The sequence below is a fragment of the Larus michahellis genome, unplaced genomic scaffold, assembly GCF_964199755.1.
Source record: "Larus michahellis unplaced genomic scaffold, bLarMic1.1 SCAFFOLD_85, whole genome shotgun sequence".
In the NCBI taxonomy this organism is placed as follows: Eukaryota; Metazoa; Chordata; class Aves; order Charadriiformes; family Laridae; genus Larus; species Larus michahellis.
In genome coordinates, this window is record NW_027436106.1 from 11,716 (window position 1) to 148,241 (window position 136,526).

The 136,526-nt window shown below is 63.4% G+C and overlaps 8 protein-coding genes across 32 annotated transcripts in view; 3 read left to right on the top strand and 5 right to left on the bottom strand.

Annotated features, from left to right (window-relative positions):
• Positions 1 to 3,305, bottom strand: part of LOC141736938 (protein CutA-like) — a 6,204-nt gene extending 2,899 nt beyond the window's left edge. Inside the window, exons 1-3 of one of the 2 annotated variants that reach the window (XM_074571607.1) lie at positions 3,231 to 3,305; positions 2,222 to 2,267; positions 269 to 492 (exon numbers count right to left, since the gene is read on the bottom strand). In XM_074571607.1, coding sequence (XP_074427708.1) covers positions 269 to 492; positions 2,222 to 2,239 — 242 coding nt within the window. In that variant the 5' untranslated portion in view covers positions 2,240 to 2,267; positions 3,231 to 3,305. The remainder of the gene's footprint in view (positions 1 to 268; positions 493 to 2,221; positions 2,268 to 3,230) is intronic. The other variant, XM_074571608.1, reaches the window with a different exon arrangement.
• Positions 3,306 to 5,226: 1,921 nt separating this feature from the next.
• Positions 5,227 to 10,562, bottom strand: LOC141736940 (protein CutA-like). Of its 2 annotated transcripts, XM_074571610.1 has the most exons (7): positions 10,488 to 10,562; positions 9,480 to 9,525; positions 7,903 to 8,126; positions 7,153 to 7,212; positions 6,983 to 7,028; positions 6,252 to 6,301; positions 5,227 to 6,145 (listed from the first exon to the last, which is right to left on the bottom strand). In XM_074571610.1, exons 2-7 carry the CDS (start codon positions 9,495 to 9,497, stop codon positions 6,046 to 6,048), a joined length of 498 nt encoding a protein of 165 aa, XP_074427711.1. In that variant the 5' UTR covers positions 9,498 to 9,525; positions 10,488 to 10,562; the 3' UTR covers positions 5,227 to 6,045. The 2 variants fall into 2 exon arrangements, with proteins under 2 accessions (XP_074427711.1, XP_074427713.1); XM_074571612.1 differs by lacking the exon at positions 9,480 to 9,525 and having other exon boundaries at positions 10,488 to 10,555.
• A 1,846-nt stretch (positions 10,563 to 12,408) lies between these two features.
• Positions 12,409 to 18,457, bottom strand: LOC141736935 (protein CutA-like). 2 transcript variants are annotated; one of them, XM_074571603.1, is made up of 7 exons: positions 18,371 to 18,457; positions 17,383 to 17,428; positions 15,549 to 15,772; positions 14,777 to 14,836; positions 14,607 to 14,652; positions 13,436 to 13,485; positions 12,409 to 13,329 (listed from the first exon to the last, which is right to left on the bottom strand). In XM_074571603.1, the coding sequence occupies exons 2-7, from the start codon at positions 17,398 to 17,400 to the stop codon at positions 13,230 to 13,232; spliced, it is 498 nt and encodes a 165-aa protein (XP_074427704.1). In that variant the 5' UTR covers positions 17,401 to 17,428; positions 18,371 to 18,457; the 3' UTR covers positions 12,409 to 13,229. The 2 variants fall into 2 exon arrangements, with proteins under 2 accessions (XP_074427704.1, XP_074427705.1); XM_074571604.1 differs by lacking the exon at positions 17,383 to 17,428 and having other exon boundaries at positions 18,371 to 18,453.
• Positions 18,458 to 20,277: 1,820 nt separating this feature from the next.
• Positions 20,278 to 26,509, bottom strand: LOC141736936 (protein CutA-like). Of its 2 annotated transcripts, XM_074571605.1 has the most exons (7): positions 26,435 to 26,509; positions 25,448 to 25,493; positions 23,427 to 23,650; positions 22,790 to 22,849; positions 22,617 to 22,662; positions 21,304 to 21,353; positions 20,278 to 21,197 (listed from the first exon to the last, which is right to left on the bottom strand). In XM_074571605.1, exons 2-7 carry the CDS (start codon positions 25,463 to 25,465, stop codon positions 21,098 to 21,100), a joined length of 498 nt encoding a protein of 165 aa, XP_074427706.1. In that variant the 5' UTR covers positions 25,466 to 25,493; positions 26,435 to 26,509; the 3' UTR covers positions 20,278 to 21,097. The 2 variants fall into 2 exon arrangements, with proteins under 2 accessions (XP_074427706.1, XP_074427707.1); XM_074571606.1 differs by lacking the exon at positions 25,448 to 25,493 and having other exon boundaries at positions 26,435 to 26,502.
• A 1,949-nt stretch (positions 26,510 to 28,458) lies between these two features.
• Positions 28,459 to 34,065, bottom strand: LOC141736939 (protein CutA homolog). Its single transcript, XM_074571609.1, has 7 exons — positions 34,025 to 34,065; positions 32,802 to 32,846; positions 30,830 to 31,053; positions 30,220 to 30,279; positions 30,045 to 30,090; positions 29,438 to 29,487; positions 28,459 to 29,331 (listed from the first exon to the last, which is right to left on the bottom strand). Exons 2-7 carry the CDS (start codon positions 32,817 to 32,819, stop codon positions 29,232 to 29,234), a joined length of 498 nt encoding a protein of 165 aa, XP_074427710.1. The 5' UTR covers positions 32,820 to 32,846; positions 34,025 to 34,065; the 3' UTR covers positions 28,459 to 29,231.
• A 2,106-nt stretch (positions 34,066 to 36,171) lies between these two features.
• On the top strand, positions 36,172 to 72,262 carry SYNGAP1 (synaptic Ras GTPase activating protein 1). 21 transcript variants are annotated; one of them, XM_074571585.1, is made up of 21 exons: positions 36,172 to 36,262; positions 37,841 to 37,962; positions 38,084 to 38,189; positions 46,068 to 46,140; positions 47,890 to 48,007; positions 51,310 to 51,329; positions 51,487 to 51,640; positions 51,720 to 51,818; positions 52,751 to 53,305; positions 54,246 to 54,390; positions 55,069 to 55,213; positions 55,293 to 55,529; positions 56,580 to 56,781; positions 57,167 to 57,342; positions 57,598 to 57,639; positions 58,345 to 59,176; positions 60,462 to 60,635; positions 62,117 to 62,328; positions 64,593 to 64,693; positions 66,408 to 66,476; positions 69,512 to 72,262. In XM_074571585.1, exons 1-21 carry the CDS (start codon positions 36,241 to 36,243, stop codon positions 69,643 to 69,645), a joined length of 3,738 nt encoding a protein of 1,245 aa, XP_074427686.1. In that variant the 5' UTR covers positions 36,172 to 36,240; the 3' UTR covers positions 69,646 to 72,262. The 21 variants fall into 21 exon arrangements, 20 of the variants coding, with proteins under 20 accessions (XP_074427686.1, XP_074427685.1, XP_074427698.1 ...); XM_074571587.1 differs by having other exon boundaries at positions 36,211 to 36,262; positions 47,886 to 48,007; XM_074571586.1 differs by having other exon boundaries at positions 36,243 to 36,262; positions 46,043 to 46,140.
• LOC141736932 (uncharacterized) lies at positions 38,928 to 42,069 on the top strand. Its single transcript, XM_074571600.1, has one exon. It carries the CDS (start codon positions 38,986 to 38,988, stop codon positions 42,067 to 42,069), a length of 3,084 nt encoding a protein of 1,027 aa, XP_074427701.1. The 5' UTR covers positions 38,928 to 38,985.
• Positions 72,263 to 73,225: 963 nt separating the features above from the next.
• On the top strand, positions 73,226 to 75,065 carry LOC141736933 (zinc finger and BTB domain-containing protein 9-like). The gene is made up of 2 exons (XM_074571601.1): positions 73,226 to 73,867; positions 73,916 to 75,065. The coding sequence occupies exons 1-2, from the start codon at positions 73,371 to 73,373 to the stop codon at positions 75,063 to 75,065; spliced, it is 1,647 nt and encodes a 548-aa protein (XP_074427702.1). The 5' UTR covers positions 73,226 to 73,370.
• The last annotated feature ends 61,461 nt before the right edge of the window (positions 75,066 to 136,526 follow it).

A 136,526-nucleotide genomic window follows, 5' to 3' on the forward strand; every position in this document is an offset into this window, starting at 1 on the left:
TGTGTGTCCCCCGCTGTGTCCCCCCCCCCGTGTCCCCACCATTGTCCCCCCACCGCTGTCCCCGTGTCCCCCCCGTGTGTGTCCCCCGCTGTGTCCCCACCCCCCCGTGTCCCCACCCCCCCTGTGTCCCCACCATTGTCCCCCCCGCTGTCCCCGTGTCCCCCCCGTGTGTGTCCCCCGCTGTGTCCCCCCCCCCGTGTCCCCACCATTGTCCCCCCCGGTGTCCCCGTGCCCCCCCCTTCTCCCCCCCGTGTCCCCGGGTCCCCACCGTGCCAGCTCCTTGGCCACCGTCTCGTTGGGGCAGGTGACGAATGCGGCCGAGAGGCTGCCGGGCTGGTAGGGGGCACCGGGGTCACCGGGGTCACGGGGGTCACGGGGGTCGTTGGGGCCGTCCCCGGGGGGGGGGTGGCCCGTGGCCATGGAGAGCAGCCGCCGGCCCAGCGCCGTCAGCCGCGGCGTCACCGTCACCGTCACCAGCGCCAGCGCCAGCACCTGCGGGGACACGCGCCCCCCGTCACGCCACCCGCCATGTCGCGAGAGCTGCTGTGTCGCGACAGCCACCGCGTCACGATAGCCACTGCGTCACGACAGTCACTGTGTCACGATAGCTGCTGTGTCGCGACAGCCACCGCGTCACGATAGCCACTGCGTCACGACAGTCACTGTGTCACGATAGCTGCTGTGTCGCGATAGCCACCGCGTCACGATAGCCGCCATGGCACGATAGTCACTGTGTCACGATAGTCACTGTGTCACGATAGTCACTATGTCACGATAGCCACCGCGTCACGATAGTCACTGTGTCACGATAGTCACTGCGTCACGACAGTCACTATGTCACGATAGCTGCTGTGTCGCGATAGCTGCTGTGTCGCGATAGCTGCCATGGCACGATAGTCACTGTGTCACGATAGCTGCCATGGCATGATAGCCGCTGTGTCATGATAGACACCATGTCATGATAGACACCGTGGCGCGATAGACGCTGCGTCGCGATAGACACCGCATCGCAATAGACGCTGTGTCACGATAGCCGCTGTGACACAAGACCCGCCGTGTCATGACACACACCCTGTCGCGATACCCACGTCACGACAGCCACCATGTCATGATACCACCGTGTCACAAGACCCATCATGTCACGATAGGTACCCTGTCACGATACCGATGTCACGACAGCCGCCGTGTCACAATACCACTGTGACACAAGACCCGCCCTGTCGCGACACTCACCCTGTCATGACGCCCACGTCACGACAGCCACCGTGTCACGACAGCCACCGTGTCACGACAGCCACCGTGTCCCAATACCACTTCCCAAGAGCCACCATGTCATGACAGTGCCACGTCACGATAGCCACCGTGTCACAATACGGCCATGTCACGACAGCCACCATGTCGTGACAGCCAGAGTGTTGCAACAGCCGGCGCAGGCGCTGCGAAACATCGCGATAGCTGCCATGTCACGACAGCTGCTCACGGCGCCGCCATGTCACAAATCCTGGCATGTCGCGATATCCCCCGGCACGTCACGATAGCGGCCCTGAGCACCGAGAGCCCCGGCGCGTCGTGACAGCCACGCGCGCCGTCGTGATAGTCACAGTGTCGCGATACCCAGCACGTCGCGATACCTGGCGCTGCAACACCACGATCCCCACTCTGTCGCGATAGCCGGCATATCATGACAGCTGCCCCCCCCGTGTCACGATACCCAACACCCAGACACCCACAGTGGCACCGCGTCACGACACTCGCTATGTCGCGACACCCGGCCCCGCCCCACCAGGCCCAGCACGTCACCACACCCCCCGCTGTCGCGACATCCCCCCTCCCCCATCACGATATGACCCCCCCGTCATGATACAACCCCTCTCTGTCGCGATATGCCCCCTCTGTGTCGCAATATGGGCCCCCCCCGTCATGATATGCCCCCTCTGTGTCACAATACGTCCTCTCTCTGTCACAATACGGGCCCCCCCATCATGATATGTCCCCCCTCTGTTGCGACATGGGCCCCCCCGTCGCGATATGCCCCCTCTGTGTCACGATATGGCCCCCCCGTCATGATATGCCCCCTCTGTGTCACAATACGTCCTCTCTCTGTCACAATACGGGCCCCCCCATCATGATATGTCCCCCCTCTGTTGCGACATGGGCCCCCCCGTCGCGATATGCCCCCTCTCTGTCGCGATAAGCCCCCCCCCCCGGGGCAGGTACTCACACCAAAGGCCAACTTCATGGGGGGGGGGAGCCGGTGCCGTCCCCTCCTGCCGGGAGAGCGGCCGTCAGGGGACAACGCCTGCCCCACGGCCGCCCCACGGCCCCCCCCAGCCCTACAGCTGCCCCATAGCCCCCCCACGGCACTGGAGCTGCCCCATGGCTGGCCCCTCCCCCCTGCCCCCGCCACACTCTTGCCCCCCAGGACCCCTCCAGCCCCATAGACCAGCCCCCCCAACCCTATATACAGAGCCCCAGCCCCATAGAATGCCCCTCCAGCGCCATTACACCACCCCTCCAGCCCCCTATATTGCCCCCCCACCCCACATACTGCCCCCTCAGCCCCATATACTGCTCTCATGCCCCCAGTATTGCCCCCCCCGCCCTATATACAACCCCACCAACCCCACATGCTGCTCCCAGCCCCCTATAGTGCCCCCCCAGCCCCACATGCTGCTCTCAGCCCCATATAGCACCCCCCCAGCCCCATATGTAGCCCTCTCAGCCCCCCAATATTGTCCCCCCGCCCCATATGCAGCCCCAAACCCCCTGTAGCACCTGCCCAGCCCCATATACGACTCCTCCAGCCCCCTATATTGCCCCCCCAGCCCCATATGCTGCTCTCAGCCCCCCAAAATTGCCCCCCAGCCCCCATATATTGCCCCCCAGCCCCCTATGTCACCCCCCCGGCCCATATACACCCCCCCCCGACCCATAAACAGCCCTCCCAGACCCATATGCTGCTCTCAGCCCCATATACCACCCCTCCAGCCCCATGTACTGACCCCCCACCCCATATACTGACCCCCCCCAGCCCCATACACCGCCCCTCCGCCCCACATACTGACCCCCCAGCCCCATATACCGCCCCCCCTGCCCCATATACTGTCCCCTATATCGCTCCCCCGCCCCATGTACTGCCCCCCCAGCCCCATATATCGCCCCCCCAGCCCCATATATCGCCCCCCAGACCCCTATTTTGCGCCCCCCCCCCCCCGCAGCCCCCCCCGTACCCGCCGCCGCGCGCGCCGCTGGGCCGCCGCCCCCACGTGACCCGCCGGGCCCCGCCCCCTCCCCTCCCGCGCGCTTCACCGCGGCCCCGCCCCTCCCCCCCCCGCGTCAGCGCGCGGCCGGAAGCCGGAAGCCGGAAGCCGGGGGGGGGGGGGGGGAGGGCTGAGGGGTCACGTGGGGGCGGGGTGGGGGGGAGTGAAAGTGAGAGTGAGTGAGAGCGAGCGCGAGAGTGAGCGCGTGGGGGGGGGGTCACGGACCCCCCCAGCGAGAGCTGGGAGCGCTGGGAGGGACTGGGCCGGGGACCCGGGGGACACTGGGAGGGACTGGGACGGGGACAGTGGGGGCACTGGGAGCACTGGGATGGGGACACTGGGGGACAGTGGGGGCACTGGGAGGGGGACACTGGGGGACAGTGGGGCACTGGGACGGGGACACTGGTGGCACTGGGACGGGGACAGTGGGGGCACTGGGAGCACTGGGAGGGGGACACTGGGGGACACTGGGGACACGGGGATGGGGACAGTGGGGGCACTGGGACAGGGACACTGGGAGGACTGGGATGGGAGCACTGGGAGGACTGGGGGGACACAGTGGTGGCACTGGGATGGGGACACTCGTTGCACTGGGAGGGACTGGGACGGGGACACTGGGGGACACTGGGATGGGGACACTGGGAGGACTGGGATGGGGACGGTGGGGACACTGGGATGGGGACACTGGGGGACACTGGTTGCACTGGGATGGGGACAGTGGGGGCACTGGGAGCACTGGGATGGGAGCACTGGGAGGACTGGGGGGACACAGTGTTGGCACTGGGATGGGGACACTCGTTGCACTGGGAGGACTGGGATGGGGACACGGGGGACACTGGGAAGACTGTGAGGGGACACTGGTGGCACTGGGATGGGGACACTGGGAGGACTGGGATGGGGACAGGGGGGAACACTGGGAGCACTGGGTGGACTGGGATGGGGACACTGGGAGCACTGGGATGGGGACACTGGGTGGACTGGTATGGGGCACTGGGAGCTCTGGGAGCAACTGGGAGGCACTGGGATGGGACGATGGGGACCGGAGTTACTGGGAGCACTGGGGTGGGGACACTGGGAGCACTGGAGGGGCTGGGGGACGCTGGCAGGCGCTGGGACGGGGGTGCTCGGGGCACTGGGAGCACTGGGAGCAACTGGGAGGTACTGGGACGGGATGGTGGGACCCTGGGGGAGCACTGGGAGGGGGACACCGGTGGCACTGGGAGCACTGGGATGGGGACCCTGGGGACACTGGTGGCACTGGGAGCGTGCTGGGATTAGAGGACTGGGAGCACTGGGGACACTGGGTGGGGGGATGGGGTTACTGGGAGCACTGGGATGGGGACTTTGGGGACGCTGGGGGCACTGGGATGGAGACACTGGGGATCCCCGTGTCACTGAGACGTGTCACTGGTGCTACTGGTGTCACTGGTGTCACTGGTGTTGCTGAGGTCGCTGGGGTCACCAGTGCCACCGGTATCTTGCGTCACTGGTGTCACTGGTGTCACTGGTTCCACAGGTGATACTGGTGTCACTGGGGTCACTGGGGTCACTGGTGTCACTGGTGTCACTGGTTCCACAGGTGATACTGGTGTCACTGGGGTCACTGGGGTCACTGGTATCACGCGTGTCACTGGTGCCACTGGTGCCACTGGTGTCACCGCTCTCGCCGGTGTCACCGGTACCGGGGGGGGGGGGTCCCTTCCAGGCCCCGCCCTCTGAGCCACCCCCCTCCCCCCTCCCGGTTCCGCCCCCTCCCCCCCGGGTCCCTCCCCCTCCCCCCCCGGCCCCTCCCCCCACCGCGGGGGGGTCCCAGCCGGGTCCTGGCCCGGCGGGTGACGCTGGACGGCACCGTCCAGTACCTGGTGGAGTGGGGGGGGGGCGGGATGCTGTGACACCCCCCCCCACCACCCCCCCGGGACAATTGAGGGGGGCCACCCCCCCCAAAAAATTCCCCCCCCCCAGCTTTGAGCGAAAAAAGTTTATTTTTATCATTATGGAGATATTTAAAGGCGGGGGGGGGGCACCCTTTGTGTGTGCCCCCCCTCCCCCCCCAACAATAAATGGCTGAAGGGCAGCGCGGCCTCGTGTGGTTTGGGGGGGGGGGCTGCACCCCCCCCCCCCGAAATTTGGGGTCCCCATGTGTGCTCCCCCTCTCAATTGGGGGGGTCCCTCCATTTTTTTTTGGGGGGGGGGACACAACCCCACAATCTGCATGTGTGTGCCCCCCCCCCAAATCTAGGAGGGGGGGCCCCCCCAATTTTTATGTCCTCCCCCCCCAGATTTGGGAGCCCCCCCCAATTTACGTGGGCGCCCCCCCCCGCAATTTGCCTCCCCCCCAATTTACATGTTCCCCTCCCCAATTTGTCACCCCCCCTCCATTTTCCAGGTCCTTCCCATTTTGCCCCCCCCCCCCAAATTTCGGGGTTCCCCCCCCTCCAGTTTGCATGTGACCCCCCCCCAAATTGGGGCTCCCCCCCATTTCCCCCCCCCCCCCAATTTGGAGGTCCCACTCCAATGTGCCCCCAGATTTGGGGTGTCCCCCCCCTTGTGTGTGTCCCCATTTGTGTCCCCCCCCCATTTTTGCGGTCCCCCCCCGCCAGTTTGTCTTGTTTCCCCCCCCCCCTTTGTGGGGGTCCCCAGACCTGGGGGTCCCTCCCCTCCGTGAGTGTCCCCAAATTTGTGTGGGTGTCCCCCCCCCCCCCCAAATCTTCGGGCCCCCCCCATTTTTGGGGTGCCCCCCCCAATTTTGGGGGCCCCCCCTTCCCCGTTCCGGGCGGGGGGGGGCTCAGGGGGGGACGCTGTCCCCCACCCAGCGCAGGTACGGGGGGTTCCCCTGTGTCACCGGCACGGCCACCACCTCGGCCACCTCGTAGGGGTGCGCGGACCTGGGGGGGGGACACAGGGACACGGGGGGGGGGGTGTCAGGGTCACACTGTCACCCCCCCCCCCAATGTCACCCCACCCCTCGCTCCGCCCCCCCCCGGGTCTCACCGCACGAACTCGGCCAGCGCCGGGATTCTGGAGCTGCGGGTCTTGATCATCTGGGGGGATGAGGGGACACTTGGGGACATCGGGGACACCCCGGGGACAGCCCCGGGAGACCTTTGGGACACGCTGGGGACATTGGGGACACCACGGGGACATCGGGGACACAAGGGGGACACCGTGGGGACACCCCCGGGACCATGGGGATGTCAGGGAGACCCAGGGGACATTGGGGACACACTGAGGACATCATGGGGACATTGGAGACACAAGGGGGACATGGGGGACATCATGGGGACGTTACGGGGACACCCTGGGGACCATGGGGACATCAGGGAGACCCAGGGGACACCGGGGACACAACGGGGACACTGGGGACACCCTGGGGACAGTGGGGACACCCCGGGGACACTTTGGGGACACCATGGACATCCTGGGGACACCCCGGGAACATTGGGGACACCCTGGGGACACTTTGGGGACACCATGGACACCCTGGCGACATTGGGGACACCCTGGGGACACCCCGGAGACACCCTGGGGACACTTTGGGGACACCATGGACACCCTGGGGACACTTTGGGGACACCATGGACACCCTGGGGACACCCTGGGGACACCGACGACAGCCGGGGACACCCCCGGGGACATTGGGGACACCCTGGGGACACTTTGGGGACACCGTGGACACCCCGGGGACACTTTGGGGACACTTTGGGGACAGCGGTGACACTCACCAGCAGGACCTCGCTGTCCTCCTCCACCTTCCCCTTCCACTCGTAGCTGCGGGGGGGGGACACAGGGGACGGGGGGGGGACACGGAGGGGGCTGTCACCTCGTGTGTGTGTCCCCCCCCCAAGATGTCCCCAATGTCCGTCCCCCCCCCCCCCGGCGTGTCCCCACTCACATGGAGGTGACGTGGGGCAGGACGTTGACGCAGGCGGCCAGGCGCTTCGTCACCATGGCCCTGGGGACAGCGGGGACACTGTCACCCCCCTGTGCCCCCCCAACCCCCCCCGAGGCATCACCCCCCCCCCCAGCGTCACCCCTGTCCCCCCCAGTGTCCCCTCCTTGTGTCACCCCCCCCCCGTGTCACCCCCCGCAGTGTCACCCCTGTCCCCCCGCGGGGTCCCATGTGTGTCCCCTCCCATGTCCCCTGTCTCCGCAGTGTCACCCCTGTGCCCCCCCCATGTCACCCCTGTCGCCCCCCCCCCATGTCCCCCTGGTGTCCCCTTGTCCCCCCCTCTGTGTCCCCCCCCCTGTTCCCCCCCCATTGTCTCCATGTCCCCCCCGTCTGTCCCCCCCATGTCCCCCCGTGTCCCCCCCATGTCCTGTCCCCCCCATGTCCCCACCATTGCCCCCCCCCGCTGTCCCCGTGTCCCCATGTGTCCCCCCCATGTCCCTGCCATTGTCCCCCCCCCCCGCTGTCCCCGTGTCCCCATGTGTCCCCCCCATGTCCCTGCCATTGTCCCCCCCCCCGCTGTCCCCGTGTCCCCATGTGTCCCCCCCCGTGTCCCCACCATTGTCCCCCCACCGCTGTCCCCGTGTCCCCCCCGTGTGTGTCCCCCGCTGTGTCCCCCCCCCCGTGTCCCCACCATTGTCCCCCCCGGTGTCCCCGTGCCCCCCCCTTCTCCCCCCCGTGTCCCCGGGTCCCCACCGTGCCAGCTCCTTGGCCACCGTCTCGTTGGGGCAGGTGACGAATGCGGCCGAGAGGCTGCCGGGCTGGTAGGGGGCACCGGGGTCACCGGGGTCACGGGGGTCACGGGGGTCGTTGGGGCCGTCCCCGGGGGGGGGGTGGCCCGTGGCCATGGAGAGCAGCCGCCGGCCCAGCGCCGTCAGCCGCGGCGTCACCGTCACCGTCACCAGCGCCAGCGCCAGCACCTGCGGGGACACGCGCCCCCCGTCACGCCACCCGCCATGTCGCGAGAGCTGCTGTGTCGCGACAGCCACCGCGTCACGATAGCCACTGCGTCACGACAGTCACTGTGTCACGATAGCTGCTGTGTCGCGATAGCCACCGCGTCACGATAGCCACTGCGTCACGACAGTCACTGTGTCACGATAGTCACTGTGTCACGATAGCCACCGTGTCACGATAGCCACTGCGTCACGACAGTCACTGTGTCACGATAGCTGCTGTGTCGCGATAGCCACCGCGTCACGATAGCTGCCATGGCATGATAGCCGCTGTGTCATGATAGACACCATGTCATGATAGACACCGTGGCGCGATAGACGCTGCGTCGCGATAGACACCGCATCGCAATAGACGCTGTGTCACGATAGCTGCTGTGACACAAGACCCGCCGTGTCATGACACACACCCTGTCGCGATACCCACGTCACGACAGCCACCATGTCATGATACCACCGTGTCACAAGACCCATCATGTCACGATAGGTACCCTGTCACGATACCGATGTCACGACAGCCGCCGTGTCACAATACCACTGTGACACAAGACCCGCCCTGTTGCGACACTCACCCTGTCATGACGCCCACGTCACGACAGCCACCGTGTCACAATACGGCCATGTCACGACAGCCACCATGTCGTGACAGCCAGAGTGTTGCAACAGCCGGCGCAGGCGCTGCGAAACATCGCGATAGCTGCCATGTCACGACAGCTGCTCACGGCGCCGCCATGTCACAAATCCTGGCATGTCGCGATATCCCCCGGCACGTCACGATAGCGGCCCTGAGCACCGAGAGCCCCGGCGCGTCGTGACAGCCACGCGCGCCGTCGTGATAGTCACAGTGTCGCGATACCCAGCACGTCGCGATACCTGGCGCTGCAACACCACGATCCCCACTCTGTCGCGATAGCCGGCATATCATGACAGCTGCCCCCCCCGTGTCACGATACCCAACACCCAGACACCCACAGTGGCACCGCGTCACGACACTCGCTATGTCGCGACACCCGGCCCCGCCCCACCAGGCCCAGCACGTCACCACACCCCCCGCTGTCGCGACATCCCCCCTCCCCCATCACGATATGACCCCCCCGTCATGATACAACCCCTCTCTGTCGCGATATGCCCCCTCTGTGTCGCAATATGGGCCCCCCCCGTCATGATATGCCCCCTCTGTGTCACAATACGTCCTCTCTCTGTCACAATACGGGCCCCCCCATCATGATATGTCCCCCCTCTGTTGCGACATGGGCCCCCCCGTCGCGATATGCCCCCTCTCTGTCGCGATAAGCCCCCCCCCCCGGGGCAGGTACTCACACCAAAGGCCAACTTCATGGGGGGGGGGAGCCGGTGCCGTCCCCTCCTGCCGGGAGAGCGGCCGTCAGGGGACAACGCCTGCCCCACGGCCGCCCCACGGCCCCCCCCAGCCCTACAGCTGCCCCATAGCCCCCCCACGGCACTGGAGCTGCCCCATGGCTGGCCCCTCCCCCCTGCCCCCGCCACACTCTTGCCCCCCAGGACCCCTCCAGCCCCATAGACCAGCCCCCCCAACCCTATATACAGAGCCCCAGCCCCATAGAATGCCCCTCCAGCGCCATTACACCACCCCTCCAGCCCCCTATATTGCCCCCCCACCCCACATACTGCCCCCTCAGCCCCATATACTGCTCTCATGCCCCCAGTATTGCCCCCCCCGCCCTATATACAACCCCACCAACCCCACATGCTGCTCCCAGCCCCCTATAGTGCCCCCCCAGCCCCACATGCTGCTCTCAGCCCCATATAGCACCCCCCCAGCCCCATATGTAGCCCTCTCAGCCCCCCAATATTGTCCCCCCGCCCCATATGCAGCCCCAAACCCCCTGTAGCACCTGCCCAGCCCCATATACGACTCCTCCAGCCCCCTATATTGCCCCCCCAGCCCCATATGCTGCTCTCAGCCCCCCAAAATTGCCCCCCAGCCCCCATATATTGCCCCCCAGCCCCCTATGTCACCCCCCCGGCCCATATACACCCCCCCCCGACCCATAAACAGCCCTCCCAGACCCATATGCTGCTCTCAGCCCCATATACCACCCCTCCAGCCCCATGTACTGACCCCCCACCCCATATACTGACCCCCCCCAGCCCCATACACCGCCCCTCCGCCCCACATACTGACCCCCCAGCCCCATATACCGCCCCCCCTGCCCCATATACTGTCCCCTATATCGCTCCCCCGCCCCATGTACTGCCCCCCCAGCCCCATATATCGCCCCCCCAGCCCCATATATCGCCCCCCAGACCCCTATTTTGCGCCCCCCCCCCCCGCAGCCCCCCCCGTACCCGCCGCCGCGCGCGCCGCTGGGCCGCCGCCCCCACGTGACCCGCCGGGCCCCGCCCCCTCCCCTCCCGCGCGCTTCACCGCGGCCCCGCCCCTCCCCCCCCCGCGTCAGCGCGCGGCCGGAAGCCGGAAGCCGGAAGCCGGGGGGGGGGGGGGGGGAGGGCTGAGGGGTCACGTGGGGGCGGGGTGGGGGGGAGTGAAAGTGAGAGTGAGTGAGAGCGAGCGCGAGAGTGAGCGCGCGGGGGGGGGGTCACGGACCCCCCCAGCGAGAGCTGGGAGCGCTGGGAGGGACTGGGCCGGGGACAGTGGGGGCACTGGGAGGGACTGGGACGGGGACAGTGGGGGCACTGGGAGCACTGGGATGGGGACACTGGGGGACAGTGGGGGCACTGGGAGGGGGACACTGGTGGCACTGGGACGGGGACAGTGGGGGCACTGGGAGCACTGGGAGGGGGACACTGGGGGACACTGGGGACACGGGGATGGGGACAGTGGGGGCACTGGGACAGGGACACTGGGAGGACTGGGATGGGAGCACTGGGAGGACTGGGGGGACACAGTGGTGGCACTGGGATGGGGACACTCGTTGCACTGGGAGGGACTGGGACGGGGACACTGGGGGACACTGGGATGGGGACACTGGGAGGACTGGGATGGGGACGGTGGGGACACTGGGATGGGGACACTGGGGGACACTGGTTGCACTGGGATGGGGACAGTGGGGGCACTGGGAGCACTGGGATGGGAGCACTGGGAGGACTGGGGGGACACAGTGTTGGCACTGGGATGGGGACACTCGTTGCACTGGGAGGACTGGGATGGGGACACGGGGGACACTGGGAAGACTGTGAGGGGACACTGGTGGCACTGGGATGGGGACACTGGGAGGACTGGGATGGGGACAGGGGGGAACACTGGGAGCACTGGGTGGACTGGGATGGGGACACTGGGAGCACTGGGATGGGGACACTGGGTGGACTGGTATGGGGCACTGGGAGCTCTGGGAGCAACTGGGAGGCACTGGGATGGGACGATGGGGACCGGAGTTACTGGGAGCACTGGGGTGGGGACACTGGGAGCACTGGAGGGGCTGGGGGACGCTGGCAGGCGCTGGGACGGGGGTGCTCGGGGCACTGGGAGCACTGGGAGCAACTGGGAGGTACTGGGACGGGATGGTGGGACCCTGGGGGAGCACTGGGAGGGGGACACCGGTGGCACTGGGAGCACTGGGATGGGGACCCTGGGGACACTGGTGGCACTGGGAGCGTGCTGGGATTAGAGGACTGGGAGCACTGGGGACACTGGGTGGGGGGATGGGGTTACTGGGAGCACTGGGATGGGGACTTTGGGGACACTGGGGGCACTGGGATGGAGACACTGGGGATCCCCGTGTCACTGAGACGTGTCACTGGTGCTACTGGTGTCACTGGTGTCACTGGTGTCACTGGTGTTGCTGGGGTCGCTGGGGTCACCAGTGCCACCGGTATCTTGCGTCACTGGTGTCACTGGTGTCACTGGTTCCACAGGTGATACTGGTGTCACTGGGGTCACTGGGGTCACTGGTGTCACTGGTATCACGCGTGTCACTGGTGCCACTGGTGCCACTGGTGTCACCGCTCTCGCCGGTGTCACCGGTACCGGGGGGGGGGGGTCCCTTCCAGGCCCCGCCCTCTGAGCCACCCCCCTCCCCCCTCCCGGTTCCGCCCCCTCCCCCCCGGGTCCCTCCCCCTCCCCCCCCGGCCCCTCCCCCCACCGCGGGGGGGTCCCAGCCGGGTCCTGGCCCGGCGGGTGACGCTGGACGGCACCGTCCAGTACCTGGTGGAGTGGGGGGGGGGCGGGATGCTGTGACACCCCCCCCCACCACCCCCCCGGGACAATTGAGGGGGGCCACCCCCCCCAAAAAATTCCCCCCCCCCCAGCTTTGAGCGAAAAAAGTTTATTTTTATCATTATGGAGATATTTAAAGGCGGGGGGGGGCACCCTTTGTGTGTGCCCCCCCTCCCCCCCCCAACAATAAATGGCTGAAGGGCAGCGCGGCCTCGTGTGGTTTGGGGGGGGGGGGGGCTGCACCCCCCCCGCGAAATTTGGGGTCCCCATGTGTGCTCCCCCTCTCAATTGGGGGGGTCCCTCCATTTTTTTTTTGGGGGGGGGACACAACCCCACAATCTGCATGTGTGTGCCCCCCCCCCAAATCTAGGAGGGGGGGCCCCCCCAATTTTTATGTCCTCCCCCCCCCAGATTTGGGAGCCCCCCCCAATTTACGTGGGCGCCCCCCCCCCCCAATTTGCCTCCCCCCCAATTTACATGTTCCCCTCCCCAATTTGTCACCCCCCCTCCATTTTCCAGGTCCTTCCCATTTTGCCCCCCCCCCCCCCCAAATTTCGGGGTTCCCCCCCCTCCAGTTTGCATGTGACCCCCCCCCAAATTGGGGCTCCCCCCCATTTCCCCCCCCCCCAATTTGGAGGTCCCACTCCAATGTGCCCCCAGATTTGGGGTGTCCCCCCCCTTGTGTGTGTCCCCATTTGTGTCCCCCCCCCATTTTTGCGGTCCCCCCCCGCCAGTTTGTCTTGTTTCCCCCCCCCCCTTTGTGGGGGTCCCCAGACCTGGGGGTCCCTCCCCTCCGTGAGTGTCCCCAAATTTGTGTGGGTGTCCCGTCCCCCCCAAATCTTCGGGCCCCCCCCATTTTTGGGGTGCCCCCCCCAATTTTGGGGGCCCCCCCTTCCCCGTTCCGGGCGGGGGGGGGCTCAGGGGGGGACGCTGTCCCCCACCCAGCGCAGGTACGGGGGGTTCCCCTGTGTCACCGGCACGGCCACCACCTCGGCCACCTCGTAGGGGTGCGCGGACCTGGGGGGGGGACACAGGGACACGGGGGGGGGGGTGTCAGGGTCACACTGTCACCCCCCCCCCCAATGTCACCCCACCCCTCGCTCCGCCCCCCCCCGGGTCTCACCGCACGAACTCGGCCAGCGCCGGGATTCTGGAGCTGCGGGTCTTGATCATCTGGGGGGATGAGGGGACACTTGGGGACATCGGGGACACCCCGGGGACAGCCCCGGGAGACCTTTGGGACACGCTGGGGACATTGGGGACACCACGGGGACATCGGGGACACAAGGGGGACACCGTGGGGACACCCCCGGGACCATGGGGATGTCAGGGAGACCCAGGGGACATTGGGGACACAATGGGGACACTGGGGACACTGGGGACACCATGGGGACACCTCAGGGACACTGGGGACACCATGGGGACACCAGGGGGACACGCTGGGGACCACAAGGACATCAGGGAGACCCAAGGGACGTTGGGGACACAATGAGGACACTGGGGACATCATGGAGAGACGGGGACACACCGGGGACATCATGGGGACACGCCGGGGACATCACGGGGACACCCCAGGGAGACCTTTGGGATGTGCTGGGGACATTGGGGACACCATGGAGACACCCCTGGGACATCGGGGACACCCTGGGGACATGGGGGACACCATGGGGACACCCCAGGGACATCGGGGACACCATGGGGACATTGTGGGGACACCCCCGGGACCATGGGGATGTCAGGGAGACCCAGGGGACATTGGGGACACACTGAGGACATCATGGGGACATTGGAGACACAAGGGGGACATGGGGGACATCATGGGGACGTTACGGGGACACCCTGGGGACCATGGGGACATCAGGGAGACCCAGGGGACACCGGGGACACAACGGGGACACTGGGGACACCCTGGGGACAGTGGGGACACCCCGGGGACACTTTGGGGACACCATGGACATCCTGGGGACACCCCGGGAACATTGGGGACACCCTGGGGACACTTTGGGGACACCATGGACACCCCGGGGACATTGGGGACACCCCGGGGACACCCCGGAGACACCCTGGGGACACTTTGGGGACACCATGGACACCCTGGGGACACCCCGGGAACATTGGGGACACCCTGGGGACACTTTGGGGACACCATGGACACCCTGGGGACACCCTGGGGACACCGACGACAGCCGGGGACACCCCCGGGGACATTGGGGACACCCTGGGGACACTTTGGGGACACCGTGGACACCCCGGGGACACTTTGGGGACACTTTGGGGACAGCGGTGACACTCACCAGCAGGACCTCGCTGTCCTCCTCCACCTTCCCCTTCCACTCGTAGCTGCGGGGGGGGGACACAGGGGACGGGGGGGGGACACGGAGGGGGCTGTCACCTCGTGTGTGTGTCCCCCCCCCAAGATGTCCCCAATGTCCCCCCCCCCCCCCCCCGGCGTGTCCCCACTCACATGGAGGTGACGTGGGGCAGGACGTTGACGCAGGCGGCCAGGCGCTTCGTCACCATGGCCCTGGGGACAGCGGGGACACTGTCACCCCCCTGTGCCCCCACAACCCCCCCCGAGGCATCACCCCCCCCCCAGCGTCACCCCTGTCCCCCCCAGTGTCCCCTCCTTGTGTCACCCCCCCCCGTGTCACCCCCCGCAGTGTCACCCCCGTCCCCCCGCGGGGTCCCCTGTGTGTCCCCCCCCATGTCCCCTGTCTCCGCAGTGTCACCCCTGTGCCCCCCCCATGTCACCCCTGTCGCCCCCCCACCATGTCCCCCTGGTGTCCCCTTGTCCCCCCCTCTGTGTCCCCTCCCCTGTTCCCCCCCCATTGTCTCCATGTCCCCCCCGTCTGTCCCCCCCATGTCCCCCCGTGTCCCCCCCTCTGTGTCCCCCCCCCTGTTCCCCCCGTGTCCCCCCCTCTGTGTCCCCCCCCCTGTTCCCCCCCCATTGTCTCCATGTCCCCCCCGTCTGTCCCCCCCATGTCCCCCCGTGTCCCCCCCATGTCCTGTCCCCCCCATGTCCCCACCATTGCCCCCCCCCGCTGTCCCCGTGTCCCCATGTGTCCCCCCCATGTCCCTGCCATTGTCCCCCCACCGCTGTCCCCGTGTCCCCCCCGTGTGTGTCCCCCGCTGTGTCCCCACCCCCCCGTGTCCCCACCCCCCCCGTGTCCCCACCATTGTCCCCCCCGGTGTCCCCGTGCCCCCCCCTTCTCCCCCCCGTGTCCCCGGGTCCCCACCGTGCCAGCTCCTTGGCCACCGTCTCGTTGGGGCAGGTGACGAATGCGGCCGAGAGGCTGCCGGGCTGGTAGGGGGCACCGGGGTCACCGGGGTCACGGGGGTCACGGGGGTCGTTGGGGCCGTCCCCGGGGGGGGGGTGGCCCGTGGCCATGGAGAGCAGCCGCCGGCCCAGCGCCGTCAGCCGCGGCGTCACCGTCACCGTCACCAGCGCCAGCGCCAGCACCTGTGGGGACACGCGCCCCCCGTCACGCCACCCGCCATGTCGCGAGAGCTGCTGTGTCGCGACAGCCACCGCGTCACGATAGCCACTGCGTCACGACAGTCACTGTGTCACGATAGCTGCTGTGTCGCGATAGCCACCGCGTCACGATAGCCACTGCGTCACGACAGTCACTGTGTCACGATAGTCACTGTGTCACGATAGCCACCGTGTCACGATAGCCACTGCGTCACGACAGTCACTGTGTCACGATAGCTGCTGTGTCGCGATAGCCACCGCGTCACGATAGCTGCCATGGCATGATAGCCGCTGTGTCATGATAGACACCATGTCATGATAGACACCGTGGCGCGATAGACGCTGCGTCGCGATAGACACCGCATCGCAATAGACGCTGTGTCACGATAGCCGCTGTGACACAAGACCCGCCGTGTCATGACACACACCCTGTCGCGATACCCACGTCACGACAGCCACCATGTCATGATACCACCGTGTCACAAGACCCATCATGTCACGATAGGTACCCTGTCACGATACCGATGTCACGACAGCCGCCGTGTCACAATACCACTGTGACACAAGACCCGCCCTGTCGCGACACTCACCCTGTCATGACGCCCACGTCACGACAGCCACCGTGTCACGACAGCCACCATGTCACAAGACCCGCCCTGTCGCGATACCCGCCATGTCCCAATACCACTTCCCAAGAGCCACCATGTCATGACAGTGCCACGTCACGATAGCCACCGTGTCACAATACGGCCATGTCACGACAGCCACCATGTCGTGACAGCCAGAGTGTTGCAACAGCCGGCGCAGGCGCTGCGAAACATCGCGATAGCTGCCATGTCACGACAGCTGCTCACGGCGCCGCCATGTCACAAATCCTGGCATGTCGCGATATCCCCCGGCACGTCACGATAGCGGCCCTGAGCACCGAGAGCCCCGGCGCGTCGTGACAGCCACGCGCGCCGTCGTGATAGTCACAGTGTCGCGATACCCAGCACGTCGCGATACCTGGCGCTGCAACACCACGATCCCCACTCTGTCGCGATAGCCGGCATATCATGACAGCTGCCCCCCCCGTGTCACGATACCCAACACCCAGACACCCACAGTGGCACCGCGTCACGACACTCGCTATGTCGCGACACCCGGCCCTGCCCCACCAGGCCCAGCACGTCACCACACCCCCCGCTGTCGCGACATCCCCCCTCCCCCATCACGATATGACCCCCCCGTCATGATACAACCCCTCTCTGTCGCGATATGCCCCCTCTGTGTCGCAATATGGGCCCCCCCCGTCATGATATGCCCCCTCTGTGTCACAATACGTCCTCTCTCTGTCACAATACGGGCCCCCCCATCATGATATGTCCCCCCTCTGTTGCGACATGGGCCCCCCCGTCGCGATATGCCCCCTCTGTGTCACGATATGGCCCCCCCGTCATGATATGCCCCCTCTGTGTCACAATACGTCCTCTCTCTGTCACAATACGGGCCCCCCCATCATGATATGTCCCCCCTCTGTTGCGACATGGGCCCCCCCGTCGCGATATGCCCCCTCTCTGTCGCGATAAGCCCCCCCCCCCGGGGCAGGTACTCACACCAAAGGCCAACTTCATGGGGGGGGGGAGCCGGTGCCGTCCCCTCCTGCCGGGAGAGCGGCCGTCAGGGGACAACGCCTGCCCCACGGCCGCCCCACGGCCCCCCCCAGCCCTACAGCTGCCCCATAGCCCCCCCACGGCACTGGAGCTGCCCCATGGCTGGCCCCTCCCCCCTGCCCCCGCCACAGTTCTTGCCCCCCAGGACCCCTCCAGCCCCATAGACCAGCCCCCCCAACCCTATATACAGAGCCCCAGCCCCATAGAATGCCCCTCCAGCGCCATTACACCACCCCTCCAGCCCCCTATATTGCCCCCCCACCCCACATACTGCCCCCTCAGCCCCATATACTGCTCTCATGCCCCCAGTATTGCCCCCCCCGCCCTATATACAACCCCACCAACCCCACATGCTGCTCCCAGCCCCCTATAGTGCCCCCCCAGCCCCACATGCTGCTCTCAGCCCCATATAGCACCCCCCCAGCCCCATATGTAGCCCTCTCAGCCCCCCAATATTGTCCCCCCGCCCCATATGCAGCCCCAAACCCCCTGTAGCACCTGCCCAGCCCCATATACGACTCCTCCAGCCCCCTATATTGCCCCCCCAGCCCCATATGCTGCTCTCAGCCCCCCAAAATTGCCCCCCAGCCCCCATATATTGCCCCCCAGCCCCCTATGTCACCCCCCCGGCCCATATACACCCCCCCCAGACCCATAAACAGCCCTCCCAGACCCATATGCTGCTCTCAGCCCCATATACCACCCCTCCAGCCCCATGTACTGACCCCCCACCCCATATACTGACCCCCCCCAGCCCCATACACCGCCCCTCCGTCCCACATACTGACCCCCCAGCCCCATATAACGCCCCCCCTGCCCCATATACTGTCCCCTATATCGCTCCCCCGCCCCATGTACTGCCCCCCCAGCCCCATATATCGCCCCCCAGACCCCTATTTTGCGCCCCCCCCCCCCGCAGCCCCCCCCGTACCCGCCGCCGCGCGCGCCGCTGGGCCGCCGCCCCCACGTGACCCGCCGGGCCCCGCCCCTCCCCCCCCCCCCGCGTCAGCGCTCGGCCGGAAGCCGGAAGCCGGAAGCCGGGGTGGGGGGGGTGGGGAGGGCTGAGGGGTCACGTGGGGGCGGGGTGGGGGGGAGTGAAAGTGAGAGTGAGTGAGAGCGAGCGCGAGAGTGAGCGCGTGGGGGGGGGGTCACGGACCCCCCCAGCGAGAGCTGGGAGCGCTGGGAGGGACTGGGCCGGGGACCCGGGGGACACTGGGAGGGACTGGGACGGGGACAGTGGGGGCACTGGGAGCACTGGGATGGGGACACTGGGGGACAGTGGGGACACTGGGACGGGGACAGTGGGGGCACTGGGACGGGGACACTGGGAGGACTGGGACGGGGACACTGGTGGCACTGGGACGGGGACAGTGGGGGCACTGGGAGCACTGGGAGGGGGACACTGGGGGACACTGGGGACACGGGGATGGGGACAGTGGGGGCACTGGGACAGGGACACTGGGAGGACTGGGATGGGAGCACTGGGAGGACTGGGGGGACACAGTGGTGGCACTGGGATGGGGACACTCGTTGCACTGGGAGGGACTGGGACGGGGACACTGGGGGACACTGGGATGGGGACACTGGGAGGACTGGGATGGGGACAGTGGGGACACTGGGATGGGGACACTGGGGGACACTGGTGGCACTGGGATGGGGACAGTGGGGGCACTGGGATGGGGACACTGGGGGACACTGGTGGCACTGGGACGGGGACACTGGGGGACACTGGGATGGGGACAGTGGGGGCACTGGGATGGGGACACTGGGAGGACTGGGATGGGGACACTGGTGGCACTGGGATGGGGACAGTGGGGGCACTGGGAGCACTGGGATGGGAACACTGGGAGGACTGGGGGGACACAGTGGTGGCACTGGGATGGGGACACTCGTTGCACTGGGAGGACTGGGATGGGGACACTGGGTGGACTGGTATGGGGCACTGGGAGCTCTGGGAGCAACTGGGAGGCACTGGGATGGGACGATGGGGACCGGAGTTACTGGGAGCACTGGGGTGGGGACACTGGGAGCACTGGAGGGGCTGGGGGACGCTGGCAGGCGCTGGGACGGGGGTGCTCGGGGCACTGGGAGCACTGGGAGCAACTGGGAGGTACTGGGACGGGATGGTGGGACCCTGGGGGAGCACTGGGAGGGGGACACCGGTGGCACTGGGAGCACTGGGATGGGGACCCTGGGGACACTGGTGGCACTGGGAGCGTGCTGGGATTAGAGGACTGGGAGCACTGGGGACACTGGGTGGGGGGATGGGGTTACTGGGAGCACTGGGATGGGGACTTTGGGGACACTGGGGGCACTGGGATGGAGACACTGGGGATCCCCGTGTCACTGAGACGTGTCACTGGTGCTACTGGTGTCACTGGTGTCACTGGTGGCACTGGTGTTGCTGGGGTCGCTGGGGTCACCAGTGCCACCGGTATCTTGCGTCACTGGTGTCACTGGTGTCACTGGTTCCACAGGTGATACTGGTGTCACTGGGGTCACTGGGGTCACTGGTGCCACTGGTGTCACCGCTCTCGCCGGTGTCACCGGTACCGGGGGGGGGGGGGTCCCTTCCAGGCCCCGCCCTCTGAGCCACCCCCCTCCCCCCTCCCGGTTCCGCCCCCTCCCCCCCGGGTCCCTCCCCCTCCCCCCCCGGCCCCTCCCCCCACCGCGGGGGGGTCCCAGCCGGGTCCTGGCCCGGCGGGTGACGCTGGACGGCACCGTCCAGTACCTGGTGGAGTGGGGGGGGGGCGGGATGCTGTGACACCCCCCCCCACCACCCCCCCGGGACAATTGAGGGGGGCCACCCCCCCCAAAAAATTCCCCCCCCCCAGCTTTGAGCGAAAAAAGTTTATTTTTATCATTATGGAGATATTTAAAGGCGGGGGGGGGCACCCTTTGTGTGTGCCCCCCCTCCCCCCCCCAACAATAAATGGCTGAAGGGCAGCGCGGCCTCGTGTGGTTTGGGGGGGGGGGCTGCACCCCCCCCGCGAAATTTGGGGTCCCCATGTGTGCTCCCCCTCTCAATTGGGGGGGTCCCTCCATTTTTTTTTGGGGGGGGGGACACAACCCCACAATCTGCATGTGTGTGCCCCCCCCCCAAATCTAGGAGGGGGGGCCCCCCCAATTTTTATGTCCTCCCCCCCCCAGATTTGGGAGCCCCCCCCAATTTACGTGGGCGCCCCCCCCCCCCCCCAATTTGCCTCCCCCCCAATTTACATGTTCCCCTCCCCAATTTGTCACCCCCCCTCCATTTTCCAGGTCCTTCCCATTTTGCCCCCCCCCCCCCAAATTTCGGGGTTCCCCCCCCTCCAGTTTGCATGTGACCCCCCCCCAAATTGGGGCTCCCCCCCATTTCCCCCCCCCCAATTTGGAGGTCCCACTCCAATGTGTCCCCAGATTTGGGGTGTCCCCCCCCTTGTGTGTGTCCCCATTTGTGTCCCCCCCCCATTTTTGCGGTCCCCCCCCGCCAGTTTGTCTTGTTTCCCCCCCCCCCTTTGTGGGGGTCCCCAGACCTGGGGGTCCCTCCCCTCCGTGAGTGTCCCCAAATTTGTGTGGGTGTCCCGTCCCCCCCCCAAATCTTCGGGCCCCCCCCATTTTTGGGGTGCCCCCCCCAATTTTGGGGGCCCCCCCTTCCCCGTTCCGGGCGGGGGGGGGCTCAGGGGGGGACGCTGTCCCCCACCCAGCGCAGGTACGGGGGGTTCCCCTGTGTCACCGGCACGGCCACCACCTCGGCCACCTCGTAGGGGTGCGCGGACCTGGGGGGGGGACACAGGGACACGGGGGGGGGGGTGTCAGGGTCACACTGTCACCCCCCCCCCCAATGTCACCCCACCCCTCGCTCCGCCCCCCCCCGGGTCTCACCGCACGAACTCGGCCAGCGCCGGGATTCTGGAGCTGCGGGTCTTGATCATCTGGGGGGATGAGGGGACACTTGGGGACATCGGGGACACCCCGGGGACAGCCCCGGGAGACCTTTGGGACACGCTGGGGACATTGGGGACACCACGGGGACATCGGGGACACAAGGGGGACACCGTGGGGACACCCCCGGGACCATGGGGATGTCAGGGAGACCCAGGGGACATTGGGGACACAATGGGGACACTGGGGACACTGGGGACACCATGGGGACACCTCAGGGACACTGGGGACACCATGGGGACACCAGGGGGACACGCTGGGGACCACAAGGACATCAGGGAGACCCAAGGGACGTTGGGGACACAATGAGGACACTGGGGACATCATGGAGAGACGGGGACACACCGGGGACATCATGGGGACACGCCGGGGACATCACGGGGACACCCCAGGGAGACCTTTGGGATGTGCTGGGGACATTGGGGACACCATGGAGACACCCCTGGGACATCGGGGACACCCTGGGGACATTGGGGACACCCTGGGGACATTGGGGACGCCATGGGGACATTGTGGGGACACCCCCGGGACCATGGGGATGTCAGGGAGACCCAGGGGACATTGGGGACACACTGAGGACATCATGGGGACATTGGAGACACAAGGGGGACATGGGGGACATCATGGGGACGTTACGGGGACACCCTGGGGACCATGGGGACATCAGGGAGACCCAGGGGACACCGGGGACACAACGGGGACACTGGGGACACCCTGGGGACAGTGGGGACACCCCGGGGACACTTTGGGGACACCATGGACATCCTGGGGACACCCCGGGAACATTGGGGACACCCTGGGGACACTTTGGGGACACCATGGACACCCCGGGGACATTGGGGACACCCTGGGGACATTGGGGACACCCTGGGGACACCCCGGGGACACCCTGGCGACATTGGGGACACCCTGGGGACACTTTGGGGACACCATGGACACCCTGGGGACATTGGGGACACCCCGGGGACACCCCGGGGACACCCTGGCGACATTGGGGACACCCTGGGGACACTTTGGGGACACCATGGACACCCTGGGGACATTGGGGACACCCCGGGGACACCCCGGGGACACCCTGGCGACATTGGGGACACCCCGGGGACACTTTGGGGACACCATGGACACCCTGGGGACACCGACGACAGCCGGGGACACCCCCGGGGACATTGGGGACACCCTGGGGACACTTTGGGGACACCGTGGACACCCCGGGGACACTTTGGGGACACTTTGCGGACAGCGGTGACACTCACCAGCAGGACCTCGCTGTCCTCCTCCACCTTCCCCTTCCACTCGTAGCTGCGGGGGGGGGACACAGGGGACAGGGGGGGGGACATGGAGGGGGCCGTCACCTCGTGTGTGTCCCCCCCCCCCGAGATGTCCCCAATGTCCCCCCCCCCCCCCCCCCCGGCGTGTCCCCACTCACATGGAGGTGACGTGGGGCAGGACGTTGACGCAGGCGGCCAGGCGCTTCGTCACCATGGCCCTGGGGACAGCGGGGACACTGTCACCCCCCTGTGCCCCCCCAACCCCCCCCGAGGCATCACCCCCCCCCCAGCGTCACCCCTGTCCCCCCCAGTGTCCCCTCCTTGTGTCACCCCCCCCCCCGTGTCACCCCCCGCAGTGTCACCCCCGTCCCCCCGCGGGGTCCCCTGTGTGTCCCCCCCCATGTCCCCTGTCTCCGCAGTGTCACCCCTGTGCCCCCCCCATGTCACCCCTGTCGCCCCCCCACCATGTCCCCCTGGTGTCCCCTTGTCCCCCCCTCTGTGTCCCCCCCCCTGTTCCCCCCCCATTGTCTCCATGTCCCCCCCGTCTGTCCCCCCCATGTCCCCCCGTGTGCCCCCCATGTCCTGTCCCCCCCTGTGTCCCCACCATTGCCCCCCCCCGCTATCCCCGTGTCCCCATGTGTCCCCCCCATGTCCCTGCCATTGTCCCCCCCCCGCTGTCCCCGTGTCCCCCCCGTGTGTGTCCCCCGCTGTGTCCCCCCCCCCGTGTCCCCACCATTGTCCCCCCCGGTGTCCCCGTGCCCCCCCCTTCTCCCCCCCGTGTCCCCGGGTCCCCACCGTGCCAGCTCCTTGGCCACCGTCTCGTTGGGGCAGGTGACGAATGCGGCCGAGAGGCTGCCGGGCTGGTAGGGGGCACCGGGGTCACCGGGGTCACGGGGGTCACGGGGGTCGTTGGGGCCGTCCCCGGGGGGGGGGTGGCCCGTGGCCATGGAGAGCAGCCGCCGGCCCAGCGCCGTCAGCCGCGGCGTCACCGTCACCGTCACCAGCGCCAGCGCCAGCACCTGCGGGGACACGCGCCCCCCGTCACGCCACCCGCCATGTCGCGAGAGCTGCTGTGTCGCGACAGCCACCGCGTCACGATAGCCACTGCGTCACGACAGTCACTGTGTCACGATAGCTGCTGTGTCGCGATAGCCACCGCGTCACGATAGCCACTGCGTCACGACAGTCACTGTGTCACGATAGCTGCTGTGTCGCGATAGCCACCGCGTCACGATAGCCACTGCGTCACGACAGTCACTGTGTCACGATAGCTGCTGTGTCGCGACAGCCACCGCGTCACGATAGCCACTGCGTCACGACAGTCACTGTGTCACGATAGCTGCTGTGTCGCGATAGCCACCGCGTCACGATAGCCACTGCGTCACGACAGTCACTGTGTCACGATAGCTGCTGTGTCGCGACAGCCACCGCGTCACGATAGCCACTGCGTCACGACAGTCACTGTGTCACGATAGCTGCCATGGCATGATAGCCGCTGTGTCATGATAGACACCATGTCATGATAGACACCGTGGCACGATAGACACTGCGTCGCGATAGACACCGTGGCTCGATAGACGCTGTGTCACGATAGCCGCTGCGTCACGATAGCCGCTGTGACACAAGACCCGCCGTGTCATGACACACACCCTGTCGCGATACCCACGTCACGACAGCCACCATGTCATGATACCACCGTGTCACAAGACCCATCATGTCACGATAGGTACCCTGTCACGATACCGATGTCACGACAGCCGCCGTGTCACAATACCACTGTGACACAAGACCCGCCCTGTCGCGACACTCACCCTGTCATGACGCCCACGTCACGACAGCCACCGTGTCACGACAGCCACCATGTCACAAGACCCGCCCTGTCGCGATACCCGCCATGTCCCAATACCACTTCCCAAGAGCCACCATGTCATGACAGTGCCACGTCACGATAGCCACCGTGTCACAATACGGCCATGTCACGACAGCCACCATGTCGTGACAGCCAGAGTGTTGCAACAGCCGGCGCAGGCGCTGCGAAACATCGCGATAGCTGCCATGTCACGACAGCTGCTCACGGCGCCGCCATGTCACAAATCCTGGCATGTCGCGATATCCCCCGGCACGTCACGATAGCGGCCCTGAGCACCGAGAGCCCCGGCGCGTCGTGACAGCCACGCGCGCCGTCGTGATAGTCACAGTGTCGCGATACCCAGCACGTCGCGATACCTGGCGCTGCAACACCACGATCCCCACTCTGTCGCGATAGCCGGCATATCATGACAGCTGCCCCCCCCGTGTCACGATACCCAACACCCAGACACCCACAGTGGCACCGCGTCACGACACTCGCTATGTCGCGACACCCGGCCCCGCCCCACCAGGCCCAGCACGTCACCACACCCCCCGCTGTCGCGACATCCCCCCTCCCCCATCACGATATGACCCCCCCGTCATGATACAACCCCTCTCTGTCGCGATATGCCCCCTCTGTGTCGCAATATGGGCCCCCCCCGTCATGATATGCCCCCTCTGTGTCACAATACGTCCTCTCTCTGTCACAATACGGGCCCCCCCATCATGATATGTCCCCCCTCTGTTGCGACATGGGCCCCCCCGTCGCGATATGCCCCCTCTGTGTCACGATATGGCCCCCCCGTCATGATATGCCCCCTCTGTGTCACAATACGTCCTCTCTCTGTCACAATACGGGCCCCCCCATCATGATATGTCCCCCCTCTGTTGCGACATGGGCCCCCCCGTCGCGATATGCCCCCTCTCTGTCGCGATAAGCCCCCCCCCCCGGGGCAGGTACTCACACCAAAGGCCAACTTCATGGGGGGGGGGAGCCGGTGCCGTCCCCTCCTGCCGGGAGAGCGGCCGTCAGGGGACAACGCCTGCCCCACGGCCGCCCCACGGCCCCCCCCAGCCCTACAGCTGCCCCATAGCCCCCCCACGGCACTGGAGCTGCCCCATGGCTGGCCCCTCCCCCCTGCCCCCGCCACACTCTTGCCCCCCAGGACCCCTCCAGCCCCATAGACCAGCCCCCCCAACCCTATATACAGAGCCCCAGCCCCATAGAATGCCCCTCCAGCGCCATTACACCACCCCTCCAGCCCCCTATATTGCCCCCCCACCCCACATACTGCCCCCTCAGCCCCATATACTGCTCTCATGCCCCCAGTATTGCCCCCCCCGCCCTATATACAACCCCACCAACCCCACATGCTGCTCCCAGCCCCCTATAGTGCCCCCCCAGCCCCACATGCTGCTCTCAGCCCCATATAGCACCCCCCCAGCCCCATATGTAGCCCTCTCAGCCCCCCAATATTGTCCCCCCGCCCCATATGCAGCCCCAAACCCCCTGTAGCACCTGCCCAGCCCCATATACGACTCCTCCAGCCCCCTATATTGCCCCCCCAGCCCCATATGCTGCTCTCAGCCCCCCAAAATTGCCCCCCAGCCCCCATATATTGCCCCCCAGCCCCCTATGTCACCCCCCCGGCCCATATACACCCCCCCCAGACCCATAAACAGCCCTCCCAGACCCATATGCTGCTCTCAGCCCCATATACCACCCCTCCAGCCCCATGTACTGACCCCCCACCCCATATACTGACCCCCCCCAGCCCCATACACCGCCCCTCCGTCCCACATACTGACCCCCCAGCCCCATATACCGCCCCTCCGTCCCACATACTGTCCCCTATATCGCTCCCCAGCCCCATATATCGCCCCCCCAGCCCCATATATCGCCCCCCAGACCCCTATTTTGCGCCCCCCCCCCCCCGCAGCCCCCCCCGTACCCGCCGCCGCGCGCGCCGCTGGGCCGCCGCCCCCACGTGACCCGCCGGGCCCCGCCCCCTCCCCTCCCGCGCGCTTCACCGCGGCCCCGCCCCTCCCCCCCCCGCGTCAGCGCGCGGCCGGAAGCCGGAAGCCGGAAGCCGGGGGGGGGGGGGGGGAGGGCTGAGGGGTCACGTGGGGGCGGGGTGGGGGGGAGTGAAAGTGAGAGTGAGTGAGAGCGAGCGCGAGAGTGAGCGCGCGGGGGGGGGTCACGGACCCCCCCAGCGAGAGCTGGGAGCGCTGGGAGGGACTGGGCCGGGGACCCGGGGGACACTGGGAGGGACTGGGACGGGGACAGTGGGGGCACTGGGAGCACTGGGATGGGGACACTGGGGGACAGTGGGGACACTGGGATGGGGACAGTGGGGGCACTGGGAGCACTGGGATGGGGACACTGGGGGACACTGGGGACACTGGGACGGGGACAGTGGGGCACTGGGACGGGGACAGTGGGGCACTGGGACGGGGACACTGGTGGCACTGGGACGGGGACAGTGGGGGCACTGGGAGCACTGGGAGGGGGACACTGGGGGACACTGGGGACACGGGGATGGGGACAGTGGGGGCACTGGGACAGGGACACTGGGAGGACTGGGATGGGAGCACTGGGAGGACTGGGGGGACACAGTGGTGGCACTGGGATGGGGACACTCGTTGCACTGGGAGGGACTGGGACGGGGACACTGGGGGACACTGGGATGGGGACACTGGGAGGACTGGGATGGGGACGGTGGGGACACTGGGATGGGGACACTGGGGGACACTGGTTGCACTGGGATGGGGACAGTGGGGGCACTGGGAGCACTGGGATGGGAGCACTGGGAGGACTGGGGGGACACAGTGTTGGCACTGGGATGGGGACACTCGTTGCACTGGGAGGACTGGGATGGGGACACGGGGGACACTGGGAAGACTGTGAGGGGACACTGGTGGCACTGGGATGGGGACACTGGGAGGACTGGGATGGGGACAGGGGGGAACACTGGGAGCACTGGGTGGACTGGGATGGGGACACTGGGAGCACTGGGATGGGGACACTGGGTGGACTGGTATGGGGCACTGGGAGCTCTGGGAGCAACTGGGAGGCACTGGGATGGGACGATGGGGACCGGAGTTACTGGGAGCACTGGGGTGGGGACACTGGGAGCACTGGAGGGGCTGGGGGACGCTGGCAGGCGCTGGGACGGGGGTGCTCGGGGCACTGGGAGCACTGGGAGCAACTGGGAGGTACTGGGACGGGATGGTGGGACCCTGGGGGAGCACTGGGAGGGGGACACCGGTGGCACTGGGAGCACTGGGATGGGGACCCTGGGGACACTGGTGGCACTGGGAGCGTGCTGGGATTAGAGGACTGGGAGCACTGGGGACACTGGGTGGGGGGATGGGGTTACTGGGAGCACTGGGATGGGGACTTTGGGGACACTGGGGGCACTGGGATGGAGACACTGGGGATCCCCGTGTCACTGAGACGTGTCACTGGTGTCACTGGTGTCACTGGTGGCACTGGTGTTGCTGGGGTCGCTGGGGTCACCAGTGCCACCGGTATCTTGCGTCACTGGTGTCACTGGTGTCACTGGTTCCACAGGTGATACTGGTGTCACTGGGGTCACTGGGGTCACTGGTGCCACTGGTGCCACTGGTGTCACCGCTCTCGCCGGTGTCACCGGTACCGGGGGGGGGGGGGGGGTCCCTTCCAGGCCCCGCCCTCTGAGCCACCCCCCCCCCCCCCCTCCCGGTTCCGCCCCCTCCCCCCCGGATCCCTCCCGCCCCCCCCGGGTCCCTCCCCCTCCCCCCCCGGCCCCTCCCCCCACCGCGGGGGGGTCCCAGCCGGGTCCTGGCCCGGCGGGTGACGCTGGACGGCACCGTCCAGTACCTGGTGGAGTGGGGGGGGGGCGGGATGCTGTGACACCCCCCCCCACCACCCCCCCGGGACAATTGAGGGGGGCCACCCCCCCCAAAAAAATTCCCCCCCCCCCAGCTTTGAGCGAAAAAAGTTTATTTTTATCATTATGGAGATATTTAAAGGCGGGGGGGGGGCACCCTTTGTGTGTGCCCCCCCTCCCCCCCCCAACAATAAATGGCTGAAGGGCAGCGCGGCCTCGTGTGGTTTGGGGGGGGGGGGGCTGCACCCCCCCCGCGAAATTTGGGGTCCCCATGTGTGCTCCCCCTCTCAATTGGGGGGGTCCCTCCATTTTTTTTTTGGGGGGGGGACACAACCCCACAATCTGCATGTGTGTGCCCCCCCCCCAAATCTAGGAGGGGGGGCCCCCCCAATTTTTATGTCCTCCCCCCCCAGATTTGGGAGCCCCCCCCCCCCCAATTTGCCTCCCCCCCAATTTACATGTTCCCCTCCCCAATTTGTCACCCCCCCTCCATTTTCCAGGTCCTTCCCATTTTGCCCCCCCCCCCCCCAAATTTCGGGGTTCCCCCCCCTCCAGTTTGCATGTGACCCCCCCCCAAATTGGGGCTCCCCCCCATTTCCCCCCCCCCAATTTGGAGGTCCCACTCCAATGTGCCCCCAGATTTGGGGTGTCCCCCCCCTTGTGTGTGTCCCCATTTGTGTCCCCCCCCCCAGTTTGTCTTGTTTCCCCCCCCCCCTTTGTGGGGGTCCCCAGACCTGGGGGTCCCTCCCCTCCGTGAGTGTCCCCAAATTTGTGTGGGTGTCCCGTCCCCCCCCCAAATCTTCGGGCCCCCCCCATTTTTGGGGTGCCCCCCCCAATTTTGGGGGCCCCCCCTTCCCCGTTCCGGGCGGGGGGGGGCTCAGGGGGGGACGCTGTCCCCCACCCAGCGCAGGTACGGGGGGTTCCCCTGTGTCACCGGCACGGCCACCACCTCGGCCACCTCGTAGGGGTGCGCGGACCTGGGGGGGGGACACAGGGACACGGGGGGGGGGGTGTCAGGGTCACACTGTCACCCCCCCCCCCAATGTCACCCCACCCCTCGCTCCGCCCCCCCCCGGGTCTCACCGCACGAACTCGGCCAGCGCCGGGATTCTGGAGCTGCGGGTCTTGATCATCTGGGGGGATGAGGGGACACTTGGGGACATCGGGGACACCCCGGGGACAGCCCCGGGAGACCTTTGGGACACGCTGGGGACATTGGGGACACCACGGGGACATCGGGGACACAAGGGGGACACCGTGGGGACACCCCCGGGACCATGGGGATGTCAGGGAGACCCAGGGGACATTGGGGACACAATGGGGACACTGGGGACACCGGGGACACAACGGGGACACTGGGGACACCCTGGGGACAGTGGGGACACCCCGGGGACACTTTGGGGACACCATGGACATCCTGGGGACACCCCGGGAACATTGGGGACACCCTGGGGACACTTTGGGGACACCATGGACACCCTGGCGACATTGGGGACACCCTGGGGACACCCCGGAGACACCCTGGGGACACTTTGGGGACACCATGGACACCCTGGGGACACCCTGGGGACACCGACGACAGCCGGGGACACCCCCGGGGACATTGGGGACACCCTGGGGACACTTTGGGGACACCGTGGACACCCCGGGGACACTTTGGGGACACTTTGGGGACAGCGGTGACACTCACCAGCAGGACCTCGCTGTCCTCCTCCACCTTCCCCTTCCACTCGTAGCTGCGGGGGGGGGACACAGGGGACGGGGGGGGGGACACGGAGGGGGCTGTCACCTCGTGTGTGTGTCCCCCCCCCAAGATGTCCCCAATGTCCGTCCCCCCCCCCCCCCCCCGGCGTGTCCCCACTCACATGGAGGTGACGTGGGGCAGGACGTTGACGCAGGCGGCCAGGCGCTTCGTCACCATGGCCCTGGGGACAGCGGGGACACTGTCACCCCCCTGTGCCCCCCCAACCCCCCCCGAGGCATCACCCCCCCCCCCAGCGTCACCCCTGTCCCCCCCAGTGTCCCCTCCTTGTGTCACCCCCCCCCGTGTCACCCCCCGCAGTGTCACCCCCGTCCCCCCGCGGGGTCCCCTGTGTGTCCCCTCCCATGTCCCCTGTCTCCGCAGTGTCACCCCTGTGCCCCCCCCATGTCACCCCTGTCGCCCCCCCCCCATGTCCCCCTGGTGTCCCCTTGTCCCCCCCTCTGTGTCCCCCCCCCGTTCCCCCCCCATTGTCTCCATGTCCCCCCCGTCTGTACCCCCCATGTCCCCCCCCGTGTCCCCACCATTGTCCCCCCCCCGCTGTCCCCGTGTCCCCATGTGTCCCCCCCATGTCCCTGCCATTGTCCCCCCACCGCTGTCCCCGTGTCCCCCCCGTGTGTGTCCCCCGCTGTGTCCCCCCCCCCGTGTCCCCACCATTGTCCCCCCCGGTGTCCCCGTGCCCCCCCCTTCTCCCCCCCGTGTCCCCGGGTCCCCACCGTGCCAGCTCCTTGGCCACCGTCTCGTTGGGGCAGGTGACGAATGCGGCCGAGAGGCTGCCGGGCTGGTAGGGGGCACCGGGGTCACCGGGGTCACGGGGGTCACGGGGGTCGTTGGGGCCGTCCCCGGGGGGGGGGTGGCCCGTGGCCATGGAGAGCAGCCGCCGGCCCAGCGCCGTCAGCCGCGGCGTCACCGTCACCGTCACCAGCGCCAGCGCCAGCACCTGCGGGGACACGCGCCCCCCGTCACGCCACCCGCCATGTCGCGAGAGCTGCTGTGTCGCGACAGCCACCGCGTCACGATAGCCACTGCGTCACGACAGTCACTGTGTCACGATAGCTGCTGTGTCGCGATAGCCACCGCGTCACGATAGCCACTGCGTCACGACAGTCACTGTGTCACGATAGTCACTGTGTCACGATAGCTGCTGTGTCGCGACAGCTGCTGTGTCGCGACAGTCACTGCGTCACGACAGTCACTGTGTCACGATAGCTGCTGTGTCGCGATAGCCACCGCGTCACGATAGCCGCCATGGCACGATAGTCACTGTGTCACGATAGCTGCTGTGTCGCGATAGCCACCGCGTCACGATAGCTGCCATGGCACGATAGTCACTGTGTCACGATAGCTGCTGTGTCGCGATAGCCACTGCGTCACGATAGCCGCCATGGCACGATAGTCACTGTGTCACGATAGCTGCTGTGTCGCGACAGCCACCGCGTCACAATAGCTGCCATGGCACGATAGTCACTGTGTCACGATAGCTGCCATGGCATGATAGCCGCTGTGTCATGATAGACACCATGTCATGATAGACACCGTGGCACGATAGACACTGCGTCGCGATAGACACCGTGGCGCGATAGACGCTGCGTCACGATAGCCGCTGTGACACAAGACCCGCCGTGTCATGACACACACCCTGTCGCGATACCCACGTCACGACAGCCACCATGTCATGATACCACCGTGTCACAAGACCCATCATGTCACGATAGGTACCCTGTCACGATACCGATGTCACGACAGCCGCCGTGTCACAATACCACTGTGACACAAGACCCGCCCTGTCGCGACACTCACCCTGTCATGACGCCCACGTCACGACAGCCACCGTGTCACGACAGCCACCATGTCACAAGACCCGCCCTGTCGCGATACCCGCCATGTCCCAATACCACTTCCCAAGAGCCACCATGTCATGACAGTGCCACGTCACGATAGCCACCGTGTCACAATACGGCCATGTCACGACAGCCACCATGTCGTGACAGCCAGAGTGTTGCAACAGCCGGCGCAGGCGCTGCGAAACATCGCGATAGCTGCCATGTCACGACAGCTGCTCACGGCGCCGCCATGTCACAAATCCTGGCATGTCGCGATATCCCCCGGCACGTCACGATAGCGGCCCTGAGCACCGAGAGCCCCGGCGCGTCGTGACAGCCACGCGCGCCGTCGTGATAGTCACAGTGTCGCGATACCCAGCACGTCGCGATACCTGGCGCTGCAACACCACGATCCCCACTCTGTCGCGATAGCCGGCATATCATGACAGCTGCCCCCCCCGTGTCACGATACCCAACACCCAGACACCCACAGTGGCACCGCGTCACGACACTCGCTATGTCGCGACACCCGGCCCCGCCCCACCAGGCCCAGCACGTCACCACACCCCCCGCTGTCGCGACATCCCCCCTCCCCCATCACGATATGACCCCCCCCGTCATGATACAGCCCCTCTCTGTCGTGATATGCGCCCCCCCCCCCGTTGCGATATGCCCCCTCTGTGTCGCAATATGGGCCCCCCCCGTCATGATATGCCCCCTCTGTGTCACAATACGTCCTCTCTCTGTCACAATACGGGCCCCCCCATCATGATATGTCCCCCCTCTGTTGCGACATGGGCCCCCCCGTCGCGATATGCCCCCTCTCTGTCGCGATAAGCCCCCCCCCCCCGGGGCAGGTACTCACACCAAAGGCCAACTTCATGGGGGGGGGAGCCGGTGCCGTCCCCTCCTGCCGGGAGAGCGGCCGTCAGGGGACAACGCCTGCCCCACGGCCGCCCCACGGCCCCCCCCAGCCCTACAGCTGCCCCATAGCCCCCCCACGGCACTGGAGCTGCCCCATGGCTGGCCCCTCCCCCCTGCCCCCGCCACACTTCTTGCCCCTCCAGCCCCATAGACCAGCCCCCTATACTGACCCCCCCCCGTCCCCTATTGCTCCCCCCCGCCCCACATACTGCCCCCCACCCCCCCCGTCCCCCAGCCCCCCAAAATGTCCCAGGGTAGCACGAACTGCCCCTCCCAGCCCCACAGAATGCCCCCTGTACTGGCCCCCAGCCCCACAGAATGCCCCCCCAGCCCCACATACAGCCCCCCAGCCCCATATACCACCCCTCCGGCCCCCCACACTGCACCCCCAGCCCTATAGAACGCCCCCCAACCCTATATACAGAGCCCCAGCCCCATAGAATGCCCCTCCAGCGCCATTACACCACCCCTCCAGCCCCCTATATTGCCCCCCCACCCCACATACTGCCCCCTCAGCCCCATATACTGCTCTCATGCCCCCAGTATTGCCCCCCCCGCCCTATATACAACCCCACCAACCCCACATGCTGCTCCCAGCCCCCTATAGTGCCCCCCCAGCCCCACATGCTGCTCTCAGCCCCATATAGCACCCCCCCAGCCCCATATGTAGCCCTCTCAGCCCCCCAATATTGTCCCCCCGCCCCATATGCAGCCCCAAACCCCCTGTAGCACCTGCCCAGCCCCATATACGACTCCTCCAGCCCCCTATATTGCCCCCCCAGCCCCATATGCTGCTCTCAGCCCCCCAAAATTTCCCCCCAGCCCCCATATATTGCCCCCCAGCCCCCTATGTCACCCCCCCGGCCCATATACACCCCCCCCAGACCCATAAACAGCCCTCCCAGACCCATATGCTGCTCTCAGCCCCATATACCACCCCTCCAGCCCCATGTACTGACCCCCCACCCCATATACTGACCCCCCCCAGCCCCATACACCGCCCCTCCGTCCCACATACTGACCCCCCAGCCCCATATAACGCCCCCCCTGCCCCATATACTGTCCCCTATATCGCTCCCCCGCCCCATGTACTGCCCCCCCAGCCCCATATATCGCCCCCCAGACCCCTATTTTGCGCCCCCCCCCCCGCAGCCCCCCCCGTACCCGCCGCCGCGCGCGCCGCTGGGCCGCCGCCCCCACGTGACCCGCCGGGCCCCGCCCCCTCCCCTCCCGCGCGCGTCACCGCGGCCCCGCCCCTCCCCCCCCCGCGTCAGCGCGCGGCCGGAAGCCGGGGGGGGGGGGGGGAGGGCTGAGGGGTCACGTGGGGGCGGGGTGGGGGGGAGTGAAAGTGAGAGTGAGTGAGAGCGAGAGTGAGCGCGCGGGGGGGGGTCACGGACCCCCCCAGCGAGAGCTGGGAGCGCTGGGAGGGACTGGGCCGGGGACCCGGGGGACACTGGGAGGGACTGGGACGGGGACAGTGGGGGCACTGGGAGCACTGGGAGGGGGACACTGGGGGACAGTGGGGACACTGGGACGGGGACAGTGGGGGCACTGGGGACACTGGGATGGGGACAGTGGGGGCACTGGGAGCACTGGGAGGGGGACACTGGGGGACAGTGGGGACACTGGGATGGGGACACTGGGAGGACTGGGACGGGGACACTGGTGGCACTGGGAGCACTGGGATGGGGACACTGGGGGACACTGGGGACACTGGGATGGGGACAGTGGGGGCACTGGGGAGCACTGGGAGGGGGACACTGGGAGACAGTGGGGACACTGGGATGGGGACAGTGGGGGCACTGGGACAGGGACACTGGGAGGACTGGGATGGGAGCACTGGGAGGACTGGGGGGACACAGTGGTGGCACTGGGATGGGGACACTCGTTGCACTGGGAGGGACTGGGACGGGGACACTGGGGGACACTGGGATGGGGACACTGGGAGGACTGGGATGGGGACAGTGGGGACACTGGGATGGGGACACTGGTGGCACTGGGATGGGGACACTGGGGGACACTGGTGGCACTGGGATGGGGACAGTGGGGGCACTGGGAGCACTGGGATGGGAGCACTGGGAGGACTGGGGGGACACAGTGGTGGCACTGGGATGGGGACACTCGTTGCACTGGGAGGACTGGGATGGGGACACGGGGGACACTGGGAAGACTGTGAGGGGACACTGGTGGCACTGGGATGGGGACACTGGGAGGACTGGGATGGGGACAGGGGGGAACACTGGGAGCACTGGGTGGACTGGGATGGGGACACTGGGAGCACTGGGATGGGGACACTGGGTGGACTGGTATGGGGCACTGGGAGCTCTGGGAGCAACTGGGAGGCACTGGGATGGGACGATGGGGACCGGAGTTACTGGGAGCACTGGGGTGGGGACACTGGGAGCACTGGAGGGGCTGGGGGACGCTGGCAGGCGCTGGGACGGGGGTGCTCGGGGCACTGGGAGCACTGGGAGCAACTGGGAGGTACTGGGACGGGATGGTGGGACCCTGGGGGAGCACTGGGAGGGGGACACCGGTGGCACTGGGAGCACTGGGATGGGGACCCTGGGGACACTGGTGGCACTGGGAGCGTGCTGGGATTAGAGGACTGGGAGCACTGGGGACACTGGGTGGGGGGATGGGGTTACTGGGAGCACTGGGATGGGGACTTTGGGGACACTGGGGGCACTGGGATGGAGACACTGGGGATCCCCGTGTCACTGAGACGTGTCACTGGTGCTACTGGTGTCACTGGTGGCACTGAGACATGTCACTGGTGCTACTGGTGTCACTGGTGCCACTGGGGTCGCTGGGGTCGCTGGGGTCACCAGTGCCACCGGTATCTCGTGTCACTGGTGTCACTGGGGTTACTACTGGTTCCATGGGTGATACTGGTGCCACCGGTGCCACTGGTGCCACTGGGGTCACTGGTATCACGCGTGTCACTGGTGTCACTGGTGCCACTGGTGCCACTGGGGTCACTGGTGCTACTGGGGTCACTGGTGTCACTGGTGCCACTGGTGCCACTGGGGTCACTGGTATCACGTGTCACTGGTGTCACTGGTGTCACTGGTTCCACTGGTGCCACTGGTGTCACCGCTCTCGCCGGTGTCACCGGTACCGGGGGGGGGGGGGAGGTGGGGTTCCCTTCCAGGCCCCGCCCTCTGAGCCACCCCCCCCCCCTCCCCCTCCCCGTTCCGCCCCTCCCCCCCGGATCCCTCCCGCCCCCCCCGGGTCCCTCCCCCTCCCCCCCGGCCCCTCCCCCGACGCCTGCGTCCCCCCCCCCTCCCCCCGGACGCCTGGGTCCGCCCCCTCCCCCCCCTCCCCGACGCCTGGGTCCCTCCCCCCCCGGCACCCGGGGGCAGCAGCGCGGAGGAACCATGTCCTATGTCCCCTTCCGAGGTACCGGCACCGGGAACGGGGGGGGGGACGCACACCGGGACCAGCACCGGGCGGGGGGGGGGGACACCGGGAACGACAGCCGGGGGGGGGGTCGGGAGCGGGGGATGTGGCGAGCGGGGGCTGCCGGGACCCGGGGGGGGGGGGGACCGGGACCGGGGGAGGAGGAGGAGGAGGAGGAGGAGGAGGAGGAGGATGCCGGTACCGGGGGATGGTGGTGCCGGGGGCGGGGGTCGGGACCGGGGGAGGATGCTGGTACCCGGTGATGCCGGTACCGGGGGTCGCCGTTATCAGGGCGGGGAGAGGGGGGGGGCGCCGGTCCCCAGGGATGATACCGTTACCGGGGGATGCTGCTACCGGGGGAGGATGCGGGGACCGGGGGAGGGTGTCGGTACTGGGGGATGCTGGTACCCGGGGATGCCGGGACCGCGAGATGCCGGTACCGGGGAGGGATGCTGGTACCGGGGGAGGATGCTGGTACCGGGGGCTGCTGGTGCCCGGTGATGCCGTTACCGGGGGAGGGTGTCGGTACTGGGGGATGTCGGTACCTGGTGATGCCGGTACCGGGGGAGGGTGTCGGTACTGGGAGATGCTGGTACCCGGTGATGCCGGTACCGGGAGATGCCGTTACCGGGGGAGGATGCTGATACCGGGGGCTGCCAGTACTGGGGGATGCTGGTACCGGGGGAGGATGCCGTTACCGGGGAGATGCCGGTACCGGGGGACGCTGGGACCCGGTGATGCCGTTACTGGGGGATACTGGTACCCAGTGATGCCGGTACTGGGGGAGGATGTTGGTACCGGGGGAGGATGTTGGTACCGGGGGATGTTGATCCCGGGGCCAGGGCCTGGGGGGCTCCGGTGCCGGGGGGGGGCCGGCGGGGCCGGGGGGTTCCCCGGGGACCGGCCTGACCCAATTCGGAAACGGGGCCGGGGCCGGGGGGGGGGGGGGCGGGACACGGGCCCTGCCCTGAGGCCCCGGGACCGAGGTGTCCGCGGGGGGGGGACTCCCAGGTGTCGGGGGGGGGACACCCAGGTGTCCGGGCCTCATCCCCCCCCCCAGCGTGGGAGGCCGAGGGACCCAGGCGTCGGGCCTTGCCCCCCCCCCGCCGTTATGGGTGCCCTGAGGGACCCAGGCGTCCGGGTCAGGGGTGGGGGGGGTGAGGAGGACCCCGGTGTCCGGGGGGGGGGACACCCAAGTGTGCGGGGGGGGGACGGGGACGGCACACACGAGACCCAGGTGTGCGGGGCCTTGTGCATCCCCCCCCGACCCCCCCCCGCAGCGTGGGAGGCCGAGGGACCCAGGTGTCCGGGGAGGGGGGGGACACCCAGGTGTCGGGGGGCATGTCCCAGGCATGGGCGGGGGGGGGCACCCATGTATCGGGGGGGGGGGATACCCAGCTATCCGGGTGCCCACCCCCCCCCCGCCATGGCCTGCAGTTGCCGGGGCAACGCCGTGCTGCGGGATGCTCCAAGCACCCATGGAGGGGGGGTGGGGGGGTGGAATTGAGGGGGGGGGGGGAAGCAGGCGTATGGGGGAAGGGCGGCCCAGCTGTGACACCCCCCCCCCCCCTCCCCCAGATGTGCGAGGAGCCCCCCTGGCCCGCGGGCCCTACGCCCCCTCCCCCTACGACCGCCCCCCCTGGAACCCCCGGTTCTGCATCATCTCCGGGAACCAGCTGCTGATGCTGGATGAGGAGGAGGTGAGTGGGGGGGGGGGGGGGGAAGGGGGGGGGAATTGGGTTTTTGGGGGGGGGGGGGCACAAATGGGGGTCCTCACCGTGTGTCGTGTCCCGTCCCCCCCCCCCCCCCCAGCCGGTATAGATCCACCCGTTGCTCATCCGGGACCGGCGGAGCGAGCCGTGCCGGAGCAAACTGCTGCGCCGAACCGTCAGCGTCCCGGTGGAGGGGCGGCCCCACCCCGAGCACGGTACCGGGGGGGGACACACACACACACAAAGGAGGGGGGGGGGACACCCACCCCCTCGCCCCTCCCCGGACACCTGGGTCCCTTCTGGGGGGGGTTGGAGGGGGGGGGGGGGCAAGGGGGAGGGGAGGGAGGAGGTTCAGCATCCCCCCCCCCCCCACCCGTCCATCCTCCGTCCTCCTGGGAGCCATCCCATAATGCTCGCGGGAGGCGCGCATGGCTGCCCGGCAACCGTTGCTAGGGAAACCCCGCGGCGCGGGGAGGCGGCTGGTCCTACCCCCCCCCCCATCACCCCCCCCCATCATCACTCCCCCCCATCGCCCCCCCCCCCCCCCCCCCCCGACGGGACCCCGGCGGCCGGGTCCCCTCTGTCCCCCCCCCCCCCCGGGTCCCCTCTGTCACCTCCGTGTCCCCCCCCCCGAGTCTCCCCTGTGCCCCCCCCAAGGGAACACCCCCCCCCTCCCCTCCAGGGGACCCAGGTGCCCGTGGTGTCCCCTCTGTGTCCCCCCCCCCCCCCCCCCGGGTCCCCTCTGTCCCCCCCCTCCAGGGGATCCAGGGGTCCAGGGTGTCCCCCCTGTGTCCCCCCCCGCCCCGCGTCCCCTCTGTGTGTGTCCCCCCCCCAGGTGACCCAGGCGTCCGGGGGTGGCCGCGGGGGCGGGGGCGGGGGTGGTGGGGGGGGGGGGTGTTGGGGACACGGGGGGACACAGCGGCGCCCCTCCCCCCCCCCCCCCCCCGCCCCTCCCCGCTTCCTCCGGCGGGTTAAAAAAAGCCGTTTCTGTCTCCCGGGAAAAGCGTCGCCATGGAAACGGCGGGAGCGCTGCCACCCCCGCCCGGCCACCACTGTCACCATCACTGCCACCACTGCCACTGCCACCACTGCCACCACTGCCACCATCACTGCCACCACTGCCACTGCCACCACTGCCACCACTGTCACCATCACTGTCACCATCCACTGTCACCACTGCCACTGCCACCACTGTCACCATCACTGTCACCATCACTGCCACCACTGCCACTGCCACCACTGCCACCACTGCCACCACTGCCACTGTCACCACTGTCACCATCACTGCCACCACTGCCACTGCCACCACTGCCACCACTGCCACCATCACTGCCACCACTGCCACTGCCACCACTGCCACCACTGTCACCATCACTGTCACCATCACTGTCACCACTGCCACTGCCACCACTGTCACCATCACTGCCACTGTCACCACTGTCACCACTGCCACTGTCACCACTGTCACCATCACTGCCACTGTCACCACTGTCACCACTGCCACTGTCACCACTGTCACCATCACTGCCACCACTGCCACTGCCACCACTGTCACCATCACTGCCACTGTCACCACTGTCACCACTGCCACTGTCACCACTGTCACCACTGTCACCATCACTGCCACTGTCACCACTGTCACCACTGCCACTGTCACCACTGCCACCATCCACTGCCACCACTGCCACTGTCACCACTGTCACCACTGTCACCATCACTGCCACCACTGCCACTGTCACCACTGTCACCACTGTCACCATCACTGCCACCACTGCCACTGTCACCACTGTCACCACTGCCACCATCCACTGCCACCACTGCCACTGTCACCACTGTCACCATCACTACCACCACTGCCACCACTGCCACTGTCACCACTGTCACCATCACTGCCACCACTGCCACTGTCACCACTGTCACCACTGTCACCATCACTGCCACTGTCACCACTGTCACCACTGCCACTGTCACCACTGCCACCATCCACTGCCACCACTGCCACTGTCACCACTGTCACCACTGTCACCATCACTGCCACCACTGCCACTGTCACCACTGTCACCATCACTGCCACCACTGTCACCATCACTGCCACCACTGCCACTGTCACCACTGCCACCACTGCCACTGTCACCACTGTCACCATCACTGCCACCACTGCCACTGTCACCATCACTGTCACCACTGTCACCATCACTGCCACCACTGCCACTGTCACCACTGCCACCACTGCCACTGTCACCACTGTCACCATCACTGCCACCACTGCCACTGTCACCACCACTGTCACCACTGTCACCATCACTGCCACCACTGCCACTGTCACCATCCACTGCCACCACTGCCACTGCCACCACTGTCACCACTGTCACCATCCACTGCCACCACTGCCACTGTCACCACTGTCACCATCCACTGCCACCACTGCCACTGTCACCACTGCCACCACTGTCACCATCACTGCCACCACTGCCACTGCCACCACTGCCACCACTGCCACTGTCACCATCCACTGCCACCACTGTCACCACTGCCACCATCACTGCCACCACTGCCACTGTCACCACCACTGTCACCACTGCCACTGTCACCGTCACTGTCACCGCCACCACTGCCACTGTCACTGTCACCATCCACTGTCACCACTGTCACCACTGCCACCACCACTGCCACCACTGCCACTGTCACCATCCACTGCCACCACTGTCACCACCACTGTCACCACTGCCACTGTCACCGTCACTGTCACTGCCACCACTGCCACTGTCACCACTGTCACCATCACTGCCACCACTGCCACCACTGTCATCACCACTGCCACCATCCACTGCCACTGCCACCACTGCCACTGCTGCCACTGCCACCATCCACTGCCACCATCCACTGTCACCACTGCCACTGTCACCACTGTCACCACTGCCACCATCCACTGCCACTGTCACCACCACTGTCACCACCACTGTCACCATCCACTGCCCCTGCCACCGCTGCCACTGTCACCATCCACTGTCACCACTGTCACCACTGTCACCATCCACTGCCACCACTGTCACCGCTGTCACCACTGCCACCATCCACTGCCACCACTGCCACTGCCACCACTGTCACCATCCACTGCCACCACTGCCACTGTCACCACTGCCACTGTCACCATCCACTGCCACCACTGCCACCACCACTGCCACTGTCACCAGTGTTGTCATCCACTGCCACTGTCACCATCCACTGCCACCGCCACTGCCACCACTGTCTCCACTGTCACTGCCACTGTCACCACTGCCACCCTCACCTGGCCACCACTGTCACCACTGCCACCACCACTGCCACTGTCACCATCCACTGTCACCGTCACTGTCACTGCCACCACTGCCACCATCACCACTGCCACTGCCACCAGCCACTGCCACCACTGCCACCAACACCAGCACAGCGTGGGGGGAGCAGCCATGTGCCACCCCTGCCACCGCCACCACCGCCGTCACCACCATTGTCACCATGAGTGCCACCACTGCCACTGCCACCGCCGCCGTCACCACCACCACCAGTGCCACCACTCTCACCGCTGTCACCACCATCACCATCGTCACCGCTATCGTCACTGTCACCGGGGCCACCACCATCCCCACTGCCACCACTGCCACTATTGCCACCACTGCCACTGCCGCCACTGTCCCCACTGTCCCCACGGCCACCGCTGTCCCCACGGCCACCATCACCACGGCCACCCCTCTGTGTCCCCACTGCCACACTCCCTGTCCCCAGTGCCACCACTGCCGCTACTGTCACCACTGCCACCACCAGTGCCACTGGTGTCACCGCCCCCGCTGGCACGGCTGTCACTACTGTCACCACCACCAACACCAGCGCCACTGTCCCCACTGCCACCATTCCCACCAGTGCCACCACCATCACCAGTGCCACCAGTGTCACTGCCGCCTTTGCCACCAATGTCCCCACTGCCACCATCATCACCAATGTCACCAGTGTCATTGTCCCCACTGCCACCAGTGCCACCACCGCCACCAGTGTCACTGTCCCCACTGCCATCACCAGCACCAGTGCCACCAGTGCCAACACAGCCACCACCACCACTAGCGTCATTGTCCCCACTGCCACCAGTGCCACCACCACCATCACCACCAGTGCCGCCCGTGTCACTACCACTGCCACCACTGCCACCATTACCACTGCCACCACTGTCCCCAGTGCCACCACCGCCATCACCAACAGTGTCACCAGTGCCACCGTCACCACTGCCACCAGTGCCATTTTCCCCGCTGCCACCATCACCACTGTCACCAGTGCCACCAGTGCCACCACCACCACCACTGTCATCACTGCCACCACGACCACCAGTGCCACCACTGCCACTGTCCCCACCGTCCCCGCTGCCACCATCACCAGTCCCACCAGTGTCACTGTCCCCACTGCCACCATGACCAGTGCCACCATGACCACCACTGTCACCAGTACCATCGCCAGTGCCACCACTGCCACTGTTCCCACTGCCACCAGTGCCACCACTGTCGTCACTGCCACCATGACCACCAGTGCCACCAGTGCCACCAGTGCCACCAGTGTCACTGTCCCCACTGTCCCCACTGCCACCATCACCAGTCCCACTACTGTCACTCTCCCCAACGCCACCATCACCACCACCAGTGCCACCAGTGTCACTGTCCCCACTGCCCCCACTGCCACCACTGTCACCAGTGCCACCACCACCAGTGTCACCACTGCCACGTTCCCCACTGTCCCCACTGCCACCAGTACTGCCACCAGTACTGCCACCAGTGCCACCAGTGCCATTGTCACTGTCATCACTGCCATCATGACCACCAGTGCCACCAGTGTCACTGTCCCCACTGCCACCATCCCCACCATCACCAGTGCCACCAGTGTCCCCAGTGCCACCGCCGCCCGTGCCACTGTCCCTGTCCCCGCCCCCCCGTCCCCGTGGTGGCGCCACCGCGGTGTCACCGGGGGGTCGTGCCCCCCCCCCCCCGCCCCGTTCCCACGGGGGGGGGGGGGGGGGGGGAGGGGCCACATCCACGTGACCCCTCGCGCGGCGGCGGGGGCGTGGCCCCGTCTCCCGGGCAACGCCGGCCCCGCCCCCTCCCCCGGCCCCGCCCCGCCGCGCACGCGCCCGAAGAGTGTATGTGTGTGTGTGTGGGGGGGGGTGGTCGCGCGCGGCGGGGGCGGAGCGTGCGCGCGCGCGGGGCGGCGGCGGCGGCGGCGGCGGCGGCGGGGGGCGAGTGAGCGGCGGCCGGGGGCGAGTGAGTGAGTAACGGGGCGAGTGAGCGCCGGGGGGGGCGAGTGTGCAAAGGGGCGAGTGTGCAAAGGTGGGGCGAGCGTGACACGGGGCGGGGGGCGAGTGTGATACAAGAGGGGCGAGTGTGGCACCGGAGGGCGGGGGAGGCGATTGTGCAAAGGGGCGAGTGTGACCCAAGGGGGGGGGGCGAGTGTGACACGGGGGGGGCGAGTGTGACACGGCGGGGAGGCGGGGGGGGGCGATTGTGCAAAGGGGTGAGTGTGCAAAGGGAGGGGGCGAGTGTGCAATGGAGGGGATGAGCGTGCAAACCCGGGGGCGAGTGTGACACTGGGGGGGGCGAGTGTGCAAGGGGGGTAGAGGGCGAGTGTGCACGCTCGCAGGGGTGGGGGGGGTGAGCGTGCAAGGCTTTGGGGGTGAGTGTTCAAGGGTGGGGGGGTGGCGGTGAGCGTGCGAGGCTGGGGGGTGAGTGTGTAAGGGTCTAGGGGTGAGTGTGCAAGGAATTGGGGTGACAGGGAGCGTGCGAGGCTGCGGGGGTGACGGTGAGCGTGCAAGGCTGGGGGGGGTGAGCGTGCACGTCCCTGGGGGTGACGGTGAGCGTGCAAGGTTAAGGGGGGTGAGCGTGCAAGGCTGGGGGGGTGAGCGTGCAAGGCTGCGGGGGTGACAGGGAGCGTGCAGGGCTCACGGGGAGCGTGCGAGTCTCCGGGGGGGTGTGTGACAGTGAGTGTGCAAGGCTCTGGGGGGTGAGGGGGAGCGTGCAAGGCTGGGGGGTGAGTGTGCAAGGCTCTGGGGGTGACAGGGAGCGTGCGAGGCTGGCAGGGAGCGTGCAAGGGGCTAGGGGTGAGCGTGCCAGGCTGTCAGGGGGAGCGTGCAAGGCTCCGGGGGTGAGCGTGCAAGGCTCCGGGGCTGCCGGGGAGTGTGCACAGCCCGGGGGACGAGCGTGCATGGCCGGGGACGAGCGTGCAAGGCGCTAGGGGGTGACGGGGAGCGTGCAAAGGCTCCGGGACGCCAGCGTGCCCGGCCCGAGCGTGCATGGGTTCGCAGGTGAGCGTGCACGGCCGCCGTCGGGAGGGCGAGCGTGCGCGGGGCTGAGCGTGAGCGTGCAAGGCCGGGGATTGAGCGTGCAAGGCCTGGGGCGGGGGTCGGGGGGGAGGGGGGAGGGGGAGAGCATGGCTCAGGGGTGAGCGTGCACGGCCCCGGGGCGAGCGTGCAGGGCCTGGGGCGAGCGTGCGAGGCTCCGGGAGTGAGCGTGAGCGTGCGGGGGCCGGGGTGAGCCTGAGCGTGCAAGGCCCAGGCTGAGCGTGCGAGGCCGAGGGCGAGCGTGCGCGACCCGGGGCGAGCGTGCGAGGCTCCGGGGGCGATTGTGCGAGGCCGGGGGCGAGCGTGCAAAGGCTCCGTGCTTGAGTGTGCAAAGCCGGGCCCGAGCGTGCCCCCAGGCCCCCGTGCCCCCCCCTTCCCCCGTTACACCCCCCCCCCCCGTCCCACCCCCGTGCCCCGTGGCACACGCGTGTGCGAGGCGTGCGAGGATGCGGCCGGGGGCTGGTCCCCCCCCGGGCGCCCCTGGGCCTCTCGGGGGGCCCCCGGGGCGGCTTTAGGCTGCCCCCCCCCGGGGCGCCATGTGGGGCCCCCCCCAGCCTGGCCCCCCCTGGGCACTGAGGGGCACCCTGGGGCCCCCCCCCGGCACCCGCCTCAGCCTGGAGGGCGGCAGCAGGACCGTGGCCGGTAGGAAACGAAGGGGGGGGCGGGAGGGGGGGGTTGGGGGGGGCTGGGGGGCCCCCGATATGGGGGGGGTCGGGGGGGCAGAGTTAAGGATATACTGGGGGGGGGACGGACAGAGTTTGGGGGAGGCCAGGGTTAAGGATATATTGGGGGGGGGACAGAATTGGCGGGCGGGGGGGGCGGAGATGGGGGGGCAAAATTTTGGGGGGGTGGGGGGCAGAGTTTGGGGGGGGGTTAAGGATATATTGGGGGGGGCAGAATTAGGGGGATCCCCAGATTAGGGACGGAGTTTGGGGGGGTCTGGGGAGGGGGACACAGGGATAAGGATATATTGGGGGGGGGGTCAGAGTTTGGGGGATTTTAGGGGGGGGTGGAATTAGGGCGAGACAGAGTTTGGGGGATCCCAGGGGCAAAATTAAGGGGATTTGAGGGGGGGGGAAGTTGGGGCCCCCGGGGGGGGGGCAGATTTGGGGGACCCCAGGAGATTACAGGGATGTCCCTTGTTTCCGGGGGGGGGGGGGCAGGGGGGGTGACATCGATAATTTTGGGGGGGGGGGAGGCAGAAGGATGGGGGAGGGGGCGAGGGCACCCCGGGGGCTGCTGGGAGGTGGGGGGGGAGACCCTCAGGACCCCCCTGACACTGGGGTTACCCCCATGGCCCCCCCATACCCCCCCCCTCCCAGGACACCTGAGCCCCCCCCCAGATCCTCCCAGGACACCTGGGTGTCTGGCCCCCACCCCCCCCACCCCCGACATCTGCCTCCCCCCAAATCCCCCCCCCCCCCCAACACCTGGGTGTCCCCCCCCAGGACACCTGCCCCCCCCTCAAATCCCCCCTCCGACACCTGGGTCCCCCCCCCCGGACACCTGCCCCCCCCAAATCTCCCCCTCCCTGATGCCTGGGTCCCCCCCACCTCCACAGCCCCCCCCACCGCCCCCCCCCCAGCAGGTGGAGGGAGGGGGGTGTGTGTGTGGGGGTCGTCCCCCCCCCCCTTGTCCCCACTGTCCCCTCAGGCTCCTGTGTCCTGTCCTCCCCCCCCCCACAAAATTCCGTGTCCCCCCCCCAATCCCCCCCCCCAGATTACCACGGCGGCCGCTCCCGCAGGAAGAGCGTCCCCGGGGGGAAGCAGTACAGCATCAACATGGACGCCCCGCCCGCCCCCCCCTTCCGGCCCTCGGTGAGCACACGCCTGTCGTCACGGTTACCGTGGTCCCGCGCACGCCTGTCGCCGCGGTTACCCTCGTCCCGCACACGCCTGTCGTCACGGTTACTGTGGTCCCGCGCGTGCCTGTCACCATGGTTACCCTCCTGCCGCACACGCCTCTCGTCGTGGTTACCCTCGTCCCGCACACGCCTGTCGTCATGGTTGCCGTGGTCTTGCACACGCCTGTCGTCATGGTTACTCGTGTCCCGCCCGCGCCTGTCAGCATGGTTGCCGTGGCCCCGCACACGCCTGTCGCCGTGGTTACCCTCGTCCCGCACACGCGTGTCGTCACAGTTACCTTCATCCCGCACGTGCCTGTCGTCATGGTTACTCTTGTTCCGTACACACCTGTTGCCATTGTTACCCTTGGCCCGCACATGCCTGTCGTCATGGTTACTGTGGTCCTGCACATGCCTGTTGTCATGGTTATCCTTGTGCTGTACACGCCTGTCGTCATGGTTACCGTGGTTTTGCACATGCCTGTGGCCACAGTTACGCTCATCCCGCACACGCCTGTTGTCATGGTTACCGTGGTCCTGCACACGCGTGTTGTCGGCGTTGGGCTGGTCCTGTGCATGCCTGTTGCCGTGGTTACTGTGATGCTGCGCACGCCTGTCGCCATGGTTACCTCGCCCTGCACACGCGTGTTGTCACGGTTACTCGGGGCCTGCACACGGATGTTGCCGTGGTTACCCCATCCAGCACACGCCTGTCACCGTGGGTGCCCCATCCTGCACATGCCTGTTGCCATGGTTACCCCACTCCCATGTCCCCATGGTTACCGCGGTCCTGCACACGCGTGTCCTCATGGTTCCCCTCGTCCCATGTCGCCATGGTTACCGTGGTCCTTCCCATGCCTGTTGCCATGGTTACCCTGCTCCCATGTCACCGCGCTCCCCCTACCCCACACACGCGTGTTGCCATGGTTACCCTGATCCCGCATCCCCATGGTTATACACCCCCCCCCCGTTGCCATGGTAACGCCATCCTCTGCTCCCCATCGTCATCGTAACCCCACACTGTGGTACCCGTCGCCATGGCAACCCCGGGCCTGCGGTACCCATCGCTGCGGTAACCCTGGTCCTTTGCTCCCCGTTGCCATGGCAACCCTGCTCCCATGCCGCCGTGGTTACCCCATCCTGCACCCGCGTGTTGCCATGGCAACCCTGGCCCTATGCTCCCCATCACCGTGGGAAACCCCCTGTCCTATGCGGGCTGTCGCCATGGTAACCCCAGGCCTGTGGTACCCATCGCCACGGTAACCCTGGCCCTATGCTCCCTGTCGCCATGGTAACCCCGGGCCTGTGGTACCCATCGCCATGGTAACCCTGATCCTATGCTCCCCGTCGCCGTGGTAACCCTGGGCCTGTGGTACCCTGGCCCTATGCCGGGTACGCCTGTGGTACCCTGGCCCTATGCTCCCCATCGCCATGGCAACCCTGGCCCTATGCTGGCTGCCGCCATGGTAACCCCAGACCTGTGGCACCCGTCGCCACGGTAACCCTGGGCCTGTCGTACCCGTCGCCACGGTCACCGGGGGCCTGTGGTACCCATCGCCATGGTAACGCCAGCCCCCCCCTCCCCGGGGGCTCCCCATCGCGGCGATTACTCCCTCCGTCCCCACGGCCTCCCTGCTCCCCCTGGACCCCCGGCCCCCCCCGGCCCCCCCGACCCCTTCCCGCCCCCCCCGGCGCCCCCCTCAGCCGCCTGTACCCCAGCAAGGCTTCCTGAGCCGCCGCCTGAAGAGCTCCATCAAGCGCACCAAGAGCCAGCCCAAGCTCGACCGCACCAGCAGCTTCCGGCAGATCCTGCCCCGCTTCCGCAGCGCCGACCACGACAGGTGGGGGACAGCGGCGGGGACACCTCGGGGGGACACCCCGGGGACAGCCCCTGGGGACGGCGCGGGGCGGGGGGAGGGGGGGGCAGCCAGGGAGGCGCGGGGGATGGGATGCTCTGGGGGTGGGGGGGTGACGTGGGGAAGGTCCTGCCCAGGTGGCACCAAGGCGGAGGTGGGGACAGTCCCGCTGCCCGGGTGGCCCTGGGTCAGGTTTGGGGACGGTCTTGTTCTCTGGGTGTCCCCAAGCTGGGGATGGGGACAGTCCTGCTGGCCAGGTGGCCCTGGGTAAGGTTTGGGGACGGTCCTGGTCTCTGGCTGTCCCCAAGTTGAGGATGGGGACAGTCGTGCTGCCCAGGTGGCCCTGGGTCAGTTTGGGGACAGTCCTGGTCTCTGGGTGACACTGAGCTGGGGATGGGGACAGTCCTGCCCAGGTGGCACCAAGGTGGAGATGGGGACAGTCCTGGTCTCTGGGTGTCCCCAAGCTGGGGATGGGGACAATCCTGCTGCTGAGGTGGCACTGGGGTGGCCATGGGGACAGTCCTGCTCAAGTGGCACCAGGGTGCGTGTGGGGACAGTCCTGGTCTCTGGGTGTCCCCAAGCTGGGGATGGGGACGGTCCCGCTGCCCGGGTGGCACCAGGGTGGGGATGGTCTTGATGGCCAGGTGGCATCAGGGTGGGGCTGGGGACAGTCCCGCTGCCCAGAGGACACTGGGATGGACACGGGGACAGTCCTGTTCGCCAGGTGACGCCAGGTCAGGTTTGGGGACGGTCCTGTTCTGGAGGTGGCACTGGGTCAGGTTTGGGGACAGTCCCGGTCCCTGTGTGTCCCCAGGCTGGGCACGGGGATGTCCCCGTTTCCTGAATGTCCCCAGGCTCGGTGTGGGGGTGGCCGGTCCCCGTGTCCTCCAGCCGGACACAGGGACAGGGTCCCCGATGTCCCCGCTGTCACTGTGTGGGGCAGGTCCCCCATGTCCTTGTCCCCATGTGGGTCAGGGCGCCCCTGTCCCCATCCACATGTGGGGCAGGTCACTGATGTCCCCGCTGTCCCCAATGTCCCCACATGGGACAGGTCCCCAGTGTCCTGAATGTCCCCATGTGTGGCAGGTCCCCAGTGTCCCCCTGTGAGGCAGGTCCCCAGTGTCCCCAGTGTCCCCAATGTCCCCAATATGAGGTAGGTCCCCAATGTCCCCCACTGTCCCCATGTGTGGCAGGTCACCAGTGTCCCCACTGTCCCCATGTGGAGCACATCCCCAATGTCCCCATATGGGACAGGTCCCCAATGTCCCCCAATGTCCCCAGTATAAGGTAGGTCCCCAGTGTCCCCAGTGTCCCCCTGTGAGGCAGATCCGCAGTGTCCCTGTCCCCGTGTGTGGCAGGTCCCCAGTGTCCCCAGTGTCCCCATGTGGGGCAGGTCCCTCTGCCCCACCCCCTGCGAGGCGGGTCCCTGCTGTGCCTTGGGGACAGGTTGGGGACCGGGTGGTGGCGCAGGTGGCGGGTGGTGCCATTTATAGCCGGAGCCAGTGGGTGGGAGCCGGGCGCGGGATCCGGGCTGGCACCCGGCCCGGCGTCACCGTCACCGTCACCAGCACCGACGATGGGGTACGGTCCCCTGTCCCCGGGGAGGATGGCGGGGGGGGCGGGGGGATGGGGGGTTGTCCCATGTCCTCGGTGTCCCCTTGGGATGTCCCCAGGGAGAGGGTCGCCAGGGGATGGGGTCTGTGTCCCCTTGTCCCCGTGAGCGTGCCTTGTCCCCAAGGGTGTTCCTTGTCCCCAAGGGGGTCCCTTGATCCTAGGGATGTCCCTTGTCCCCAAGACATGGTCCCCAGGGGATGGAGTCTCTTGTCCCCATGTCCCCAGGGGGGGTCCCTTGTCCCCAGGAGATGGTACCCAGGGGATGAGGGCTCCTGTCCCCATGTCCCCTGGGGATGTCCCCAGGGAGATCCCTTGTCCCCAGGGGGATCCCTTGTCCCCTGAGATGTCCCTTGTCCCCAGGGGATGGGCTGGCCCATCTGCATGTCCCTCGGGGATGTCCCCAAGGGGGTCCCTTGTCCCCAGGAGTGTCCCTTGTCCCCAGGAGGGTCCTTTGTCTCCAGGAGATGGTCTCCAGGGGATGAGGTCTCCTGTCCCCATGTCCCCAAGGGGATTCCTTGTCCCCGAGGGAGTCCCTTGTCCCCTGGGATGTCCCTTGTCCCCAGGAGATGGTCCCCAGGGGATGGGGTCTCCTGTCTCCTTGTCCCCCGGGGATGTCCCCAAGGAGATCCCTTGTCCCCAGGGGGATCCCTTGTCCCCTGAGGTGTCCCTTGTCCCCAGGGGAAGGGTTGTCCTGTCCCCGTGTCCCCCAGGGATGTCCCCAAGGGGACGCCTTGTCCCTTTCCCCGGGGGACACAGGTCCTCAGTGCTCCAGGGGTCCCTCGTCTCTGGGGGGAGGGTGTCCCTTGTCCCCTTACTGTAGCGGTCCCCAAGGGGAGGCGTGATGTCCCTTGCCCCCGAGGAGTGTCCCTGAGGTGTCCCCTGTCCCCAGCAGCATCCCTTGTCCCCTACCCACGATGGATCCCTTGGAGGGGGAGGTCCCTTGTCCCCTGTCCCTTGGGATGTCCCCTGGGGGGATGTCCCTTGTCCCCAGGGATGCCCTGGGGGGGGGGGGGTGTCCCTTGGGATGTCCCCTGGGGGGAAGTCCCTTGTCCCCAGGGATGCCCTGGGGGGTGTCCCTTGTCCCCACGGGGAGGGGGGGGGTGCCCGCTCGCCGGGGTATTTTTAGCCGCGCCGCCCCCGGTGGCGGTGACACGGTGGCGGTGACGGCAGCCGGGAGCGGTGGCCGTGGGGACGAGGTTGGGGGGGGGGGGACACACGCGACACGGTGGCGGGGGGGGGACACAGGAGGTGGCGGGGCCGCTGCTTACGCAGCCCCGGGGATAAATATAGCGCCCGGGGGCGGCTTCACCTGCGGCAGCTGCCGGGGGCGGGGGGGGGGGCCCGGACGCCTGGGTCCCCCCGGTTTGGGCGCGGGGGGGCTGGATGCCTGGGTCTCCTGTTCTGGGGGGGACCCGAATTCCTGGGTCCCCCCTGTCTGGGGTGGTGGTGGGGGGGGGAGGGCTGGACACCAGGATCCCCTCTATTTTTTTTTGGGGGGGGGTTTCCCCGGACGCCTGGGTCCCCCCGGGGAGGTGACATTGAGGGTTTGGGGTGGGGGTGTCGCTCCTGGGTGCCCCCCACTATGTCCGTGTCCCATCCATCCCCCCCCCTTTCCCCCCCCACCCTGACTCTGTCTCTCTCTGTCCGTCCCGGCGCCGCGGACGCGTCCCCAGGTCCCGCGCGGATGCCCCAGGTACCCCCTCCCCACCGTCACCGTCACACCCCCCCCCCCCCCCCAAAGCTGGCATGCCGCCACCACCACCACCACCACCACCTTGGGCACCTCCCCAACCCACCCCCCCCAGCGACCCCGACACCCCCCCCCCGAGCATCCCCCCGCGTCCCCGCAGGGCCCGGCTGATGCAGAGCTTCAAGGAGTCGCACTCCCACGAGTCCCTGCTGAGCCCCAGCAGCGCGGCCGAGGCGCTGGAGCTCAACCTGGATGAGGACTCCATCATCAAGGCGGTCCACAGCAGCATCCTGGGCCAGGAGTTCTGCTTCGAGGTACGGTCCAGACCTTCTCGTCACCCACCCCCCCCGGCCATCGCCACGGTGGCTCATCACCGGTGTCCGTCGCCCACAGGTGACCACGGCCTCGGGGACCAAATGCTTCGCCTGCCGCTCAGCTGCCGAGAGGGACAAGTGGATCGAGAACCTGCAGAGGGCGGTGAAGCCCAACAAGGTGAGGAGGGGATCAGAGGGGGGGTGGGGGGGGTCAACTGGTGGGGCTGGAGATGGTCAGGTGGTTGGGCTAGTCAGCTGGTGGGGCTGGAGACGGTCAAGTGGTTGGGATGGTCAAGTGGTGGGGATGGGAATAGTCGAGTGGTAGGGATGGGGATGGTCAGCTGGTGGGCACAGGGATGATTAACTGGTGGGGCTGGAGATGGTCAAGTGGGGGGCATAGTCAACTGGTGGGAACGGGGGTGGTCAGCTGTTGGGGATGGGGATGGTCAGCTGGTGGGGATGGTCAGCTGGTGGGGACGGAGATGGTGAAGTGGTGGGGATGGTCAGCTGGTGCGGGTTGTCAGCTGGTGTGGATGGAGATAGTCAAGTGATAGGGATGGGGATGGTTAACTGGTGGCGATGGAGAGGGCCAACTGGTACGGATGGGTATGGTCATCTGGTAGGGATGGTCAACTGGTATGAGTGGGGATGGTTAACTGGTAGGGATGGAGGTGGTTAACTGGTGGAGATGGGCATGGTCAACTGGTGGGGGTGAGGATGGTCAGCTGGTGGGGATGGGGATGGTCAGCTGGTGGGTATCATCAACTGGTGGGCATAGGGATGGTCACTGGTGGGGATGAAGTGGTCATCTGGTGGGGGTGGAGATGGCCAACTGGTGGGGATAGATGTCCCCATGGGTCGCCCTGGCACTTGGGGTCACCATGCCCTGGAGTCGCTGGTCCTGGTGGCTGGGGTTGTCCCCTGGGGTCACCCCTGCCCCAAGGTCATTGTCCCCATCTGCTCCCACCCCCAGCTCTCCCTGTCCCTGTCTGTCCCACCACCCTGGGCCCCTCCGTGCCCCACATCCCCCCCTACCCCGCCACAAGCCATCTTCACCCCCCACTGTCCCTGCGTCCCCTGCTGACCTCCTTCCCTCCCACCCCTCCGCAGGACAACAGCCGGCGGGTGGACAACGTCCTGAAGCTGTGGGTGATCGAGGCACGAGACCTTCCCCCCAAGAAACGCTACTACTGCGAGCTGTGCCTGGACGACATGCTCTACGCCCGCACCACCAGCAAGGCGCGCACCGACAACGTCTTCTGGGGAGAACACTTTGAGTTCAACAACCTGCCGTCCGTCCGCACCATCCGCCTGCACCTCTACAAGGACACCGACAAGAAACGCAAGAAGGACAAGAGTAACTACGTGGGGATGGTGAGCATCCCCATCGCCAGCGTCACCGGCCGGCACTTCGCTGAGCAGTGGTACCCGCTCAGCCAACCCAGCGGCAGCAAGAGCAAGGCGGGTTGTCCCGCCCTCCGCGTCAAGAGCCGCTTCCAGACCATGAGCATCCTCCCCATGGAGCTCTACAAGGAGTTCGCCGAGTACGTCACCAACAATTACCGGATGCTCTGCGCCGTCTTGGAGCCTGTGCTCAGCGTCAAGAGCAAGGAGGAGGTGGCCTGCGCGTTGGTGCACATCCTGCAGAGCACCGGCAAGGCTAAGGTGGGGGGGGCTGGGGGGTGGGGAGGGGTGGGGCAGGGTGGGGTGGGGGTGGGGTGGAGGGTTGAGGCGGGAGGGAGGACGGCTGATGGAAAGAGGATGGATGGAAGGGCGGATGGATGGAAGATGGATGGAAGGATGGATGGATGGTGGATGGGTGGATGGATGATGGACTGATGCAGGATGGATGGATGGAAGGATGGATGATGGATGGATGGATAGAGGGATGGACAGATACAGGATGGATGGAAGGATGGATGATGGATGATGGACAGATGCAGGATGGATGGAAGATGGATGGAAGATGGAGGATGGATGGACAGACAGATGGGTGGTAGATGGAAGGTTGGATGGAGGATTGAGGATGGACAGATGGCTGGATGGACGGAAGATGGATGGATGGAAGGAGGATGGAACGATCGATGGATGGAGCAAGACGGACAGATGGGAGACGGGTAGAAAGGAAGGATGGATGGAGGGTTGGAAAGAGGGTTGGATGGTGGACTGGATGGATGGAGAAGGATGGGCAGACAGGTAAGGGATGGATGGATGGGTGGGTGGGTGGGTGGGTGGGTGGAGAGTGGATGGAGCAGGATGGACAGACAGATGGGGGATAGATGGAAGGTCGGATGGAGGCTGGATGGAGGACACATGGGGGATGGACAGAAGACAGAAACATGGATGGTGGAGGGAGGGGTGGAAGACAATGGCCAGACAGATGGGGGTTGGATGAGGACGAATGGATGGAGAAGGGATAGAGGACAGATGGAGGACAGACAGGGATGGATGGGTGGATGGATGGACGGACGGACGGACGGACGGACGGACAGACGGACAGAAGATGGCAGGAGGACACAAGGATGGACGGAGGGTGGGCTGGGCCAGCCTGTCCAGGCTGCTGGGGTGCAGGCAGGCGTTGGGCTGCCCTGACGGCCGTGGGCAGGACTTCCTGTCGGACATGGCCATGACGGAGGTGGATCGCTTCATGGACCGGGAGCACCTGATCTTCCGGGAAAACACCCTCGCCACGAAAGCCATAGAGGAGTACCTGAAACTCATCGGCCAGAAATACCTCAAGGATGCCATTGGTGAGCTCCACCGGCACTGGGGGGGTGCTCATCATGGCTGGGGCTCCCTGTCCTGGTCATGTCCCCATTGGCATGGCTGTGGGATGGTGGGTGGTCCCCAGACATGGCCATATCCTCATTGGTATGGCCGTGGAATGGTTGGGTGGTCGTTCCTCACGGCCATGTCCCCATTAGGGTGCAAACGGGGGATCCTCGGTCCCTGCTCATAGGCAGGTCCTCATGGGCATGGCCATGGGATGGTTGGGTGGTCCCTTCTCATCACTGTGTCTCCTTTGGCGTGACTGCGGGGTGGTTGGATGGTCTATTCTCATGGCTGCATCCCCATTGGCATCACCATGGGATGTTGGGTGGCCCCTTCTTCTGGCCATGGGACAGTTAGGTGGCCCCCTCTCATGGCTACGACCCTGTTGCTGTTGTCATGGGAGGGTTGGGTCATCCCTTATGATCATGTCCCTGTTGGCGTGGCCAGGAGATGGCTGGGTGGTCCCTTCTCATGGCCACATCTCCATTAAGGTGATCTGGCCAGGGGACAGTTGGGTGGTCTCCAGCCCCTCTTCATTTCCAGGTCATGAGATGGTTGGGTGGTCCCTTCTCATGGCCATGACCCCATGGAGCCAGCCTGTCTGTGGGACACTGGGGTGGTCCCCGATCCCCTCTGATGTCCCCGTCCCCATGCAGGTGAGTTCATCCGAGCGCTGTATGAGTCGGAGGAGAACTGCGAGGTTGACCCCATGAAGTGCTCGGCCTCCACCTTGGCTGACCACCAGGCCAACCTCCGCATGTGCTGCGAGCTCGCCCTCTGCAAGGTGGTCAACTCGCACTGGTGAGTCCTCAGGGCTGGGGACATCCCCCGGTGTCCCCACCGTGGGTCCCTGACCGTGTCACACCCCCCCTCCACGCAGCGTGTTCCCACGGGAGCTGAAGGAGGTCTTTGCCTCGTGGCGGCTGCGATGCGCCGAGCGGGGCCGCGAGGACATTGCCGACCGGTTGATCAGCGCCTCGCTCTTCCTGCGGTTCCTCTGCCCCGCCGTGATGTCCCCCAGCCTCTTCGGCCTCATGCAGGAGTACCCCGACGAGCAGACCGCCCGCACCCTCACCCTCATCGCCAAGGTCATCCAGAACCTGGCCAACTTCACGAAGTGAGAGCCCAGCGTGGAGGAGCGGGGGGTGGTGGTGGATGACGGTGGTCAGGTGGAGGGAGGGAGGACTCAGGTGGGTGGGGAGGAGAATGGAGGGATGGTGGAGGGAAGGTGGATCTGTAGGGTGGGTGGAACTTTGATGGACAGGTGGATTCACGGGTGGATGGAGGGGAGTTGGATGGGTAAGTTAATGGATGGAGAGAAGATGGATAGATGGACGGAAGGTGGATGGATGAGTTGATGGACAGAAGGTGGATAGATGGACAGAAGATGGATGAGTTGGTGGATGATGGGTGGAAGATGGATGAACGAGTTGACATAGAGGAGTTGGAAGAAAGATGGACACATGGAGAGAAGATGGATGAGAGAGTTAATAGATGATGGGTGTGAGATGGACAGAGGAGTTGGATGATGGACAGAAGATGGAGGGATGAGTTGAATGGACAGAAGATAGAGTAGGTGGATGAGCTGGCAGATGGGCAGAAGATGGAGGGATGGGTGTACGAATGGGCAGAAGATGGAGGGATGAGTTGATGGGAGGCGGAAGATGGATAGCTAGAAAATGGATGGATGAGTTGGTGGATGAGCGCAGAAGATGAAGAGATGAACAGAAGATGGATGAGTTGATGGCTGATGAGTGGAAGACGAGTGAGTTGATGAGTAGGTGAGGTGGTGGATGGAGGGAATAAGGATGAACAGAAGATGGCTGGATGGATGAAAGTGGGGGGATGAGTTGGTAGGTAGAAGATGGCTGGAGGAGTTGGGCAGACAGAATACGGACAGACAAGTTGGATGGATGAGTTTGGTGGGCAGCAGGATGGATGGATGGATGGAAGAAAGGGAGGAAGACGGATGCATGGATGAGTTGGTGGATAGATGGATGGAGAACAAAGGGACGGCAGAGCTGGATGAAGGCCAGACGTGGCCTTACGAAGGGACATCTGGAAGCTGGAGGGACGGAAGGGACAGAAGGTGGCAGGCCAGGCTGGTGTGGGGGGACAACAGCCATTGAGCGGCCCAGCACAGGCCCCGCTGAGCGCCCGCCTACAGGTTTGGCAGCAAGGAGGAGTACATGGCCTTCATGAACGAGTTCCTGGAGCTGGAGTGGACCAGCATGCAGCAGTTCCTCTACGAGATCTCCAACCTGGACACCCTCACCAACAGCACCAGCTTCGAGGGCTACATCGACCTGGGCCGTGAGCTCTCCACCCTCCATGCCCTCCTCTGGGAGGTCATGTCCCAGCTCAGCAAGGTACCCCGGTCACCCGGGACCCCCATGGGAGGGGTGTCACCTGGACACCCGGGTCCTCTCCTGGGTGGTGATCAGGAGCTTGGACACCTAGGTTCTCCCCCAGGGGAGGTTTTGGGGTTCTGGGTGGCCCTGGAGGGGCATTTTGGGTTCCCATCCACCCCTGGCCCCAAGGGGAGGTCATTGGGGTCCCAGGCCCTCGTGTCCCACCACAGGAGGTCATTGGGGTCCCATCCACCCCTGGCCTCAAGGAGAGGTCACTGGGGTTTCACCCACCCAGGTCCCACCACGGGAGGTCATTGGGGTCCCAGCCCCTCACATCCCACCATGGGAGGTTACTGGGGTGCCGGGGGTTGGGGTGGGGACGCGTGGCTGACCTGCCCCCCAGGAGGCCCTGCTGAAGCTGGGCCCGCTGCCCCGGCTGCTGACGGACATCAGCGTGGCCCTGCGCAACCCCCACCTGCAGCGGCAGCCGAGCCAGGGGGAGCGGCTGCCCCCCAAGGGGCTGGTGCTGCGGGGGCCCTCGGCCGACCTCCAGCCCTACCTCGTCCGCGACCTCAACAGGTGGGGACTCCTGAGAACCCCCCGCTGTGTCCCCCCACGTCCCCGTGGTACCCCCCACATCCCCATGGTACCTCCATCCTCATGGCACCTCCACATCCTTGTGGTACCTCCACATCCCGCCCCGGGTCCCCCCCAGTGTGTCTCCCCATGTTGCCGTAGTGTTCCCCCATGTCACCCCGGTGGCCCCTGGTGTCACCTGGGGTGTCTCCCCACTCCCTGTGAGTTCCTCTTGTCATCTGCTCTCTGCCCTTGCAGCTCCGTTGACCTCCAGTCCTACATGGTGCGGGGCCTCAACAGGTGGGTGACGGGGACAGGACGGGGACAAGGACGGGGATGGCATGAGGACAATGATGGGATGGGGCAGTCATGGGATGGAGATGGTGGTGGGATGGGGATAGGGATGGGGTGGGGACAAGGATGGTATTGGGATGAGGATGGTGAGGGAGATGGAGATGGGGAAGGAGTTGGGGAGGGAGATGGGGATGGTTTGGGATGGGGATGGAAATGGAGATGGCGATTGGAGATGGGGATGGGGATGGGGACAGAGATGGGGAAGGGAATGGAGATGGAGATGGAGATTGGGGAGGGAGATGGAGATGGGGATGGGGATGGAGATGGAGATGGAGATGGGGAGGGAGATGGAGATGGAGATGGAGATGGAGATGGGGAGGGAGATGGAGATGGGGAGGGAGATGGGGAGGGACATGGAGATGGGGATGGGGATAGGGATGGGGAGGGAGATGGAGATGGGGAGGGAGATGGGGATGGAGATGGGGAGGGAGATGGGGATGGGGATGGGGAGGGAGATGGGGATGGGGATGGGGAGGGAGATGGGGATGGGGATGGAGATGATGGAGATGGAGATGGGGATGGGGATGGGGATCGGAAGGGAGGTGGGGATGGGGATGACGGTGGGGTTGGGGACGTCGATGTGGCTGAGGCCAACGTGGGGACCTCACTGGAGGTCCCATCTCCCCCATAACCCCCACCCCCCCCCACCAGCTCCATGGAGGTGCCCCGCCTGCCCTCCCCGCCACAGGAGAAGGGGCCGCAGGAGGTGCTGGTCCTGAGCCGCCCCCCCCTGGCCCGCTCCTCCCCCGCCTACTGCACCAGCAGCTCCGACCTGACGGAGCCCGAGGGGGGCCGGGGGGCCCTGGGGGTGGGCAAGAGCGTCTCCATGCTGGACCTTCAAGATGGCCGCGTTGACAGCATCCCTAGTTTGCCCGCCGAGCTGCTCGCCGCCGGCGGCCCGGCCCCGGGGGGGGCTGGAGGGGGGCTGCGTCCCGGCCGCCTCTCCCAGGGCAGCGCCTCCAGCCTGGCCCCCCCTCGCCTGGGGGTACCCGAGCCGGGGGGGCCGCAGTTGCGGGTCCCCCTCTCCTTCCAGAACCCCCTTTTTCATTTGGCGGCCGATGGACCCTTGCGGGGACCCGAGCCGGGGGGTGAGGGGCCCTTCGCCCCCCCCCTGCACGGGTACAGCAAGAGCGAGGAGCTGGCGGCTCCCCCCCCCAAGCACATCACCCACAGCCACAGCTACAGCGACGAGTTCGCCCGGCCCGGGGGGGACTTCAGCCGGCGGCAGCTCTCCCTGCAGGACAGCCTGGCCCCCCCCCAGATCACCATCGGGGCCCCCCCACCCCCCACCCCTCGGGGGGCTCGGGCGGGGAAAGGTGGGGGGCCGGGGCCGGCGGCCCTGGGGGTCCCCTCCAAACCGCGGCCGGCCAGCGGGAACCTGCTGGCGTCCCCCGAACCGTCCTACGGACCCCCCCGCTCCCGGCAGCCTTCCCTGGCCAAGGAGGCGTCGGTGGCCGGGATGAAGCCGCCGGTCACCAAGCAGGTGGGGGGGGGGAGATGGGGGATACGGTTGGGGTGGGGGACGGGGAGGACATGGTGGTGACATGGGGGACATGGAGGATAGGGGGGGCATGGGGCATGGTGGGGATGGAGGGACATGGTGGGGACAGAGAACATGGGGGACATGGTGGGGATGGGGGACATGGTGGGGACATGGGGGCTATGGGGGACATGGAGGATAGGGGGGGCCATGGGATATGGTGCGAATGGGGGACATGGAGGACTCGGCGGATGTGGGGGATATGGGGGACATGGAGGATAGGGGGGCCGTGGGGCATGGTGGGGATGGAGGGACATGGTGGGGACAGAGAACATGGGGGACATGGTGGGGACATGGGGGCTATGGGGGACATGGAGGATAGGGGGGCCGTGGGACATGGTGGAGATGGAGGGACATGGTGGGGATGGGGGACATGGAGGACTTGGGGGACATGGGGGATATGGGGGACATGGAGGATAGGGGGGCCATGGGGCATGGTGGGGACGGAGAGATATGGTGCGGATGGAGGATGTGGGGGACATGGCGGGGATGGGGGACATGGTGGTGACATGGGGGCTATGGGGGACATGGAAGATGTGGGGGCCAAGGGGCATGGTGGGGACGGAGGGACATGGTGGGGATGGAGGACGTGGGGGACATGGTGATGACATGGGGGCTATGGGGGACATGGACGATATGGGGGGGCCACAGGGCATGGTGGGGACGGAGAGATATGGTGAGGATGGAGGACGTGAGGACGTGGTGGCTACAGCAGACATGGGGACATGGTGGGGATGGGGGCCATGGTGGGGACATGGGGACTATGGGGGACATGGAGGCTGCGGGGGCCATGGTAGGGACGGAGAACGTGGGGGACATGGTGGGGACAAAGAGACTATGGAGGACATGAAGGATATGGGGGACATTGGGGACGTAAGGGAACATGGGGACATGGTGGGACATGCAGGGACATGGGGATATAGGGGACACGATGGGGATGGGGGGATGTGGCAGAGATGGAGGACATTTGGGACATGGAGATATGGGGGAACATGAGGGACATGGGGGACATGGTGGGGATGGGGACAGAGAGGGACACGGGCAACATGGGGCAGGGTGGGGATGGAGGGACATGGGGGACATGGGGGAACATGCAGGACACGGGGACGTGGCAGACATGGGTGGACACGGTAGGACATGCAGGACGTGGGGGCACAGGTCACAGCAGGGACACGCCATGGGGACGAGAGGGACCAAGCCCGTGTCCTCGTGTCCCCCCCGCCCCAAGGCCTCGCAGACGCCGTCGACGCTGAACCCGGTGATGCCGGCGGCGGAGCGCACGGTGGCCTGGGTGTCCAACATGCCGCACCTCTCGGCCGACATCGAGAGCTCCCACATCGAGCGCGAGGAGTACAAGCTGAAGGAGTACTCCAAGTCCATGGACGAGAGCCGGCTGGACCGGGTAGGGAACACCGACGGCCCCCGTCCTCCGGGACCTGGGGGGGCAGGGGGCGAGGGGACCCAGGCAGCCAGGCCCCAGGAGGTGACCTCGATGGACCCCAGGTCCCAGGGGATGACACTGATGGACCCAAGTGTCCAAGTCCCAGGAGATGACCTTGATGGACCCCAGGTCCCAGGGACTCAGGCATCCAGGCCCCAGGAGGTGACCTGGATGGACCCCAGGTCCCAGGGACCCAGGCGTCCAGGCCCCAGGAGATGACCCTGATGGACCCAGGTCCCAGGGACTCAGGCATCCACACCCCAGGAGACGACCTTGATGGACCCAGGTCCCAGGGACCCAGGCATCCAGGCCCCAGGAGATGACCTTGATGGACCCAGGTCCTGAGGACCCAGGTGTCCAGGCCCCAGGAGATGACCTTGATGGACCCCAGGTCCCAGGGACCCAGGCGTCCAGGCCCCAGGAGATGACCTTGATGGACCCCACGTCCCAGGGGATGACCCTGAGGGACCCAGGTCCTGAGGACCCAGGCATCCAGGCCCCAGGAGATGACCTTGATGGACCCCAGGTCCCAGGGACCCAGGTGTCCACATCCCAGGGGATGACCCTGATGGACCCAGGTCCCAGGGACCCAGGCATCCCGGCCCCAGGAGGTGACCTTGATGGACCCCAGGTCCCAGGGACGCAGGCATCCAGGCCCCAGGAGATGACCTTGATGGACCCCACGTCCCAGGGGATGACCCTGAGGGACCCAGGTCCTGAGGACCCAGGTGTCCAGGCCCCAGGAGATGACCCTGCTGGACCCCAGGTCCCAGGGACCCAAATGTCTAGGTCCCAGGAGGTGACTCTGATGAACCCCAGGTCCCAGGGGATGACCCTGATGGACCCCCAAGTCCCATGGGATCCAGGATCCAGGTTTCAAGTTCCTAGAGGATGCCTCAGGTGAACCCAGATCCTGGGGACCCAGGTGTCTGGGCCCTGGGAGATGACCTTGATGGACCCCGGGTTCTGAGGACCCAGGGTGTACAGGTGTCACCATGGTAGGGACCCAGGTGTCTGGGTGTCACCATGGTGGGGTCACAGGTGCCCGGGTGTCACTATGGGTAGTCCCAGGTGTTTGGGTGTCATCTTGGTGGGAACCTAGATGTTCAGTCATGATGATGGTGGGCACCTACGTGTCTGAGCATCACCACTGGGGAGGACCTAGGTATCCGGGTGTCACCATGGTGGGGACCCAGTTGTCCAGGTGTCATCATGGGTGGTCCCAGGTGTTCAGGCATCACCATGGTAGGGACCCAGATGGTCGGTCATGAGCACGGTGGCACCTACATGTCTGGGCATCACCATTGAGGAGAACCTAGATGTCCAGGAGTCACCATGGTGGGAACCCAGGTGTTCAGGTGTCACCGTTGGGGGACCTGGGTGTCGGGTGGCGGTGGTGGGGGGGAGATGGCGCCGTCCCCCTGCAGTGTGGGTTGTGTCAGGTGAAGGAGTACGAGGAGGAGATCCACTCGCTGAAGGAGCGGCTGCACATGTCCAACCGCAAGCTGGAGGAGTACGAGCGGCGCCTGGTGTCGCAGGAGGAGCAGACGAGCCGCATCCTGCTGCAGTACCAGCACCGCCTGGAGCAGAGCGAGAAGCGCCTGCGGCAGCAGCAGGCGGAGAAGGACTCCCAGATCAAGAGCATCATCGGCAGGTGAGGGAGGGACCCGGCCCCGGGGACAGCGAGGGGACACCGGGGACGCTGGGGGGATGGGAGGGCGGTGGGAGTTGGGGGTGGAGAGTTGTGGTGGGGCACGGAGGGATGGGAGGGGCATGGGGACACAGAAGGACATGAGGGACATGGGAGCACAGAAGGACATGAGGGACATAGTGGGACATGGAGGACATGGGGACACAGGGACGTGGGGACACAGAAGGACATGAGGGACATGGGAGCACAGAAGGACATGAGGGACATAGTGGGACATGGAGGACATGGGGACACAGAGGGACATGGGGACACAGAAGGACATGAGGGACATGGGAGCACAGAAGGACATGAGGGACATAGTGGGACATGGAGGACATGGGGACACAGAGGGACATGGGGACACAGAAGGACATGAGGGACATAGTGGGACATGGAGGACATGGGGACACAGGGACATGGGGACACAGAAGGAGAGGGGGACATAGATGGACTTGGAGGACATGGGGACACAGAGGGACAGGGGGACATAGATGGACATGGAGGACATGGGGACACAAGGACATGGAGACACAGAGGGACATGGGGACATAAAAGGACATGAGGGACATAGTGGGACATGGAGGACATGGGGACACAGAGGGACACGGGGACACAGAGGGACATGGAGATAGAGGGATGTGGAAGATATGGGGACATGGGGGACAGAGAGGGAGACAGGGGACATGGGGATGCAGAGGGACATGGGGACACAGAGGGACATGGGGGATACCTGGACATAGCAGGACACGGGGGTGTCCCCTCGTGTGCCTGCGTGTCCCTGGGGCGGCTGGCCTCTCCCCACCATGTCCCCGTGCATCCCCAGGGTGTCCCTGGGGGGTGGCAGCCTGTCCCTGGGGCTGGCAGTGTGACACTGGGGGTGTCCCTGGGGTGTCCCCACTTGTCCTTGGGGTGGGTGGCAGTGGGTCCCAGGGTGGGTGTCCCTAGGGGGTGTCCCCGGGGCTGGCAGCGTGTCCCTAGGGGGAGTGTCCCCATCCCCATGGTGGCCCTTGGGTTATAGCATGTCCCCAAGGGGGTGTCCCTGTCCCCTGGGGAATGTCCCCGGGGTGTCCCTGGGGGCTGTCTCCATGTCCCTGGGTGTCCCTGGGGTTGGCAGCGTGTCCCAGAGTGGGTGGCCCCGGGGTGTCCCCATGAACCGGGGTGTCTCTGGGGGTGTCCCCTTGTTCCCAGCGTGTCCCTGGGGGTGTCCCCTTGTGTCCCAGATGTGTCCCTGGGTGTCCCTGGGGGTTGTTGGGGTGTCCCCAGGGTTGTGCCCATGCCCTTGGGGTGTCCCCAGCGTGTCCCTGGGCGTGTCCCCATGACCCTGCTGAAGCCTGGCCCCTGTGTGGTGCCCCCAGGGGCATCCCCGAGAGTGACAGGGTGTCCCCATGTGTGTCCCCCCATGACCTGGCGTGTCTCCAGGGTTGTCCCCATGGCCTTGGGGTGTCCCCAGGGCGTCCCTGGGAGGTGTCCCCGTGACCCGAGGTGCCCCTGGGGTTGTCCCCATGCCCTTGGGGTGTCCCGGGGGGGTGTCCCCATGACCCGAGGTGTCCCTTGTGTGTGTGTGTGGGTGTCCCCATGACCCCGGTGAAGCCCGGCCCCCCCAGGTGGTGTCCTCAGGGGAATCCCCAAGGGTGGCAGGGTGTCCCCGTGGGTGTCCCCCCATGACTTGGGGTGTCCCTGAGGGTGTCCCCATGCCCTTGGGGTGTCCCGGGGGGGTGTCCCCATGACCCGAGGTGTCCCTTGTGTGTGTGCGTGGGTGTCCCCATGACCCCGGTGAAGCCCAGCCCCCCCAGGTGGTGTCCTCAGGGGAATCCCCAAGGGTGGCAGGGTGTCCCCGTGGGTGTCCCCCCATGACTTGGGGTGTCCCTGAGGGTGTCCCCATGCCCTTGAGGTGTCTGCAGGGTGTCCCAGGGGGGTGTCCCTATGACCCAAGGTGTCCCTGGGGTTGTCCCCATGCCCTTGGGGTGTCCCTGGGGGGTGTCCCCATGACCCAAGGTGTCCCTGGGGTTGTCCCCATGCCCTTGGGGTGTCCCAGGGGGGTGTCCCCATGACCCGAGGTGTCCCTTGTGGGGGGTGGGGGGTGGTGGTGTCCCCATGACCCCGGTGAAGCCCGGCCCCCCCGGGTGGTGTCCCCAGGGGCGTCCCCGGGGGTGGCTGCGGGACCCCGGGGGGTGTCCCCGTGTCCCCCGGGGTGCCCCCCCGGGGGTGGCAGCGTGACCCCGGTGAAGCCTGGCCCCGCAGGCTGATGCTGGTGGAGCAGGAGCTGCGCAGGGATCACTTGGGCGCCCACGACCCCCCCGAGGGCCGGCGGCGGCTGCTCGACGCTCAGGTGGAAATTACAATGTCATTGCTCTGCTCCGTGTGACATCGGCCATCCCACGCCGCGCTGGGGGCGGGGCCCGGGGGGGGGAGATGGGGGCACCCATGGGTGGGGGTACCCATGGAGGAGGGGGTATGGGTACCCCAAGGGGGGTTATTGGGGGGGGTCTGTGGGCACCCGTGGGGGGGATATGGACATCCCGGGGCGGGGGGGGGGAGATGGGGGGCACCCACGGGTGGGGGTACCCATGGAGGGGGGGGTATGGGTACCCCAAGGGGGGTTATTGGGGGGGGGTGTCTGTGGGCACCCATGGGGGGTATGGGCACCCATATGGGTATGGGTGGGGATATGGACATCCCTGGAGGGGGGGGAAGATGGGGGCACCCATGGGTGGGGGTACCCCTGGGGGGGGGTATGGGTAGCCCAAGGGGGGTTATTGGGGGGGTCTGTGGGCATCCATGGGTTGGGTATGGGCACCCCAAGGGGGGTTTATTGGCATCCCGGGGAGGGGGGAGCGGGGCTGGGGGCACCCATGGGTGGGGGGGTACGGGCACCCATGGATAGGGCATGGGCACCCCAAGGGGGGGGTTACTGGGGGGAGGTGTCTGTGGGCACCCATGGTGGGGGTATGGGCATCCATGGGGGGGTTTATTGGCATCCCGGGGGGGTAGTGACCTATGGGGGGGGCGGGGGGGAGGGCTATGGTCACCTATGGGGGATGTCGGGGGACAGGGCCATCCCTAGAGGGGACAAGGGGTTGGCTGGGGCGGGGGGGGACACTTGGTGGCCCCGGGGCGGGGGTGGGTTGGTCACTGCTGGGGGGTGGGGGGGCAGAAGGGGACAGAGCCATCCCTGGGGGGGACATGGGGACCCATAGAGGGGTGCAGGGGGGCAGGGCCACCCCTGGGGGGAGGACAGGAGGGGACCCCTGGGGTGGATATGGTCACCCCTGGGGGGACATAGGAAGCCCGCGGGGGGGCACAGCCACCCCTGGGGGGGACAGGGCCACCCCCAGAGGGGACCTGGTGACCCCCAGGGGGATGTGGGGAGGACAGGGCCACCCCCAAGGGGGACAGGGCCACCCCCGAGGGGACATGGTCGCCCCTGGGGGGTGTACAGGGCTGTCCCCAGTGGGGACAAGGCCACCTCTGGGGGGGACATGGGCACCCCTCTGGGGGACAGGGCCACTCCCGGGGGTGCAGAGTCACCCCCGGGGGGGACAGAGCCACCCCTGGGGGGGACATGGTTACCCCCCGGGGGGAGGCAGGGCCACCCCTGTGGGGACAAAGTGTCCCCCAGGGCAGACAGGGCCACCCTTGGGGGGCCCCAGAGCCACCCCAGTGGGGGCAGGGCCACCCCCGGGGGAACATGGTCACCCCTGGGGGGGAGGACAGGGCCACCTCCAGGGAGGACCGTGAGGGACATGGGGGGGGTGTGACAGAGCCACCCCCACCCCCCCCAGCCTAGGGACAGGGCCACCAGCGTGTCCCCAAGGCCACCTTTCCCTCCACCAAGTGACGGAGCCGGTGACGGACCCCCTCCTTGGGTTGGGGGGTCACCCCCCTGCCACCTCAGAGCCACCTCCCCCCCTCAAGGCCACCACGGGGACACAGCGTGTCCCTGACCCACACCCCCCCTCCAACTCAGCCACCCCACATCCCCCCGCGGGGACGAGCGTGTCCCCCCGCGGTGGCCCTGACCCCCGTGTCTCTCTTCGTCCTAGCTGTCCGTCAGGTAGCGCGGGCCAGCCCTGCCATTGTCACGGGACCCTCGGCCTCCGGTGACACGCCAGGTGGGTCCTCCTGTCCCCGTCCCTGTCCCCGTCCCCACCCCCACCCCCCCAGGTAGTGCCCAGAGGACATCGGGGAACCCTTGGGGACACCACGCTGGCATGTCCCCCATGTTCCTCCTGGGCCCTCATGTCCCTCAGGGACACTGAGAACCCTTGGGGACATGGATCCAGGATGTCCCCAAGACCTTCTTGTGTCCCCATGTCCCTCATGGACATTGGGAACCCTTGGGGACATGGATCCATGTGTCCCCATGTCCCTTCTGTGTCCCTCGGGGACACTGGGAACCCCCGGGGACATGGATCCATGTGTCCCCTTGTCCCTTCCGTGTCCCTCGGGGACACTGGGAATGCCCGGGGACACGGATCCACGTGTCCCCATGTCCCTTCCGTGTCCCTCGGGGACACTGGGAACCCCTGGGGACATGGACCCTGGCTGTCTCCACGTCCCTCCTGTGTCCCCATGTCCCCCAGGGACACTGAGTTCCCTTAGGGACACACAACGCTGGGGTGTCCTCTGGACACCAGGAACCCTTGGGGACACACATCTAGGGTGACTTATGTCCTTCTCGTGTTCCCATGTCCCCTGAGGGCCACTGGGAAACCCTTAAGGACGTGGATCTGAGGTGTCCCCTTGTCCCCCAGGGACACTGGGAAACTCCTGGGGACATGGATCCATGGTGTCCCCATGACCCTCATGTGTCCCCATGTCCCTCATGTGTGCCCATGTTCCTCAGGGACACTGGGAAGCCCTGGGGACACAATGCTGGGGTGTCCCCGTGTCTTCAGGACACTGGGAAGCCTTGGGAACATGGGTCTAGGGTCACCCGTGTCCTTCTTGTGTCCCCATGTTCCCTGAGGGACACTGGGGAACCCACGAGGACACGGATCCAGGTGTCCCCATGGTCCCTTCCGTGTCTCCATGTTTCCCTGGGGACACTGGGAGCCCTTGGAGACACGGATTTCACATGTCCTCATGTCCCCAGGACACTGGGGAACCCCTGGGGCCATGGACGTTGGCATGTCCCCGTGTCTCTCTTGTGTCCCTGTGTCCCCTAGGGACATTTGGAACCCTTGGGGACATGGAGCCAGGGCGTTCCCATGTCCTTCTTGTGTCACCATGATCCCCCATGGACTTTGGGGACCCACAGGGACATGGATCCATGTGTCCCCATGTCCCTCTTGTGGCCCCATGTCCCTCAGGGACACCACGAACCCTTGGGGACATGGATCCATGTGTCCCCATGTCCCTCAGGGACACTGAGACTCCTTAGGGACATGGATCTAGATGGCCCCATGTCCCTCTTGTGTCCCCATGTCCCTCAGGGACACTAAGACCCCTTGGGGACATGGATCTAGATGTCCCCATGTCCCTCTTGTGTCCCCATGTCCCTCAGGGACACTGAGACCCCTTGGGGACATGGATCCAGGATGTCCCTATGTCCCTCTTGTGTCCCCATGTCCCTCAGGGACACTGTGAACCCTTGGGGACATGGATCTAGATGTCCCCATGTCCCTCTTGTGTCCCCATGTCCCTCAGGGACACTGAGAACCCTTGGGGACATGGATCTAGATGTCCCCATGTCCCTCTTGTGTCCCCATGTCCCTCAGGGACACTGGGACCCCTTGGGGACACGGATCCAGGGTGTTCCCATGTCCTTCTCTTGTCCCTCTCTCCCCCTGGGGACACATCCCCCAGGTGTCCCCATGGCCCTCTTGTGTCCTGGTGGGACCTTGTCCCCTCCCTGCCATCCTCCATCCCAATCCACCCCAGAGGATGTGGATTTGGGATGTCCCCATGTCCCTCCCCTGTCCCATGTCCCCCCAGCACCCCCGTGACACGGATCCAGTGTGTCCCTGTCCCCGCTGTGTCGTGGCCAGGACATGCCACGGGGACATCCTGGTCCCCTCCTGGTGTCCCTTATGCCCTGTCTGTCCCAGGGGACATGGATCCAGACTGTCCCCATGTCCCCCACGGACACTGGGAACCCCCGGGGACATGGACCCAGGGTGTCCCCATGTCCCTCTTTTGTGTCCCCATGTCCTCCAGGGACACTGGGAACCCTTGGGGACATGGATCCATGTGTCCCCATGTCCCTTCTATGTCCCCCAAGGACACTGGGAACCCTTGGGGACATGGATCCATGTGTCCCCATGTCCCTTCTGTGTCCCCCAAGGACACTGGGAACCCTTGGGGACATGGATCCATGTGTCCCCATGTCCCTTCTGTGTCCCCCAGGGACACTGGGAGCCCTTGGGGACAAGGATTCGTGTGTCCCCATGTCCCTTCTGTGTTCCCATGTCCCTCAGGGAGCCCCTGGGGACATGGATCCAGGGTGTCCCCATGTCCCTCTTCTGTCCCCATGTCCCTCAGGGACACTGGGGACCCTTGGAGCTGTGGATCTGGGGTATCCCCATGTCCCTCTCGTGTCCCCATGTCCCCCTTCGGGACATGGATCTGGGGTGTCCCCATGTCCCCTTGGGGCCACCAAGGAGCCCTTGGTGGCCACGGCTCTGGGCTGTCCCTGTCCTGCTTATGTCCCTCCTGGGGGCGACACCAGCAGGGACAAGAGTGTCACCGTCCCCTCTGGGGGTGGCTGGGGGTGGGTTTGGGGGGGGGGGGGGGGCCACCCACCGTCCCCCAGCGCTGGCGCCCGCCGTCACCCGCCTCGTCTCCATCCTCGTGTCTCGTGTCCGTCCCCATCTCACCTCACCCGGGCCTGGGGAGTGGGGGGGGGGAGGTGACACGCGCGTCCCTGTGCCATGTCCTGTCTGGGGGGGGGGGGGGGGCGTGTCACGGGGATGGGGACATTTTTTTGGGGGGGGCGGGGGGGTCCTGCCAGTGCCAGAGGGTCCCACGGAGCCACCACAGGTGAGTGACGCGCCGGGGCGGGGGGCGGGGGGGGGTGGGTGGCATGGGATGGGGGGGGGAGTGTGGGGGGGTGGGGGGGGGAGGTTGGCTTGGGGACACTTGGGGGACACTTCGGCAGTGGTGGGGGGGACGGGGGGGGTGAATGAGCCCCCTCGGTGCCTTGCAGGAGAGGCAGCTTTCCGCCGTGGGTGCAGCAGACCCGGGTGTGAGCTGGGCCGGGGGGGTCCCCGGGCGGCCCCCGCCTCCGCCCCCGCCACCCCCGATCACGGCCAACGGCGAGCTGCGCGGCCCCGCTGCTGAGCACTAGCCCCCGCCCCGGGGGCCCCCCGGGACCCCCCCCAACCCCAACGCCCCGGGGCTGGCGGCGGCCCCCGGAGACCCCCGGGGAAGAGGAGGCGGAGGGGAGGGCGGGGGGTGGGGGTGGTGGAAAAAAACCACCCCCTCTCCCTCCCACTCCGGCCTCGTGTGACACGGGGAGCCCCTCGTGCGAGGGGAGAGGGGGAGGCCTCGTGCGACGGCTCCTCGTGCGACGGCTCCTCGTGCGACAGCTCCTCCTCGTGCAAGGGCTCCTCGTGCAACAGCTCCTCATGGGATGGCTCCTCGTGCGACAGGAGCAGGGCGGCCTCGTGCAAGGGCTCTTCATGCAATGGCTCCTCGTGCAACAGGAGCAAGAAGGTCTCACGCAAGGGCTCCTCGTACGACAGGAGCACGGAGACCTCACGCAAGGGCTCCTCGTGCGACGGGAGCGGGGGAGGCCTCGTGCAAGGGCATCTTGTGCACCAGCACCTCGTGCGACGGGAGCAGGGAGGCCTCGTGCAACAGCTCCTCGTGCAACAGGAACAAGGAGGCCTCGTGCACCGGCTCCTCGTGCACCGGGACAAGGGGTGGCCTCGTACATCAGCTCCTCGTGCATTGGGTCCTCGTGCAATGGGGGCAGGGAGGCTTCCATGCACTGGCTCCTCGTGCAACAGCTCCTCGTGCACCGGGACTGGGGCGACCTCGTGCACTGGGAGCGGGACGGCCTCGTGCATCGCCTCCTCGTGCACCGGGACTGGGGGGGGGAAAGGGGGGGGGGGGCGGTGACACCCCCTCATGCATCAGGATCACGGTGGCCTCGCGCAAGGGGATGGGGGCGGCCTCGTGCAACGGCTTCTTGTGCTCCAGGACCGGGCATCCCTCGTGCGGCACCTCCCCGTGCACCAGGACCCGACCTCCCCGTGGCATCACCTCCCCGTGCACCAGGACCAGGCCAGCCCCCCACCCCCCCGCTTCTGGCCCCCGCCAACCTCCCGCCCCCCCCCCCCCCCCTTTTTTTTTTCCTCGTGCATCACCCTCCTTGCACCAGGACCGGACCTTCCCCCTCCTGCATCAGCTCCTCGTGCATCACCACCCCTCGTGCACCAGCCTCCCCCGTGCACCGGCACCGGACCTTCCCCTCGTGCATCACGTTTCCCCTCCCCCCGCCCCCCGCACACCCCCTCCCCACGTACACCGGCCTCCTCGTGCACCGGCGCCGGACACCCCCGCCCCCCCCCAGCCTCATGCATCGCCTCCCTCGTGCACCAGGACCGGAGCTCCCCGTGCGACACCTCCCCGTGCAGCAGCACCCCCCTGTACAACCCCCCGACCCCCTCCTTTTTTTTTTTTGCCCCCTCCCCCCCCCCCCTTCTCTCTTCCTCGTGCATCGTCTCTCGTGCATCGCACACCCACCCCGTGCACCAGGAGCCACAGGACACCCCCGTGCGTCCAGCTCCGCCGTGCGACAGCCTCGCCGGGCACCGCCAGCGGGGCGTCACCGTGCACCAGGACCGGGGGGGGCGGGGGTGTGTGTGTGTGTGTGTGTGTGTCATCATGCATCGGGGTGTCACCGTGCACCAGGCCCGGGGTGTCACCGTGCGTCGGGAGTGGGACGTCCCCGTGCACCACCAGCCTCATGCACCAGGACCCGGGGGAAGACGCATCTCCATGCGCCATCATCCTCGTGCGACAGCATCAGGGGGTCCCCGTGCACCAGGACTGGGGGGGGGTGGGTGTGTGTGTGTGTGTCCCCGTGCACTGTCATCCTCGTGCGATGGCATCGGGGGGTCCCCGTGCACCACCGGTCTCGTGCAATGGCACCAGGGTGTCCCCGTGCACCAGGACTGGGGTGTCCCTTGGCGTCCACCCCCCCCCGTGCCCCGGGATGGGGCCACCTCGTGCATCGTGTCCCCCTCCCTGCCACGTGCCACCGGCCCCAGCCTCGCATCCCCGGTCCCCCCATGGGACACCGGCGGGGGGGGGGGAGGGGGGGGGACCTTGTCCATCATCCCGGGATCCCCCCCGGTCTACCGGGACCCCCATTCAGCAGAACCCTCCCCCGTTCACCGGGACCCCCTCCCAAATGCACTGGGCTCCCCATTCATCGCCCCCCCTGTGCACCGGGACACCCCCATTGCATCGGGACCCCCAAGGCACCGGGTCCCCCCCCGACCCCGTGCACTGAGACACCCCCCCCCCCCAATCCACCGGGAACCCCCCGTGCACCGGGACACCCCCAATTCACTGGGACTCCCCAATGCACCGGGACCCCCCCCATACCCCGTGCACCAGGACAACCCCCAAATGCACCGGGACCCCCCCCCCCCAGTGCACCGGGACCCCCCCCCCTCCCCCCGAAATGCACTCAGTGCACCGGGACTCCCCAAATGCACCGGGCTTCCCCCCCCCGGCGCCCTCCCTCCCCCGCACCAGGCCCCCCCGCTTCACGGGCCCCCCCCAGTTCAGCGGCCCCCGGTGCCCCGGTGCCCGGCCCGGGCCCGCCGCAGCCCCGACAATCCGCCGCCCGCGGGCGGCCCCAGGGCGGGTCTGGGCTGGCTCCAACCCCCGCCGGGGCCGCCGCTGCCCGCGGAGCCTTTAATAAACTCGGATCGGTCTTGTAGCCCCGCCTACCGGGGGGTGGGGCCAGCGCGGGCGGCCAATGGTGGGGTGGGGTGGGCGGGGCCTGGGGACGGAGGGGGCGGAGGTTGATTGGGCTGTAGGGGCGGGGTTTGGGGGGGCGTGGCTTTGGAGGGAGTTTGTGAGGGGGCGTGGCTTAGGAAGGGTATAGTTAGGGAGGGGGCGTGGCCTAGGAGGCGCATAGATTATGAGGGCGGGTTTTTTGAGAGGGGCGTGGCTTAGGAGAAGATGGGGAGCTGGAGGGGCGGGGCTTCGGGAGGGGGCGGGGTGTGGGTGGGGCTAGAGGGAGTGGGCGGGGCTGAACTGTTCAGGGGGCAACCGAGCACCCAAGGAGGGGGGGCAACAGGGTGCCCGAGGGGGCAAGAGGGCACTCAGGTGGGCAAGCGAGCACCCTGTGGGGTCTTAAAGAGCCCCAGGGGGCAACTGGGCACCCAGGTGGGCAACTGCGCCTCCCTATGGGGCAGTAGAACAGTTCATGGGGCAACAGAGGGTGCCATGGGGCAACTGGGCACCCAAGAGGGCAGCCCATGGGGCATCGGAACAGTTCATGGGGCAACAGGACGCTCTGTGGGCAGGACAACAGGCTGGCCGAGGGGGCAACAGGGCACCCATGTGGGCAATAGGGCACCTGAGGGGGCAACTGGGCACCCCGTGGGGCAACGGGGCACCCCGTGGTCATTAGAAAGTTCAAGGGGCAACAGGGCATCCCATGGGGCAAGAAGATGCCCTGTGGGGCAACAAGGTGCCTGAGAGGGCAACAGGGCACCCAAGTGGGCAACAGGGCAATCAAGGGGACCCTAAATCACTCCGTGGGGCAGTAGAACATTAATTGGGCAACCGGGCACCCAAGTGGGCAACCGGGCACCCCATGGGGCAGTAGAACAGTTCACGGGGCATCAGGGTGCCCAAGGGCCAACAGGGCACCCAAGGGCACCCTAGAGCACCCCATGGGTCAGTAGACTGTTCATGGGGCAACAAGGCACCCCGTGGGGTAACAGGGTACCCAAAGGGGCAACTGGGTGCCCAAAAGGGCAAGTGGCCGCCCCTGCTCCGTGTGACAGCCGTGTCCCCGCAGGCTCGTGGCGGGGAGGATGGCGGCGGAGGGGGGCCGGGTGCAGATCTCCTTCCCCCAGCACGCGGCGGCGCTGCTGGACTCCCTCAACCGCCTGCGGCTGGAGGGGAAGTTCTGCGACGTGGCCGTCCACGTGGGCGGCCGCATCTTCCCGGCCCACAAGAGCGTCCTGGCCGCCGCGTCCCCTTTCTTCCACGACAAGCTGCTGCTGCAGGATGGGGGGCGCCTGCTGCTGCCCCCCGCCATCGACCCCGACGCCTTCGAGGGGCTCCTGCACCTCATCTACTCCGGGCGGTTGACGTTGCTGTTGGAGGCCCTGCCCGGTCATCTCTTGGTGGCCAGCGGTCTCCAGATGTGGCACGTGGTGGACCAGTGCTCGGAGATCCTGAGGGAGCTGGAGGGGGGGCCCTGCCGGTGGGCTGGGCGGGGCAGCGAGGTGACATCATCATCGTCATCAAGCGGCCGCGGTGGTGAGGCTTCATCATCCTGGACCGCCCGTGGTGGAGATGGGGCTTAGTGTGCCAGCCACGGTGGAGATGGAGCGTCATCGTGGGCCACCCGCAGTGGAGATGGGTCTTCATGCACCAGCCACGGTGGAGATGGAGGATCATCGTGGGCCACCCGCGGTGGAGATGGGTCATCGTGTCCCACCCGCGGTGGGGACGGAGCGTCATCGTGGCCCAACCGTGGTGGAGATGGGTCTTCATCCTCCTCGTGGACCACGCGCGGGGGCGATAGCTCATCGTGTCCCACCCGCGGTGGCGATGGAGCATCCTCATGGTCCACCCGTGGTGGCGATGGCTCTTCATCATCGCCATGGCCCGTGCGTGGTGGCGATGGCTCTTCATGGGCCACCTGTGGCGGTGACGCGGCAACGCCATCTTTCACCAAGGAGGGGGGCGAGGAGGTCCTCAAAATCCGCGTGGCCACTGATGTGGTGCCAGCAGCCACGTCGTCCCTGAGCTCCCTCCTGAAGGACACGGGCGAGGAGGTCCTCAAGATCTGCGTGGAGGAGGACGAGGAGGAAGAAGAAGAGGAGGAGGAAGAGGGCGGCCACCGCCGCCGCCACCGCCCCACCGCCGCCCTCCAGATCGTGCTGGAGGAGGATGAGGAGGAAGACGGGGCCCCCGGAGACGCCCACGAGCCCCCCAAGATCTTCTACATCAAGCAAGAAGCGGGCGACGGCGCCACCGTTGAGGGCCTCCTGCCGGCGGCGGAGTTGGCCGGGGGCTTCGCCCCGGCGGAGGTGAGCTACGTCATCCCGGCCGGCGGCGGCGGGACGATGGTGACAACGGGCGGCACGCTGGTGACAGGCGGCGGGGCGGCCGTCTTCCCGCAGCCGTCTTGGAAACCGGTGGACCTTCACGGGAACGAGATCCTGGGCCGGGGCCAAGCGCTTCACGCCCCGGTGAAGCTGGGAGCGGCTCCCGACGGCAAACGCTTCGGTTGCCTGTGCGGCAAACGCTTCGCCGTCAAGCCCAAGCGGGACCGGCACATCATGCTGACCTTCAGCCTGCGGCCCTTCGCCTGCGCCGCCTGCCACAAGCGCTTCAAGCTGAAGCACCATCTGACGGAGCACATGAAGACCCACGACGGGGCCGGCAGGGCCTGCGAGCGCTGCGGCCGCCGCTTCCGCCTGCGCAGCGGGCTGGACAAACACCGGCCCCTCTGCCAGGGGGCTCGCTGGGGAGGGGGGTGCTGGGCCTGCGACTGAGGGGGACGCGGGGGAAGGGGCATGGAGGGGGTCCCGGTTCAGGGCTCCGGTCCCAGTTCAAGGTTCTATTCCCAGTTCAGGCTCCAGTCCCAGTTCAAGGTTCTATTCCCAGTTTAGGCTCCAGTCCCAGTTCAGGCTCTGGTCCCAGTTCAGGCTCCAGAGCCAGTTCAGGCTCCGGTCCCAGTTCACTTCTCTGGTCCCAGTTCAAGGCTCTATTCCCAGTTCAGGCTCCAGTCCCAGTTCAGGCTCCGGTCCCAGTTCAAGCTCCGGTCCCAGTTCAGGGCTCCAGTCCCCATTCAAGGCTCTATTCCCAGTTCACATCCCAGGTCCCTGTTCAAGGCTCTATTCCCAGTTTAGGGTCTGGTCCCAGTCTGGGGCTCTGGTCCCAGTACAGCTTCTGACCCAGTTGAGACCCCACACTGGTTTGGGGATGCAGCCCTGTCCCAGCTCAGGAATCTCTCCCAGTTTAGGGCCACTTCCCAGTTCAGGCCCTATACTGGTCTGGGGCCAGCTCCCAGTTCAGACCAGCTCCCAGTTCGGGCCCTGTACTGGTCTGGGCCCAGCTCCCAGTTTGGGTTCCGGTTCCCGCCCTCGTCTCCGTTCCGCCACCAGTGCAGCACCGGCCAATCAGCGCACGCAGAGCGGGAGCGCGACAGCCAATAGCGGGGCGGGGCGGGGGCGGGCGGGACGGCCGTTGCCATGAGGGTCGCGCCGCGGCCCGGCCAGGTCGCCCTGGCAACGCGTGACCATGGCAACGGGAGCGGCGCCCCCGGGTCCCTCTGCCCGCCAGCAGCCACCCCAGGGACAGCCCTGTCCCCACAGGGGTCCCAATGTCCCCCCCACCCACCCCTCCCGCGGACACCCCTGTCCCCCTGGGGGATCCCAGTGTCCCCACAGGGGTCCCAATGTCACACCCCACCCCTCCCGGGGACACCCCTGTCCCCACGGAGGTCCCAATGTGACCCCACGGGGACACCCCTGTCCTAATGGGGGTCCCAATGTCCCCTCCACCCCTCCTGGGGAAACCTCTGTCCCCACGGGGGGTCCCAGTGCCCCTCTCTGGACCCCCCGGGGACACTTCTGTCCCTGAAGCATTTTCCGGTAGGGCCGCGGCTCTGGCCACAGCTCCCACGCCCGAAGAGCCAGGAGGGAAAGCCGTGCCTCGTTGGAAAGCTCTTTGGCAGCCGCTCGCGTGGCCCCACAGCCCGTGGGGCTGCGGGCTTTGCGGCGGCCGTCAGCCTCGGCGCCACCGGCGCCCACGTGGCGCCGCTGCGCCAGCCCCCGAAGCGTTTTCCGGTAGGGCCGTGGCTCTATTTCTCTAATTCTCTCTAATTCTCGGGATGCCTTAAAAAAATGGGAAAACCTGTAACTGCGGGCGTGAGGCGTCGGGACAGACCGAAATCTCTCATTTATACGTAAGGAATGTGTGTATTGAGAAATAATATTCGTTGGTGGGTGTGAAATAAGTTCAAAATAAAAACCTCCGTCTCTGAGGACTCGCTGAGTCTGTGCTTCTGCGTTACACAAAAGGTCCCAGAATATAAAAGTACTTAAAAAATGCATTTACAGAAAGGTTTTAGTGTCAGAACAGACGGGTGAGCCGGCGGCCTGCGCGGACGTACGTGTTTAGGCAGATTCTCCGCGTAAGAGTGAACAGAAAACACAAATTACAGATATAACGTTTGTGTAAAATACAGATACAGCGTTTGTGTAAAATATAGATGTAACGTTTGTGTAAAATACAGATATAATATATGTATAAAACACAGATTAACGTTTGTGTAAAATACAGATATAATATATGTATAAAACACAGATTAACGTTTGTGTAAAGGGCGGCGCGACTGCGGGGGCCGGGGCTGCAGCTGGGCTCGTGCAGCCGGAAAGGAAAACAAAAAAAAAATGGGGAAAAAACCCCCATAATTCATGCGGGAAAAGGCCCAAATCCCCGATTCTCCCGTTCCGGCGGACGAGGCCCCCCCCCGCCCCCCCCCCCCCCCGGCCCCGCCGCCCCGCGCGGGGCGATGCCGCGTCCCCGGGGCTGGTTGCGGGGGGCAAGGCCGCGCTGGGCGGGTCCGGGGCGCGGCGGCGGCGGCTGCAGAGAGGCCGCGGGGCCCGGCGGCGCTGAGGGGCCGTGGGCGGCGGCGGCGCGTGGGAGCGGCGGGACCGAGGGCGGGTCCTGCGGAGGGGGGGGGAGCGGGGGGAGCGGCGCGTGCACTGTGGCCCCGCCTCCCGCCCTCCCCGGCCCCGCCCCCGGCAGCCCCGGCCACGCCCCCCGCGCCCCTCGGCCCCGCCCCTCGGCTCCGCAGCTCGTGCGCATGCGCGGCTTCGAGGCTGCCCGGTCCGGCGCCTGTCCCGAGAGAGCGGCGGCTGGAGGCCGAACCGGGACCGCCGGGGCACCGGCGAGCTCCGCGCCGCCTGGAGCGGCATCGGTGCCGCCCGCCCGGCCCCGAGACCGGCCGTCGGCCCTCCAGTAATCGGCTCTTAACGCGTTAACGCGCCCCCGGCGGTGCCCGGCAGTTTTCCGGGCGTCCATCTCCATGGCACCGCGGTCCTCAAGGACCCCGGAAGTGCCCCCTCAGTCAGCCGACGCGCGTCTCTATCGCACTTTAGTCCTCCAGGGGTCCCTTCAGTCAGCCGACGCGCGTCTCTATGGCAGTTTAGTCCTCCGGGAACCCGGAAGTGCCCCCTCAGTCAGCCGACGCGCGTCTCTATCGCACTTTAGTCCTCCAGGGGTCCCTTCAGTCAGCCGACGCGCGTCTCTATGGCAGTTTAGTCCTCCAGGGGTCCCTTCAGTCAGCCGACGCGCATCTCTATGGCACTTTAGTCCTCCAGGACCCCGGAAGTGCCCCCTCAGTCAGCCGACGCGCGTCTCTATGGCACTTTAGTCCTCCAGGACCCCGGAAGTGCCCTCTCAGTCAGCCGACGCGCGTCTCTATGGCACTTTAGTCCTCCGTGAACCCGGAAGTGCCCCCTCAGTCAGCCGACGCGCGTCTCTATGGCAGTTTAGTCCTCCAGAAACTCGGAAGTGCCCCCTCAGTCAGCCGGCACGCGTCTCTATGGCAGTTTAGTCCTCCAGGGGCCCCCTCAGGCAGCCGACGCGCGTCTCTATGGCAGTTTAGTCCTCCAGGGGCCCCCTCAGGCAGCCGACGCGCGTCTCCGTGGTACTTTAGTCCTCCGGGAGCCCGGAAATGCCCATCAGTCTTCTGGGAATCCCATGATTCCAGCACTCTTCCCAGACCGCAAAGCGCGATGAACAGTTAACCACAAAAATATCCGAAGATCGCAAAAACAAAGCGACCCCTGCGGAACTCTCTTCTCCACAGCAACGACTGGACAGAAATCAACCCAAGGCGGTGAGAGAATCACCAGAGGCGAGTCCCAAAGGGACAGAAAAAGGGGTGGTGCTTCGCCTGCGGGGAACTTAAGGCAGGGGAAAAGCAGCTGCTGCTCCTGCGGCCGCCTTCGCGTCTCCTGGGGGTCGGCCCTGCCCCTTTCCCAGGGGATTGTGGGAAGGGCGGTGGGCGGGGCCCGGGGTACGTGAGCCCCCGCCCGGGCTCAGGAGCTAGTTCTGCTGCTGGGCCCCGGGGGGTCGGTGCTCTGCTGGGCCTTCGGTTGGCGGCAGCTCTGGGGCGGGCTCAGCTGTCTGGGGAGGTGCGTTTTGGCGTTTCGGGGGGCGGGGGTGAGAAGGGCTGAGCTGAGGCCTTCGGGAGCAGTAAACCTCCAGCCGCCTGTACGGCAGAAAGTTGGCTGGTCTGCTGCTTTTTTGTTTCCTTTTTCTCAGGTCAGTGACTTCATGATGCGTGTTTGGGGGGTGCCCGGATGGTTTAACAGCGTGCTTTGCTTTGCTTTGTTCTAGGAGCACCGCGTTTTCCTAGAATTCCTGACTTCTTTGAAGATGGAACTGTGGGTTTTTCACCGGTTTTGCAGTAGGCTGTGTGAATTGCTGATATTGTTTCTCTTAATTGGGCTGACGACGAGATTATCTTGTAGGGGTTACGGCGAGCGTTTTGTATGCGGCTGCATATGGCACTAGCGTTTCTCAAGAAAGCAGCAGGGACGTAAGGCGTAGCGTCGCTCAGGGTGTGGCGTGGCTCGTCACCTTCCCCCATTGCCCGCGGAGTGCCACGGTGTCCCTCGCGTGTTTGCAGCTGGCAGCAAACTGGGTTCGTCAGTCTCTGTCGTGTCGGTTTTGCCTTTGGATCTGGGTGTCGACGGGGTCCGGTCTGTTCTAGTCTCTTGCAGTTGAGGCGAGCTGGACGGTGTGGAGGAGGAGCGCGGGACTGGTGATGTCGCGGAAACGCAATGGTAATTTTGTGTTTGTTGGTATCGTCGGTGCCATAAATAATTGTTGCGGCAGCCTCCGACTCTGGAATCGACGCGACGCAGGTGAGCGGATTGCCGTGGCACCTCTGAGGACGAGGGTGTTGTGGAAGAGGTTGACATCTACTGTCATGGCGGTCGCTGCTGGAGCTGTGCTTTCTCTTTGTTTTGCCGATGAAGAGGAACGTGGTGACTGCAGGAACGCCTCAGTTAGCTGTTTGTTGTGGGTTTTTTTCGTCAAGGATGAATTCAGGCCACTGGCCCTCCGAAAGCGAAGTAGAGGGACAGGCGCTGGAGGGGGCCAAGGTTGGCAGTTTCAGGGAGGAGTTTTCAAGTCAGGGTAGAGCAGAGGCATATCCAGGAGCAGTGTCCTCTGCGCAGGTAAAGGGGGCGGGTTACTCTTCAGCACAAAGGTAGCGTGTGCTGGGCAGGGCAGTTCTGGCCCGCGTCTGTTGTGTTGTTTGTGTGGTGTGTTTTCTGTGTCTTAAACCTTCCTTGGGACTCAGTGTCCTCTTTCCACTTGAGGAGCTCGGTCTGTACTTCAGGCACCATCCCTAGAGCCTCGAATGCCTGTCCCCATTGGCATTGCCCCAGTCGGGGGCTGCTTTTCTTGCATCATAAGCTTAAAGCGTGGCTGGGTCTTTAGAAACTCGGAAGTTTCTGGACGGTCCTCATCTGCGGCGTTGTTCCTGGCTGCGGGAGCAGCCCTGTTCTCTAGCCACCCCTTTTCAGTGACTGCGACTTCTTCCCTGCATCCTTAAGTTCTTCGGTCTTGAAGACCGGCTTCCCGCGCATACACCTCCTCAGTCTGAGAGTCACTCGTTGTCCCGGGCCGTTGCGTTGTCGTCATTTCCTGGGCTTTCCCTCGAGCCTTCTCACGTCACCGCCATGGGCCCGCAGGTCTTCTTGCCTGACAATCCCTTACGTCGTCGGGGTGTCATCCTTCTTGCTGGGAGTTTTCTCTGATCCGCGAGGTGCGTTGTTTGTGGCGTTGTGTGTAGCGTTGGTCTGTGCTTGTGCGTGTTGGGCTCGAAGCTGCTCTGCCCGGTCGCGTAGAGTCAGGGGCAGGGGGAAGAGCAGCAGGACTCTATGGGTAATACGTTGACATAACGAGACTGTTGAGGCCAAGGTGGCACAGTCAACTCCCATCAAGGAGCCACCAGCAGGTGGTGTGGGCAGCTCTTTAATTAAGGGGTTTTTTGGGATGAGCAGAGCTGTGTGGGAGGGGCTGTTCCGCAGTAGTGACGCAGACTGCGTCTCCGAGATGTTAAAGCCGCTTTGTGTGGGGTGTCATGTTTGTGTAGTTTGGTTTCTTTTTGATGTCAGGCGGCAATTGTACTCCAGATGGTATTTCTAAGTCAAAAGACGACCTTTTCCGGAGGGGGTGTGTGGGGTGTCACACTGGGTCCCCCCCAAAAATGCCTGAAAATTCATGGGGGGAATGTGTGTTTAAAAATAGAATAAAACCTGTCTATATGGGCGTGAGGCATTGAAATAAAGAAGATTTTCTCATTTTTACAGATATTGTAAAATATGAGTTTATGTGTATAAACTCGTTTTTGTTCTAGCTACTGAGATGTTAATTAGGGTGCTTTATGCAGGTTCAGGAAACACGTGACTTGTAATTCCATGCTTTTTTGTTGCTTTCTGTATTTTGGGACGCAAGTAGCGCTGTGGTGTAAAAAGTCAAAGCGAGATTATCAATATGACTTTAAATTGCCAGCAGTTTACAATAAATAACTTATTTCACAGGGGAAGATGTTTTTGAGGAAGTTTTCTCCTAGAATCTGGTTCTGTTTTGTTATTCGCTCCCATCCAGAAAGGGGTTCTGGCAGAAGGTCGTTAGTGCACACGCTCTCGCTAGAAATGAGGAACGACCCCGTAGTAACAGATTGTGTCTGGGTTTGTATTTTTTTTGTTTTGAAGGACACTCAAGTACATAAATTTTAATAATAATGTTACCATTGCATTGAATAAGCCACTTTCCCGTAGAGATAAGTCTGATGTTTATTTTTTTTCTGTCTCACCTCTCTCTAACTGCTCCCCTGGACACACCGTTGATGCAATGGGAGGAGCAGATGATGCTTTTTCTAGCAAGGGTCGCTCTCACTCTTCACTACTTGGTAGATGGTAAAATTAAAGCAAATAACAACACCTGCTGCCCCTTCAGCTGCTTTTATGCTTCTGGGGGGCGGCCCCACCCTTTACCCAGGGGATTGTGGGAAAGGTGGTGGGCAGGGCCCGGGGTACATGAGCCACAGCTTCGGGTCAGGAGCTCGTTCTGCTGCTGGTCTTCTCCGGGGTCAGAGCTCTGGAGCCCCTTCGGTGTTGTCTTGGAGCTCGTGTGGCCGTTCGGGAAGGCTTGTTTTGGCGTTTGAACTAGCGTAGGTGAGACATCAGAGGTGAGACTCCTCAATGGAAGGGTGGTTGCCACAGAAAGTGGAGTTGTATGTTATCTTTTTTCTTTTTTTCCCCCCCCCCCATATCTTTAGTTTCGTAGGGAGCATTTAGTTTGTTTAAATGGTTTAATAGTATGTGTCTCTTCTTTTTTTTCTTGCTTATGGCAGGTGGTGTGTGTTTTACTATAATTTCTGACTTCACTGAAGATAAAATGTTGTATTTTTTTCCAATTTTGATGTATGCTACGTTAGTTGGTGTTTTTGTTAGTCTTAATTGGGTGCATTATGAGATACTGGAGCAGGATTTAGGGCAAGCGTTTTGTAGGTATCTATATATTGAGTTTGTTTTGAGAAAGCAGCAGGGATGTAACAGCAGGGATGGCTCATCATTTCCCCCCAGAGTACACAGGGCATCACGGTGGCCCTGAAGCTCTTGCAGGAGGCTACCGGTAGGTTCTGTAACTGTTTTCCTGGCTTTCCGGGTCTGTAGCAGAGCCCGGAGTCTCTGTGAAGGCAGAAGACGGGAGGTGTCTGCCACACACAGGGCTCAGAAAAGCAGGTCCCGAGGAGCGGTTGGAAAATCAGGGGCAGGAGTTGTGGGGGGGCAGTGGGTCTCCTTCCCTGACGGCTCAGGAGAAGGGAGGGAGTCTCTAAAGTTTTGGCATTAGGGGATGGCTGGGCAAGGGAGGCGGGTTCATGTGTCTTTCTCAAACCAGTCTTGTAGTTGGGTTTGGTTGTCGATGGTGTCTGGTCTGCTCTAGGCTCTCGCATTTGAGGCAAGACAGATGGTATCGAGGAGGAGCACGGGACTGGTGGGTTGGCAGAAGCGCGGTGGTCATGTTGTGTTTCTTGGTATCTTAGGTGCCGTGAATAACCGTCGCTGCAGCATCCCACTCTAGAATCGGCGCGGGGCAGGCAATCAGACTGCGTCAGCGTTCAGGAGGCTTGAGGGGTTTTGTGGAGGAGGTCGGCATCTCCCCTCGGGGCACTTATTGCTGGTGTTGGGGCTGCTCTTGCGATGACTTTTCCTTTTCCTTTTGCAGAGGAAGAGGAGTAAGCCGGTGACCGCAGGAACGTATCGGATGGTTGTGTCTTGTGGACTATGTCGAGGATGGAATCAGATGCTAGCCCTCCAAAAGCTAAGTTGAGAGACCAGCACCGGAGAGGGGCGGAGGCTGACAACTGTGTAATGGGGTCTTTGATGTTAGTGTAGGGGGGAGGGCTGTTCTGGGGCACAGTCTCCTTTGGGCAGGTAAATGATGTAGCTTACTGTCCGGTGTGATGTGAACGCAACCTGGGCAGGGCAGTTCCAGCCTGTGTGTGTTGTCGTGTCGTTCGTGTGGTCTGTGTTTTGCATCCTAGACCCTTTTTCTGGGTCTCGAGATCATCTTGAAGCTCCAGGAGCACGGAACGTGCATCGGGCGCCATCCTTATGGTGTCGAACGCCTGCACCCGTGGGCGTAGCACCAACCGTCTGCCTCTCTTCTTGCATTAGCATCTTAAAGCGTGCATCGGTCTTGCATCTTGGAACTTTCCGGATGGCCCACTTCAGCGACTGGGGCTTCTTCCCTGTGTCGTTACGCTCTTAGGTCTTGAAGCTGGGCTTCCTACGCGTCCATCTTGTCAGGCTCGACAGTCCCTCCTCAGGAACTGTGAAGTTCTACACTTGGTTTCAGGGGGTTCTGTGGAGCCTCTTCACATCGTCGCCATCACAGTGCCGCAGGTCGTCTTGCCCGACGGTGACTTTGGTCCCGGTGTCATCCCTCTTGCTGAGAGTTTTCCCTCATCCTTGAGGCGCGTCGTTTGTCGTGTTCTGTGTGGCGTCAGTCTGTGTGTGTCTGGCTCGGGGCTGCCCTGCCCGGGTGCGTAGCGTCCAGGGTAGGCAGAATCACGACGGCAGTCTGTAGTGAATATGAGGATCTGTCTAGACCCGGGCACAGGTTGCTCAGTCGTCTCGACTTGATTAGCTCTCGAGAGGCTGCGTGGACGGGTGTTTCATTAGCGGGCGCTGGCACAAGCGCAGCCAAGTTGGAGAGGGTGTTCGTGGCCAGTGAAGGGGACAGTATCTCAAAGATGGTAAGCCTGCGTTGTGTGGGGTGTAACGTTTGCAGGCGTCTCTTCTCTGGATGACAGGCTGTAGTTGGACTTGTGTGAACAGGGTTCTTCAGTAGAAACAAGACCTTTGGAGTTAAGCTACTGCTCCGCATTGGGTAATGTTTGATGTTGTGTTGCTTTTTTTTCAGGTGCAGAGAGATGAGGTGGCCGGGGATACGCAGGGGAGCTGACGGGAGCGCAGGACGAAGGTGGCTGAGCCCGAGGTATTAAAGGGAAGATGTGACCGGCGGCTCCATGAATACATTTGGCCATTTCTTCTTTTTTTCGTGTGAATGTGAGGTTACGTAGCCATGTGTGGAAGTGCTGGTCTGAGGTACAACAGAACCGGTGTTGTTTGCAGTCACGTCACTTTGCAGGTAAGTCTCTTCCAATGAACTGAACTCTCTGAAGGTAATGACGTATTTTTCAGGTAGTATCTGCCTTCAGAGCGCCAAGAACTTATATTTACACTTAATGCGAAGGGATGCCGTGCAGAGAGGCTCTTGCTTATACTTATTCCTATAACAGCACAGCGCAGCTGACTTTTATATATGCCCCGTCGGAGGGTCGGAAGCAGAAAAGCGTAGAGGGGTTGCACCCATGGTGAAGAGTAGACGGGACCGGTGACCCGAATCTGACTGATGGGGTATCGCATCCCATCCTCATCACCCTCAGTATAAAAGCGGGGGGATCGAAGGGGTCGGTACCTGTCGTCTGGCCTTTGAGGACTCCTCTGTCTGGTCATTGTCCTTTGACGCCGATCCGTGCATTTATGCAACCAGGTCCGGAATCTGGTTCCAGTCTGTCGCCGAGTCTGGTCCCGGACTTTACCCGTGCCAGCGGGTGAGGCGATGGTCATCTTGGGAGCTCCATGCCGGGTTGTGTGTATATATTTTCTCTCTGCTACTGTTTTCCTGTTATTCTTGTCTTTCCTCGGTACTACTTTTCTGTTTATATTTCGTTAGAGTTCAGTTTCTCTTTCAGTTCCTAAGTCTCCCTCACATTGTTTTCTCCCTCAGGAGAGAAGTTAAAAGAGAGCATCTGTCGTTTCATTTAATGCCCAGCCTAAGCCATGACAGCAATGACAGAAGGGGCACCGGAGCGGACTCGGCTGAGGAGAGCGGCGGTCGGAAGGGTTGGTTCTTTCTCAGCCGCTGTATTACAGGCGGCGCACAAGCCTCTGCTTGCGCTCTGTCCGTCCTTCCTATCCAGAACGTGGTTCTGGCAGAAGTCGGGTAATACGTGTCGTCTTGCTAGAAGTGACATATGACCCCCCCCAGCATTGTGGGTTTTCTTTCACAAGGAAACTAAAGGACATCGAGTCTTGATTAAAAACGTGGTTATCGGGCCTAATGGTCTACTTGCCTATGGAGGTTAGGATGATGTCTTTCTCTTTATGTCTACGCCCTGCAGAAGTTTAAGTTTACGTACCTACCGGGCCCCGTTGCTGACACAATTGACGTAGTTGTAATAAAAGAGCACGTATTGTCCGTTCCTCTAAGGGTCGCTTTCTCCGTTTTGGTGTTTTGCACGCTGGACTTCTCAGGCCTGTGAGGAAAGGAGCAGCTGCTCCTCTGGCAGGCTCTGTGCCTCCTGGAGGTCAGCCGGGCCCCTTTCCCAGGGGATGGTGGGAAGGGGGGTGGGCAGGGCCCGGGGTATATAACCCACAGCCTCTGCTGGGGCAGCTCATTCTGCTGCCAGGCATCTCCAGGGTCAGAGCTCTGCCTGTCCTTCAGTCAATTGCAGCTTCGGAGGCGGCTCAGCTCCTGGGGTGGAGACGTTATCCCATTTAGAGAACCGCAGGTAGGAAGCTGGAGGTGGCAAGACCTTGGGGACCAGGTGAGGTTTGGCAGCACGTACAGTAGAGAGCGGCCTCATGCGCCGGTTCTCTTCCGTGCGGTTTTTCAGGTGAGTCGCGTGGTAATGAGCATTCGGGGGTGGTGAGATGGTTTAAGGGTATGGTTTTCTCTCTTCCAGGCATGGCGCGTTATCCTGGAATTCCTGACTGTATTGAAGACGGAACTTTCTTGTTTGTGGTTTTTTTTTTTCCCACTAGCTTTGCTGTATCCCAGATAAGATGCCAATAGAATCTGTCTCAATCGGGCAGGTGATGAGATCACTTTGCAGGGACTGGGTGTGCGTCTTGTCTGCAGCCGTAGATGGAGTTTCCACATTTCTCAGGAAAGCAGCAGGGCCATAAAGCATAACGCGTTTCAGGATGTGGGGCGCCTTGTCACCTTCCCCCACTGTGCTCAGGGTTTCGCCGTGTCCCTGGAGCCTTTGCGGCGTGCGGCAGGCCCCTGGTGTAGGTCGGGTCAGGGCTTCGCTGACTCTGTGGGTCTGCAGCAGAGCCCGGAGTCCGTGGGAAGACAGAAGATGGGAGGTGGTGGCGGACGCAGGGAGAGGCTGGGAAGAGTGGCTCCTGAGAAGCGTCCAACGCCGGGTGTTCGGGCTGGCAAATAAAGGGTGGGAGCTGTGGGGAAGAAGTGGGGCTCCTTCCCTGGCAGCTCAGGGAGAAGAGAAGGGGTTTCTAAAGCTTTGCCACTGGGGAGGGCTAGAAAAGGGAGCCGGGTTCATGAGTCGTCCTTGGACAGGTTTTGCAGATGGGTTCGGGTGTCGTCGCAGCCTGGTGTGCTCTAGGCTCTCGCACTTGAGGCAAGACAGATAGTATCGAGGAGGAGCACGGGACTGGTGCGTTGGCAGTAGCGCGGTGGTAATGCTGTGTTTCTTGGTATCTTAGGTGCCGTGAATAACTGTTGCCGCAGCGTCAGACGCTGGAATTGGCGCTGAGCGGGCGAGCAGAATGCCTCGGCGTTCATGAGGCTGAGGGTGTTGTGGAAGAGGTTGGCATCTCCTCTCAGGATGCTTATTGCTGGTGCTGTGGCTGCTTTTGGGATAACTTTTTTTTTCTTTTCCTTTTGCAGAGGAAGAGGAGGAAGCTGGTGACCACAGGAACGTACTGGATGGCTGTTTTCTGTGGACTGCCTCAAGGATGGATTCGGACCCCTGGCCCTCCAAAAGCTAAGTTGAGAGACTGGCGCTCAAGAGGGGACGAGGTTGAGAATTGCAAAAAGGTGTCTTTGAAGTTGGCGTAGGGGAGAGGTTTGTCCTGGAGCGCAGTCTCCTTTAGGCACGTAAGGGACGCGGCTTACTGTTCGGTATTCCCGGGCAGGGCGGTTCCAGCCTGTGTGTGTTGTCGTGTCTTTCGTGTGGTCCGTGTTCTGTGTCTTAGACCTTTCTCGGGTCTCGAGGTCGTCTTTAAGCTCCAGGAGCACGGCATGGCGCCTCAGGCACCATCCCTAGGGTCTCGAACACCTGCACCCGTGGGCATAGCACCGTTCGGCTGCTGGTCTTCTTGCGTTAGAAGCTTAAAGCTCGCATCGGTCTTGCGTCTTGGAAGTTTCCGTATGGCCCGCGTCTACAACTGGGACTTCTTCCCTATGTCATTATGTTCTTAGGTCTTGAAGCCAGGCTTCCCCCGCATACATCTTATCAGTCTTGACAGTCCCTTCTTATCACAGACGATGATGTCCTACGCTCTGTTTCAGGGGCTTCCATAGAGCCTCTTCGCATCACCACCACGGTCTCCAGGTCGTCTTGCCCGACGGTGACTTCCGTCCGGGTGTCATCCTTCTTGCTGAGAGTTTTCTCTCATCCTTGAGGCGCGTGGTTTTTAGCGTTCTGTGTAGTGTCGGTCTGTGCTTGTGTGTGTGTCTGGCTCGGAGCCCCCCTGCCCGGGTGTGTAGAGTCCAGGGCAGGCAGAGTAGTGACGAGAGTCTACGGTTAATACGTGGATCTGTGGAGACCGAGGCAAAGGTTGGGTAGTCGTCTGGAATTAATTGGCTCTCAGTAGGTTGGGTGCGGGGGTGTTTTATTAGTGGGTGTTGGCATAAGCAGAGCCAAGTCGGAGAGGCTGTTCACAGCCAGTGAAGGACGCAGTATCTCAAAGACGTTCGGGCTGCTTTGTGTGGGGTGTAATGTTTGTGGGCTTTTTCTGTGGTGTTTTTTTTTTTGACGGCAGGCTGTAGTTGGATCTAATTGAACAGTGTTCCGAAGTAGAAACAAGACCTTTGGAATTAAGCTATCGCTCTGCCATCAGGGTAATGCTTGATTTTTTTTTTTTCTCTCTTTTTAGATGCCGAGAGACGAGATGTGCAGGGTGACGCAGGGGAGCCGAGAGGAGCGCTGTACGGAGGTGGCTCGGCATGTGGCGTTAGAGGGAAGATGTGACTGGCGCCTCTATGAATACAATTGGGTGCTTTTTTTTCTCATGTGAACGAAGACAGAAGATAGGAGTCGATGGTGTGGTGGTTTGGCAGAAGCACAGTGGTAAAGTTGTGTTTCTTGGTCTCTTAGGTGCTGTGAATAACTATCACCGCAGCCTCGGACTCCGGAATCGGCGCGGAGCGGGCGAGCAGAACGCCATGGCGTTCGGGAGGCTGAAGGTGTCGTGGAAGAGGTTGGCGTCTCCTCTCAGGATGCTTATTGCTGGTGCTGTGGCGGCCTCTGGGGTTATTTTTTATTTTCCTTTTGCAGAGGAAGAGGAGGAACCTGGTGACTGCGGAAATGTATCGGATGGCTGGTTTTTGCGGACCGCGTCGAAGAAGGATTCAGACGCCTGGCCCTCCAAAAGCTAAGTTGACAGTCAGGCGCCGGAGAGGGGCCGAGGTGGACAATTGCAAAATGGGGTCTTTGACGTTAGCGTAGTGGCGAGGGCTGTCCCGGGGCACAGTCATATTTAGGAAGGTAAAGGATGTTGCTTACTGTTCAGTGTGACGCTAGCGTGTCCCGGGCAGGGCAGTTCCAGCCTGTGCGTGTTGTCATGTCGTTCATGTGGTCTGTGTTGTGTATCTTCGCCCCTTCTTGGGTCTCGAGGTCATCTTTGAGCTCCAGGAGCACGACGTGGGGCCCTGGGCGTCATCCTTAGGGTCTCGACTGCTTGGGCCTGTGGGCGTAGCACCATTCATCTGATGCTCTTCTTGCGTTAGCATCTTAAAGCGTGCATCAGTCTTGCCTCTCAGAAGTTTCTGGACGGCCCACTTCCACATCTGGGAGTTCTTCCCTGCGTCGTTACGTTCTTAGGTCTTGAAGCCAGGCTTCCTGCACGTCCATCTTATCGGGCTCAACAGTCCATTCTTATTCCGTACCATCACGTTCTACAGTTTGCTTCAGGGGGTTCCGTAGAGCGTCTTCACGTTGACATCATCACGATCCCACAGATTTTCTTGCACGATGGTGACTTTGGTCCCCGTGTCATCTTTCTTGCTGAGAGTTTTCTCTCATCTTTGAGGCGTGTCGTTCATAGCGTTCCGTGTAGTGTCTGTCTGTAACCGTGAGTGTTTGGCTCGGGGCCGCCCTGCCCGGGCGCGTAGTGTCCAGGGTGGGCGGAGTCGTGTGGAGAGTCTGTATGTAGTACATGAATCCCTGTAGATCGGGGCAAAGGTGTTAGAGTCATCTCAGGGTAGCCATCGGGAGGCTGTGTAGACACCTCTTCTGTTTTGTTTGGGAAGAGCAGAGGCATGTTGGGAAGGCAACACAGCAGCAGTGAAGAAGAGTTCATGTGGAAGAGGGTACGGCTGGTTTTGGTGCGGATTTTTTTTTTGTAATTTTCTTTGTGTACGGTTGTATTTGGACCTTAGATGGTATTTGTGAAAAGGTGCAAGACTTTTTGTTGTTATGACTCTATTGCTCTGCCTCAGGGTGATTTCTCTGATGTCGTTCTTGCAGATGCAGCGGGACAAGCTTGGCGGGGCAGCGTAGAGGAGGAGAGCGACGTAAGAAGGTGGGTCAGCACGTGGTGTTAGAGAGAAGATGTGGCTCTGAGTACTGTATGTATTGGTTCTTTCCAATTTGAAGTTTTGAAGCAATGAATGACGTGGGATGTGGGGATGGGGATGAGCCAGTCAAGGTCAGCAGGGGCGGGTGGGCTGAAGTATCACATCTGCCTCAGAGGGAGCAACTTTCAAGTTGTAAAGCAACCCGTGTCGGTTGGGTTTTATGGGTGGTTTGCGAGCCTTCAGGTTGCACGCCTCGGGGGAGGACGGGCGGGCAAGGTGAGGGAGCGGGAGATGGGAATTTGGTAGGGTTTTGGGCGGTATCTCGGCGTGCGTTTCTTCGGTTGGTGTGACACACAGGGTCAGAGGGGCGATGCTGCACGCCCACTGAGTAGTCCCAGCGAGTGAGGCGGTTGTGGACACGTTGGGGAGCTCAGGGGAGTGTTTGTCTTTGGTTTTGCAGGCGCCGCAGGCATCTGGAGCCGGACGAGCGTTGGAGGTGAGCTGGGTAGCAGAGAGGTAGCGCATGGGGGTGGTGGTTTCCCGTAAGCTCAACAGGAATATTGTGTGTCTTAGGTGTTTTAGGTGCCAGAACCAGAGAGTGCCACGAAGTCCGAATCCGGAATCCATGCGGAGCAGGTGAGCAGGAGGGTATGGCGCGTGTGATGCGGGGGATATTGCAGTACAACTTAGTGTTGACCGACGCGATGGTGCCTGATGGCACCATTTTGTGCAAATCGGGATTACGTTGCTCAGGAACTTCCTTGACTGCCATTTGAGATGGTCTTGCGTCGTACGCTTAAGAACTTGGTTCCGTACTGTGTTCTTGTATATTTGCAATAGTATTGCTCCGCCTCACTCAGTATCGGTTTCGCATCGTGTTGCCCCGTCACGCTCTTGACTGCTCTGTGATCTATTCTGGCATCGTACCACACCGTGTTGCGTGTTTTTTTTTTTTTAATCGGTTGTTCTTTGACTGTGTAATGCCTTGTACCGCCCTCTATTGCGTTACGTCTAGCGTTATATTGCCCCGTCGTAGCCTTGACTGCCTTCTGATCTGTTCGGGCCTCGTACCACACTGTATTGCGGGTTTTTTTAATCGGTTGTTCTTCATTTGGGGTTGTTCTTCATTTGGCTTTCTAATGCCTTGTACTGCCCTGTATCGTGTAACATCTCGCATTATATTGCCCCGTCGTAGTCTCGACTGCCTTCTGATCTACTTTGGCCTCGCACCGCACTGTATTGTGTGGTTTTTAATGGGTTCTTCTTTATTTGCCTGTGTAATGCCTTGTACTGCCCTGTATTGTGTTACTTCTCGCGTTATAGTGCGCTGTCATTGTCTTGACTGCCTTCTGATCTTTTCTGGTGTTACAGTTGAACGTATGCTGGGTTTCTTAATGGGTTGTTCATTTGGCTGCATGTTGCCTTGGTATGGTGTTGCATCTTGCATTGTATTGCCCTGTCACTGTCTCGACGGTCACTTTACACCTTCCGTCCTAGGACCGCGCTGTGTTGTGAGTTCTTTCATGGGGTGGTTGTTTCCTTGACTGTGTCGCCTGGTAGGGCCCCGTATCGCGTTACGTCTTGCCTTGTATTGCTCTGTCATTGTGGTGACCGACATCTGATATAGTCTACCATTGCGTGGCACTGTACCGTCAATTCTTTCATTGTCTGCTCTGCATTTGATTGTACGTTGCCTTGTACTGCCCTGTGTAAGGTTAGATCTTGCATGGTGTTGCCCTGTCGTTGTCTTGCCAGTTATTTTAGAGTCTCTGGCACTGTATTGTGCAATTTTTAACCGGTTGTTCTGTATTTGACCGCTGTTGGGATGTCACCCCCCTTTTTCCCCCGGGCTGCTGCTCGAGCTATAACGACCAGGAGGAGTCGCTACGAGTGGCACTTGAACTTTGTGGGATGGCTGGCACCAGAGTCAAGACACTGTGAGTCAGTTAGCTTGCTATAGACCTAGCGGACAGACCAAGAGCCCTTGGAGCTTTCTTGCAAGGCAGCGGCCTGTTCACCAGCATTTCCCGGGGACACTCACTTAAGGTTCTGCTCCTCGAGGCTGAGAGAAGCCTTGCCACAACAGATTCTGGGTCAGTGACTAACAGCATGCCAGACTTTGCCGTCTTGGCTGAGCGATACCAAGGGTTTGATCACGCAGATATGATCCTTTAGAGGTGAACCGTTGCCCAAGTCCGGGGCGAGGATGGGATCCAGCCGCACCTAGACTCCTCTGGGAGAAGGAGTTTAGAAAGCAAGGGGGTCCTTTCTGAGCCTCGTGACTCAAGGGGAGGGTCTCCCTGACAGCTTGTCTGACCCTGGCCCCAAGGCAGTAAATGACCCGGGGTGCGTGGCCGTGCAGTCTGGTAAAGTGCCATCACGTGCGCTGCTACCTTTGGTGAATCACTGCTGTTATGTTTGTAAATGTTTCTCTGCCTCTCTCTTAGGAGTGAATTTTATCACTGCACCCGCCACAACTGCATATGGCCTGTGTTACGTCTTGCGTTGTATTGCCCCATCGTCTTGACGGTCACGTTAGAGAATCTGTCCTAGGTCTGGACTGTAGTGTGATGTCTCTCATGGGTTCTGATGTGGCTGCGTATTGCCTTGTCCGGCCCCGTGTGGTGTTACGTCTTCCATTGTATCGCTCTGTTGTTGTCTTGATTGTCATCTGATCTATTCTGCCGTTGTAGGCCACCATATTGCCACTTCCTTCATCAGCTGTTTTTTATGAGCCACGTAAAGGGTTGACGGCACAGACATAATCCTTTAGAGGTGAACCGTTGCCTAAGTCCGGGGCTAGGAATTGGATCCAGCCGCACCTAGACTCCTCTCGGAGAAGGAGTTTAGAAAGCAAGGGGGTCCTTTCCGAGGTAGGAATTGGATCCAGCCGCACCTAGACTCCTCTCGGAGAAGGAGTTTAGAAAGCAAGGGGGTCCTTTCCGAGCCTCGTGACTCAATGGGAGGGTCTCCCAGACAGCTCGTCTGACCCTGGCCCCTAGGCAGGAAATAATCCAGGGTACGTGGCCATATGGAATCTGGTAAAGAGCCGTCACGTGCGCTGCTGCCTTTGGAGAATCACTGTGTTGATGTTTCTGAATGTTTCTCTACTTTTCTCTTAGGACTGAAGTGAATGGCTCCACCCGCCACAACTGCATATTGCCTTGTCCGGCCCCGTATTGGGTTACGTCTTGCCTTGTGTTGCCCTGTCGTTGTCATGATTGCCGCCTGACCCATGGTGTCATAGTAGTGCACTGCACTGTGAATTTTTTGACTGTCTGTTATTTATTTGACTGATATTGGCTGGCAGTGGCCTGTATTGTGTTGTCTTGCACCGTATTGCCCTGTATTTGCCGTGACGGCCCTCTGAGACTTCCTGAGATTGTAGGGTGTTCTGTTGTGGGTTTTTTAATTGGCTGTTCTTTGTGTGACTGTGTATTGCCTTGTGCTGCCCTGTGTTGTGTTACGGCTCGTGTTGCATTACTCTGTTGTTGTTTTGACTGTGTTTTGGGACAGTGTCGTAGTGCTGCACTGGATTTTGGGTATTTTAACTGTTCTTGACTTGGCTGCGCGTTGCCTTTTACTGCTCTGTATGATGTTAGGTCTTGCACTGTATTGGTCTGTCATTGTCTTGGCTGTTACTTTGGACTGTCTGGGATTGTACTTATTTATTGTGAAAGTTCCATTGGTTGTTCCTTATTTGACTGCTGGGGTGGTGTGGGCGCCCCTTCGTTTTGGCGCCCCAATCATCCATGGAGTTGTTCTGAGTGGTACTTGAAGTTGGGGGATGGTTGGCAACACAGTGGGGACCTAGATATTTTGTTCCCGTGCTGATGTGACTATAAGTCAATTGGCTTACCCCATAAGTAGTGGACAGCCCAAGAGCCTTTTGACTTCTGCATGGCAGGGGCCTCCGTGCCAGGATCTCCCCTTGAGCAGGGACGCTCGATTAAGGTTCTGCTCCTCGAGATTGAGATATGCCTTGCCGCAACAGATTCTCAGTAAGTCACTAATAGCATGCAAAACCTTGTAGCCTTAGCTCAGTGATATAAAGGGTCCATGGCGCAGATGCAATCCTTTAGAGGTGAACCATTGCCTAAGTCCGGGGCTAGGAATTGGATCCAGCCGCACCTAGACTCCTCTCGGAGAAGGAGTTTAGAAAGCAAGGGGGTCCTTTCCGAGCTAGGAATTGGATCCAGCCGCACCTAGACTCCTCTCCGAGAAGGAGTTTAGAAAGCAAGGGGGTCCTTTCCGAGCCTCGTGACTCAACGGGAGGGTCTCCCAGACAGCTTGTCTGACCCTGGCCCCTAGGCAGGAAATAATCTGGGGTGCGTGGCCATATGGAATCTGGTAAAGCGCCGTCACGTGCGCTGCTGCCTTTGGAGGATCACTGTGTTGATGTTTCTGAATGTTTCACTGCTTCTCTCTTAGAAGTTAGAAGTTAGCCGCTCGGCCTGCCACAACAGCGTATTGCCTTGTCCAGCCCTGTATGGTGTCACGTTTGGCATTGTGTTGCCCTCTATTCGCCCGGACTGCCATCTGATCTGTTCCGGCATTGTACTGGTGTGTATTGTGGGTTTTTTAATCGGTTTTGCATTATTTGAATGCGTGTTGCCCTGTCTAGTGTTGTATCTTGCATTGTACTGCCCCGTCATTCCCTTCACTGTCACTTTAGACGTTCTGGGATTGCAGCGATCCGTATTGTGCAGGTTTTATTCGTTGTTCTGTGTTTGACCCGTGTATTGCCTTGTTACCACCTTGTATTGTGTTGCGGCTTGCGTTGTATCGCCATGTTGTTGTTCTGAGTGCCATCTGATACGTTTCGGTGTTGTACAGCCCTGCGTTATGTCTTCCATTGTATAGCTCTGTCACTGCCTCGACTGCTGTCTCACACGTTTTGGCATTGCATCACACGGTATTGCGGGATACTTAATCAGTTATTTATTTGACCGTGTATTTCACTGTACTGCCCTGTATTGCGTTATTTCTTGCCTCGTATTGCTCTGTCATTGTCTTGACTGGCATCTCCACTTATTTTTGTTTTCTCCCGCACTGTATTGCAGTTCTCCTAATCGGTTGGTATTTAGTTGACTGCGTCTTCCGTTCTGCTCTGTCGTGTAATGTTGCATCTTGGATCGTGTCGCCCTATAGTTGTCTTGACTGCCACCCGAGACCGTGTGGGATCGTACTGCACCGTATTGTGGCGTTTTGATCGGTTGTTTATTATTCTGTATTGTGTTGTAGCAACCTGTATTGTGTTACATTGTGCGTTGTGTTGCCATGAAATAGTCTTAACTGTCCTTTTACACTCTCTGGGGTTGTACCGCACCAAACTGAGGGTGTTTTTGATCGGCTGTTCTATATTTGACTACGTATTGCTTTGTACTGCCCTGTATTTTCCTAAGTCTTGTGTCGTATTGCCCTCTCACCGTGCCGCGAGCCATCTGATGTATTCTGGCGTTGACAGGCACTGTATTGAGAGCTTCTTAGGCTGTTGTACTCTATTTGACCGTGCATCAATTTTGTGATCGGTCGTTCCCTATTTGACTGTGTATTGGCCTTGTACTGCCCTGTGTAAAGTTACGTCTTGCGTTGTATTGCCCTGTCATAGTATTGCCTGTCATAGTCTGTCATAGCACCAGGATGTGCCCTTGAGCGGGGACGCTTGCTTCAGGTTCTGCTCCTCAAGGCTGAGAGATCCCTTGCCGCAACAGAGTCTCGGTAAGTGACTGATACCACGCTAAACCTCGTAGCCTTAGCTCAGTGATATAAAGGGTTGATGGCGCGGATACAATCCTTTAGAGGTGAACCGTTGCCCAAGTCCAGGGCTAGGAATTGGATCCAGCCGCACTCAGACTGCTCTTCAAGAAGGAGTTTAGAAAGCAAGGGGGTTGCGGCTCAACGGGAGGGTCTCCCTAACAGCTCGTCTGACCCTGGCCCCTGTGCAATAAATTATCCGGGGGACGTGGCCACGGAACCTGGTAAAGGGATGTTACGTGCACTGCTGCCTTTGTCGAATCACTGTGTTGATGTTTCTAAATGTTTCTCTACTTCTCTCAGGACTGAAGTGAATCGCTCCACCCGCCACAACTGCATCTTGCCTTGTCCAGCCCCGTATTGGGTTACCTCTCGCCTTGTATTGCCCTGTCCTTCTTTTGGTTGCCATCTGACCCATGGTGTCAGAGTAGTGCACTGCACTGTGAAATTTTTGACTGTCTGTTATTTATTTGACTGAGTGTTGCCTTGTACTGCCTTGTGTACTGCGACGTGGTGCTTTGTATTGCCCTGTAATTGCCTTGACTGCCATCCGAGACGTTTTGAGATCGTACGGCAGCGTAGTGCGGGTTTTCTGGTCAGCTGTTCTTTATTTGACTGCGTACTGCCTTGCGCTGCCCTGCGCGGTGTTCCGTCTCGCGTTGTCATTGTCTCGACCAACATGTGGGATTGTTTGCCATTGTACTGCAGTGTGGTTTGGGTATCGTAGTTTACTGTTCTTCATTTGACTGCGTATTGCCTTGTACTGACCTGTATAACGTTACGTCTTGCACTGCGTTGCCCTGGCATTGTCTTGACCAACATCTGAGACTGTCTGGCATTGTACTGGACTGTATTGGGAGTCTTGTAATTTGCTCTAATTTATTTGTCTGCGAATCGGGTTGTACTGCCCTGTATACTGTAACGTGTGGCATTGTACTGCCCGTGACTGGCTTAACGGTGGCTTTAGAGATTCTGTCGTAAGACTGCACTCTGTTGTGAATTTCTCTATGGGTGATTCCGTGACAGCGTATTCCCTGGCACTGCCCCGTACTGTGTTACGCTTTACGTTGTATCGCTCTGTCATTGTCTTCAATGACATCTGACACTTGGTAACATACGATGGCACTGTATTGCCAATTTACAATTTTGCCTCTGCTGGGGCAGCTCATTCTGCTACCAGGTGTCTCCAGGGTCAGAGCTCTGCCTGTCCTTCAGTCGATTGCAGCTTCAGAGGCGGCTCAGCTCCTGGGGTGGAGACGTTATCCCATTTAGAGAACCGCAGGTAGGAAGCTGGAGGTGGCAAGACCTTGGGGACCAGGTGAGGTTTGGCAGCACGTACAGTAGAGAGCGGCCTCATGTGCCGCTTCTCTTCCTTGTGGTTTTTCAGGTCAGTCGCGTGGTAATGAGTCTTAGGGGGTGGTGAGATGGTTTAAGGGTATGGTTTTCTCTCTTCCAGGCATGGTGCATTTTCCTGGAATTCCTGACTGTATTGAAGACGGAACTTTCTTGTTTGTGGTTTTTTTTTTTCCCCACTAGCTTTGCTGTATCCCAGATAAGATGCCAATAGAATCTGTCTCAATCGGGCAGGTGATGAGATCACTTTGCAGGGACTGGGTGAGCACCTTGTCTGCAGCTGTAGATGGAGTTTCCACATTTCTCAGGAAAGCAGCAGGGCCATAAAGCATAACGCGTTTCAGGATGTGGGGCGCCTTGTCACCTTCCCCCACTGTGCTCAGGGTTTCGCCGTGTCCCTGGAGCCTTTGCGGCGTGCGGCAGGCCCCTGGTGTAGGTCGGGTCAGGGCTTCGCTGACTCTGTGGGTCTGCAGCAGAGCCCGGAGTCCGTGGGAAGACAGAAGATGGGAGGTGGTGGCGGACGCAGGGAGAGGCTGGGAAGAGCGGCTCCTGAGAAGCGTCCAACGCCGGGTGTTCGGGCTGGCAAATAAAGGGTGGGAGCTGTGGGGAAGAAGTGGGGCTCCTTCCCTGGCAGCTCAGGGAGAAGAGAAGGGGTTTCTAAAGCTTTGCCACTGGGGAGGGCTAGAAAAGGGAGCCGGGTTCATGAGTCGTCCTTGGACAGGTTTTGCAGATGGGTTCGGGTGTCGTCGCAGCCTGGTGTGCTCTAGGCTCTCGCACTTGAGGCAAGACAGATAGTATCGAGGAGGAGCACGGGACTGGTGGTTTGGCAGAAGCGCGGTGGTAATGCTGTGTTTCTTGGTATCTTAGGTGCCGTGAATAACTGTTGCCGCAGCGTCAGACGCTGGAATTGGCGCTGAGCGGGCGAGCAGAATGCCTCGGCGTTCATGAGGCTGAGGGTGTTGTGGAAGAGGTTGGCATCTCCTCTCAGGATGCTTATTGCTGGTCCTGTGGCTGCTTTTGGGATAACTTTTTTTTTCTTTTCCTTTTGCAGAGGAAGAGGAGGAAGCTGGTGACCACAGGAACGTACTGGATGGCTGTTTTCTGTGGACTGCCTCAAGGATGGATTCGGACCCCTGGCCCTCCAAAAGCTAAGTTGAGAGACTGGCGCTCAAGAGGGGACGAGGTTGAGAATTGCAAAACGGTGTCTTTGAAGTTGGCGTAGGGGAGAGGTTTGTCCTGGAGCGCAGTCTCCTTTAGGCACGTAAGGGACGCGGCTTACTGTTCGGCATTCCCGGGCAGGGCGGTTCCAGCCTGTGTGTGTTGTCGTGTCTTTCGTGTGGTCCGTGTTCTGTGTCTTAGACCTTTCTCGGGTCTCGAGGTCGTCTTTAAGCTCCAGGAGCACGGCATGGCGCCTCAGGCACCATCCCTAGGGTCTCGAACACCTGCACCCGTGGGCATAGCACCGTTCGGCTGCTGGTCTTCTTGCGTTAGAAGCTTAAAGCTTGCATCGGTCTTGCGTCTTGGAAGTTTCCGGATGGCCCGCGTCTACAACTGGGACTTCTTCCCTATGTCATTACGTTCTTAGGTCTTGAAGCCAGGCTTCCCCCGCATACATCTTATCAGTCTTGACAGTCCCTTCTTATCACAGACGATGATGTCCTACGCTCTGTTTCAGGGGCTTCCATAGAGCCTCTTCGCATCACCACCACGGTCTCCAGGTCGTCTTGCCCGACGGTGACTTCCGTCCGGGTGTCATCCTTCTTGCTGAGAGTTTTCTCTCATCCTTGAGGCGCGTGGTTTTTAGCGTTCTGTGTAGTGTCGGTCTGTGCTTGTGTGTGTGTCTGGCTCGGAGCCCCCCTGCCCGGGTGTGTAGAGTCCAGGGCAGGCAGAGTAGTGACGAGAGTCTACGGTTAATACGTGGATCTGTGGAGACCGAGGCAAAGGTTGGGTAGTCGTCTGGAATTAATTGGCTCTCAGTAGGTTGGGTGCGGGGGTGTTTCATTAGTGGGTGTTGGCATAAGCAGAGCCAAGTCGGAGAGGCTGTTCACAGCCAGTGAAGGACGCAGTATCTCAAAGACGTTCGGGCTGCTTTGTGTGGGGTGTAATGTTTGTGGGCTTTTTCTGTGGTGTTTTTTTTTTTGACGGCAGGCTGTAGTTGGATCTAATTGAACAGTGTTCCGAAGTAGAAACAAGACCTTTGGAATTAAGCTATCACTCTGCCATCAGGGTAATGCTTGATTTTTTTTTTCTCTTTTTAGATGCCGAGAGACGAGATGTGCAGGGTGACGCAGGGGAGCCGAGAGGAGCGCTGTACGGAGGTGGCTCGGCATGTGGCGTTAGAGGGAAGATGTGACTGGCGCCTCTATGAATACAATTGGGTGCTTTTTTTTCTCATGTGAACGAAGACAGAAGATAGGAGTCGATGGTGTGGTGGTTTGGCAGAAGCACAGTGGTAAAGTTGTGTTTCTTGGTCTCTTAGGTGCTGTGAATAACTATCACCGCAGCCTCGGACTCCGGAATCGGCGCGGAGCGGGCGAGCAGAACGCCATGGCGTTCGGGAGGCTGAAGGTGTCGTGGAAGAGGTTGGCGTCTCCTCTCAGGATGCTTATTGCTGGTGCTGTGGCGGCCTCTGGGGTTATTTTTTATTTTCCTTTTGCAGAGGAAGAGGAGGAACCTGGTGACTGCGGAAATGTATCGGATGGCTGGTTTTTGCGGACCGCGTCGAAGAAGGATTCAGACGCCTGGCCCTCCAAAAGCTAAGTTGACAGTCAGGCGCCGGAGAGGGGCCGAGGTGGACAATTGCAAAATGGGGTCTTTGACGTTAGCGTAGTGGCGAGGGCTGTCCCGGGGCACAGTCATATTTAGGAAGGTAAAGGATGTTGCTTACTGTTCAGTGTGACGCTAGCGTGTCCCGGGCAGGGCAGTTCCAGCCTGTGCGTGTTGTCATGTCGTTCATGTGGTCTGTGTTGTGTATCTTCGCCCCTTCTTGGGTCTCGAGGTCATCTTTGAGCTCCAGGAGCACGACGTGGGGCCCTGGGCGTCATCCTTAGGGTCTCGACTGCTTGGGCCTGTGGGCGTAGCACCATTCATCTGATGCTCTTCTTGCGTTAGCATCTTAAAGCGTGCATCAGTCTTGCCTCTCAGAAGTTTCTGGACGGCCCACTTCCACATCTGGGAGTTCTTCCCTGCGTCGTTACGTTCTTAGGTCTTGAAGCCAGGCTTCCTGCACGTCCATCTTATCGGGCTCAACAGTCCATTCTTATTCCGTACCATCACGTTCTACAGTTTGCTTCAGGGGGTTCCGTAGAGCGTCTTCACGTTGACATCATCACGATCCCACAGATTTTCTTGCACGATGGTGACTTTGGTCCCCGTGTCATCTTTCTTGCTGAGAGTTTTCTCTCATCTTTGAGGCGTGTCGTTCATAGCGTTCCGTGTAGTGTCTGTCTGTAACCGTGAGTGTTTGGCTCGGGGCCGCCCTGCCCGGGCGCGTAGTGTCCAGGGTGGGCGGAGTCGTGTGGAGAGTCTGTATGTAGTACATGAATCCCTGTAGATCGGGGCAAAGGTGTTAGAGTCATCTCAGGGTAGCCATCGGGAGGCTGTGTAGACACCTCTTCTGTTTTGTTTGGGAAGAGCAGAGGCATGTTGGGAAGGCAACACAGCAGCAGTGAAGAAGAGCTCATGTGGAAGAGGGTATGGCTGGTTTTGGTGCGGATTTTTTTTTTGTAATTTTCTTTGTGTACGGTTGTATTTGGACCTTAGATGGTATTTGTGAAAAGGTGCAAGACTTTTTGTTGTTATGACTCTATTGCTCTGCCTCAGGGTGATTTCTCTGATGTCGTTCTTGCAGATGCAGCGGGACAAGCTTGGCGGGGCAGCGTAGAGGAGGAGAGCGACGTAAGAAGGTGGGTCAGCACGTGGTGTTAGAGAGAAGATGTGGCTCTGAGTACTGTATGTATTGGTTCTTTCCAATTTGAAGTTTTGAAGCAATGAATGACGTGGGATGTGGGGATGGGGATGAGCCAGTCAAGGTCAGCAGGGGCGGGTGGGCTGAAGTATCACATCTGCCTCAGAGGGAGCAACTTTCAAGTTGTAAAGCAACCCGTGTCGGTTGGGTTTTATGGGTGGTTTGCGAGCCTTCAGGTTGCACGCCTCGGGGGAGGACGGGCGGGCAAGGTGAGGGAGCGGGAGATGGGAATTTGGTAGGGTTTTGGGCGGTATCTCGGCGTGCGTTTCTTCGGTTGGTGTGACACACAGGGTCAGAGGGGCGATGCTGCACGCCCACTGAGTAGTCCCAGCGAGTGAGGCGGTTGTGGACACGTTGGGGAGCTCAGGGGAGTGTTTGTCTTTGGTTTTGCAGGCGCCGCAGGCATCTGGAGCCGGACGAGCGTTGGAGGTGAGCTGGGTAGCAGAGAGGTAGCGCATGGGGGTGGTGGTTTCCCGTAAGCTCAACAGGAATATTGTGTGTCTTAGGTGTTTTAGGTGCCAGAACCAGAGAGTGCCACGAAGTCCGAATCCGGAATCCATGCGGAGCAGGTGAGCAGGAGGGTATGGCGCGTCTGATGCGGGGGATATTGCAGTACAACTTAGTGTTGACCGACGCGATGGTGCCTGATGGCACCATTTTGTGCAAATCGGGATTACGTTGCTCAGGAACTTCCTTGACTGCCATTTGAGATGGTCTTGCGTCGTACGCTTAAGAACTTGGTTCCGTACTGTGTTCTTGTATATTTGCAATAGTATTGCTCCGCCTCACTCAGTATCGGTTTCGCATCGTGTTGCCCCGTCACGCTCTTGACTGCTCTGTGATCTATTCTGGCATCGTACCATACTGTGTTGCATTTTTTTTTTTAATCGGTTGTTCTTTGACTGTGTAATGCCTTGTACCGCCCTCTATTGCGTTACGTCTAGCGTTATATTGCCCCGTCGTAGCCTTGACTGCCTTCTGATCTGTTCGGGCCTCGTACCACACTGTATTGCGGGTTTTTTTAATCGGTTGTTCTTCATTTGGGGTTGTTCTTCATTTGGCTTTCTAATGCCTTGTACTGCCCTGTATCGTGTAACATCTCGCATTATATTGCCCCGTCGTAGTCTCGACTGCCTTCTGATCTACTTTGGCCTCGCACCGCACTGTATTGTGTGGTTTTTAATGGGTTCTTCTTTATTTGCCTGTGTAATGCCTTGTACTGCCCTGTATTGTGTTACTTCTCGCGTTATAGTGCGCTGTCATTGTCTTGACTGCCTTCTGATCTTTTCTGGTGTTACAGTTGAACGTATGCTGGGTTTCTTAATGGGTTGTTCATTTGGCTGCATGTTGCCTTGGTATGGTGTTGCATCTTGCATTGTATTGCCCTGTCACTGTCTCGACGGTCACTTTACACCTTCCGTCCTAGGACCGCGCTGTGTTGTGAGTTCTTTCATGGGGTGGTTGTTTCCTTGACTGTGTCGCCTGGTAGGGCCCCGTATCGCGTTACGTCTTGCCTTGTATTGCTCTGTCATTGTGGTGACCGACATCTGATATAGTCTACTATTGCGTGGCACTGTACCGTCAATTCTTTCATTGTCTGCTCTGCATTTGATTGTACGTTGCCTTGTACTGCCCTGTGTAAGGTTAGATCTTGCATGGTGTTGCCCTGTCGTTGTCTTGCCAGTTATTTTAGAGTCTCTGGCACTGTATTGTGCAATTTTTAACCGGTTGTTCTGTATTTGACCGCTGTTGGGATGTCACCCCCCTTTTTCCCCCGGGCTGCTGCTCGAGCTATAACGACCAGGAGGAGTCGCTACGAGTGGCACTTGAACTTTGTGGGATGGCTGGCACCAGAGTCAAGACACTGTGAGTCAGTTAGCTTGCTATAGACCTAGCGGACAGACCAAGAGCCCTTGGAGCTTTCTTGCAAGGCAGCGGCCTGTTCACCAGCATTTCCCGGGGACACTCACTTAAGGTTCTGCTCCTCGAGGCTGAGAGAAGCCTTGCCACAACAGATTCTGGGTCAGTGACTAACAGCATGCCAGACTTTGCCGTCTTGGCTGAGCGATACCAAGGGTTTGATCACGCAGATATGATCCTTTAGAGGTGAACCGTTGCCCAAGTCCGGGGCGAGGATGGGATCCAGCCGCACCTAGACTCCTCTGGGAGAAGGAGTTTAGAAAGCAAGGGGGTCCTTTCTGAGCCTCGTGACTCAAGGGGAGGGTCTCCCTGACAGCTTGTCTGACCCTGGCCCCAAGGCAGTAAATGACCCGGGGTGCGTGGCCGTGCAGTCTGGTAAAGTGCCATCACGTGCGCTGCTACCTTTGGTGAATCACTGCTGTTATGTTTGTAAATGTTTCTCTGCCTCTCTCTTAGGAGTGAATTTTATCACTGCACCCGCCACAACTGCATATGGCCTGTGTTACGTCTTGCGTTGTATTGCCCCGTCGTCTTGACGGTCACGTTAGAGAATCTGTCCTAGGTCTGGACTGTAGTGTGATGTCTCTCATGGGTTCTGATGTGGCTGCGTATTGCCTTGTCCGGCCCCGTGTGGTGTTACGTCTTCCATTGTATCGCTCTGTTGTTGTCTTGATTGTCATCTGATCTATTCTGCCGTTGTAGGCCACCATATTGCCACTTCCTTCATCAGCTGTTTTTTATGAGCCACGTAAAGGGTTGACGGCACAGACATAATCCTTTAGAGGTGAACCGTTGCCTAAGTCCGGGGCTAGGAATTGGATCCAGCCGCACCTAGACTCCTCTCGGAGAAGGAGTTTAGAAAGCAAGGGGGTCCTTTCCGAGGTAGGAATTGGATCCAGCCGCACCTAGACTCCTCTCGGAGAAGGAGTTTAGAAAGCAAGGGGGTCCTTTCCGAGCCTCGTGACTCAATGGGAGGGTCTCCCAGACAGCTCGTCTGACCCTGGCCCCTAGGCAGGAAATAATCCAGGGTACGTGGCCATATGGAATCTGGTAAAGAGCCGTCACGTGCGCTGCTGCCTTTGGAGAATCACTGTGTTGATGTTTCTGAATGTTTCTCTACTTTTCTCTTAGGACTGAAGTGAATGGCTCCACCCGCCACAACTGCATATTGCCTTGTCCGGCCCCGTATTGGGTTACGTCTTGCCTTGTGTTGCCCTGTCGTTGTCATGATTGCCGCCTGACCCATGGTGTCATAGTAGTGCACTGCACTGTGAATTTTTTGACTGTCTGTTATTTATTTGACTGATATTGGCTGGCAGTGGCCTGTATTGTGTTGTCTTGCACCGTATTGCCCTGTATTTGCCGTGACGGCCCTCTGAGACTTCCTGAGATTGTAGGGTGTTCTGTTGTGGGTTTTTTAATTGGCTGTTCTTTGTGTGACTGTGTATTGCCTTGTGCTGCCCTGTGTTGTGTTACGGCTCGTGTTGCATTACTCTGTTGTTGTTTTGACTGTGTTTTGGGACAGTGTCGTAGTGCTGCACTGGATTTTGGGTATTTTAACTGTTCTTGACTTGGCTGCGCGTTGCCTTTTACTGCTCTGTATGATGTTAGGTCTTGCACTGTATTGGTCTGTCATTGTCTTGGCTGTTACTTTGGACTGTCTGGGATTGTACTTATTTATTGTGAAAGTTCCATTGGTTGTTCCTTATTTGACTGCTGGGGTGGTGTGGGCGCCCCTTCGTTTTGGCGCCCCAATCATCCATGGAGTTGTTCTGAGTGGTACTTGAAGTTGGGGGATGGTTGGCAACACAGTGGGGACCTAGATATTTTGTTCCCGTGCTGATGTGACTATAAGTCAATTGGCTTACCCCATAAGTAGTGGACAGCCCAAGAGCCTTTTGACTTCTGCATGGCAGGGGCCTCCGTGCCAGGATCTCCCCTTGAGCAGGGACGCTCGATTAAGGTTCTGCTCCTCGAGATTGAGATATGCCTTGCCGCAACAGATTCTCAGTAAGTCACTAATAGCATGCAAAACCTTGTAGCCTTAGCTCAGTGATATAAAGGGTCCATGGCGCAGATGCAATCCTTTAGAGGTGAACCATTGCCTAAGTCCGGGGCTAGGAATTGGATCCAGCCGCACCTAGACTCCTCTCGGAGAAGGAGTTTAGAAAGCAAGGGGGTCCTTTCCGAGCTAGGAATTGGATCCAGCCGCACCTAGACTCCTCTCCGAGAAGGAGTTTAGAAAGCAAGGGGGTCCTTTCCGAGCCTCGTGACTCAACGGGAGGGTCTCCCAGACAGCTTGTCTGACCCTGGCCCCTAGGCAGGAAATAATCTGGGGTGCGTGGCCATATGGAATCTGGTAAAGCGCCGTCACGTGCGCTGCTGCCTTTGGAGGATCACTGTGTTGATGTTTCTGAATGTTTCACTGCTTCTCTCTTAGAAGTTAGAAGTTAGCCGCTCGGCCTGCCACAACAGCGTATTGCCTTGTCCAGCCCTGTATGGTGTCACGTTTGGCATTGTGTTGCCCTCTATTCGCCCGGACTGCCATCTGATCTGTTCCGGCATTGTACTGGTGTGTATTGTGGGTTTTTTAATCGGTTTTGCATTATTTGAATGCGTGTTGCCCTGTCTAGTGTTGTATCTTGCATTGTACTGCCCCGTCATTCCCTTCACTGTCACTTTAGACGTTCTGGGATTGCAGCGATCCGTATTGTGCAGGTTTTATTCGTTGTTCTGTGTTTGACCCGTGTATTGCCTTGTTACCACCTTGTATTGTGTTGCGGCTTGCGTTGTATCGCCATGTTGTTGTTCTGAGTGCCATCTGATACGTTTCGGTGTTGTACAGCCCTGCGTTATGTCTTCCATTGTATAGCTCTGTCACTGCCTCGACTGCTGTCTCACACGTTTTGGCATTGCATCACACGGTATTGCGGGATACTTAATCAGTTATTTATTTGACCGTGTATTTCACTGTACTGCCCTGTATTGCGTTATTTCTTGCCTCGTATTGCTCTGTCATTGTCTTGACTGGCATCTCCACTTATTTTTGTTTTCTCCCGCACTGTATTGCAGTTCTCCTAATCGGTTGGTATTTAGTTGACTGCGTCTTCCGTTCTGCTCTGTCGTGTAATGTTGCATCTTGGATCGTGTCGCCCTATAGTTGTCTTGACTGCCACCCGAGACCGTGTGGGATCGTACTGCACCGTATTGTGGCGTTTTGATCGGTTGTTTATTATTCTGTATTGTGTTGTAGCAACCTGTATTGTGTTACATTGTGCGTTGTGTTGCCATGAAATAGTCTTAACTGTCCTTTTACACTCTCTGGGGTTGTACCGCACCAAACTGAGGGTGTTTTTGATCGGCTGTTCTATATTTGACTACGTATTGCTTTGTACTGCCCTGTATTTTCCTAAGTCTTGTGTCGTATTGCCCTCTCACCGTGCCGCGAGCCATCTGATGTATTCTGGCGTTGACAGGCACTGTATTGAGAGCTTCTTAGGCTGTTGTACTCTATTTGACCGTGCATCAATTTTGTGATCGGTCGTTCCCTATTTGACTGTGTATTGGCCTTGTACTGCCCTGTGTAAAGTTACGTCTTGCGTTGTATTGCCCTGTCATAGTATTGCCTGTCATAGTCTGTCATAGCACCAGGATGTGCCCTTGAGCGGGGACGCTTGCTTCAGGTTCTGCTCCTCAAGGCTGAGAGATCCCTTGCCGCAACAGAGTCTCGGTAAGTGACTGATACCACGCTAAACCTCGTAGCCTTAGCTCAGTGATATAAAGGGTTGATGGCGCGGATACAATCCTTTAGAGGTGAACCGTTGCCCAAGTCCAGGGCTAGGAATTGGATCCAGCCGCACTCAGACTGCTCTTCAAGAAGGAGTTTAGAAAGCAAGGGGGTTGCGGCTCAACGGGAGGGTCTCCCTAACAGCTCGTCTGACCCTGGCCCCTGTGCAATAAATTATCCGGGGGACGTGGCCACGGAACCTGGTAAAGGGATGTTACGTGCACTGCTGCCTTTGTCGAATCACTGTGTTGATGTTTCTAAATGTTTCTCTACTTCTCTCAGGACTGAAGTGAATCGCTCCACCCGCCACAACTGCATCTTGCCTTGTCCAGCCCCGTATTGGGTTACCTCTCGCCTTGTATTGCCCTGTCCTTCTTTTGGTTGCCATCTGACCCATGGTGTCAGAGTAGTGCACTGCACTGTGAAATTTTTGACTGTCTGTTATTTATTTGACTGAGTGTTGCCTTGTACTGCCTTGTGTACTGCGACGTGGTGCTTTGTATTGCCCTGTAATTGCCTTGACTGCCATCCGAGACGTTTTGAGATCGTACGGCAGCGTAGTGCGGGTTTTCTGGTCAGCTGTTCTTTATTTGACTGCGTACTGCCTTGCGCTGCCCTGCGCGGTGTTCCGTCTCGCGTTGTCATTGTCTCGACCAACATGTGGGATTGTTTGCCATTGTACTGCAGTGTGGTTTGGGTATCGTAGTTTACTGTTCTTCATTTGACTGCGTATTGCCTTGTACTGACCTGTATAACGTTACGTCTTGCACTGCGTTGCCCTGGCATTGTCTTGACCAACATCTGAGACTGTCTGGCATTGTACTGGACTGTATTGGGAGTCTTGTAATTTGCTCTAATTTATTTGTCTGCGAATCGGGTTGTACTGCCCTGTATACTGTAACGTGTGGCATTGTACTGCCCGTGACTGGCTTAACGGTGGCTTTAGAGATTCTGTCGTAAGACTGCACTCTGTTGTGAATTTCTCTATGGGTGATTCCGTGACAGCGTATTCCCTGGCACTGCCCCGTACTGTGTTACGCTTTACGTTGTATCGCTCTGTCATTGTCTTCAATGACATCTGACACTTGGTAACATACGATGGCACTGTATTGCCAATTTACAATTTTGCCTCTGCTGGGGCAGCTCATTCTGCTACCAGGTGTCTCCAGGGTCAGAGCTCTGCCTGTCCTTCAGTCGATTGCAGCTTCAGAGGCGGCTCAGCTCCTGGGGTGGAGACGTTATCCCATTTAGAGAACCGCAGGTAGGAAGCTGGAGGTGGCAAGACCTTGGGGACCAGGTGAGGTTTGGCAGCACGTACAGTAGAGAGCGGCCTCATGTGCCGCTTCTCTTCCTTGTGGTTTTTCAGGTCAGTCGCGTGGTAATGAGTCTTAGGGGGTGGTGAGATGGTTTAAGGGTATGGTTTTCTCTCTTCCAGGCATGGTGCATTTTCCTGGAATTCCTGACTGTATTGAAGACGGAACTTTCTTGTTTGTGGTTTTTTTTTTTCCCCACTAGCTTTGCTGTATCCCAGATAAGATGCCAATAGAATCTGTCTCAATCGGGCAGGTGATGAGATCACTTTGCAGGGACTGGGTGAGCACCTTGTCTGCAGCTGTAGATGGAGTTTCCACATTTCTCAGGAAAGCAGCAGGGCCATAAAGCATAACGCGTTTCAGGATGTGGGGCGCCTTGTCACCTTCCCCCACTGTGCTCAGGGTTTCGCCGTGTCCCTGGAGCCTTTGCGGCGTGCGGCAGGCCCCTGGTGTAGGTCGGGTCAGGGCTTCGCTGACTCTGTGGGTCTGCAGCAGAGCCCGGAGTCCGTGGGAAGACAGAAGATGGGAGGTGGTGGCGGACGCAGGGAGAGGCTGGGAAGAGCGGCTCCTGAGAAGCGTCCAACGCCGGGTGTTCGGGCTGGCAAATAAAGGGTGGGAGCTGTGGGGAAGAAGTGGGGCTCCTTCCCTGGCAGCTCAGGGAGAAGAGAAGGGGTTTCTAAAGCTTTGCCACTGGGGAGGGCTAGAAAAGGGAGCCGGGTTCATGAGTCGTCCTTGGACAGGTTTTGCAGATGGGTTCGGGTGTCGTCGCAGCCTGGTGTGTTCTAGGCTCTCGCACTTGAGGCAAGACAGATAGTATCGAGGAGGAGCACGGGACTGGTGGTTTGGCAGAAGCGCGGTGGTAATGCTGTGTTTCTTGGTATCTTAGGTGCCGTGAATAACTGTTGCCGCAGCGTCAGACGCTGGAATTGGCGCTGAGCGGGCGAGCAGAATGCCTCGGCGTTCATGAGGCTGAGGGTGTTGTGGAAGAGGTTGGCATCTCCTCTCAGGATGCTTATTGCTGGTCCTGTGGCTGCTTTTGGGATAACTTTTTTTTTCTTTTCCTTTTGCAGAGGAAGAGGAGGAAGCTGGTGACCACAGGAACGTACTGGATGGCTGTTTTCTGTGGACTGCCTCAAGGATGGATTCGGACCCCTGGCCCTCCAAAAGCTAAGTTGAGAGACTGGCGCTCAAGAGGGGACGAGGTTGAGAATTGCAAAACGGTGTCTTTGAAGTTGGCGTAGGGGAGAGGTTTGTCCTGGAGCGCAGTCTCCTTTAGGCACGTAAGGGACGCGGCTTACTGTTCGGCATTCCCGGGCAGGGCGGTTCCAGCCTGTGTGTGTTGTCGTGTCTTTCGTGTGGTCCGTGTTCTGTGTCTTAGACCTTTCTCGGGTCTCGAGGTCGTCTTTAAGCTCCAGGAGCACGGCATGGCGCCTCAGGCACCATCCCTAGGGTCTCGAACACCTGCACCCGTGGGCATAGCACCGTTCGGCTGCTGGTCTTCTTGCGTTAGAAGCTTAAAGCTTGCATCGGTCTTGCGTCTTGGAAGTTTCCGGATGGCCCGCGTCTACAACTGGGACTTCTTCCCTATGTCATTACGTTCTTAGGTCTTGAAGCCAGGCTTCCCCCGCATACATCTTATCAGTCTTGACAGTCCCTTCTTATCACAGACGATGATGTCCTACGCTCTGTTTCAGGGGCTTCCATAGAGCCTCTTCGCATCACCACCACGGTCTCCAGGTCGTCTTGCCCGACGGTGACTTCCGTCCGGGTGTCATCCTTCTTGCTGAGAGTTTTCTCTCATCCTTGAGGCGCGTGGTTTTTAGCGTTCTGTGTAGTGTCGGTCTGTGCTTGTGTGTGTGTCTGGCTCGGAGCCCCCCTGCCCGGGTGTGTAGAGTCCAGGGCAGGCAGAGTAGTGACGAGAGTCTACGGTTAATACGTGGATCTGTGGAGACCGAGGCAAAGGTTGGGTAGTCGTCTGGAATTAATTGGCTCTCAGTAGGTTGGGTGCGGGGGTGTTTCATTAGTGGGTGTTGGCATAAGCAGAGCCAAGTCGGAGAGGCTGTTCACAGCCAGTGAAGGACGCAGTATCTCAAAGACGTTCGGGCTGCTTTGTGTGGGGTGTAATGTTTGTGGGCTTTTTCTGTGGTGTTTTTTTTTTTGACGGCAGGCTGTAGTTGGATCTAATTGAACAGTGTTCCGAAGTAGAAACAAGACCTTTGGAATTAAGCTATCACTCTGCCATCAGGGTAATGCTTGATTTTTTTTTTCTCTTTTTAGATGCCGAGAGACGAGATGTGCAGGGTGACGCAGGGGAGCCGAGAGGAGCGCTGTACGGAGGTGGCTCGGCATGTGGCGTTAGAGGGAAGATGTGACTGGCGCCTCTATGAATACAATTGGGTGCTTTTTTTTCTCATGTGAACGAAGACAGAAGATAGGAGTCGATGGTGTGGTGGTTTGGCAGAAGCACAGTGGTAAAGTTGTGTTTCTTGGTCTCTTAGGTGCTGTGAATAACTATCACCGCAGCCTCGGACTCCGGAATCGGCGCGGAGCGGGCGAGCAGAACGCCATGGCGTTCGGGAGGCTGAAGGTGTCGTGGAAGAGGTTGGCGTCTCCTCTCAGGATGCTTATTGCTGGTGCTGTGGCGGCCTCTGGGGTTATTTTTTATTTTCCTTTTGCAGAGGAAGAGGAGGAACCTGGTGACTGCGGAAATGTATCGGATGGCTGGTTTTTGCGGACCGCGTCGAAGAAGGATTCAGACGCCTGGCCCTCCAAAAGCTAAGTTGACAGTCAGGCGCCGGAGAGGGGCCGAGGTGGACAATTGCAAAATGGGGTCTTTGACGTTAGCGTAGTGGCGAGGGCTGTCCCGGGGCACAGTCATATTTAGGAAGGTAAAGGATGTTGCTTACTGTTCAGTGTGACGCTAGCGTGTCCCGGGCAGGGCAGTTCCAGCCTGTGCGTGTTGTCATGTCGTTCATGTGGTCTGTGTTGTGTATCTTCGCCCCTTCTTGGGTCTCGAGGTCATCTTTGAGCTCCAGGAGCACGACGTGGGGCCCTGGGCGTCATCCTTAGGGTCTCGACTGCTTGGGCCTGTGGGCGTAGCACCATTCATCTGATGCTCTTCTTGCGTTAGCATCTTAAAGCGTGCATCAGTCTTGCCTCTCAGAAGTTTCTGGACGGCCCACTTCCACATCTGGGAGTTCTTCCCTGCGTCGTTACGTTCTTAGGTCTTGAAGCCAGGCTTCCTGCACGTCCATCTTATCGGGCTCAACAGTCCATTCTTATTCCGTACCATCACGTTCTACAGTTTGCTTCAGGGGGTTCCGTAGAGCGTCTTCACGTTGACATCATCACGATCCCACAGATTTTCTTGCACGATGGTGACTTTGGTCCCCGTGTCATCTTTCTTGCTGAGAGTTTTCTCTCATCTTTGAGGCGTGTCGTTCATAGCGTTCCGTGTAGTGTCTGTCTGTAACCGTGAGTGTTTGGCTCGGGGCCGCCCTGCCCGGGCGCGTAGTGTCCAGGGTGGGCGGAGTCGTGTGGAGAGTCTGTATGTAGTACATGAATCCCTGTAGATCGGGGCAAAGGTGTTAGAGTCATCTCAGGGTAGCCATCGGGAGGCTGTGTAGACACCTCTTCTGTTTTGTTTGGGAAGAGCAGAGGCATGTTGGGAAGGCAACACAGCAGCAGTGAAGAAGAGCTCATGTGGAAGAGGGTATGGCTGGTTTTGGTGCGGATTTTTTTTTTGTAATTTTCTTTGTGTACGGTTGTATTTGGACCTTAGATGGTATTTGTGAAAAGGTGCAAGACTTTTTGTTGTTATGACTCTATTGCTCTGCCTCAGGGTGATTTCTCTGATGTCGTTCTTGCAGATGCAGCGGGACAAGCTTGGCGGGGCAGCGTAGAGGAGGAGAGCGACGTAAGAAGGTGGGTCAGCACGTGGTGTTAGAGAGAAGATGTGGCTCTGAGTACTGTATGTATTGGTTCTTTCCAATTTGAAGTTTTGAAGCAATGAATGACGTGGGATGTGGGGATGGGGATGAGCCAGTCAAGGTCAGCAGGGGCGGGTGGGCTGAAGTATCACATCTGCCTCAGAGGGAGCAACTTTCAAGTTGTAAAGCAACCCGTGTCGGTTGGGTTTTATGGGTGGTTTGCGAGCCTTCAGGTTGCACGCCTCGGGGGAGGACGGGCGGGCAAGGTGAGGGAGCGGGAGATGGGAATTTGGTAGGGTTTTGGGCGGTATCTCGGCGTGCGTTTCTTCGGTTGGTGTGACACACAGGGTCAGAGGGGCGATGCTGCACGCCCACTGAGTAGTCCCAGCGAGTGAGGCGGTTGTGGACACGTTGGGGAGCTCAGGGGAGTGTTTGTCTTTGGTTTTGCAGGCGCCGCAGGCATCTGGAGCCGGACGAGCGTTGGAGGTGAGCTGGGTAGCAGAGAGGTAGCGCATGGGGGTGGTGGTTTCCCGTAAGCTCAACAGGAATATTGTGTGTCTTAGGTGTTTTAGGTGCCAGAACCAGAGAGTGCCACGAAGTCCGAATCCGGAATCCATGCGGAGCAGGTGAGCAGGAGGGTATGGCGCGTCTGATGCGGGGGATATTGCAGTACAACTTAGTGTTGACCGACGCGATGGTGCCTGATGGCACCATTTTGTGCAAATCGGGATTACGTTGCTCAGGAACTTCCTTGACTGCCATTTGAGATGGTCTTGCGTCGTACGCTTAAGAACTTGGTTCCGTACTGTGTTCTTGTATATTTGCAATAGTATTGCTCCGCCTCACTCAGTATCGGTTTCGCATCGTGTTGCCCCGTCACGCTCTTGACTGCTCTGTGATCTATTCTGGCATCGTACCATACTGTGTTGCATTTTTTTTTTTAATCGGTTGTTCTTTGACTGTGTAATGCCTTGTACCGCCCTCTATTGCGTTACGTCTAGCGTTATATTGCCCCGTCGTAGCCTTGACTGCCTTCTGATCTGTTCGGGCCTCGTACCACACTGTATTGCGGGTTTTTTTAATCGGTTGTTCTTCATTTGGGGTTGTTCTTCATTTGGCTTTCTAATGCCTTGTACTGCCCTGTATCGTGTAACATCTCGCATTATATTGCCCCGTCGTAGTCTCGACTGCCTTCTGATCTACTTTGGCCTCGCACCGCACTGTATTGTGTGGTTTTTAATGGGTTCTTCTTTATTTGCCTGTGTAATGCCTTGTACTGCCCTGTATTGTGTTACTTCTCGCGTTATAGTGCGCTGTCATTGTCTTGACTGCCTTCTGATCTTTTCTGGTGTTACAGTTGAACGTATGCTGGGTTTCTTAATGGGTTGTTCATTTGGCTGCATGTTGCCTTGGTATGGTGTTGCATCTTGCATTGTATTGCCCTGTCACTGTCTCGACGGTCACTTTACACCTTCCGTCCTAGGACCGCGCTGTGTTGTGAGTTCTTTCATGGGGTGGTTGTTTCCTTGACTGTGTCGCCTGGTAGGGCCCCGTATCGCGTTACGTCTTGCCTTGTATTGCTCTGTCATTGTGGTGACCGACATCTGATATAGTCTACTATTGCGTGGCACTGTACCGTCAATTCTTTCATTGTCTGCTCTGCATTTGATTGTACGTTGCCTTGTACTGCCCTGTGTAAGGTTAGATCTTGCATGGTGTTGCCCTGTCGTTGTCTTGCCAGTTATTTTAGAGTCTCTGGCACTGTATTGTGCAATTTTTAACCGGTTGTTCTGTATTTGACCGCTGTTGGGATGTCACCCCCCTTTTTCCCCCGGGCTGCTGCTCGAGCTATAACGACCAGGAGGAGTCGCTACGAGTGGCACTTGAACTTTGTGGGATGGCTGGCACCAGAGTCAAGACACTGTGAGTCAGTTAGCTTGCTATAGACCTAGCGGACAGACCAAGAGCCCTTGGAGCTTTCTTGCAAGGCAGCGGCCTGTTCACCAGCATTTCCCGGGGACACTCACTTAAGGTTCTGCTCCTCGAGGCTGAGAGAAGCCTTGCCACAACAGATTCTGGGTCAGTGACTAACAGCATGCCAGACTTTGCCGTCTTGGCTGAGCGATACCAAGGGTTTGATCACGCAGATATGATCCTTTAGAGGTGAACCGTTGCCCAAGTCCGGGGCGAGGATGGGATCCAGCCGCACCTAGACTCCTCTGGGAGAAGGAGTTTAGAAAGCAAGGGGGTCCTTTCTGAGCCTCGTGACTCAAGGGGAGGGTCTCCCTGACAGCTTGTCTGACCCTGGCCCCAAGGCAGTAAATGACCCGGGGTGCGTGGCCGTGCAGTCTGGTAAAGTGCCATCACGTGCGCTGCTACCTTTGGTGAATCACTGCTGTTATGTTTGTAAATGTTTCTCTGCCTCTCTCTTAGGAGTGAATTTTATCACTGCACCCGCCACAACTGCATATGGCCTGTGTTACGTCTTGCGTTGTATTGCCCCATCGTCTTGACGGTCACGTTAGAGAATCTGTCCTAGGTCTGGACTGTAGTGTGATGTCTCTCATGGGTTCTGATGTGGCTGCGTATTGCCTTGTCCGGCCCCGTGTGGTGTTACGTCTTCCATTGTATCGCTCTGTTGTTGTCTTGATTGTCATCTGATCTATTCTGCCGTTGTAGGCCACCATATTGCCACTTCCTTCATCAGCTGTTTTTTATGAGCCACGTAAAGGGTTGACGGCACAGACATAATCCTTTAGAGGTGAACCGTTGCCCAAGTCCGGGGCTAGGAATTGGATCCAGCCGCACCTAGACTCCTCTCGGAGAAGGAGTTTAGAAAGCAAGGGGGTCCTTTCCGAGCTAGGAATTGGATCCAGCCGCACCTAGACTCCTCTCGGAGAAGGAGTTTAGAAAGCAAGGGGGTCCTTTCCAAGCCTCGTGACTCAAGGGGAGGGTCTCCCAGACAGCTCGTCTGACCCTGGCCCCTAGGCAGGAAATAATCCAGGGTACATGGCCACGGAACCTGATAAAGCGCTGTGACGTGCGCTGCTGCCTTTGGAGAATCACTGTGTTGATGTTTCTGAATGTTTCTCTACTTCTCTCAGGACTGAAGTGAATCGCTCCACCCGCCACAACTGCATCTTGCCTTGTCCAGCCCCGTATTGGGTTACCTCTCGCCTTGTATTGCCCTGTCCTTCTTTTGGTTGCCATCTGACCCATGGTGTCAGAGTAGTGCACTGCACTGTGAAATTTTTGACTGTTATTTATTTGACTGAGTGTTGCCTTGTACTGCCTTGTGTACTGCGACGTAGTGCTTTGTATTGCCCTGTAATTGCCTAGACTGCCATCCGAGACGTTTTGAGATCGTACGGCAGCGTAGTGCGGGTTTTCTGGTCAGCTGTTCTTTATTTGACTGCGTACTGCCTTGCGCTGCCCTGCGCGGTGTTCCGTCTCGCGTTGTCATTGTCTCGACCGACATGTGGGATTGTTTGCCATTGTACTGCAGTGTGGTTTGGGTATCGTAGTTTACTGTTCCTCATTTGACTGCGTATTGCCTTGTACTGACCTGTATAACGTTACGTCTTGCACTGCGTTGCCCTGGCATTGTCTTGACCAACATCTGAGACTGTCTGGCATTGTACTGGACTGTATTGGGAGTCTTGTAATTTGCTCTAATGTATTTGTCTGCGAATTAGGTTATACTGCCCTGTATACTGTAACGTGTGGCATTGTACCGCCCGTGACTGGCTTAACGGCGGCTTTAGAGATTCTGTCGTAAGACTGCACTCTGTTGTGAATTTCTCTATTGGTGATTCTGTGACAGCGTATTGCCTGGCACTGCCCCGTACTGTGTTACGCTTTACGTTGTATCGCTCTGTCATTGTCTTCAATGAGATGTGACACTTACAAACATACGATGGCACTGTCCATTGGCTATTCTTTATTTGAGCATGTATTGATGGGTAGCGCTCTGCATAATGTCAAGGGGTGCACTGTCTTAACTTTAAAATAGAAATGCTATAGGCTGGTGTAGTGCCAAGTGGGAAAGGGTGGTTGTGAGATTCTAAAGGCAGCAGGAAAGCCCCCAGCCCCACGTGGCGCCGCCGCGCCAGCCTGCGAAGCATTTTCCGGTAGGGCTGCGTCTCTGGCCACAGCTCCCACGCCCGAAGAGCCAGGAGGGAAAGCCGTGCCTCGTTGGAAAGCTCTTTGGCAGCCGCTCGCGTGGCCCCACAGCCCGTGGGGCTGCGGGCTTTGCGGCGGCCGTCAGCCTTGGCGCCACCAGCACCCACGTGGCGCCGCTGCGCCAGCCCCCGAAGCATTTTCCGGTAGGGCCGCGGCTCTGGCCACAGCTCCCACGCCCGAAGAGCCAGGAGGGAAAGCCGTGCCTCGTTGGAAAGCTCTTTGGCAGCCGCTCGCGTGGCCCCACAGCCCGTGGGGCTGCGGGCTTTGCGGCGGCCGTCAGCCTCGGCGCCACCGGCGCCCACGTGGTGCCGCCGCGCCAGCCCCCGAAGCATTTTCCGGTAGGGCCGCGGCTCTGGCCACAGCTCCCACGCCCGAAGAGCCAGGAGGGAAAGCCGTGCCTCGTTGGAAAGCTCTTTGGCAGCCGCTCGCGTGGCCCCACAGCCCGTGGGGCTGCGGGCTTTGCGGCGGCCGTCAGCCTCGGCGCCACCGGCGCCCACCTGGCGCCGCCGCGCCAGCCCCCGAAGCATTTTCCGGTAGGGCCGCGTCTCTGGCCACAGCTCCCACGCCCGAAGAGCCAGGAGGGAAAGCCGTGCCTCGTTGGAAAGCTCTTTGGCAGCCGCTCGCGTGGCCCCACAGCCCGTGGGGCTGCGGGCTTTGCGGCGGCCGTCAGCCTCGGCGCCACCGGCGCCCACCTGGCGCCGCCGCGCCAGCCCCCGAAGCATTTTCCGGTAGGGCCGCGGCTCTGGCCACAGCTCCCACGCCCGAGGAGCCAGGAGGGAAAGCCGTGCCTCGTTGGAAAGCTCTTTGGCAGCCGCTCGCGTGGCCCCACAGCCCGTGGGGCTGCGGGCTTTGCGGCGGCCATCAGCCTCGGCGCCACCGACGCCCACGTGGCACCGCCGCGCCAGCCTGCGAAGCATTTTCCAGTAGGGCCGCGGCTCTGGCCACAGCTCCCACGCCCGAAGAGCCAGGAGGGAAAGCCGTGCCTCGTTGGAAAGCACTTTGTCAGCCGCTCGCGTGGCCCCACACCCCGTGGGGCTGCGGGCTTTCAGGCGGCCGTCAGCCTCGGCGCCACCGGCGCCCACCTGGCGCCGCCGCGCCAGCCCCCGAAGCATTTTCCGGTAGGGCCGCGGCTCTGGCCACAGCTCCCACGCCCGAAGAGCCAGGAGGGAAAGCCGTGCCTCGTTGGAAAGCTCTTTGGCAGCCGCTCGCGTGGCCCCACAGCCCGTGGGGCTGCGGGCTTTGCGGCGGCCGTCAGCCTCGGCGCCACCGGCGCCTACGTGGCGCCGCCGCGCCAGCCTGCGAAGCATTTTCCGGTAGGGCCGCGGCTCTGGCCACAGCTCCCACGCCCGAAGAGCCAGGAGGGAAAGCCGTGCCTCGTTGGAAAGCTCTTTGGCAGCCGCTCGCGTGGCCCCACAGCCCGTGGGGCTGCGGGCTTTGCGGCGGCCGTCAGCCTCGGCGCCACCGGCGCCCACCTGGCGCCGCCGCGCCAGCCCCCGAAGCATTTTCCGGTAGGGCCGCGGCTCTGGCCACAGCTCCCACGCCCGAAGAGCCAGGAGGGAAAGCTGTGCCTCGTTGGAAAGCTCTTTGGCAGCCGCTCGCGTGGCCCCACAGCCCGTGGGGCTGCGGGCTTTGCGGCGGCCGTCAGCCTCGGTACCACCGGCGCCCACCTGGCGCCGCCGCGCCAGCCCCCGAAGCATTTTCCGGTAGGGCCGCGGCTCTGGCCACAGCTCCCACGCCCGAAGAGCCAGGAGGGAAAGCCGTGCCTCGTTGGAAAGCTCTTTGGCAGCCGCTCGCGTGGCCCCACAGCCCGTGGGGCTGCGGGCTTTCCGGCGGCCGTCAGCCTCGGCGCCACCGGCGCCCATGTGCCGCCGCCTCGCCAGCCTGCGAAGCATTTTCCGGTAGGGCTGCGGCTCTGGCCACAGCTCCCACGCCCGAAGAGCCAGGAGGGAAAGCCGTGCCTCGTTGGAAAGCTCTTTGGCAGCCGCTCGCGTGGCCCCACAGCCCGTGGGGCTGCGGGCTTTGCGGCGGCCGTCAGCCTCGGCGCCACCGGCGCCCACCTGGTGCCGCCGCACCAGCCCCCAAAGCATTTTCCGGTAGGGCCGCGGCTCTGGCCACAGCTCCCACGCCCGAAGAGCCAGGAGGGAAAGCCGTGTCTCATTGGAAAGCTCTTTGGCAGCCGCTCGCGTGGCCCCACAGCCCGTGGGGATGCGGGCTTTGCGGCGGCCGTCAGCCTCGGCGCCACCGGCGCCCACCTGGCGCCGCACCGCCAGCCCCCGAAGCATTTTCCGGTAGGGCCGCGGCTCTGGCCACAGCTCCCACGCCCGAAGAGCCAGGACGGAAAGCCGTGCCTCGTTGGAAAGCTCTTTGGCAGCCGCTCGCGTGGCCCCACAGCCCGTGGGGCTGCGGGCTTTGCGGCGGCCGTCAGCCTCGGCGCCACCGGCGCCCACCTGGCGCCGCCGCGCCAGCCCCCGAAGCATTTTCCAGTAGGGCCGCGTCTCTGGCCACAGCTCCCACGCCCGAAGAGCCAGGAGCGAAAGCTGTGCCTCGTTGGAAAGCTCTTTGGAAGCTGCTCGCGTGGCCCCACAGCCCGTGGGGCTGCGGGCTTTGCGGCGGCCGTCAGCCTCGGCGCCACCGGCGCCCACGTGGCGCCGCCGCGCCAGCCCCCGAAGCATTTTCCGGTAGGGCCGCGGCTCTGGCCACAGCTCCCACGCCCGAAGAGCCAGGAGGGAAAGCCGTGCCTCGTTGGAAAGCTCTTTGGCAGCCGCTCGCGTGGCCCCACAGCCCGTGGGGCTGCGGGCTTTGCGGCGGCCGTCAGCCTCGGCGCCACCGGCGCCCACCTGGTGCCGCCGCACCAGCCCCCAAAGCATTTTCCGGTAGGGCCGCGGCTCTGGCCACAGCTCCCACGCCCGAAGAGCCAGGAGGGAAAGCCGTGCCTCGTTGGAAAGCTCTTTGGCAGCCGCTCGCGTGGCCCCACAGCCCGTGGGGATGCGGGCTTTGCGGCGGCCGTCAGCCTCGGCGCCACCGGCGCCCACCTGGCGCCGCACCGCCAGCCCCCGAAGCATTTTCCGGTAGGGCCGCGGCTCTGGCCACAGCTCCCACGCCCGAAGAGCCAGGACGGAAAACCGTGCCTCGTTGGAAAGCTCTTTGGCAGCCGCTCGCGTGGCCCCACAGCCCGTGGGGCTGCGGGCTTTGCGGCGGCCGTCAGCCTCGGCGCCACCGGCGCCCACCTGGCGCCGCCGCGCCAGCCCCCGAAGCATTTTCCAGTAGGGCCGCGGCTCTGGCCACAGCTCCCACGCCCGAAGAGCCAGGAGGGAAAGCCGTGCCTCGTTGGAAAGCTCTTTGGCAGCCGCTCGCGTGGCCCCTCAGCCCGTGGGGCTGCGGGCTTTGCGGCGGCCGTCAGCCTCGGCGCCACTGGCGCCTATGTGGCGCCGCCGCGCCAGCCTGCGAAGCATTTTCTGGTAGGGCCGCGGCTCTGGCCACAGCTCCCGCGCCCGAAGAGCCAGGAGGGAAAGACGTGCCTCATTGGAAAGCTCTTTGGCAGCCGCTCGCGTGGCCCCACAGCCCGTGGGGCTGCGGGCTTTGCGGCGGCCGTCAGCCTCGGCGCCACCGGCGCCTATCTGGCGCCGCCACGACAGCCCCAAAAGCATTTTCCGGTAGGGCCGCGGCTCTGGCCACAGCTCCCACGCCCGAAGAGCCAGGAGGGAAAGCCGTGCCTCGTTGGAAAGCTCTTTGGCAGCCGCTCGCGTGGCCCCACAGCCCGTGGGGCTGCGGGCTTTGCGGCGGCCGTCAGCCTCGGCGCCACCGGCGCCCACGTGGCGCTGCCGCGCCAGCCCCCGAAGCATTTTCCGGTAGGGCCGCGGCTCTGGCCACAGCTCCCATGCCCGAAGACCCAGGAGGGAAAGCCGTGCCTCGTTGGAAAGCTCTTTGGCAGCCGCTCGCGTGGCCCCACAGCCCGTGGGGCTGCGGGCTTTGCGGTGGCCGTCAGCCTCGGCGCCACCGGCGCCCACCTGGCGCCGCCACGACAGCCCCAAAAGCATTTTCCGGTAGGGCCGCGTCTCTGGCCACAGCTCCCACGCCCGAAGAGCCAGGAGGGAAAGCCGTGCCTCGTGGGAAAGCTCTTTGGCAGCCGCTCGCGTGGCCCCACAGCCCGTGGGGCTGCGGGCTTTGCGGCGGCTGTCAGCCTCGGCGCCACCGGCGCCCACCTGGCGCCGCCGCGCCAGCCCCCGAAGCATTTTCCGGTAGGGCCGCGTCTCTGGCCACAGCTCCCACGCCCGAAGAGCCAGGAGGGAAAGCCGTGCCTCGTTGGAAAGCTCTTTGGCAGCCGCTCGCGTGGCCCCACAGCCCGTGGGGCTGCGGGCTTTGCGGCGGCCGTCAGCCTCGGCGCCACCGGCGCCCACCTGGCGCCGCTGCGCCAGCCCCCGAAGCATTTTCCGGTAGGGCCGCGTCTCTGGCCACAGCTCCCACGCCCGAAGAGCCAGGAGGGAAAGCCGTGCCTCGTTGGAAAGCTCTTTGGCAGCCGCTCGCGTGGCCCCACAGCCCGTGGGGCTGCGGGCTTTCCGGCGGCCGTCAGCCTCGGCGCCACCGGCGCCCACCTGGCGCCGCCGCGCCAAGCTGCGAAGCATTTTCCGGTAGGGCCGCGGCTCTGGCCACAACTCCCACGCCCGAAGAGCCAGGAGGGAAAGCCGTGCCTCGTTGGAAAGCTCTTTGGCAGCCGCTCGCGTGGCCCCACAGCCCGTGGGGCTGCGGGCTTTGCGGCGGCCGTCAGCCTCGGCGCCACCGGCGCCCACCTGGCGCCGCCGCGCCAGCCCCCGAAACATTTTCCGGTAGGGCCGCGTCTCTGGCCACAGCTCCCACGCCCGAAGAGCCAGGAGGGAAAGCCGTGCCTCGTTGGAAAGCTCTTTGGCAGCCGCTCGCGTGGCCCCACAGCCCGTGGGGCTGTGGGCTTTGCGGCGGCCGTCAGCCTCGGCGCCACCGGCGCCCACCTGGCGCCGCCGCGCCAGCCCCCGAAGCATTTTCCGGTAGGGCCGTGTCTCTGGCCACAGCTCCCACGCCCGAAGAGCCAGGAGGGAAAGCCGTGCCTCGTTGGAAAGCTCTTTGGCAGCCGCTCGCGTGGCCCCACAGCCCGTGGGGCTGCGGGCTTTGCGGCGGCCGTCAGCCTCGGCGCCACCGGCGCCCACCTGGCGCCGCCGCGCCAAGCTGCGAAGCATTTTCCGGTAGGGCCGCGTCTCTGGCCACAGCTCCCACGCCCGAAGAGCCAGGAGGGAAAGCCGTGCCTCGTTGGAAAGCTCTTTGGCAGCCGCTCGCGTGGCCCCACAGCCCGTGGGGCTGCGGGCTTTGCGGCGGCCGTCAGCCTCGGCGCCACCGGCGCCCACCTGGCGCCGCCGCGCCAGCCGCCGAAGCATTTTCCGGTAGGGCCGCGGCTCTGGCCACAGCTCCCACGCCCGAAGAGCCAGGAGGAAAAGCCGTGCCTCGTTGCAAAGCTCTATGGCAGCCGCTCGCGTGGCCCCACAGCCCGTGCGGCTGCGGGCTTTGCGGCAGCCGTCAGCCTCGGCGCCACCGGCGCCCACCTGGCGCCGCCGAGCCAGCCTGCGAAGCATTTTCCGGTAGGTCCGCGGCTCTGGCCACAGCTTCCACGCCCGAAGAGCCAGGAGGGAAAGCCGTGCCTCGTTGGAAAGCTCTTTGGCAGCCGCTCACGTGGCCCCACAGCCCGTGGGGCTGCGGGCTTTGCGGCGGCCGTCAGCCTCGGCGCCACCAGCGCCCACCTGGCGCCGCCGCGCCAGCCCCCGAAGCATTTTCCGGTAGGGCCGTGGCTCTGGCCACAGCTCCCACGCCCGAAGAGCCAGGAGGGAAAGCCGTGCCTCGTTGGAAAGCTCTTTGGCAGCCGCTCGCGTGGCCCCACAGCCCGTGGGGCTGCGGGCTTTGCGGCGGCCGTCAGCCTCGGCGCCACCGGCGCCCACCTTGCGCCGCCACGACAGCCCCAAAAGCATTTTCCGGTAGGGCCGCGGCTCTGGCCACAGCTCCCACGCCCGAAGAGACAGGAGGGAAAGCCGTGCCTCGTTGGAAAGCTCTTTGGCAGCCGCTCGCGTGGCCCCACAGCCCGTGGGGCTGCGGGCTTTGCGGCGGCCGTCAGCCTCGGCGCCACCGGCGCCCACCTGGCGCCGCCGCGCCAGCCCCCGAAGCATTTTCCGGTAGGGCCGCGGCTCTGGCCACAGCTCCCACGCCCGAAGAGCCAGGAGGGAAAGCCGTGCCTCATTGGAAAGCTCTTTGGCGGCCGCTCGCGTGGCCCCACAGCCCGTGGGGCTGCGGGCTTTCCGGCGGCCGTCAGCCTCGGCGCCACCGGCGCCCACGTGGCGCCGCCGCGCCAGCCTGCGAAGCATTTTCCGGTAGGGCCGCGGCTCTGGCCACAGCTCCCACGCCCGAAGAGCCAGGAGGGAAAGCCGTGCCTCGTTGGAAAGCTCTTTGGCAGCCGCTCGCGTGGCCCCACACTCCGTGGGGCTGCGGGCTTTGCGGCGGCCGTCAGCCTCGGCGCCACCGGCGCCCACGTGGCGCCGCCGCGCCAGCCTGCGAAGCATTTTCCGGTAGGGCCGCGGCTCTGGCCACAGCTCCCACGCCCGAAGAGCCAGGAGGGAAAGCCGTGCCTCGTTGGAAAGCTCTTTGGCAGCCGCTCGCGTGGCCCCACAGCCCGTGGGGCTGCGGGCTTTGCGGCGGCCGTCAGCCTCGGCGCCACCGGCGCCCACGTGGCGCCGCCGCGCCAGCCTGCGAAGCATTTTCCGGTAGGGCCGCGGCTCTGGCCACAGCTCCCACGCCCGAAGAGCCAGGAGGGAAAGCTGTGCCTCGTTGGAAAGCTCTTTGGCAGCCGCTCGCGTGGCCCCACAGCCCGTGGGGCTGCGGGCTTTCCAGCGGCCATCAGCATCGGCGCCACCGGCGCCTATGTGGCGCCGCCGCGCCAGCCCCCGAAGCATTTTCCGGTAGGTCCGCGTCTCTGGCCACAGCTCCCACGCCCGAAGAGCCAGGAGGGAAAGCCGTGCCTCGTTGGAAAGCTCTTTGGCAGCCGCTCGCGTGGCCCCACAGCCCGTGGGGCTGCGGGCTTTCCAGCGGCCATCAGCATCGGCGCCACCGGCGCCTATGTGGCGCCGCCGCGCCAGCCCCCGAAGCATTTTCCGGTAGGTCCGCGTCTCTGGCCACAGCTCCCACGCCCGAAGAGCCAGGAGGGAAAGCCGTGCCTCGTTGGAAAGCTCTTTGGCAGCCGCTCGCGTGGCCCCACAGCCCGTGGGGCTGCGGGCTTTGCGGCGGCCGTCAGCCTCGGCGCCACCGGCGCCCACGTGGCGCCGCCGCGCCAGCCCCCGAAGCATTTTCCGGTAGGGCCGCGGCTCTGGCCACAGCTCCCATGCCCGAAGAGCCAGGAGGGAAAGCCGTGCCTCGTTGGAAAGCTCTTTGGCAGCCGCTCGCGTGGCCCCACAGCCCGTGGGGCTGCGGGCTTTCTGGCGGCCGTCAGCCTCGGCGCCACCGGCGCCCACATGGCGCCGCCGCGCCAGCCTGCGAAGCATTTTCCGGTAGGGCCGCGGCTCTGGCCACAGCTCCCACGCCCGAAGAGCCAGGAGGGAAAGCCGTGCCTCGTTGGAAAGCTCTTTGGCAGCCGCTCGCGTGGCCCTACAGCCCGTGGGGCTGCGGGCTTTGCGGCGGCCGTCAGCCTCGGCGCCACCGGCGCCCACCTGGCGCCGCCGCACCAGCCCCCGAAGCATTTTCCGGTAGGGCCGCGGCTCTGGCCACAGCTCCCACGCCCGAAGAGCCAGTAGGGAAAGCCGTGCCTCGTTGGAAAGCTCTTTGGCAGCCGCTCGCGTGGCCCCTCAGCCCGTGGGGCTGCGGGCTTTGCGGCGGCCGTCAGCCTCGGCGCCACTGGCGCCTATGTGGCGCCGCCGCGCCAGCCTGCGAAGCATTTTCTGGTAGGGCCGCGGCTCTGGCCACAGCTCCCGCGCCCGAAGAGCCAGGAGGGAAAGACGTGCCTCATTGGAAAGCTCTTTGGCAGCCGCTCGCGTGGCCCCACAGCCCGTGGGGCTGCGGGCTTTGCGGCGGCCGTCAGCCTCGGCGCCACCGGCGCCTATCTGGCGCCGCCACGACAGCCCCAAAAGCATTTTCCGGTAGGGCCGCGGCTCTGGCCACAGCTCCCACGCCCGAAGAGCCAGGAGGGAAAGCCGTGCCTCGTTGGAAAGCTCTTTGGCAGCCGCTCGCGTGGCCCCACAGCCCGTGGGGCTGCGGGCTTTGCGGCGGCCGTCAGCCTCGGCGCCACCGGCGCCCACGTGGCGCTGCCGCGCCAGCCCCCGAAGCATTTTCCGGTAGGGCCGCGGCTCTGGCCACAGCTCCCATGCCCGAAGACCCAGGAGGGAAAGCCGTGCCTCGTTGGAAAGCTCTTTGGCAGCCGCTCGCGTGGCCCCACAGCCCGTGGGGCTGCGGGCTTTGCGGTGGCCGTCAGCCTCGGCGCCACCGGCGCCCACCTGGCGCCGCCACGACAGCCCCAAAAGCATTTTCCGGTAGGGCCGCGTCTCTGGCCACAGCTCCCACGCCCGAAGAGCCAGGAGGGAAAGCCGTGCCTCGTGGGAAAGCTCTTTGGCAGCCGCTCGCGTGGCCCCACAGCCCGTGGGGCTGCGGGCTTTGCGGCGGCTGTCAGCCTCGGCGCCACCGGCGCCCACCTGGCGCCGCCGCGCCAGCCCCCGAAGCATTTTCCGGTAGGGCCGCGTCTCTGGCCACAGCTCCCACGCCCGAAGAGCCAGGAGGGAAAGCCGTGCCTCGTTGGAAAGCTCTTTGGCAGCCGCTCGCGTGGCCCCACAGCCCGTGGGGCTGCGGGCTTTGCGGCGGCCGTCAGCCTCGGCGCCACCGGCGCCCACCTGGCGCCGCTGCGCCAGCCCCCGAAGCATTTTCCGGTAGGGCCGCGTCTCTGGCCACAGCTCCCACGCCCGAAGAGCCAGGAGGGAAAGCCGTGCCTCGTTGGAAAGCTCTTTGGCAGCCGCTCGCGTGGCCCCACAGCCCGTGGGGCTGCGGGCTTTCCGGCGGCCGTCAGCCTCGGCGCCACCGGCGCCCACCTGGCGCCGCCGCGCCAAGCTGCGAAGCATTTTCCGGTAGGGCCGCGGCTCTGGCCACAACTCCCACGCCCGAAGAGCCAGGAGGGAAAGCCGTGCCTCGTTGGAAAGCTCTTTGGCAGCCGCTCGCGTGGCCCCACAGCCCGTGGGGCTGCGGGCTTTGCGGCGGCCGTCAGCCTCGGCGCCACCGGCGCCCACCTGGCGCCGCCGCGCCAGCCCCCGAAACATTTTCCGGTAGGGCCGCGTCTCTGGCCACAGCTCCCACGCCCGAAGAGCCAGGAGGGAAAGCCGTGCCTCGTTGGAAAGCTCTTTGGCAGCCGCTCGCGTGGCCCCACAGCCCGTGGGGCTGTGGGCTTTGCGGCGGCCGTCAGCCTCGGCGCCACCGGCGCCCACCTGGCGCCGCCGCGCCAGCCCCCGAAGCATTTTCCGGTAGGGCCGTGTCTCTGGCCACAGCTCCCACGCCCGAAGAGCCAGGAGGGAAAGCCGTGCCTCGTTGGAAAGCTCTTTGGCAGCCGCTCGCGTGGCCCCACAGCCCGTGGGGCTGCGGGCTTTGCGGCGGCCGTCAGCCTCGGCGCCACCGGCGCCCACCTGGCGCCGCCGCGCCAAGCTGCGAAGCATTTTCCGGTAGGGCCGCGTCTCTGGCCACAGCTCCCACGCCCGAAGAGCCAGGAGGGAAAGCCGTGCCTCGTTGGAAAGCTCTTTGGCAGCCGCTCGCGTGGCCCCACAGCCCGTGGGGCTGCGGGCTTTGCGGCGGCCGTCAGCCTCGGCGCCACCGGCGCCCACCTGGCGCCGCCGCGCCAGCCGCCGAAGCATTTTCCGGTAGGGCCGCGGCTCTGGCCACAGCTCCCACGCCCGAAGAGCCAGGAGGAAAAGCCGTGCCTCGTTGCAAAGCTCTATGGCAGCCGCTCGCGTGGCCCCACAGCCCGTGCGGCTGCGGGCTTTGCGGCAGCCGTCAGCCTCGGCGCCACCGGCGCCCACCTGGCGCCGCCGAGCCAGCCTGCGAAGCATTTTCCGGTAGGTCCGCGGCTCTGGCCACAGCTTTCACGCCCGAAGAGCCAGGAGGGAAAGCCGTGCCTCGTTGGAAAGCTCTTTGGCAGCCGCTCACGTGGCCCCACAGCCCGTGGGGCTGCGGGCTTTGCGGCGGCCGTCAGCCTCGGCGCCACCAGCGCCCACCTGGCGCCGCCGCGCCAGCCCCCGAAGCATTTTCCGGTAGGGCCGTGGCTCTGGCCACAGCTCCCACGCCCGAAGAGCCAGGAGGGAAAGCCGTGCCTCGTTGGAAAGCTCTTTGGCAGCCGCTCGCGTGGCCCCACAGCCCGTGGGGCTGCGGGCTTTGCGGCGGCCGTCAGCCTCGGCGCCACCGGCGCCCACCTTGCGCCGCCACGACAGCCCCAAAAGCATTTTCCGGTAGGGCCGCGGCTCTGGCCACAGCTCCCACGCCCGAAGAGACAGGAGGGAAAGCCGTGCCTCGTTGGAAAGCTCTTTGGCAGCCGCTCGCGTGGCCCCACAGCCCGTGGGGCTGCGGGCTTTGCGGCGGCCGTCAGCCTCAGCGCCACCGACGCCTACGTAACGCTGCCGCGCCAGCCTGTGAATCATTTTCCGGTAGGGCCGCGTCTCTGGCCACAGCTCCCACGCCCGAAGAGCCAGGAGGGAAAGCCGTGCCTCGTTGGAAAGCTCTTTGGCAGCCGCTCGCGTGGCCCCACAGCCCGTGGGGCTGCGGGCTTTGCGGCGGCCGTCAGCCTCAGCGCCACCGACGCCTACGTAACGCTGCCGCGCCAGCCTGTGAATGATTTTCCGGTAGGGCCGCGTCTCTGGCCACAGCTCCCACGCCCGAAGAGCCAGGAGGGAAAGCCGTGCCTCGTTGGAAAGCTCTTTGGCAGCCGCTCGCGTGGCCCCACAGCCCGTGGGGCTGCGGGCTTTCTGGCGGCCGTCAGCCTCGGCGCCACCGGCGCCCACCTGGCGCCGCCGCGCCAGCCCCCGAAGCATTTTCCGGTAGGGCCGCGTCTCTGGCCACAGCTCCCACACCCGAAGAGCCAGGAGGGAAAGCCGTGCCCCGTTGGAAAGCTCTTTGGCAGCCGCTCGCGTGGCCCCACAGCCCGTGGGGCTGCGGGCTTTGCGGCGGCCGTCAGCCTCGGCGCCACCGGCGCCCACCTGGCGCCGCCGCGCCAGCCCCCGAAGCATTTTCCGGTAGGGCCGCGGCTCTGGCCACAGCTCCCACGCCCGAAGAGCCAGGAGGGAAAGCCGTGCCTCGTTGCAAAGCTCTTTGGCAGCCGCTCGCGTGGCCCCACAGCCCGTGGGGCTGTGGGCTTTGCGGCGGCCGTCAGCCTCGGCGCCACCGGCGCCCACCTGGCGCCGCCGCGCCAGCCCCCGAAGCATTTTCCGGTAGGGCCGCGTCTCTGGCCACAGCTCCCACGCCCGAAGAGCCAGGAGGGAAAGCCGTGCCTCGTTGGAAAGCTCTTTGGCAGCCGCTCGCGTGGCCCCACAGCCCGTGGGGCTGCGGGCTTTGCGGCAGCCGTCAGCCTCGGTGCCACCGACGCCCACGTGGCACCGCTGCGCCAGCCTGTGAATCATTTTCCAGTAGGGCTGCGGCTCTGGCCACAGCTCCCACGCCCGAAGAGCCAGGAGGGAAAGCCGTGCCTCGTTTGAAAGCTCTTTGGCAGCCGCTCGCGTGGCCCCACAGCCCGTGGGGCTGCGGGCTTTGCGGCGGCCGTCAGCCTCGGCGCCACCGGCGCCCACGTGGCGCCGCCGCGCCAGCCCCCGAAGCATTTTCCGGTAGGGCCGCGTCTCTGGCCACAGCTCCCACGCCCGAAGAGCCAGGAGGGAAAGCCGTGCCTCGTTGGAAAGCTCTTTGGCAGCCGCTCGCGTGGCCCCACAGCCCGTGGGGCTGCGGGCTTTGCGGCGGCCGTCAGCCTCGGCGCCACCGGCGCCCACCTGGCGCCGCCGCGCCAGCCTGCGAAGCATTTTCCGGTAGGGCCGCGGCTCTGGCCACAGCTCCCACGCCCGAAGAGCCAGGAGGGAAAGCCATGCCTCGTTGGAAAGCTCTTTGGCAGCCGCTCGCGTGGCCCCACAGCCCGTGTGGCTGCGGGCTTTGCGGCGGCCGTCAGCCTCGGCGCCACCGGCGCCCACCTGGCGCCGCCGCGCCAGCCCCCGAAGCATTTTCCGGTAGGGCCGCGTCTCTGGCCACAGCTCCCACGCCCGAAGAGCCAGGAGGGAAAGCCGTGCCTCGTTGGAAAGCTGTTTGGCAGCCGCTCGCGTGGCCCCACAGCCCGTGGCGCTGCGGGCTTTGCGGCGGCCGTCAGCCTCAGCGCCACCGACGCCTACGTAACGCTGCCGCGCCAGCCTGTGAATCATTTTCCGGTAGGGCCGTGTCTCTGGCCACAGCTCCCACGCCCGAAGAGCCAGGAGGGAAAGCCGTGCCTCGTTGCAAAACTCTTTGGCAGCCGCTCGCGTGGCCCCACAGCCCGTGCGGCTGCGGGCTTTGCGGCGGCCGTCAGCCTCGGCGCCACCGGCGCCCACCTGGCGCCGCCGAGCCAGCCTGCGAAGCATTTTCCGGTAGGTCCGCGGCTCTGGCCACAGCTCCCACGCCCGAAGAGCCAGGAGGGAAAGCCGTGCCTCGTTGGAAAGCTCTTTGGCAGCCGCTCGCGTGGCCCCACAGCCCGTGGGGCTGCGGGCTTTGCGGCGGCCGTCAGCCTCGGCGCCACCGGCGCCTATGTGGCGCCGCCGCGCCAGCCCCCGAAGCATTTTCCGGTAGGGCCGCGGCTCTGGCCACAGCTCCCACGCCCGAAGAGCCAGGAGGGAAAGCCGTGCCTCGTTGGAAAGCTCTTTGGCAGCCGCTCGCGTGGCCCCACAGCCCGTGGGGCTGCGGGCTTTGCGGCGGCCGTCAGCCTTGGCGCCAGCGGCGCCCACCTGGCGCCGCCGCGACAGCCTGCGAAGCATTTTCCGGTAGGGCCGCGGCTCTGGCCACAGCTCCCACGCCCGAAGAGCCAGGAGGGAAAGCCGTGCCTCGTTGGAAAGCTCTTTGGCAGCCGCTCGCGTGGCCCCACAGCCCGTGGGGCTGCGGGCTTTGCGGCGGCCGTCAGCCTCGGCGCCACCGGCGCCCACCTGGCGCCGCCGCGCCAAGCTGCGAAGCATTTTCCGGTAGGGCCGCGTCTCTGGCCACAACTCCCACGCCCGAAGAGCCAGGAGGGAAAGCCGTGCCTCGTTGGAAAGCTCTTTGGCAGCCGCTCGCGTGGCCCCACAGCCCGTGGGGCTGTGGGCTTTGCGGCGGCCGTCAGCCTCGGCGCCACCGGCGCCCACCTGGCGCCGCCGCGCCAGCCCCCGAAGCAATTTCCGGTAGGGCCGCGGCTCTGGCCACAGCTCCCACGCCCAAAGAGCCAGGAGGGAAAGCCGTGCCTCGTTGGAAAGCTCTTTGGCAGCCGCTCGCGTGGCCCCACAGCCCGTGGGGCTGCGGGCTTTGCGGCGGCCGTCAGCCTCGGTGCCACCGACGCCCACGTGGCACCGCTGCGCCAGCCTGCAAAGCATTTTCCAGTAGGGCCGCGTCTCTGGCCACAGCTCCCACGCCCGAAGAGCCAGGAGGGAAAGCCGTGCCTCATTGGAAAGCTCTTTGGCAGCCGCTCGCGTGGCCCCACAGCCCGTGGGGCTGCGGGCTTTGCGGCGGCCGTCAGCCTCGGCGCCACCGGCGCCCACCTGGCGCCGCCGCGCCAGGTCCCGAAGCATTTTCCGGTAGGGCCGCGGCTCTGGCCACAGCTCCCACGCCCAAAGAGCCAGGAGGGAAAGCCGTGCCTCGTTGGAAAGCTCTTTGGCAGCCGCTCGCGTGGCCCCACAGCCCGTGGGGCTGCGGGCTTTGCGGCGGCCGTCAGCCTCGGCGCCACCGGCGCCCACCTGGCGCCGCCGCGCCAAGCTGCGAAGCATTTTCCGGTAGGGCCGCGTCTCTGGCCACAGCTCCCACGCCCGAAGAGCCAGGAGGGAAAGCCGTGCCTCGTTGGAAAGCTCTTTGGCAGCCGCTCGCGTGGCCCCACAGCCCGTGGGGCTGCGGGCTTTGCGGCGGCCGTCAGCCTCGGCGCCACCGGCGCCCACCTGGCGCCGCCGCGCCAGCCGCCGAAGCATTTTCCGGTAGGGCCGCGGCTCTGGCCACAGCTCCCACGCCCGAAGAGCCAGGAGGAAAAGCCGTGCCTCGTTGCAAAGCTCTATGGCAGCCGCTCGCGTGGCCCCACAGCCCGTGCGGCTGCGGGCTCTGCGGCGGCCGTCAGCCTTGGCGCCACCGGCGCCCACCTGGCGCCGCCGCGCCAGCCCCCGAAGCATTTTCCGGTAGGGCCGCGGCTCTGGCCACAGCTCCCACACCCGAAGAGCCAGGAGGGAAAGCCGTGCCTCGTTGGAAAGCTCTTTGGCAGCCGCTCGCGTGGCCCCACAGCCCGTGGGGCTGCGGGCTTTCCGGCGGCCGTCACCCTCGGCGCCACCGGCGCCTATGTGGCGCCGCCGAGCCAGGCTGCGAAGCATTTTCCGGTAGGGCCGTGGCTCTGGCCACAGCTCCCATGCCCGAAGAGCCAGCAGGGAAAGCCGTGCCTCGTTGGAAAGCTCTTTGGCAGCCGCTCGCGTGGCCCCACAGCCCGTGGGGCTGCGGGCTTTGCGGCGGCCGTCAGCCTCGGCGCCACCGGCGCCCACCTTGCGCCGCCACGACAGCCCCAAAAGCATTTTCCGGTAGGGCCGCGTCTCTGGCCACAGCTCCCACGCCCGAAGAGCCAGGAGGGAAAGCCGTGCCTCATTGGAAAGCTCTTTGGCAGCCGCTCGCGTGGCCCCACAGCCCGTGGGGCTGCGGGCTTTGCGGCGGCCGTCAGCCTCGGCGCCACCGACGCCTACGTAACGCTGCCGCGCCAGCCTGTGAATCATTTTCCGGTAGGGCCGCGTCTCTGGCCACAGCTCCCACGCCCGAAGAGCCAGGAGGGAAAGCCGTGCCTCGTTGGAAAGCTCTTTGGCAGCCGCTCGCGTGGCCCCACAGCCCGTGGGGCTGCGGGCTTTGCGGCGGCCGTCAGCCTCGGCGCCACCGGCGCCCACCTGGCGCCGCCGCGCCAGCCCCCGAAGCATTTTCCGGTAGGGCCGCGGCTCTGGCCACAGCTCCCACGCCCGAAGAGCCAGGAGGGAAAGCCATGCCTCGTTGGAAAGCTCTTTGGCAGCCGCTCGCGTGGCCCCACAGCCCGTGGGGCTGCGGGCTTTGCGGCGGCCGTCAGCCTCGGCGCCACCGGCGCCCACCTGGCACCACCGCGCCAGCCTGCGAAGCATTTTCCGGTAGGGCCGCGTCTCTGGCCACAGCTCCCACGCCCGAAGAGCCAGGAGGGAAAGCCGTGTCTCGTTGGAAAGCTCTTTGGCAGCCGCTCGCGTGGCCCCATAGCCCGTGGGGCTGCGGGCTTTGCGGCGGCCGTCAGCCTCGGCGCCACCGGCGCCCACGTGGCGCCGCCGCGACAGCCTGCGAAGCATTTTCCGGTAGGGCCGCGTCTCTGGCCACAGCTCCCACGCCCGAAGAGCCAGGAGGGAAAGCCGTGCCTCGTTGGAAAGCTCTTTGGCAGCCGCTCGCGTGGCCCCACAGCCCGTGGGGCTGCGGGCTTTCCGGCGGCCGTCAGCCTCGGCGCCACCGGCGCCCACCTGGCGCCGCCGCGCCAAGCTGCGAAGCATTTTCCGGTAGGGCCGCGTCTCTGGCCACAACTCCCACGCCCGAAGAGCCAGGAGGGAAAGCCGTGCCTCGTTGGAAAGCTCTTTGGCAGCCGCTCGCGTGGCCCCACAGCCCGTGGCGCTGCGGGCTTTGCGGCGGCCGTCAGCCTCGGCGCCACCGGCGCCCACCTGGCGCCGCCGCGCCAGCCCCCGAAACATTTTCCGGTAGGGCCGCGGCTCTGGCCACAGCTCCCACGCCCGAAGAGCCAGGAGGGAAAGCCGTGCCTCGTTGGAAAGCTCTTTGGCAGCCGCTCGCGTGGCCCCACAGCCCGTGCGGCTGCGGGCTTTGCGGCGGCCATCAGCCTCGGTGCCACCGACGCCCACGTGGCACCGCTGCGCCAGCCTGCGAAGCATTTTCCAGTAGGGCCGCGTCTCTGGCCACAGCTCCCACGCCCGAAGAGCCAGGAGGGAAAGCCGTGCCTCATTGGAAAGCTCTTTGGCAGCCGCTCGCGTGGCCCCACAGCCCGTGGGGCTGCGGGCTTTGCGGCGGCCGTCAGCCTCGGCGCCACCGGCGCCCACCTGGCGCCGCCGCGCCAGCCCCCGAAGCATTTTCCGGTAGGGCCGCGGCTCTGGCCACAGCTCCCACGCCCGAAGAGCCAGCAGGGAAAGCCGTGCCTCGTTGGAAAGCTCTTTGGCAGCCGCTCGCGTGGCCCCACAGCCCGTGGGGCTGCGGGCTTTGCGGCGGCCGTCAGCCTCGGCGCCACCGGCGCCCACCTGGCGCCGCCGCGCCAGCCCCCGAAGCATTTTCCGGTAGGGCCGCGTCTCTGGCCACAGCTCCCACGCCCGAAGAGCCAGGAGGGAAAGCCGTGCCTCGTTGGAAAGCTCTTTGGCAGCCGCTCGCGTGGCCCCACAGCCCGTGGGGCTGCGGGCTTTGCGGCGGCCGTCAGCCTCGGCGCCACCGGCGCCCACCTGGCGCCGCCGCGCCAAGCTGCGAAGCATTTTCCGGTAGGGCCGCGTCTCTGGCCACAGCTCCCACGCCCGAAGAGCCAGGAGGGAAAGCCGTGCCTCGTTGGAAAGCTCTTTGGCAGCCGCTCGCGTGGCCCCACAGCCCGTGGGGCTGCGGGCTTTGCGGCGGCCGTCAGCCTCGGCGCCACCGGCGCCCACCTGGCGGCGCCGCGCCAGCCCCCGAAGCATTTTCCGGTAGGGCCGCGGCTCTGGCCACAGCTCCCACGCCCGAAGAGCCAGGAGGAAAAGCCGTGCCTCGTTGCAAAGCTCTATGGCAGCCGCTCGCGTGGCCCCACAGCCCGTGCGGCTGCGGGCTTTGCGGCGGCCGTCAGCCTTGGCGCCACCGGCGCCCACCTGGCGCCGCCGCGCCAGCCCCCGAAGCATTTTCCGGTAGGGCCGCGGCTCTGGCCACAGCTCCCACGCCCGAAGAGCCAGGAGGGAAAGCCGTGCCTCGTTGGAAAGCTCTTTGGCAGCCGCTCGCGTGGCCCCACAGCCCGTGGGGCTGCGGGCTTTCCGGCGGCCGTCACCCTCGGCGCCACCGGCGCCTATGTGGCGCCGCCGAGCCAGGCTGCGAAGCATTTTCCGGTAGGGCCGTGGCTCTGGCCACAGCTCCCATGCCCGAAGAGCCAGCAGGGAAAGCCGTGCCTCGTTGGAAAGCTCTTTGGCAGCCGCTCGCGTGGCCCCACAGCCCGTGGGGCTGCGGGCTTTGCGGCGGCCGTCAGCCTCGGCGCCACCGGCGCCCACCTTGCGCCGCCACGACAGCCCCAAAAGCATTTTCCGGTAGGGCCGCGGCTCTGGCCACAGCTCCCACGCCCGAAGAGCCAGGAGGGAAAGCCGTGCCTCGTTGGAAAGCTCTTTGGCAGCCGCTCGCGTGGCCCCACAGCCCGTGGCGCTGCGGGCTTTGCGGCGGCCGTCAGCCTCAGCGCCACTGACGCCTACGTAACGCTGCCGCGCCAGCCTGTGAATCATTTTCCGGTAGGGCCGCGTCTCTGGCCACAGCTCCCACGCCCGAAGAGCCAGGAGGGAAAGCCGTGCCTCATTGGAAAGCTCTTTGGCAGCCGCTCGCGTGGCCCCACAGCCCGTGGCGCTGCGGGCTTTGCGGCGGCCGTCAGCCTCAGCGCCACCGACGCCTACGTAAAGCTGCCGCGCCAGCCTGTGAATCATTTTCCGGTAGGGCCGCGTCTCTGGCCACAGCTCCCACGCCCGAAGAGCCAGGAGGGAAAGCCGTGCCTCGTTGGAAAGCTCTTTGGCAGCCGCTCGCGTGGCCCCACAGCCCGTGGGGTTGCGGGCTTTGCGGCGGCCGTCAGCCTCGGCGCCACCGGCGCCCACCTGGCGCCGCCGCGCCAGCCCCCGAAGCATTTTCCGGTAGGGCCGCGTCTCTGGCCACAGCTCCCACGCCCGAAGAGCCAGGAGGGAAAGCCGTGCCTCGTTGGAAAGCTCTTTGGCAGCCGCTCGCGTGGCCCCACAGCCCGTGGGGCTGCGGGCTTTGCGGCGGCCGTCAGCCTCGGCGCCACCGGCGCCCACCTGGCGCCGCCACGCCAGCCCCAAAAGCATTTTCCGGTAGGGCCGCGGCTCTGGCCACAGCTCCCACGCCCGAAGAGCCAGGAGGGAAAGCCGTGCCTCGTTGGAAAGCTCTTTGGCAGCCGCTCGCGTGGCCCCACAGCCCGTGGGACTGTGGGCTTTGCGGCAGCCGTCAGCCTCGGCGCCACCGGCGCCCACCTGGCGCCGCCGCGCCAGCCCCCGAAGCATTTTCCGGTAGGGCCGCGTCTCTGGCCACAGCTCCCATGCCCGAAGAGCCAGGAGGGAAAGCCGTGCCTCGTTGGAAAGCTCTTTGGCAGCCGCTCGCGTGGCCCCACAGCCCGTGGGGCTGCGGGCTTTGCGGCGGCCATCAGCCTCGGTGCCACCGACGCCCACGTGGCACCGCTGCGCCAGCCTGCGAAGCATTTTCCAGTAGGGCCGCGGCTCTGGCCACAGCTCCCACGCCCGAAGAGCCAGGAGGGAAAGCCGTGCCTCGTTGGAAAGCTCTTTGGCAGCCGCTCGCGTGGCCCCACAGCCCGTGGGGCTGCGGGCTTTGCGGCGGCCGTCAGCCTCGGTGCCACCGGCGCCCACCTGGCGCCGCCGCGCCAGCCCCCGAAGCATTTTCCGGTAGGGCCGCGGCTCTGGCCACAGCTCCCACGCCCGAAGAGCCAGGAGGGAAAGCCGTGCCTCGTTGGAAAGCTCTTTGGCAGCCGCTCGCGTGGCCCCACAGCCCGTGGCGCTGCGGGCTTTGCGGCGGCCGTCAGCCTCGGCGCCACCGGCGCCCACCTGGCGCCGCCGCGCCAGCCCCCGAAGCATTTTCCGGTAGGGCCGCGGCTCTGGCCACAGCTCCCACGCCCGAAGAGCCAGGAGGGAAAGCCGTGCCTCGTTGGAAAGCTCTTTGGCAGCCGCTCGCGTGGCCCCACAGCCCGTGGGGCTGCGGGCTTTGCGGCGGCCGTCAGCCTCGGCGCCACCGGCGCCCACCTGGCGCCGCCGCGCCAAGCTGCGAAGCATTTTCCGGTAGGGCCGCGTCTCTGGCCACAGCTCCCACGCCCGAAGAGCCAGGAGGGAAAGCCGTGCCTCGTTGGAAAGCTCTTTGGCAGCCGCTCGCGTGGCCCCACAGCCCGTGCGGCTGCGGGCTTTGCGGCGGCCGTCAGCCTCGGCGCCACCGGCGCCCACCTGGCGCCGCCGCGCCAAGCTGCGAAGCATTTTCCGGTAGGGCCGCGTCTCTGGCCACAGCTCCCACGCCCGAAGAGCCAGGAGGGAAAGCCGTGCCTCGTTGGAAAGCTCTTTGGCAGCCGCTCGCGTGGCCCCACAGCCCGTGGGGCTGCGGGCTTTGCGGCGGCCGTCAGCCTCGGCGCCACCGGCGCCCACCTGGCGCCGCCGCGCCAGCCTGCGAAGCATTTTCCGATAGGGCCGCGGCTCTGGCCACAGCTCCCACGCCCGAAGAGCCAGGAGGGAAAGCCGTGCCTCGTTGGAAAGCTCTTTGGCAGCCGCTCGCGTGGCCCCACAGCCCGTGGGGCTGCGGGCTTTGCGGCGGCCGTCAGCCTCAGCGCCACCGACGCCTACGTAACGCTGCCGCGCCAGCCTGTGAATCATTTTCCGGTAGGGCCGCGTCTCTGGCCACAGCTCCCACGCCCGAAGAGCCAGGAGGGAAAGCCGTGCCTCGTTGGAAAGCTCTTTGGCAGCCGCTCGCGTGGCCCCACAGCCCGTGCGGCTGCGGGCTTTGCGGCGGCCGTCAGCCTTGGCGCCACCGGCGCCCACGTGGCGCCGCCGCGCCAGCCCCCGAAGCATTTTCCGGTAGGGCCGCGGCTCTGGCCACAGCTCCCACGCCCGAAGAGCCAGGAGGGAAAGCCGTGCCTCGTTGGAAAGCTCTTTGGCAGCCGCTCGCGTGGCCCCACAGCCCGTGGGGCTGCGGGCTTTGCGGCGGCCGTCAGCCTCGGCGCCACCAGCGCCCACCTGGCGCCGCCGCGCCAGCCCCCCAAGCATTTTCCGGTAGGGCCGCGGCTCTGGCCACAGCTCCCACGCCCGAAGAGCCAGGAGGGAAAGCCGTGCCTCGTTGGAAAGCTCTTTGGCAGCCGCTCGCGTGGCCCCACAGCCCGTGGGGCTGCGGGCTTTGCGGCGGCCGTCAGCCTTGGCGCCACCGGCGCCCACCTGGCGCCGCCGCGCCAGCCCCCGAAGCATTTTCCGGTAGGGCCGCAGCTCTGGCCACAGCTCCCACGCCCGAAGAGCCAGGAGGGAAAGCCGTGCCTCGTTGGAAAGCTCTTTGGCAGCCGCTCGCGTGGCCCCACAGCCCGTGGGGCTGCGGGCTTTCCGGCGGCCGTCACCCTCGGCGCCACCGGCGCCTATGTGGCGCCGCCGAGCCAGGCTGCGAAGCATTTTCCGGTAGGGCCGTGGCTCTGGCCACAGCTCCCATGCCCGAAGAGC

What these genes read in the sequence shown, in the direction of transcription:
- LOC141736936 (XM_074571605.1), bottom strand. An exon ending in CTGCCCCACGTCACCTCCAT is followed by an intron (nt 22,663 to 22,789) that starts GTGAGTGGGGAC and finishes CCCCCCCCGCAG; the next exon opens with CTACGAGTGGAAGGGGAAGG. An exon ending in GCGCTGGCCGAGTTCGTGCG is followed by an intron (nt 21,198 to 21,303) that starts GTGAGACCCGGG and finishes TCCCCCCCCCAG; the next exon opens with GTCCGCGCACCCCTACGAGG.
- LOC141736940 (XM_074571610.1), bottom strand. An exon ending in GTGGCCAAGGAGCTGGCACG is followed by an intron (nt 7,213 to 7,902) that starts GTGGGGACCCGG and finishes CGCTGTCCCCAG; the next exon opens with GGCCATGGTGACGAAGCGCC. An exon ending in GCGCTGGCCGAGTTCGTGCG is followed by an intron (nt 6,146 to 6,251) that starts GTGAGACCCGGG and finishes TCCCCCCCCCAG; the next exon opens with GTCCGCGCACCCCTACGAGG.
- LOC141736932 (XM_074571600.1), top strand. Translation starts at nt 38,986, where the DNA reads ATGGAAACGGCGGGAGCGCTGCCACCCCCGCCCGGCCACCACTGTCAC.
- LOC141736935 (XM_074571603.1), bottom strand. An exon ending in GTGGCCAAGGAGCTGGCACG is followed by an intron (nt 14,837 to 15,548) that starts GTGGGGACCCGG and finishes CGCTGTCCCCAG; the next exon opens with GGCCATGGTGACGAAGCGCC. An exon ending in CTGCCCCACGTCACCTCCAT is followed by an intron (nt 14,653 to 14,776) that starts GTGAGTGGGGAC and finishes CCCCCCCCGCAG; the next exon opens with CTACGAGTGGAAGGGGAAGG.
- LOC141736933 (XM_074571601.1), top strand. Translation starts at nt 73,371, where the DNA reads ATGGCGGCGGAGGGGGGCCGGGTGCAGATCTCCTTCCCCCAGCACGCG. An exon ending in CGTGGTGGAGATGGGGCTTA is followed by an intron (nt 73,868 to 73,915) that starts GTGTGCCAGCCA and finishes GGCCACCCGCAG; the next exon opens with TGGAGATGGGTCTTCATGCA.
- SYNGAP1 (XM_074571578.1), top strand. Translation starts at nt 42,410, where the DNA reads ATGACCAGTGCCACCATGACCACCACTGTCACCAGTACCATCGCCAGT. An exon ending in AGAGCACCGGCAAGGCTAAG is followed by an intron (nt 53,306 to 54,245) that starts GTGGGGGGGGCT and finishes GGCCGTGGGCAG; the next exon opens with GACTTCCTGTCGGACATGGC. An exon ending in AACCTGGCCAACTTCACGAA is followed by an intron (nt 55,530 to 56,579) that starts GTGAGAGCCCAG and finishes GCCCGCCTACAG; the next exon opens with GTTTGGCAGCAAGGAGGAGT.
- LOC141736939 (XM_074571609.1), bottom strand. An exon ending in GTGGCCAAGGAGCTGGCACG is followed by an intron (nt 30,280 to 30,829) that starts GTGGGGACCCGG and finishes CGCTGTCCCCAG; the next exon opens with GGCCATGGTGACGAAGCGCC. An exon ending in AGGACAGCGAGGTCCTGCTG is followed by an intron (nt 29,488 to 30,044) that starts GTGAGTGTCACC and finishes TCATCCCCCCAG; the next exon opens with ATGATCAAGACCCGCAGCTC.